Source organism: Gymnogyps californianus, chromosome 4 (assembly GCF_018139145.2).
Source record: "Gymnogyps californianus isolate 813 chromosome 4, ASM1813914v2, whole genome shotgun sequence".
NCBI classification, from domain to species: domain Eukaryota; kingdom Metazoa; phylum Chordata; class Aves; order Accipitriformes; family Cathartidae; genus Gymnogyps; species Gymnogyps californianus.
In genome coordinates, this window is record NC_059474.1 from 5,411,083 (window position 1) to 5,555,261 (window position 144,179).

The following is a 144,179-nucleotide window of genomic DNA, read 5'->3' on the forward strand; positions in this document are numbered from 1 at the left end:
TAACCCCATGCAAGACTCCTGATCTTCTCCCAGAATGACTGACTTGAAGCTCTTTCTTTGCAAAGTAAAGGGGCAGCATGTTGTTTCTAAAACTTGGTAGCTGTTTGGATGCTCATGTTAGCCAGCTGTTTTAACCAAAATGTTAATGTTTTCTACTGGAAAGGACCTGTATCACTCCATTTTGTGCAGTACAGAAACTCTCAAATACAGAGTCTTCTTTGGCTCAAGAAAGATCAACATACTCTCAAAAACGCCATGTATTCACTTTGTGCAACACAGAATCCCTAACAATCCTAAATTTACTTACCGCCTATGGATTTATCCGAGTCCTGTCTGTGGTCCTGTGTTAATAAAGACAGTCTGACATACAGCCCAGCAATGACATACATATTTTGGCTCTTATTAAAGGTTAACATTTCATTAATTTTTAAATTTTTTGTTCAGATACACAAAACATGAATGTATACTATTCAAATGCAGGTTTTTTTACCTACATGTATTTCAATCAGAGATGGAAAGAAAAAATATCATAGAGATTGAGAACAACTAAAAACAAGGAGAACCATTTTCGCTTGACCATACATTAAGCAAGAATAAAGTAGAGGCCTTGCTTTACTTTCTATGAAGTACAAACATATGTTCAAGCGTATTAAAAAAAAAAAAGGCTTTTTAACAAGGAGAAAAAAGCAGAGACTAAAAAGCCATGTTCAAGAAGGAATACTTGTTGAAGTATGAAAGGACAATTTGCCAAAAGAATTATGCTTCTGAAGGAAGCAGTGCATGCCAATTTTCAGTCCAAAGCAAAATGTCTGTAGCTGAGGTCTTAACTACTGGAACAAAGGGATTGTATGCTACGTAATGCTTGTAAAACAAGCAAGTAATCTCTGCACATGCCTGCGTTAGAAATGAATGGAACATTCCCATTTTATAAATGAGTAACAGTGAGTCCTCCACATTTTTAATTAGTTTGTTCAGTTCTGCTACAAGGAGATGAGAAAAGGAACAAGGATGGCATTGTAATAAGACCCTGTAAACGAAAAAAAACCCACAAACAAGCACTGTCTACATTCTGCAGCAGAGTAAACCTGAAATTATGTCATTCCTAGACCTGCCTCCTGTATAGGTACCAAACTTTCATGCATGTGCTTGGATGCAGCACGATTGCCTTTTTCAGAGCATGTGGGAACCAGACTCAATCACACTTGCTAACACAGTGTCCTGCCAGGCACAGGGAGCTGAGACAGACACCAGGCAGAAAATGCCATCTTGCAACCTCTCTTGGACTGCTGTCTTCGAAGGGGATAGACATTGTTAATGGCTTGCTATGGAAGACTTTAATTCTATGGTCTAGACAACAACCAACATACATAAGCAGATACTGTCATGTACAGAGCAGAATATAATAAGGAAACTAGTGTGAGTACAAGTTGACTAGTTATTACAATAGTTTGAGTAGTCGTGCAGTCTCTCTTCTTCAACGTCATTGAAATACTTGTTACCTCAGAGAGCTTTAGAGCAAATCCTAATTGTTTAATCAAGATAGTGATGGAGCATAGTATATTGCTCGGGAGTTCTGCTCGTTGCACACCATTCCTGCTCCAGGCAGAAAGAGGGGTAGGTACTCTCTGTACTGTATAACGCTGACTCACAGCATATCCCCACATATATGCTCACATTTCAGGCCCTGAATCTCCTTCAAAGTGACCATGTTGTACCCATATTACCTAGCTGTTGTCACAACCTTGGCAACACAAGTGTTCCCATGTCCCTTTGCAAAGACCTGTGCAGTCTTTCATGTGTTAGTGTCATAGAAGAAACATTAACTCTATGACCTATGAGATACTGCATAACAACAACCTCGTCCAGTCCAGCCCTTATTAACAGTACTAAATTTATGAGTTGGCCTTACGGTGATCTTATACTAAGAAAGAAGTGGGACAGGCACCAGTCCATGTTGAGGGCTCTATAGAACCTCCACGATGGCAAGCTGGGCCAACTCTGTGTCTCCTGTGAGTGCAGTGGTTGGATACTCATGTTCGCATTCTGACATCTTCACGTGGGCTTTCAAGTGAACTCTGTTAAGCATTCACCATTCATGATGATTGCTAACAATTATAAACCCAATATCTCCCACTGGCTGTAAAGGGCAATCAGCAATTATGTGGTGGTGGAAGTCTATGATCCTTGAGATGGGGTGTATTTATCTGTGAATTGCTGGTTCAGAGATACATGGTCACATCCCTGATCCTGTGTGACAATCTGATCTTATCTCTGCAGCAACAGCTTGGTAACTTTGCGAGTATCCAGTCCTGTCAAATAATTTCCAGACACTAGGAACCTGATCAGCCCAGACTCCTACACACTGGTGATACACCAATTTAATAAAAACAAGTCTTCTGTTATGGAGATCGCTGTGGATGCTAGCTACACCATCACAAAGACTGTTCATGTATCTACTTTAACTGTGGGGTTGGTTTGTACTTTCTTCCTTTCTGGTCCATCCTGCTGCCTGAAAAGAAATCAGTTAAGTCCTTAAATCCTGCAGATGGGGTGTTTAAGTGGCAGGTCTGGTATGGCGTGCTGTCAACGCTGGGATGTGGTCTGAGGTTGTGAGAATTTAAAATGAGTCACTTGGTTCCCTAGAGCATCTCTTGGACAATTTGAGATAATCCAGAATTATCCACATTAGATTCAAGAGAATGTGCCAAACTGGAAGTTATATACACTGGGTCATTTTGAATCCCAAGCCCAAGGCTTAGAGGACCCCGAATACAACCTTAGAGCTGCTCTGAAATTTGCTGAGTAAATGGTGTGGGCACAATCCTTGCAGTTGGTGTGAAAAGAACAACCCAGCAACCTAAAATATTTCTCTGTTGACAATTTTGAAAGAATGTTCTCTTTTCCAAATGCAGTGGTTTCACATTTTTCTTTGGTGGAAAACTTAAGGGCTATTTTTGTACTTCTGAAGAAAACAGCTTAGAGTTAACTGCCAATTCAAGTCCTTCAGGGCATTCGTTTTGCCGGCAGCAGTTTAATAAAGAGTCTTGGCTTATCTTCTCTTCACCTCCACAGTGTATGCTGTTATTGCCAGTCCACAGATAAACTCAGCTTTGTCTCAGGAGGCTAGAGGCTGCACGTGAGATGTGGATAAAAGGAAAAGAAAACTCTTTTTGAGAGCTATATGTGATTAATCACTGGCTGATATTCTCTCCACTTCTTTATAGGTTTATTGCATAAGACTCCTGACTAATCCCCCTGAAGGGCTGTAATTTGTAACAAAGTTGAAGTGAACAATATTATTTTAAAACAGAACAATGTAGCATAAAGGAACGCAAGCCAGTAAATACACACAGGGCAGATCCTGTGGAAGTAAATAGATAAAAATTCAATTTGATGAGGTTAATTATACTCAGAAGGGCTTTTCCTGCCTTAAAGAAAATCTGTTTCAGTTCCCTGTAGATATGGATAATGCTTAATGGAGACCTATGGGTAATGGAATATAGTTACTTTGTGGCTGTCTATGCTTCTCAGTGGCCTAGTCATAGGTGTGGAAAAGTCCTAAAATAAAACAAAATCCAAAATTCTCTACTTCTAAGGCATAAGTACTTTCCAGTGCCTACCTCTCACTTTTCAATAAAAGAAGAAAATACCAATCTATCAAAACTATGGCATTGCATTCATGACATGCACAGCTGGCTCACTACAAAGCGACTGCATAATTCATGACAGATCAGACAAGTTTTCCACCATTTTAAAATATACTTGTTACCTAAAAATTTCTCGTCAAGAAAAAAATCTTGATCACCTGCCTGAAGGAAATCCAGGAATCTATTAAGTTTTGGTTTGACAAACTTTTAGCTCTGTAAAAGTAGTTGCTCTCTAGAGGTCATGTCCCTAGGAGGTAACATGCCTTGCTATAACTAACGTGTATCTCAACAACAGCTAAGAGCAGGTTAAAGTATTTATGGTTACTTGCACATGACTGTCACGAATGAGTGGAATGCACCTCACTCAAAAGAGAGAAGCAGCAAAGTAAAATAATAATTTGACAGTTCAATAAATTCAATGGAATTTAACAAACTTTAACAGTGCTTTACCAAGGTTCAATAAGTTTGATGGCAAGGTTCACCTTATTAATTACTGCATGGAAGAAACATACAAAGGAAAATTGAGTTAGAATTGAGTTAGAATGATTCATACAGAGACCAGAGATGCAAAGGATAAGGAAGACCCTCCCATTGAGTCATGAGGTTCAGAGTGGACCCCTTTGCTTTCTAAACTTCTTATGGAGCCTAGGTGCATCTAGGTCCAGCCTTAGTCTCAGACTTGGACAACAGTTTATGTGTAATGGAATTATCTATACAAAGTTTATAATAATTAACACTGAATAGCTACATGGATTAGTAATGTTTCATTAGCGTTAATTCAGCATGCTATCAGTCACTTACCAAAGATCTGCCATTGGTAAAAGGTACCTCTGCCTCGAGGAGCAACCTTGAGAGGTGTCCCAGCTCAAGGAGAGATCACCACCATGCAGCCACGCTGCCTAGCAGGGAGAGCTCAAAGAAGGCTCACTTGCGCTGTCATATTTATGGAATAAAGCCGTTGGCTTGTAGTCAAATTACATGCGATGGGAAAGGTATGCATGAGGCTCCTTGTACCCACAACTTTCTTTGTTCCTTGATAAAAGAGTCTTGGAAAACCCACCCGCTTTTCATGTGTTAATCACGATTGGTGTTCCAAGCTCATATGCATCAATGCTCACTGTGTCACTCTGCTCCTTTGTGGGTTTTCAGAGAACAGACTGGAACTAGAAGAGTTCTTGGTCTGGCTATGGCTCAGGCCTTTACCTCCTTTGGAGCCTGTACTGAACTACCACTAGTTTGGTTAAGGGGTCGAGTGCGTCCATCACAATGACATAGGCATGCAAAGGAATATAGTTTGTGAAAATAGTTCAGCCACCTTTGTGAGTTCAGATAGTCTAAAGATTTTCCCTAGACCATTGTCATACCTCTGCAGACGTTCATAACAAGCTTTGGAAACTCCACTTGTGATCTCTGTCCTTACAAAAGGATTAGTTTCTTTGGGAGTATGGTATTTTAAACCAACCTTGTAAAGAAAACTACGCCTAATATCACCTATGACGTGGGTTTTGCTGCTCATTGTTGCACAGCTTCACAGTCATCTGATGCTGAACAAGAAATGAAACATCCCGGACGTGCCCTCTATTTTATTATTATTGTTTTTCAAAGAATTCTGAATAAAGAAGAATCTTTTTCATTCCGCATTCCCAATCCATGTAACGGCTTCCTTCAAATGAAGCATCACACTACTGTACTGGCATTTCTGAAAGGTGAAGCTGGATTTGTTAGCATGCTTATTTCCTTTGCAGACATAACAGCTATTGGCCACATCCTTTCCAGAACTAATAGCTGTAAAAAAAAGATTTTACCCATCTAGCACAAGTTATGCATGCACACATGCACATATGGTTAGTGCGCAAGTCCATTCACACATTCTGCCTTTACTAGCAATTGAAACAATGATAACACAGCACAAAACTCAATCTAAACAGGTTTTCTTTTTCCTGCTTGACATAGGCTTTTGAATTTTCTTGTAAAACTTTTTACCCTACAACATGTATACCGAAGAATGGATCAGTGGTTCAAGCTTCTTGTTGACACAGAAGACAACGATTCATAAACTTAAAACTACACAGAGTTTTGGAGTTTTTTTTTCCCAGGCCTCACCATCCCTGATGGAAGGGTATTTAAGATCCCTTCTAATCTCATCTAATCTCTGTTTTAAATCTCTTCACGGACAGTTGTCAGGTCCATGCTACTGTTCTGCTTTAATAATTCCCCTTTCTTCAAAACTTACTAGCAACAACTATATTCTTTCTTGATCTTTATTTTAAAAGTATAAATCTAAATGAAGTCTTTGTGTCCTGTGATTACCCAGATTACTCATTTCCCCATTCCCATTTATATTCAACATTTTTGAATGTAGGTAACTAGAACTATATATAGTATTCCTAACAAGATCGTACCAATGCCTAGTACGAAGAGTCCTAGTGCTTTCCTATCACTGGTGAAGGTATCTCATCTATTAGGTCTTCAAATTTCATGACATCAAAGACTTTAGACATCCTGTGATCACTTTGTATCTAGGTCATCTTCTTTTTCTGTTACCTCCAACTGAGTTTGCACCTTGTAGTTGAGGCTTTACAAAATGCATGCATTTTTAGTATGTACTATTAAATTTCATTTCATTTCATTTATTCTCTGTCTGAGCCATTAATTTCTCATGAGGCACTGTCTTCAATGCCTTACTGGAATGAGACCCACATCTTTTACATCCTGATGTTATTCATGAGCTGTGCTCTCTTCCATAAGGCAGCAGATACGAGTATCTCTTGGTGCAGGGTTCTAGTGCCTGTTAACAAGATCAGTGAATAGAAGATGCTTTATCTCCTTGTTAGTTGAACTGGATGCTAAATTGGGTCCTGCAGGATATGTTAGAGGAAACGTTCCAAAAGACTGATCCTCGACACAAGAATAGGATGTGTTTGTTTGTAATGTATATATTCTTCAGGGGCACTGGGAGATAAGGGAACCGAGACAAGGGATTTGAAAGCCTTTCTGTCTGCTGTAACTCCCTTTAAATGCACTTATTTATAACACAGAACAGTGGTTCTTGCTGTAATTCCTGTGTTTCCTGTATACTAGAATGACATTCCAGTCCATAGAGGTCGTTGTTTTAAAAAACAAATGCCATGTACCCAAAACTCAAAAATTATTTGCATTCCTACAGCACAGAAAGAGTGACATAGTACTTGTGAAGTCCATTTAATACCTTTGACAGAGGCCTGCAGCAAAGCAAAAACAGGAGCTCTGTTTTCTGTCTATAGTAGGTATCAGATTTTCATGGGGAAATCAAATATCATAAACAGACAAATAAACCAGTCAGCATGGGTTCATGAAAGGCAGGTCCTGCTTGACTAACCTGATCTCTTTCTATGACAAGGTGACCTGCTTAGTGGGTGAGGGAAAGGCTCTGGATGTTGTCTCCCTAGACTTTACTAAAGCCTTTGACACCATTTCCCACAGCATTCTCCTGGAGAAACTGGCTGCTCGTGGCTTGGACTGGCGTACCCTTTGCTGGGTAAAAAACTGGCTGGATGGCCAGGCCCAAAGAGTTGTGGTGAATGGTGTTAAATCCAGTTGGAAGCCAGTCACAAGGGGTGTTCCCCAGGGCTCAGTACTGGGGCCAGTTCTGTTTAATATCTTTATCAATGATCTAGACGAGGGGATCGAGTGCAGCCTCAGTAAGTTTGCAGACAACACCAAGTTGGGTGGGAGTGTTGATCTGCTTGAGGGTAGGAAGGGTCTACAGAGGGATCTGGACAGGCTGGATCGATGGGCCGAGGCCACTTGTGTGAGGTTCAACAAGGCTGAGTGCCACGTCCTGCACTTGGGTCACAACAACCCCATGCAACGCTACAGGCTTGGGGAAGAGTGGCTGGAAAGCTGCCCAGCAGAAAAGGACCTGGGGGTGTTGGTCGACAGCCAGCTGAATATGAGCCAGCAGTGTGCCCAGGTGGCCAAGAAGGCCAATAGCATCCTGGCTTGTATCAGAAACAGTGTGGCCAGCAGGACTAGGGAAGTGATCGTCCCCCTGTACTCGGCACTGGTGAGGCCGCACCTCAAACACTGTGTTCAGTTTTGGGCCCCTCACTACAAGAGAGACATTGAGGTGCTGGAGCGTGTCCAAAGAAGGGCAACAAAGCTGTTGAAGGGTCTAGAGCACAAATCTTATGAGGAGCGGCTGAGGGAAGTGGGGTTGTTTAGCCTGGAGAAAAGGAGGCTGAGGGGAGACCTTATTGCTCTCTACAACTACCTGAAAGGAGGTTGTAGCGAGGTGGGTGTCAGTCTTTTCTCCCAAGTAACAAGTGCTAGGACAAGAGGAAATGGCCTCAAGTTGCGCCTAGGGAGGTTTAGATTGGATATTAGGAAACATTTCTTCACCGAAAGGCTTATCAAGCATTGGAACAGGCTGCCCAGGGCAGTGGTTGAGTCACTGCCCCTGAAGGTATTTAAAAGACATGTAGATGTGGTGCTTAGGGACATGGTTTATTGGTGGACTTGGCAGTGTTAGGTTAACGGTTGGACTTGATGATCTTAAAGGTCTTTTCCAACATCTATATGCAGAGGCCAGCTGTGTGTATTAACTAGATGGCTTTCACATAAGACATAAACAGATTAGTAAGATAAATAGTAGTAGTCTGTATTTGTATTTATTTGCTTAGCTGTTATGAATACACACAACAGAAATTCTGAGGAACTAGAATGACTTTATGACAGTTCATGTGTAAAAGATCATGTATGGGGATAAGTGATTGGTAAAAGTTGGTGGAGTGGTATTTTGCAAAAATCTGTTTATATGAAAATGCTGGTGAAGTTCTTTTTTCCCTTGAAAAAGTGTTCTTAAAGCAGGAAGACGCAGGAGGGAGAAGGGAGAGAGGATTTGCAAACAGAATGAAACATACAGTTTTGACATTTTTGAAGCAATATTTTGATTTTTGAGATCAAAATTATTTTTGCGCTACGTCTTTTTAAAGTTTCTGTAATAAGTTATACGTTCTAATATGTAGGAAAGTCAAAGCCAACTGTTTTTATCTGCCATCATGTAGAACTTTAAACTGGAGGAACTGTTGAACACAGAATTTCTGAATCTTGACATTTTCACTATTTTGTTGTGAACTCGTTAGAGAAATGTCTAACATTTCCCTCAGTGGAGGGAAAGAAATATTTCTAGAAGTCAATCAGTCCTGTTTTCTGTAGGTGCCTGCCTAGTCCAGGATGGAACAAATCGGCCTCTGGAGATATCTTTATTCAATGAGTTTTGATGGACAATAAATGAGTGATGTCAACTACACTTCTAACTTTTAGGGAGCTAATCGTATATGAAATGAATTCCCAAAAGGACCTGAGAAATACTTGCATTGGTTTCAAACCAGTTTTAGCTCAGAGCACCCAGTCTTTAATGAAAATGGTTGTAAGGAAAAATAGGGTAGTGAACTCAGAACCATACCCTAAGGAGTCAAAAATGAAAAAAATAATTATGAACTCGAATAATGGAAAGTAAATAGTTTTTAAACTTATTCCAATGTGTGTTCCATTGGAATACAACTTATGGGCCTAAATTCTGACAGTCTAATTTCTTGTTAAATTCAGTTAAGAAGCTCTGAGTAGCCAAATAAATTACAGATAAAATATTCAAGCTTTTCTCAGAGGCCTTGACACCTACCTGAAGACTTTCCTTATGACCCAAAGGAGATTTGCACTTGCAGGTGGCACAGCTCAAAATGATCCTTCCTCACACACTGCACATCTTCTGCCATCACAAGTTTCTTTCTGCATATTCTGTATCTCCTCCTACATTTCCATATTCACTTTCCATATTCCCTTCCTTTCTTTCCTGATATTTATCCCAGTGCGTGTGCTTTATTTACACAGTAGCACCTAAATGATTTTACTAATTTGCAACTTTCAACATTGGCTTTAAAGTAAGTTATCCTTCAAATTTTTCAGCACATTAGAACTGAGTACAAATTCAACCTGTAGGATGTCAGTTTTGCTGGACTGCCTGTTTTATTGGGTTTGGGTTTTTTTCAAGCGTGTTTAGTATAAGTTCATTCCTAACATAAGTCTGCTTCCACTAGAAAACTTTTGTCAGAAATACATTTGATCCATTTGTGCAAAAAAGACCACTTTTCTCCAGTAAGCCTGTGTGAAGTAGATCCTTATTCCATGACTTTAACACAGTTAAGTTTATAACACATTTGAAAACAGGGAATATCACTGTGTGTCAGTTTTCTTCTGTAAAAGGAGGTCTTCACTGAGAATTGGATCCCTCCCAATCCCTGATTGTAGTCCTCTAAAAGATAAGAGTCTTAGTCTAACCAGTCTTCTAGGCTCCTCTATAACCCAAGAGGAAAGCGACGACTACAGGGAGCAATTCATCCCGTTTTAAATACAACAGCTGTTTGGCTGAAATAAATCATCCACAGAAATGACAATCTCTTTTTGTCCTTTGACTACGCAGCTTAATCTTAACCACTCAGCTTCAGACAGAGGTGACACAAACCTTTACTGAGCCTGCAGAGCTTTTCCCCGAGTCCAGGTGAGGAGCACCTAGGAGAAGGTGAACCAACCTCCCCAACATATGGGCTCACTTAACATAGAGGTCAGGGAGAGGTGACCAAGGATGGCACATGCCTGAAGATGTCTCTGTCCTTGTGCCTTGAGGCATCAGGTAACGCAAGATGCGCCAGGACTGCTGTCACCACAGTCATCACTCACACTTGACCGTAAGTAGGACAAGGGATGTTCTTAACTCATCGTGCTTTTCTCTGGCAAATATTGAACTTTTCTCCCTCCCTCCATTATGCAGTTTCTATTATATATTTAGCATATTTCCATTACATTTTTCTCTCTCGTGCTTATTGTTCGTTAAAGAAGTACATTTAGCATACTAACATTTAAAATTACTGTTTAAAAGTACTGTTATATACCATAATTCTTACAAGTCTATATAAATTGCATTTGCAGTTGCTGGGGAATGATGCCTCATAAATCACCTGCAGCTTTAGATATTTCTAGTGCTGCCTGTCAATACCTGGCCACAAATCCTGTACCGTTGTCATTAGCATCCCAGTTCAACTCTTTAAGGAATTTCTTTCATTGCATGAAGACAAGCTTAACATAGTGATGAATGATTACAAAAGAGACTGTTTCCCAGGGCAGTTTCCCCATTCCATTTTTATATATTCACATGGAGAAAAAAACAGTTTGTTGTTTACTTGACATTGTCACTGAATTTTGCAAATCTGTATAAATTTTGCAAGTTTGTATGAATGTAAGGGAACAAGAAGCTGAATGTCTCAACACGGATCCTACATGTTTTGTGAACCCTTGCCCTCGCAGCATGGAAGAGGTTACAAAAAGAGCCTGGTTTCCTTACCTAATTTACTGAGTGATCTGAAAGGAGGCTATATAGGAACCATGGGAAAACTTAGATGTAACAGTGGCTTGGCTGCCCAGGAACTCTTTTCCTTCGGTTTCAAGCAGTGCCCTCTAGAGTTTGCTGCAGGGTGCTCTGGGCTCTTTTTTTTCTTTTTCTTTTTTTTTTCTTTTTCTATTGCTCTTTTTTATTACTTATAGCAGCACTGGGAAATGAGACATGAACTAAATTATGTTTAGAGATTTATTCTAATTCCCCTGACTGGACTATCTGTTTATTGCCCCCCAGCCCCCCCTAATAAATGCACTAATTCAGAGCTCAGCACTGTAAAATGTTCATAATTGTGACTTTAATCCAGAAAAAAACAAACAATCAAAGAACAACAAAGGCTCCTCTGGGACTATTCATGTGCTTAAAGATAAGTGCATGCTTAGTACTCAAAGTGCTTCATGGCAGCAAGTTGTAGGATCAGCTGCCTTGATATTAGCAAAACCTTTGAAAAAGTTTCCTACTTTCATTCCTGCAAATAATTCTGTTTTACTCTGTTCTGTTCTGAGGTAATGAATCTCCTATATAAGAAAATGATCACTTGTTTTTGCTTCCTCTGTCCAGTGTGCTTTTATATAGCCATATTATTCCGAAGACATAAGGATAAATAAGGGCCAGTTTAGAAAGTCGAGTATCCAGAACTTAACAATTTAAAAAAAAATTCAGTATTGGAGTTAGACAAAGTCATAAGAACTCCAAATATCCTAACATTACAGTACTGGAGTTATATCTTCTATTTTAATTTACTCTCTGATGAAATATGTATAACATACCATCATTTTAAGCCAGGTTTCCAAGGGAAAAATGTTGGCAGGGCCTATTATGTCTGTCCACTTCCAGAGAGTTTATTCTTGTAAATTTTAAATGTATTCTCCAATTTTCTATAATTATTTTAAAAATTTTTAAGTTGCTACATGTTTTGAGAAAATTTTGAGAAAATTTTGAGAAAATTGATGTGAAATTTGAGTTAATTCCCCTATTGAGAGAGAAGCAAGTAGAGAACAAATCTAACCTATTATGCTTGACTAGCTAGTTAGTGTGTTTTTAATTCTGGCTGGTCCTTAGACATACAGTTTCCTTCACAGCTTTTTCTCTAGAAGTTGGCTTTGGAGTGCAGAGGGCAGACTGAGGAAGAGCTGAGGGCAAATGTAGGGGCCTTGGGGATCTGGAGAGTGTGACAAGGGGATGGGGTTGAGCTGGGGGCGGTTCTCTGGATATAAAGGTTAAAAGAAAACCAGGCTTCATCAGTGCCAGAGCTCCTGGGGCAGCTACTTCTCAAAAAAAAAAAAAAAAAAAAAAAGAAGTCTCACATTTTCTGAACCTGAGGTCTCGCCACCAAACTTCTGGACTTCACTATATATCATCCCAACCTCTTTCTGCTTTCCTTTGTGAGATTGCCAGTGCTTTTATCCCCTCTCAGCAACCCATTTTCCCTATTCCCATACCCCTTAAAAGTCAAATTAAACTGTAGCCTCCTCCTTCCTCTTCCCAGACTGCCAACTGGGAATGCAAGCAAAAAACCTATTTTATCTGAACTGTGAGATCTGGATTAAATCATATCTTCTAGGGAGGGTAACTTTGAAGTGAGAACTGAAGCATACTCAGGGTATGCAGTCTCTTTTAAGCAGTACAAGTCCTTATTAAAAGTATGTGAAATTATTTATTTTTTCTTCCCCCCCCCAAAAAAAAGTGTGTAAATTGGCCCATTTGTCTTGCATTTGGCAAAAGCCACAATGTCACATCCAAAGTGATGCCATTGACAGAGTTTCTCAAAGGGTAGTTATAAAATATGGACGAAGTGATGTCTCTCCTTTTATTTTGGTCTCCAATATGATTGTGCCCTGTTTGCAGGTTCTTTCCATAAAAAGCCTGAGATAGAAAATTTCAGCTCCAGTGGCTAAAGTTGAATAGGACCATAAATACTTGAATGCAGAGTTTTATAATAGAATGTGCCAGGTAATCTTATGAATGCATAATACTAAATAGGAAAAGAGAATATGGTGATAGAATGCAAGACTCTCTCATGTCATGTACATAAACAAGCAATTCAGGTGACTAGACATAGGTGTCTGTTAACATCTGAGATGAGCCAGGGTTTTTGATATATGTCTCTGGCAGATACAACACAGGACTTATAGGAGGTCTCTAGCCTTCTTGGATGGCAAATGGAAGCCAAACTGATCATCTGAACACATCTTAACTCTCCTCAGATATCTTTTGTTTAGGTATCTAAATTGAATTTATTGATCTTCACCTGAGTGCCTAGAAGCTAGGGGTGCCTCTGAAGCTTGTCATTAAAGAGGAATATGGTCACTTCAAATAGGATGGATTCCACCACAAATGTAACATCATATTTTTTTGCATGTATTAGTATCTAAATTTCACTTTCTAAGGAAGAATTTGATAAGGAGAAGACACTCTGCTATATGTTCCTGGTACTTATGTAAAGATATATCCTTGGAATAGTTGTTGACAGGCATCTCGCCTCCCTATACTGTTCATCCAATGAAGGAGAATAGGAACCTGTCAAATAGATTTTCACCTCCAACTGAAATCTAATATATCAATGACTGTTTTCTCTCCACACCAGCACTGAGGATTTTATGAGTTCCAGAATGGTCTTCGCAGTTCCCCACTACTCTTTTTATGTGGTTTAAAAGAAATAAAAATAAAAAAGAACAATTTAAACATTTGAGTGAAACATCTCATTTGACAGAATTACAAATATTTATAGTCCAGTACATGAATGCTCTAGTTGTTTCAATATTCCAATCAATAAACAATTCCAGTAACAGTAAAAGCTAAATGCAGCAGCAGCAATGCTACTGGATCATTAAACTACTCACAAAATACATTTATCTTTTTTTTTTTTCCTTTCATTTATAATACTCTTTGGTCTCAAAGTTTCCTGGAATTAAAGGGTTTTTTTTAAAAAAAACCCACTTTGTCTTATATGTTTCCATTGTTACATATGAGCTCTCAGGCATTAAACAGACTTTATAGTTTGCACAATAATGCATTCCAGAATTTACTGCCAACTTGATAACATTTTTAATTTAGTGAAGCAACACTGTAATGCAATAGTGTCCCTGAAGAAAAATCAGTGCCATTATTTTTCTGGTGTTAAATTTCTCTAATGAAATCAATTCCAATTTATGCTGCTTTTGTTATAATATATAACTTGCTTTAAAGTGTAAATGTCCTAGCTGTCTGCTGTAATGATATTCTAAGTTTCTGCTCACAAACACAGTCACCACTAATGGGATTCATAACTGATTGGAGCCTATCAGCAAAAGGCTCTGGCGCAAAAATATTTGGGAGAGGGGTGATGATGATTATTTTAAGAGTGGCTAGACCACTAATACATCTGACAACTTTAAAAAGAAGGAAGGAAAAAAGACATTATGAATCTAGGTATGACTATGAATTAAAGATTCACTGATGTCAGAGGAATTACAGAGATGGTCGGTGAACCTAATGTGTTTTGTTTATATCCAGATGCTATTCACCTTACATGAACTGCTGCATCTGTTTTTGATTGAGAGGCAAGATTTAATCCAATAAGGAACACTTGCTGTAATATATTCTGAGAGACAAAGTAGTATAAATGGAGCAGCACTTTAGATTACGTTACAAATTACTTCATTTATAATATGTTGGAGTATGATGGGCTGAAACAGAACAATGCTCTCTTTATCCTTATGAAAGATGGAGTTTTGTTTGGTCTTTTTTGGGGGGAGTGAGTTTTTGGGGGTAACTTTTCCTTGCCACCCAGCATCCTGACTTTGCAGTGTGTTAACACACTGATGGCCTCTGCACAAGCTGAGATTCAGTCCTGATAGGAGCACAGCTCTCATTTCCTACTCAGTAAATCTGTGACCAACAAAATGGGAAAGCATCCTCAGCTAAATTGTTCATGAAGATTAAACACAAGCTCAAGTAAATATGCATGAGCATATTTAGAAGTTTATTTGCTGAATAAAATAGATAAATCAATCCTAAACTATCTGTGAATTCCTCGAATAATTTTCCTTATTATTTTGAGACACTCGTGAAGGTTTGCTTCCAGATGGACTCAGCTCTCAATTCTTTTTCCTCTCTTAAAATAATTAGCCCCAAATGCCTCATGGGGATGCCCACACCAGGACATCTTAATCTATTCTGTGATGGATTTCTCAAGGAATAGAGAAATGGTTACTTTCCTTTTCTGAACTTATCTTCTGACGCCATTTCTAGTCAATAGAACTGCAGGAAAATCTTTACTTAAAACAAAGCTAAACAAACAACAAAATAAAGCTGTTGCATTTGTGCAGAATTCCCTTGATTTCAGGTCTTCCAGCCAGAGGGGCTCCCACCACATACAGCCAGAGGAGAACCCGAAGGAGTCAGTAAGGAAATTCCATGTTATTCAGACCAGTCTCATAAAGTGAATGGAGATATTTTCATTTCTGATGTAATGTATATCAAATTTTGATCATTACATAGTAGAATTTCCATACATAAATGTTTCATTGGCCAGAACGGAAGCTGCAGCATAATTCCTTTATGAAAATGAGAGTTATAAAAATAAGTACAGCTCAGAACATGCTATTGCTAATGTATGTGCTGAAAAATTTTTATTATTTGTAATATTTAGGTAGTTTTTCTTCTGAATTATTACATATGCTATTATAAAAGTATTCTTAATTACTGATTAATACAATAATAACACTGAAAATAATTCTTGTTCATGCAATGTCCATTTAATGTTAATTTGCTGTTCCAAATTCTGTGCATATTTTTACTTGTGCTTTTCACTTTCCCAATCATAAATATAGACACTGTTGAAATTTAAAAAAATAATATTTCTGTGAGTGGATAGATGGGAGTTTAGGGGTAGACAATTTAGGTTTTTAACATAGTACTGCTCTGCAGAGAATGCATCTTTTTGTGGTTATGCACCAAAATGTGTTTCATGATTAGACATTCATTTTTTTTGCTTGGTCACTAGGTGCTGGGACATAAAACTGTAAGAGATTTGTTTTTTTGGTTGGGTGGGCCTTTAGTTTGCTGTAAATGTGATTTAGAAACCTAGATAAGAAAACAATAAAATCAGAAGATGAATAAAGGCCATGGAGAACTCAGCCATCATCAAGGGCTCAGTATTGCTCTGAGAGTGAGTAAGTATTCCCTGATGTAGACTGTTTAATTTGTTACTTTCTTTACCTGCATTTCACCTTTGGCTTGATGCTCCAGGAGATAGTGACCTTTAGTAAACGTTCTCTGGAAAGACCCAGTGATACTGACATTGGTTTACAAGCTGAGCTAATCTCAATTAGATTCCTTCATGTATGTATCTTCTAGTTTTGGTTACGGTAGTTGATAACATGGCCTCATAATTCTCTTTATTCTCCAGAACACAGCCAGTGCTTTGCTTTTGCCTCCTTTTAGAGGGAGTTACTGTTATGTGGCTATTTTACAGAGCTTGATCAAAGTAGGCCAGAGCACACAGTGTCTGTTTAATATTGCTTACGAAAGGTCCCGTTCAATACTTACGTTTGACTGATGGTGAAATTAAGAGCATGCTTAAAATTAAGGACACGCTTACTCTTTTTGTTCAATCAAAGTATTAGTTTGCTTTTCATGGTTTCCTATTTTATTTTCTATTCTACTCTTTGGACTTACAGTTTTAGATTTGGAGTTTATGTTATATTAAACTTGACAGAATATTAAATTATATTACCAAGATCCGTCTAGCTTTGTAGAAGTAGAAAAATATGCCTGAGGAAACAGGGCTGGTTTTCTTTACACATACAAAACTTGAAAAGGTAAAGGTATGATTTTCAAAAATCATAACAAGCCAGTACATCTAGACAGGCAGAGACATTCAAGTGCAAGTGCTATTAATGAATCCCTCAAGGAAATGTATTTCAAGTTATGATGAGTGGGCCCTCCAAGTTTATATTTTGATCTTGACATGAAGTATGAAATCTCTTATGAATTGCATCTTTTTTTTAAATGTTTCACCCTACAACATTGACTTAGCTACTTGGTCTTCTAGTTAAAATCATCATTACTTCAATTACAAAGCTATGGAAATCTTGTTAAGAAAAGTAGCCTAGTTTTCATTAAATAAGTTGTCATTCACTAATAGCACAGGAATTGCTAATAATACTGTAGTGTCAAAATTATCAAGTTTTTCTTCCACTTTTTTCCTGCTGCGGACCACAATTTTCAGTTCTTTTCAGACCTATTTCCAGTACAAACTGGAAAATTATGTTGTCATGCAAACCTATGTAAATTACAAGCTTCTGTGGATTAAAGCTAACATCTCCAGTACTAGTACATAAAAAACTTTGCATTTTGTTTAAAATGGGAAAACATATTCCCTTGGAGCAATCTGATAAATATATAAGGTATTTATTTAGTCCAGAAATGTACTAAATAAGAAAAGTTTCTTAGTAGGTTTCAAAGGTGCTTTCCCACTTGTATTCAATCAAATCTCTACCTTTCCAGCTAATTCAGGTCAACAAACCTAACCTGAATATTCTGACCTATGGATACAGCCCTAATCCTAGAAATTCACTTCAAGAGAAACAGTCTCAAAGGTTCCCCCTTCCCCAGGTCTCTCCCCACCTTTGCAGTCCTTGGAGGCAGTCCAAGTGGCTACTGACAAGAACTTAGCATATACATCAGTGTGTACATTTTCAAGCCAAAAGAAGTTGTGATGTGTAGTGAAAAAAACCACTTGGTTTTGTGATCATTGATGCTGCTTTCTCAGCCATTAGGTATAGGGTCCAGATAACCCCTAAAACTGATTCTAACCTAACTCTTCTGTTGACTGAGCATTGAAGTCAGTTGATAGGGTCAGAAACAACTATGAATACACTATCTAATACTGCTGAGTCAGAGTCTCCTCGCTTATTCTAATCAGGAAATTCCATGGGACCATGAAGAAGTATAATTTCTCATTTCAAGCCCGGTTAGTAACTAAGAAGTAGAAGAGCATCAGAGTTATTGCCATTATGTTATTCCAGAATGACTGGACTCCATGACAGTTCATGACTGAGAGCCCTTGGAGTGGTAGACCTCTATTTTCCGCTAAAATCTTCTGGCATCTTTACGAGCGGAATGAGTCCTAGGATTCAGCCTGCAAAAGAAAACCTCACAAGAGGCCTCAAAACCAGATTAATATTTCCGTGATGTGTTGAGCTGTAAAGTTTGTGATATTGGTGTTGAAATTGTTGGAGATGTCATGATGTCGAGGGTGATAGCTCACTTCTGGAATAAACTCATTCCCTTGTTAGTGGACTCTTGGAAAAGAATTATTTCAGATCTTTGCAAAATGTGCTGAGATTATCAATTACAATGCCAATTCATATTTCATTGCCATCTTGTATTCCCCCGTACACCTGAGTTCAGGCTGAATTAACATTTTTATACTTAGACTGCAGGTCTTTGCAGTAGACCATATTTTTATCCCATGTTTCTCAGCACTGTTTGGATCCAAAAAGCAGCTTTAGAAGTAAAACTCACAGTTTACCAGGATCCAGAAAGAGATGAGTCCTATATGAAGTAAGTATACAGAACTGAATTAACAGATAAGAATACAGGCACTTTTGTGAGATTTTAAAAAATTTCAATATGCTTCTTGGAGACACTACTGAGAGCAGTACAACTGCATACTGACATTCTTTCTACATCATCTAGACTTGACATATTTAGAAATAAAAAATAATTGTGTCAAACACAACCAGAGCTTTTTTTTTTTTCTGCCAGGCATCGAAAGTAAAATTTTGTTTTAAGTGTGAAGTGCTGCATACATATTATGACAAATACAGTGCAACCTTGAAAATAAATGAATTATTCTAAAGGTCAAGTATGTCATGGAATACCCAAAGAATAAAAAAAGCTGCAAGCACACCAGGGGAAAAAAAAAAAGCTCAGAGTGAAGAAAGACAGATCAGATGTGAGAGAGACAAGCTACAAATAAATCATTACAGACAATGCATATTTCACATGCACATGCTTCAAGGACTTCCCTCACTCTACTGTGTTCTCATGATTTCCGAAAAGGCTATTTGTGTCACTTACGTCATGCATTTTGCCACAAGTACATATTAAAGTACAAATATTTTTGTCTTGGTCTTTCAGGATGGAGGAAATATTGTTTAATTTTACAGTTTTAATTTGCTTCTTTTTCATCCTGTAAACTTATGATGACTGGTCTCCTTCCTTAATGTAAACAGCAATAGTTTTTAAATAGGTATCAGACACAGTATTGTCATTTTATTATTCTAGTATTTATTGATTTTTATTTTTTTTCTGCAAAATTTTATTAAAATATTCTGATCAATTCTCCTAGTTGCAGAGTGTAAACCACTATACCTGTATAATTATTTATCATGTAAATCAGTGCAATGAAGAGGAAAATTTGATACAAAAGCTGACTAGAATATAGATTTTATATATATGCTAGTAATATTCAGGATTCACTGAGGTGGTAGACTGACAATTTCCAGGAAACATAGTTAAGAACAATACAGGGAAGAAAAATGGCAATATATTCTGATTTATTAGTGGATCATTGTTATTCTCTATGAAAAAAAAGCTGACATCTCTTGGTCTTATCCTTACTAGGAAGAAAGACGTCTGAAACTGTTGACATCAGTGTATTCCTCAGCTCTGCTTGAGCTGTGCCCATTTACACAAGCTGAAGGTCTGACCCTCTGTTCCACAAAATGCAAAGAACCATCAGAAATAAATGGATTGCAATCAATTTACCAAATGAAAACCAATTGTTAATTGGATAATGGAAAGAGATGGCAAAAACAAGCAGGCCTGGCATTTCAAAAGGTTGGAGATGGTAGTGTAGGATCAATGAATTCATAAAGTATAAGACAATTTAGCTGAATTCCAAACAATGTGAGATGAGCTCAGTGATTACATAAAAATCAGCTGACGTACAGCTCATAAGACATCAAGTAACTGTGATCACTAAATGAAAAAGAAGTTCAAAGGATGTATTAGCCATTACATTTTTTTCTACATATATTTCTTTCTTTTTTTTTCTCTTTGATTTTTAATTTTGAAGCAAAAGCCTGTGTGCTAACATAAAATGCATAAAGAAAGTTGAGAGTAGATAAAAGATTACAAAATATTTTTTCCTGATTATACCTTGGAGACATTTAAAACCTCCAGATTTATTGTTCAGTATAGTTAGATGTCCATCAATAGATAGGTATTACCCAGAGTATATATGACAGTCTACTACTACGTGGTTGCTTGTGTCTTTTTGATATCTGCTGCTAGATTATGTGATTAAGGGCTAATCACCACAAACACAAGGTTTTGGCAAGGAGTGAAGGAACAATGACAGCTGGAGTTTTACCAACCGAAACAAAAAGAGCAACTTGACTTGGCTCCTCCCAGGGCGGCAGGAGGAGGAGGTTTGGAGGTGAGGGAAAGGGAAGGAACAAGGTGGATACAAGAGGTGCAAGGATGTAAAAATAGAGGGGAGAGGGGCTAAAAGGAGCCAACTGAATGTAAACCAGCCGCTGGTAAGTACATCTGTCTAATGAAGCCTTCTGCCTAACCACCACCGTCTGTTCGATCTTATCAAAATCCATTTCTAACTCTTGTCCTGGGTGAGGGAGTCTTATTCTATGTGTATGTGTGTGGAGGTCTATGTGCCGGCAACTGGCGAAGAAACCTTGGTCGTACAGGACTGTAGGTCTGAGAGGTCAGCAACAGGAGAAACCAGGTGTGCATGTGTTTCCCTATGCAACTTCCAATCCCTTGTATGCATGCATGTGTAATTCATTAGCAAACTCCAAGCTGGAGTAGCTGTCACGTAGGCTACAGTGTCTGGGAGCCAGCTGCTGGAGAGACCATAGGTCTCGGGCCAGATAGTATAAAGACCAGAATTTCAAGGGTTGGCTACTGCAAAGGCCATAGGTCTGGACCAACTGCCAAAGATCATAGAATCATTCAGGTTGGAAAAGACCTTTAAGATCATCGAGTCCAACCGTTAACCTAACACTGCCAAGTCCACCACTAAACCATGTCCCTAAGCGTCACTTCTACACATCTTTTAAATACCTCCAGGGATGGTGACTCAACCACTTCCCTGGGCAGCCTGTTCCAATGCTTGATAAGCCTTTCGGTGAAGGAATTTTTCCTAATATCCAATCTAAGCCTCCCTAGGCGCAACTTGAGGCCATTTCCTCTTGTCCTATCACTTGTTACTTGGGAGAAGAGACTGACACCCATCTTGCTACAACCTCCTTTCAGGTAGTTGTGGAGAGCGATAAGGTCTCTCCTCAGCCTCCTTTTCTCCAGGCTAAACAACCCCACTTCCCTCAGCCACTCCTCACAAGACTTGCTCTCTAGAGCCTTCACCAGCTTTGTTGCCCTTCTTTGGACATGCTCCAGCACCTCAATGTCTTCCTTGTAGTGAGGGGCCCAAAACTGAACACAGTATTTGAGGTGCAGCCTCACCAGTGCCGAGTACAGGGGGACAATCACTTCCCTAGTTCTGCTGGCCACACTATTTCTGATACAAGCCAGGATGCTGTTGGCCTTCTTGGCCACCTGGGCACACTGCTGGCTCATATTCAGCTGGCTGTTGACCAACACCCCCAGGTCCTTTTCTGCCAGGCAGCTTTCCAGCCACTCTTCCCCAAGCCTGTACTGTTGCATGGGGTTGTTGTGACCCAAGTGCAGGACGTGGCACTCAGCCTTGTTGAACCTCATACAATTGGCCTCGGCCCATCGATCCAGCCTGTCCAGATCCCTCTGTAGACCCTTCCTACCCTCAAGCAGATCAACACTCCCACGCAACTCGGCGTTGTCTGCAAACTTACTGAGGCTGCACTCGATCCCCTCGTCTAGATCATTGATGAAGATATTAAACAGAACTGGCCCCAGTACTGAGCCCTGGGGAATACCTCTTGTGACTGACTGCCAACTGGATTTAACCCCATTCACCACAACACTGTGGGCTCGGCCATCCAGCCAGTTTTTTACCCAGCTAAGAGTAAGCCTGTCCAAGCCATGAGCAGCCAGTTTCTCCAGGAGAATGCTGTGGGAAATGGTGTCAAAGGCTTTAGTAAAGTCTAGGGAGACAACATCCACAGCCTTTCCCTCACCCACTAAGCAGGTCACCTTGTTATAAAAAGAGATCAGGTTAGTCAAGCAGGACCTGCCTTTCATAAACCCATGCTGACTAGGCCTGATCACCTGGTTGTCCTGTACGTGCCGTGTGATGGCATTCAGGATGAGCTAGCTCCATACCCTTCCCCAGCATCAAGGTCAGACTGACAGGCCTGTAGTTCCCCAGATCTTCCTTCCAGCCCTTCTTGTAGGTGGGCATCACATTTGCTAACTTCCAGTCAACTGGGACCTCCCCAGTTAGCCAGGACTGCTGATAAATGATGGAAAGTGGCTTGGTGAGCACTGCCACCAGCTCCCTCAGTACCTTTGGGTGGATCCCATCCGGCCCCACAGGCTTGTGTGTGTCTAAGTGGTGTAGCAGGTCGCTAACCATTGCCCCTTGGATTATGGGGGCTTCATTCTGCTCCTCGTCCCTGTCTTCCAGCTCAGGGGGCTGGGTACCTGGAGAGCAACTGGTCATGCTATTAAAGACTGAGGCAAAGGAGGCATTAAGTACCTCAGCCTTTTCCTCATCCTTTGTCACTATGTTTCCCCCCGCATCCGGTAAAAGATGGAGATTCTCCTTAGCCCTCCGTTTGTTGCTAATGTATTTATAGAAACATTTTTTATTGTTTTTTACAGCAGTAGCCAGATCAAGTTCTAGTTGGGCTTTGGCCCTTCTAATTTTCTCCCTGCAAAACCTCACGACATCCTTGTAGTCCTCCTGAGTTGCCTACCTCTTCTTCCAAAGGTCATAAACTCTCTCTTTTTTTTTTCCTGAGTTCCAGCCAAAGCTCCCTGTTCAGCCAGGCCAGTCTTCTTCCCCGCGGGCTTGTCTTTCAGCACATGAGGACGGCTGGCTCCTGCGCCTTTTAAGATTTCCTTCTTGAAGAAAGTCCAGCCTTCCTGGACTCCTTGGCCCTTCAGCACTGCCTCCCAAGGGACTCTGTCAACCAGCCTCCCAAACACGCAGGCCAAAGTCTGCCCTCCGGAAGTCCAGGGTAGCAGTTCTGCTGACCTCCCTCCTTACTTCTCCAAGAATCGAAAACTCTGTCATTTTGTGATTGCTATGCCCAAAACGGCCTCCAACCATCACATTACCCACAAGTCCTTCTCTGTTCACAAACAACAGGTCCCACAGGGCGCCTTCCCTAGGTGGCTCCCTCACCTGCTGTGTCAGGAAGTTATCTTCCACACACTCCAGGAACCTCCGAGACTGTTTCATCTCTGCTGTACTGTATTTCCAGCAGACATCTGGTAAGTTGAAGTCTCCCATGAGAACAAGTGATTGTGAGACTTCTCCCAGCTGCTTATAGAATATTTCGTCTGCCTCTTCATCCTGGTTGGGTGGTCTATAACAGACTCCCACTATGTTATCATCTGCCTTGTTGGCCCCTCCCCTGATTCTTACTCATAAACACTCAACCCTATCATCGCCATCATCAAGCTCTAGACAGTCAAAACACTCCCTAACACACAGGGCTACCCCACTGCCTCTCCTTCCTTGCCTGTCCCTTCTGAAGAGTTTATAGCCATCCATTGCAGCACTCCAGTTGTGCAGTCATCCCATCATGTTTCTGTGATGGCAACTATGTCATAGTTTTCCTGCTGCACAATGGCTTCCAGCTCCTCCTGTTTGTTGCCCATGCTGCGTGCATTGGTGTAGATGCACTTCAGTTGGGCTATTGATCCTGCCACCTTTTTGGGGGGAGAAGCCCTAATAATTTCTACTTGACTGTTCTCAGGTGTTTCTGTGGTTTCTAACACATCAATAACCCTTGCATCTTGGCTGCCGCATGGATCTCCATCCCCTACCTCCACCGAGATGGCAGACCAAAGGACCTCGCTAGCACACCGTCCCTCCAACATTGGCGTGCCACTCCCAGGCTTATTGCTAGTGAGCTTGGTTTAATCCCTTTCCCCCTTCGTCTGTGTGTGTGTGTGTGTAAGTCTGAGTACCTGCAGCTGGAGTGGGGCTGCTGGTTTCTGGGTGCCAGCAACTGGAGAGACCTGGGACACAGGGGTCCACTACTGGCTGTACTAAGTGTCTGAGGCCAGCTACTAAAGCGACCCATTTGTGTGTGTGTGTATGTGTGTATTCATATATGTATATGTACATATATATATATGCATATATACACACAAATATATGTGTATATATACACATAGGCACATTCCACTAGTGGACTTTCATCTAGGTCAGCTAGAGAGGAGGGACCGGATCAGGTCATTGGTGCCATTCATGCTTGTATGAGTGCTGTGTTTTCTGTCTGTGCTGCTCTGTGGGGCCAGCAGTGTATATTTATCCTGCGGGCATGTGTGTGTGTGTGCCTATTGGGAATTTACGCTCAGCTTGCCTATAGGCTAGACCTGGGGACACAGAGCTGCAGCAGCTTCAAATCCATTGGGCTGCTAGATTTGGCAGCCTCTATCACAACATTGAATCAGATTTCCCCACCAAATGTTGTAATCATGTATATGTTATAGCCGGTGGGCACACGTTCACTCAGGGCCTGCATTGTCTTGAGTAGAGTTCGTGGCACAGTTTACTGTCATGTAATAAAGTTGCATCAAAATCAGAATGTTTCACAGCAGTCAGTCCATGAGATATCTTTGATGGGGGAGAAAAGTTAAAACATCCTGTTTTAACATTGCCAAAACATTTGGCAGTGCTGTTCTAAATCCTATCATCAGGTTGGTTTCTACATCTTGTTAAAATTTAGCTTAATATTACATTTTAATATAATAATGTGTTTCAACATATGCTATCTAATGTATTAAAAAGAGCACTGAAGCACAATCTAATGTCTCAAATATAATGAAATACTTTATAGCAGAGAAAACTTTGTAATAGTTCTGAATTACACTTTTCAAGCTTATTTCTTGGGGGAAAATGGCTTTTTCTTTCATGTCATAAGATTAAGAGAATGACCATACTCAGATGAATGAAAGATTGTTCAAGCTTAACAGTCCCTTAGGGACAGTGGCTGTAAGCAAATACCTACAAAAAGATTGAGATGCCTACACAAGAGTATCTCGTTTCTCTATTTGTTTAGTAAATTTCAATTAATTATTCCTCCCTTGCCTAGTCTTCCCAGGCCCAGAACAAATGGGAAAAGCTGGACTTCTAAAAAGCAGCTAGGGGTTGCTTTCACAAAGCTTTGAGGGATCAGTGTCTCTTCTGTCAACTCTTCTGAGCAACATGAATTAAGGGACGGATCTGTGACATTAGTTCTCTGTTTCTTTCCTTTCCATGAACTTGTCCATTACCTAGGTCCCTGGGACTTTGCCAGGGGTTACATGTCAGTACACTTTTTTTTTTTAAATACATCCAAATGTACTGTTATACACATATACTGCTATTTCCAGATGTTACTATGAGATACAAAGAAATTAAGGGACCTCTTTAGGTCACAAGCAAAATCTATGGTAAATCAGGGGACTCAGCTTTGAGTTCTCAAATCCCAGGTTACTGACTGACAAAATACCCCAAAACTTATTTACGCCTGGCAGTCTCATCTCTGTATTATTGCAAGAAGATGGAATCTGGCAGACATCAAGGTAGCTTTTAACTCACATGACTCTCTATCTCTGTTAAAATCAGTCGATTCTTTCTTCAAGTAGCCAAAAATCAAACAAACTGAATCCAGAGAAAAACAAAGAAGAAAAGTCTTTTATTCTCTGGGGAATATAATAGGATCTAGACTGGACTCTCCACTATCTTATTCAGACATGCTTTAAAATATTTAAAATCTATTTGGCTCATTCTGTCAGAGAGTCAGGAAATTCATCAGGATATAAAGGTATTTGTGGTCTGCAGGGAATAGTATAAAATGGATGGCCACCATTACCTATGAATAACTTATTTGTCACATTTGAGTCACATGTTGTCATAACATTTCACGGCCTAATAAGGATAAATGTGCAGTTTTATATGTTTAATTTACATATGTAAAACTGAATTGAGCGTTTCTGTGCATACCGTAGCACCGTAAATAGCAGTAGATTCGTGGTAACAGCATTAGCTACAGCAGGTTCATGAATTACTATGTAATACATCCCCTTACAATTTCAGTACAGCCCATTTTTCTTCTCCCTCTTTGCTGCTGCTCTACATGCTATATCTGGGAAGCTGGAGACTAAATATAGCATTCACTATGCTTTGAACTGGGATGGATGGATAGACTGAAGATGGCTTTGAAGATTATGTATCTATCATGGCATGAATATTCATGTTTGTCTCAAAGAAAATGTGTCCTTGGTTACTCTAACAGAATTGTACCTTTTGTTAACCCTGGGTCACTGCGTAGGAAGGAAAAGAGGACTCATAGGGTCAGAAAGAGGGCAAGGAGAAGCTTAACACTCTCCTCTCCCTATCAGTGCTTTCCCTGTTTTTTATAATCTTTTCCTAAGCACCCTCCACCGTTCAGAGGATACAGGGGTAGAAGGGATATTTAGACTTGTATGACCTTCCTCTGCACCCAGGCGGTCAGGAAGCTTAGGCAGGCGATGGATGCTATGTGGCCTGCTCCGAGAGGTTCATTTGTTTTTTCAGTCCCGTATAAAGTTTGCATATAGGTCAGGAAATGAAACCCGAAATCCCTTTTCTTAGATAAGATCTGTAACCATTAGGCTAAGTTTTTCTTGTATACTTTACCCACTACCAGTGAAAGGGCAGCAGTTAGGAACTTTTCCCTGGGAGGAAGAAGGTAGAAGCTTTAATCTCTTTAATCCCCTCTCAGTTCTTTCAAAATTTGTGTGTTTAAATCTATAATAGAGAATGGATTCTAGACTCAGGAACCAGATAGTGAATGAGTTTATATTTACACCTGTGTTCAGTGTTTCCCATATGTTATATCCAAGACATTTTCCAAGTCTCTGGTCATGTCATGGGGTTTTTTTTCAGATTTTTTTGGTTCTTCTGATGAGGTACATTGCTCTCTCCCTGTGTTATATTGGTGAGTTGTGCTATCGGCTTTTGGATCCTATTCTGGATGCTTCCTACTTAAGGCTGAAAGTCTGACTCTCTCCTGCCATTGTATATATTCTATATGTAGTGACTATGACAGTGCATATGAATATATCTTCCATTGTCAAATGCCCATATTGCAGACAGCCTCATGGCACAGTGTGAACATTTTTTCAAGGCTCACAGCAATGTGTAGGAAAAATAGGAGGAAGCACAGAAAAGTTGGGAATTCAGTGGGAACTTGGGTATGCTTATTCAATGTACCCTGAGAGGTAGCTACGTCCCTTCCTCATGAATCATGCCTTGAATTTATCATTTTCAGAGAATAAAATTGATTGAGAATTTTCGGTTAAAACATGTCTGCATTTCATAAAAGAATGGTCAGATTGATGTTAGTTTTGGTGAACTGCTGCCGAGAACCAGGAAGGTTTTCAATCAGCCTTTCTGAAAAGCTGTTTAGGAACCAGGATACACAGAGGTCATCGCTTTGAGGAAGCTTTTACATGTGAACTACTCAGGACTTCCAGTCGTGCAGGTCAGCTGGCTCCTCATATTGCCAGACTTCAGAAGAAAGGGGAATCAGGTCATCACTGAATTCATGCTGGCCAGACAGACAGGTAGCCCAGCAGTGCAAAATCTGTGATGTCCCTAGGACAGAGCTGCCCAAATAGATGGTCCTGCCAACTTCTAATGAATACTGTCACAAATCATGCCAATTTTAGCCGTTTGCTGCTGATTCTTGGGGAGCACATGTGACTTCTCTAGCACAAAGCTTGCTATTTCTTATGTGTTTCTTATTTTTCAGGCTATTCGTTTTTTTCAGGAATACTGGGGGTAGTAATTTTCTTCCAAGTAAATTTGCAGACCTGAAATTTTTCTGTAAAATTCTATTTAGTTACTTTCTTTCTAGTGTCCCTGTTCCTCATACAAAGCATATAGCAAATCTGGAGTTGAGACCTGCATTTGTATTTTCAGATATGATTTCCTTTGGACTTTTTGCAAACACTTGGTTTTTACCACCTTATAGTGCACTCTGCATAGTTAGTAGTCTTCACTAAAGAAATAGCCAGAATTAGAGAAGCTGTAACAGAGACTGTCTGTTTATATGCAGAAGAAATATCCGGACCTATAGTAGTTAAAACTGTCAAGAGATTTATAAAATAAAACAAAATGAACCCTGTACTTAATGGTTTAAACCAAATCCCTTGGGATTATAACGAGACCTTCATGGGGACAGATTACACATCTGTTGACTGGGGATGGGAGGATTTATGCATTCTTCTGCAACATCTGGTACTTGCAAACATCAGGGAAGATGACAGTCTATAGGTTTGATCCAGTATAGCAATTCCACTGCTACATAAAATCTGGACAATTATATTAATCCTTTGTTTTCCAAAGCACTAATTCTCAATTTAGATTTCAAAACATGAAAGAATAGTGATTGCAACTTTTTTTTTAATGCCAACTGATAACAAGAAGAACACTTATTAAACAGTAATATGAAGATCCCTATCTAATTTCTCTGCCAATTATGATTAAAAATCCACATAAACAATTAAGTGTTAATTATGTCCATTTAAATATTTTAAGCGGAATCTACTTAAAAAAGATGATCAGGCTTTAACTGAGATATTTCAAAGCAGCTACAAGTTACGAACCAACTCACTTCCAAAGTGTTAATTAGCACAGTTTAGCTACCTTTTTATTGATATCCAAATGGTTTTTGAAACGCCAGCAAAATGCTCCAACGTAACTAGATGCCTGATTAGTTAATAAAATCATAATAGATTGCTTTCTGATGTCTAATTTTGAATTAATGACATTATATCTAAGTTTTCTCAGACAGCAATCATTTAGCTTTTAATTACATTACAAAAGAAAACTTGCAGTATTAAGTCTATAATTAATATCTTAATTGAGGCAGGAAGTTATAACAATAAAAAGGTTGTTGAAAAAAGTATTTATTTTTGTCTTACTTCATGATTCCTTATGTTCCCTTTAAAACAGAAATAGTATGCATATTATTCATGAAATTCTAAGCCCATTTTATTTAGAATTAATGGGACTCTGTACACTGAATTAAATTAAAGTAGATTCAGGCCGTATCTATACTGCTTCTGTTTACTAAACAAGCATGCAGTTCATCATTTTCCTGGCCCCAAGAATTCTTAACTTAATGAATACATGACATTAACACACAACAAAATTGTCTGGTTTTGCAAATCCTGATTTTTAGGTTTGTGAGTCCAGCTATGGGACTTCATAGTACCCTCTTGGGATTCCTTTTGCAATGTATGGGGAGACTTTGGTGACTCCCAGTCCAGATTCTAGCTATTAGCAAAGGAGTGAGGAATCCAAGAAGCAAAATATCCTTATTCTGTTCCCTTTTCTGCCATGAGGAAACTCCAGCCAATTATCTGGCTGTGCATCTGCTGTCACAGGTAGAGCTTTTGCTCGTATGTTTGTTGGACACTCTTTGAAGAACAAAAACCTCTGTAGAAAGACAGGATGAATCTGACAAAGCCAGACAAAAGCATCTTTGCTAGCAGGTTTGCTAATCTAGTGAAGAAGCCTAGGTTAGCCTCGGGGTGGAGCCCAAAGCCCAAAGAGAAGTTTAGGTACGGGGAGGTGAGGGAGGAAGCTTGTGGAGGACAGTGTGACGGTGGGGAGGTACTCACACTGTCCTTGAGAAAGCAGCATGGGAACCAAGCAGGAGGAATTAGAGGTCTGTTCAGAGTCACAGATCTGGTGGTTCACTGGGACTATTGCCTGGAGTGCTGTTCTAGATGGACACAGGCTTTTTAGGAAAGACAGGCAAAAAAGATGGGGGGTGGGGGGTGTGTTCTTTCAGAAAGGGATTGGCTCGGCTGCACAAGACTTTGTCATCGAGGTTATGGACCAGATGAGAGCTTATCGGTCAGGTCTCACAGGTCACTGTACCCTAGTGGCAGAATGAGATTTAGATAACTATGCCTACAATTTCCCATCTGGTTCTTTGTTCTGAGCTGAACAAGGACAAGGAAATATCCTTTGACACAAGTAATCTGAAGAAGGAAACAAAATCATACTCTGGAGAAGATAGCAAGGAAATTGTATTTCATTACAATTTGTCCACCTGATATGGATTCCTTTGGACTTGATAGCATAAAACTAACTTCAAGGGAATGGCATGGGAAAATAGGAGCCATGTCACACGTGGTTTTTTCTACAAAACAATTTCTGCCTGTATGAGATACAGGTATGAGATCATCCTATTCATGACCTGAATAAGATCTTTGAAACGCAATATTGATGAACTCTGCCGGGACATCATGGAGTTATCCTGCCCTCCTTGGACCATTATCTATCTTATCTAAACAAAATGTAGCTTTAAGACAGAGAGTAATACCAGAAGTAAGAATTACAAGGTTATATCCTGTTTCAACATCTGAGGAACACAGAGATTGGTTTGGTATCAATGTTCATACTTGGCAAACCAGTATGAACATCCAGTACCAACGTTCATACTGGATTTGCCAAGTATGGATAAGTACCTTGAAGTCATTCCACTGGAACCTTAAGAACTACTTATACAAGCTACTTGAGTATTACTCATCTGTCACCAGAACACCTATACTTTAAAGAGTGGAAAGTGTAGAATACGAATAGAGATTTTTCCTAGCACCTTAGCTTTTTATTCTTTTTGTGCTTAAATGACTCATTAAGGTTTAATCTTAATGCCTTATTTTTCTTTCTTCTTCTCCTCTTTTTCCTCTGATTCTAGTTCCTGTAGCTAATCTCGAAAGGAGAGATATTCACTCAGTTGAGTGACCTACGTATTGGATAATTAAATTAGGCAATATCACGTAATAGCCTGTGTATACAAATCTGTGTAGTTACAGATCATTGTGCAAAGGCTTTTGCAAATCAAGGAACATAACACAGTGATTTGCCATAATCATCCTGGAATGCTCTTCCTGGTGTGTGTGATGGTTTTGAACTCTGGACACTATAGAGATTAATTTCCGACTGCTTCCTAAAGAGCAATAATGTTTTCACGATTCCCTTGGGAAAAGCAAGGATACATAATTCCTTTTTAAATTGTTTCACAATTTGTGGGATTTTATTTTTGTAGTTTCAGGTGTATTGGAAGGCATAAAGCTGCATACGTAGCCTATGCTGTAATTTCCCATTTGTCCCTTTCTGAAAAATGTATTTTTAATAATTCAATAATGTCTCAATTAATAACAATAACGAGTTGATAAAGGAGGTTGTTTTTCCTTATGTAGTCTGTCTTTTTTTTTTTTTAAATTGAATGAGCCTATACTGTGATCCAGAAACAGGAAGACCATGGTCAGTATAGGTCTGTCAAAGAATTTTCTAAGAAGTTCTTCACTCTTACATCTAGATATTGTGCTTTCAATTCTCCCTTGATATCTCATCACAAACATTTGCACAACCCTCTGAACAGTATGTAATATTTGACTCATTTTGTGTTTAGTAAGTGAACATGTTCTAGATTCTTCCCTGCTTCTGTTCTGGTTTGTATTAAAAGATTGGTGCCTGTATATGTCTATATATTGTGAAACCCTCACCAAATCTTTCTGAGATAAAGAAGTCACTTTTTATTGATAGGATATTGAAGCAAGCACAGAAATGATCTGTGACTAACTCAAACTGCCTGAAATGCAGATCATTGTTTAATCAGAATATTCCTTCTTCACTGAAGACTCTAATTCCCATTGCAATTTCTCCACCTTTAAAAGGTACTCTGTAATTATATCAAACACCACGCCCAAAGACACTGGGAAATACCATCATCCTCCCAAAAGTAAAAGAAGTTTTAAAATAATGTAACTAGTGTAATAGGATTGTTTATATAATTCAGAGTGAGGAGGGATGAAGAGCTGAATTTATTGCAGATGAATAACAGATTCCTCTCTCAGCTTCCATCGTAACACATTTTGCTGGACCTTCTGAGGTTCAGTATTTGAGCTCTGGATGGCCTTAGCTCAACCTTCAGTTATAATCCAAATGCTGATGTGGTTCGTGATCCCTAGGAGCAAGTAGACGAGCGCTTATAAAAAGCAAATATACTTCTTTTAATACTCCCTGGAGTTCTGAAATCAGATATTTGAAGTTAATAGAAATCTACTTGGATTGCATAGATTTTTTTGAAAAATAAGTCTTTCTGACATAATCAAACTTGATTCCAGCACGTTCCCACGGCCATGCTTTATGACACTGGGTCAGGAATAAAATGTTTTCATCATATCACTATTGAATCTTTTTTATTTATTGCACTGGACAAATGAATGAAGCATTAATTTTGGCATGATAATAAAAATATAGTGCATTGCTTTCTAATCACCATCTGACACACACATTTTACTGTAATAGCAATAGAGGTTATCTCCCTTATCTGTACTTTGAATAACTTTTTAAATAAATGTTTTAGATACTAATCAGCTTCATTTCTCTTTCAAAAGTTTTGATTTCTCCGATACGTGCTTTTTTTAAGAGGCTTTACTTTTGAGAGTTCTCATATCTTTCTGAACAGAAGTTCATGAGTCTCGCCAGTGATACATTAAGATATAGCCCGAGAGATCCGCTGCTTGCTAAATTGTTTACTTCATTATTTGCTGTTGCTATTTAGCAAAAATACCCTTAAATCTTGTAATACAATTAGTAGTTTTAGGCTATGTTGTTGTTAAAACATGGTGCAGATTGGTAATGCTTGAATATTTGGATTTTAGCCTGGGTATATATCAGCATGTAGTAACCAGATATTATTTTATTCAGACAGCATGTCCCCTGATCCAATTCATATTTTAATAATCCAAAATTCATCTATGGGACAAAAGAATATAAGATTAACTGGAGAACAAAAAGATAAATAAAGCAATAATAAAACACAGAAGTTCAGACATCATGTAAATTGCAGTATTAAGTCCATAAATCTGTAGATTTGATTCTCCATCCATTTTGTTCTCCTTTTGATTTCTTGCTGGGTATGAGATTTATATAGTTTTTCTCTTGCTGGGATGCAAAACATGACTCACCTAGAAAAACAAGAGAAAAACAGTAGGATTCAACTCACAGATTATAACACTGCAATTTAGGAGAGAGATAACAGGACTCTACATTTGTGGTGTGACAGTGAACTTATTCTTCATGTTCTATGTGAAGAAAGTGAGGAGGAGTGGAGTTTAAGCAGCAACAAAGGCAGCCCAGGTTACACAGCAAGAAAAGCTTTTCATCTGCAGAAAAAGCCCTAGAATAGGACATCACAGAAATTTCTGCCATCTGCAACTCCATGTTTCGAAGAACAACTTAGAGAAATGTTTGTCATGAACTTTTATGATTAATTAATCCTATCTCTGTGCAAAAGATTGGAGACAACACAAATGACCTCTTGAAATTCCATCCTGTCCCATTCTCCGTGATAAATCATTTTTAAACATTTACTCTTTGAGATAAACACTTTGCAAGATACTGATATGAAAAAGGTAGGTAGTAAGACCTGGGGAAAAAAGTTAGTACAAGTTTTTAAAGTATCATCATTCAGGAGCCTACATCCCAAGCAAAGATGTTTCAAATGCAGAAGAGAAAACAAAATAATTGAGAAGGAAATCCTTTCCTTGTAACAGTGCCAAAGACAGGTAACCAGGAAAGGCTACTCACATAAAAAGGTGAAATGGGCTGGTCAATGTGATTCATCTTTCACTTACTTGTTGGTCTATAAAAGTCAGCACTGGAAGGTTGTAAGGCTGTGAAATAAATTTATCCGAAGAAAGCATAATTATGACAGACCTTAATCATAGGAGTGGTAAACATGAACGAATTATAATAAGATCAGTGGAGATACATTTTTTTTTGCTTCATAGACAACCGTGAAAATAGGAAAAAAAGTCTCTGATAATTCCAAGTTAAATTGGTTTTACTGTCTCAGTGAACCAAATATTTTTGCTTGCGTTTTTGGACTTGATAGTTCTTAAGCTTTTTCTGTTTATAGACAGTAAACAAAAAGATTCCTGTTTTTTTTTTTTCAAATTTCCATTGTAGCTCTCTCTAGTGACTTTGAGAAGCTAATTTACTGAATATCTTAATGATCAAAAAGAAACATGAAACAAAGTATTAACCACATGCTAAGATACTTAGTAAATATTTGAGGATAAAAGACAATATATTGATTACATTCAGCATAATGAAGTTTTCAGAATAAATAAACAAGAGCATTAAAAGCACACTAAAACAATCAGAAACTGCAATCTGTGCCTAAATATTTGGGGTTAGATCCATAAGTGATATGTCAGCTGCTGTACCCTGTGCACTGCTTTCACTGGAGCTCTGCCAGTTAATCTTGTCTAAAGATTTAGCTTTCGATATTAATTGATATACAGTTGTTGAAGGGTATTTGTAAAGTTTCAGCTTCTCTTTAGTAGACAATCTTTTTTGAAGTTTTGACTTACATACATAAAATGCTTCAAAAGCATCCTCTGAAGATTTTTATTGAGTTTGATTTTATTTCATTTTATGCATGTAACATTAGTAATGCCTTTTTTTCATGGTTCCCAGTGGAAAACAAGTGTCAGAGCAGTAGGATGTCTTTCAAGCCTTCCTTTCTGAAACTTCTTAGAGAAATTAAATGTACACTACAAAACAGGTCAAATGTTCAAACAAACAAATTCCCCAGAGAGCAGTCCAAACATTTGTATGCTAGTAGCCTAACTGTGAGAAAAAAGTTTAGAAAAAACCATAGTGATATCAGGAAATTCTGGAGGAGTTGTCAGGGGGCATAGGAGGACTTAATACCTCCAGGAGTAATGGTTGGTTCAACTTCCATTCCCATGTCACATTATGCAGATGTTGCTGAACATCTCTTCTCACTTTCACCTCATGAAAGAGGGGCAGTGTCCACCCCAGGTATTGACTATCCCCTTCAAAATGGAGATCTAGTGGGACCTCTTTAGGAAAGTAATGTTTCATGAACTCAACAGAGTGATGCTCCATGGAAGGATCAGCTCCCTCCACACTTTTGCTTTCTTCCTGCCACCAACTTCTTTATATGGGCAGGAAAACAGCTTTGAGAAAATGCCTAAGAAGTTACTCACGCCAGTTTTTAAACTTGAAAATTCAAGTTACAGAAGATATTAGGGGGGTGGAGGAGAACAGATGCTAAGCTGGATGGGATTGCATATATATACATTCACCATCTCTGCTATCTGTGATAGTATTCTCACATAGTTCCACAGAAAATGCCTTTCACCACTCCCTTAGCTGCTTCCAGCTCTACTTGAATCTACCCCACTCCATACCTTCTACTTAGTGATTTGAGGCTGCTTAGTATACTGACCAGCCAAATTTTGCCTGAAACGTTATTTATTTTTTTTTGTTTCACCAACCCAGTTGGGCATGACAGGTGCCTCAAGATCAGAGGGACTTCTATATTTCAAGAGCCAGCTCCTGCCGTAACTACCACCCAAACTTCCAAACAAGGGCTGCTCAGAAAGCAGAAGCAAGTGTGAGCAAGTGTGCAATGTCTGCACTTCCCACTTTTATTTTTATTTCTGTATATTAGAAGCATGCTTGTGTTGTTTTGTCTTACTGCTTTTTTTTTTCTCCTGAGGTATCACAAATAGGTAAGTAGGCGCAATTAAGAGGCTGTTCACCTGCAGCTGGTGAAGAAGACAGGGAACAAATTATTGAAACCAAAAAAATGGAAAAAAAATTATAATCTCATTTTCATCTTATGAGTAAAAACCAAAGACAAGTAAAATCTATTTTGCTTTCCTATTGAAAATGTAATTTTCTTCTGCTTTTGAAAAGTAGAAAATAATTATTTGCTTCTGTTTACTTTTTGAACCCTCAAACCATCCTCTTACTCTTTTCTCTTTCGTTTCATTTTTACGATTATTAAAAATGGACATTTGATGTCGATTTCAAGATTTTAATCAACTTTCAATTTATTCCAGCAAAAAGATTTTTATTAAAATGTTTTAATCATGGTTGTGCTATCTTATAAATAGGAAGATTTGATATGACAAGCTTAGAATTTACTACAGGTCAGCTTCAACCCAAATTCAATATTGTCAATAAGGCATATGATCTCTCTTATAGTGAAATATCATCCCAGCTCAAGTATGTTGTAGTGTTCATACTGACTTCATAGATACCTCTTGAACAATGTATACTGACAATAATGACAACCCAAATTTTGCACTTGGAAGTAAGTTGCCTTCCTTAATCAGTATTAAAGTGCTAATTATATGATTTCTGAAGTTGGCAATTATCTACCGCTCCAAGGATTTCTGTGTCAGCTGCAGGTAAACAGACTTTGAAGACTCACCGCAGCTCATCAGAAAAAATCTCCTTGGTGATACAGAATGTTATGTACAGAATAGACGTGCCTCACCATTGTAAGTCAGTATATAATGTGAAATTAAACATGGTGTTTGTGTTTGAAAAGAATACATTTTAAAAGGAAACAAAAGAAATTCTTTGTAGGTGTAATCTAAAACTCAAACAAAATATTCAAGGAAAGAAAGGATTGAATTTAATGTTTTGAAACATCTCTTTAATCAATAAAAATCTCTGCACTTTTTCTAATACATTGATTAGCATTTATGGCTTTCATGCAACAATCCATATAAATGATATTTCTACCTGTCAAATAATCTGTCAATTAGTACTTCAAGAAGAAAACTTCACATTCCACACCATTATGACAGTTGTAAAATATTGATTATTCTATTGTCTTGTGTTCAGCAGGTTCAGGAAGTTAAGGAAGAAAAATTAAAGGAACTACAGCCAATTTACTAGGAAAATACAATAACAACTTGCACGAATTTTGCTAACTACTATTTACTATTACCTACAGAAAAAATGTAAGAAAAAGAACCTGGCTTTATGTTCTCTATCAGTATAAGTGAATCCTACACTGAATAATCCTGTTATGAAACTATGCAAGAGTACAAATTGCAGCCATATTGTAAAACTATCTTGAATAGGATGCTAGAACGATTTGACGTCAGAAGTTTGTATTCATCTAGTTATTAATCTTTTGATTTTCAGTAAATCATAGTAAATAGAAGTAAAATACACCTTAAGAAATTATCTAGTCCTTTGTCCTACTCCAAGGATGACACCTCAATGATTCCTGATTGACGGCTTATGTTTAATGTTGTTGTACATGACTATATCTTACCACAGTATACCAAAGGGTTATCAGCCTTTCTCCTCTCTTTCTCTCCCCACCTCCACTTTTATTGCAACAGATATCATAGGGTATTAGGTAATACAGATCATGTTTTCCCCTTGAACACCTTGTTACAGATTTCCATCTTAATAAGAATTGCATTCCACACCTACAAAACATACAAAAGTGTGTGATAAAAAAAGAAAGTAAACTGGTATAGTTATTCCTGTTGTTCTTCCAGAGTAGAATATTTTCATGTTTTCTTAAAAGCTTAATTCCCTTACCAAAATCTCCCTCACATGTAGTTCTTCTACTCTAAAAGTATGTTGGCTGTTTACAGACATGACTAAATAACTTGAATTTATAGTTATCTTCCAATATGCAGGAGTTTCTATCCAAAAAATACAAGCAATTGTGTTTACACAATCATTAAAGACAATGAGAAATTTTGTTTGAGGTGAGAAACACTAGTTGTTTTATCTTCTGAATTAAATAACTTTTCCTTGAGTAATAGAATGGAAAACTATGGAGAAGATTTTATTTTTTTAAATTTTATTTCATTGAAAACTCATGGGGAAATTTTACTGCAGGGTCAGTTTAAATGAATGATTCGTGCCAGTAAGAACCAGAGTAGATGAACTGTGTGAAAGGAGCAGGTCTCCAAACAGGCCTCATGTAGGCCCAGTGTTGTGTTTCCTGGCATTTGCTGTCCACCATCTGAGGTTTACTGACCCTTATCAGCTGTGCTAGCAACAGAGAGGACACTTTCAGGCGGCTCTTCAGCTGGATCTTTGAAGGAGTGAATGCCCCAAATGGTGGTGTAGGTTATAGGCAGAAGTGAGGGGAAGAAGGTGGTGGCACTGCCCATGGTCCATGTATGCCTTTTGTGGTTCCTCCCACCTGGGACGGGATTTACCTGAGACATCAAAGACAGGCAGGACTTCAGGCAGCTTTGGGGACTCAAATCATTCCCACCTACTTTCAGTACAGACATGATGGTGAGGTCCAGTCTTGATGTAGTGGATGTCATCATGGTATGTCTCATCTGGACACTTCTGTTGCATGGCACATTTCAGAGAAAAATATCCTACAAGTTGGATTACAGGGATAGGAATTTAGGCAAGGAAATGTTACCAACTTGCTCTAGAGTGGAAAAGACCACATGGCCATGATCAAGACTACTGCAGAATTCTATGCTGGCAGGAATGAAGCTGCACAGGATGACCATGAACAGTTGATGCTACAAGCTGTTAAGTATAACTGCTGCTGCTACCTTCTGGGGCAGTTTAACTCAAAACATTTGAATGCAAGCTATTTAGAAGGAGCAAGAAATCTCCTGGCTAAGAGGTCAAATGCTGCTGAAAAATACAAAGAAACTCCACATGAAAAAGTCCGAATCTGCTGTGATTAATAAATAATTATAGGGGTTTAGATGTATAATCTCAGAGCTCTGAGATCTTTTAAAATGGTCTGATTGGCATTTATTACAGAAGTCTAGATGAGTAAGAGTGTATGGGTGCTTTTTGTTGTTTAATTTTTGTTGGGTTTTTTGTTGTTTTTTAAGGGACCTCCCAAAACTGACTCCATTTGGAATGTACGAAATCCAAATGCAGGATCCTGGGGATAGAAATGTCCAGCTGGAAAGCTCTGTCTTAAGTTGCCGAGTATTATTGCAATAGCATTGACTTCCAGAAAGCAATGTTGGTTTCTGCCATCTGAAAAAGCCATCCCACCCTGTTTATTACAAAACCTTGGGGCCAGCTGTGGCCCTACCAGTCTGTGCCATGGTCTATAGAACTGGAAGAGAATTTTTCCATTCCTTGAGCTGAACAAGGCTGATGTTAGGTTAGTCCCAGGGTATGGTCTGTGATAATGAGTGAGGCTATGGTATAATGGGGGAAGAAACAGATGAAAGGCTGCACATCTGTCTGTTAGAAATTCCAGGATGAATATAGCTAGTCATTCCCAGAATTAGATATCCTCTGAATTTAGCTGAGTGGAAATGTGACAGACAAAGTCCATGACTTTATGTGGGACAAATAAAATAACAGGGAGAGAGAGGTGAAGTCACAGGGCTAAAATCAAGGTTAAGTACGTAATTCTGATCATAGCAGAGGTTCTCAGCAGCTGGAGGTGGGGAGAGAGGATCTATATTCCAACACTTAATCTGATATACAGTCTTGATTTCAGGTTGTTGGATGAGAATGAGCATCTTCAATCACATTTAGCAACTGAAAAATACAGCATAAATCCACCAACATAAAAGTTCCTTTTGAAATCTGAGTACCTAGCTTTTTACTCTCTCACATGAAAGTTTAATTTCAAGTGCTTTGATTCATATGTAATATTTTCAAAAAGAGCAAAGAAAAAGAATTAACTGCATCCCCCAAAGCACTCTCACTAGTTAATTCCACAACAAAGCCATCCATCATGAGTGATCAAGTTCACTGGTTATCTCGTCAAAACCCACAATATCAGGGGACTATTCCAGCCCTTAATCAGAGCATCAGTGAAGAAGTCAAGCCAACAAAACTCATCCCACTTAGTCAGTTCCTTGGAATTAGTCAAAAAAATCTCACGTTCAGACTGGCAGTTTAAGATATGCAAAGCGATCGACTTTCCAAAGACACCTGAACATGTATATTTTATTTAGCAGTCAAAAAAGATGGTAGTTTTACAGTTATACCGCTTCATCTCCTTTCTCCTGTTCATGAGGTTCTTGTGGCTGGTAGGTTCAGGTGTTTAAAGTATCACGTGCACTGAATTCTGCACATTCACGCATTTTCCATGGCTGCTGTTGGAAAAGGTTTGTGGTCAGAACAAAACTGCCATCTGTCACCCATCTCTTCCCGATTTGTTCACTGAGAGCTGAGGTGCGTCACTTGAGAATATAATGGATTGTGTGGGCAGATGTGTTGGCCTCAGCAGGTACGGATCAGCCTCTGCTATGCCATTTGGACACCCTTTGGCAAGTCATTCAGCTGTCACTGTCTTAGGTCAACAGCTGTACTGTTGTCCCCAAAATCAGGATTCTTTCACCCAGTGTGCAAAAAAGCCGATTAACACACAGAGTTGGGATATTTGTTTATTTCATGTCTGCGCAGAGATGGGTGCTAGGTGGTAACTCCACAAAGCTAGCACACCTGGTTAACACACAGTAAAGCATTTTATACCTTTTGAGCAACAGTTATCAGTATTTTACAGTTTCGCCTAGTTACCCTCGTTCCTATTGGTTCTCGCAAGTCTCATCTCCACTTAAAGTCGCAGCGTCCTCTTTTTTTACTGCGCATGTTCTGTGAGGAAGGGGCTTCTGTTGGTAGGGGGTCTCCCTACCTAAGCGTGCGTTTTCTAGTATGTTAATTAGGATAGTTCACTCAAAGTTCAAGTAGCTCTTTGGTTGCCCCTGTGCTTATCTTGGAATTTCTTTACCCGCTGACTTATGGAGTCATCGTACTTCTCTTCTCAAGGTCGCGCCTCATTAACTAAGTAGCACCCTTTATTTTTGTTTCTCACATATCTCCAACAATACTATAGGGATAACGTTCAAGGTTTTGTTCCAGATCAAGTAGGAGTAAAATCTTAGAACAGGTCTCACACCACCTATGCTGAAACTCATCAAAAGGTGAATATTTTCAAATAAAGCCAGAGGGCAACCCAACTGAGCTCTGGGACTAAGACACTTGCCTTGACATACAGATGTAAATAATAATATCGATGCACATCAGTGGAAGTCTACATGCTGTGCAAATTTCCTGGTAAGGGAGTGCAGGTGTATAGGGAGTTTGGAAGGATCTGGGTGTGACTGAGGTGGTTGAATCTCTCTGTGGATTAAACCTGTGGGGATTTACCCTGGATTACATAGACTGTATCCATACTAGCTCATAAAACAGGATCAGGGCCTGGGCTGAAGCACTGACCTGTGATTATCCACTTCACGAGCTTCTAGCATAGTCCCTGGTTATATTAGGTACCAGTGAGCACTTTCTGGGATGATTCCCAGGGAAGCATCAGGGGACAGTGATTCCAGGGACTAATCCCAAAAAACAACATGGTTGCTGTTACCATGTATTTGAAGGAAGAGCTAAATCACTCTGAATGTAAAATGGGCTTATGCCACAGTCTTCAGGGGCAGAGAAGGGACCTTAGGCTGGGTAATTTTCCTGTGTTCATTTTTTTAATGAGGTTGTATTGAATGATCCATATTGATCAGGAGACTTCTTAAGATTTAAGGAGGTATGAGGTCACATAACGACTACTACACAATTTGTGTGGGCATAAACACTGTCTTACCTGGTGATAAAAGGGCAGTAAATTCTCTTGTTTGCATACTCTCCCTCCACTTTCCTCTACATCTTTTGTTAGGAAAATTTGTGGTGTGTTTCAAAACTGATCCTGAATCTCAAGCCAGTCCCTGGAACTAACAGACCATAAATTGTTGGTTAACCTTGAGACTCTCAGACGGTAGGCTCTATATGAGGGCAAATCCTCACCATTGTATATTTTGCTTCTAATGTGATGTGTTTTGCCAGACTCTCTGCTAGTATAGCGCATCAAGCTCCCTGCATCAGTGAAACTGCACAAATTTACACACCTATAGTAAGTTTGGTCTGGTATGAAAAATTCTACTTTTAATACAGGGATGAGGTTCTTGCTAGTGCTACACTGAGTGAAATTGAATTGGATCAGGTAAAAAGTAGGTTGTGAATAAGAGAAAAATGCTATCTTTTTTAGTAGTTGTTGGATGAAAAAAAAGAACAATGAGAACAGTATCTGACCTGGTGACTTGCATTGGGATGGGAAGAATCATCTTTTTGGGAAAATAAGAAAGGAAAAAAAAAAGCAACAAAAAGCCGCACAGTACAGCTTTAGAAGAAAAAGTTAAGAAATGAGGAACTAGGACAGTCACTGTCTCTGCTTTGGCTGAAATGTGGTCTCTAATGACTCCAGTGACACATAATCAATTTATGAGCTTTGTTGTATTATATTCACAGACAATGCAGATGCCAGCGTTTCCATTTCCCCTGAGAATGGGCAAGTATTATATTACATTCACTCAAGAGTGCAAATACCAGCAAAATTTGGCCACCCTAATTCACACAAAATTCACTCCTGCGTTGTTCCACCTAGATGTTTTGTCTATCCAATAGTTGTCTCTCATAATGACTTTTTTGCAATCTTTTGAGAAGCCTGTTGAAATACTGATGTGATCAGAACTGCAAAATCAGATTCTGCAGCCTTTCAAATTCTTTTTCCACTGAGTGACTTCCACTGGTCCATGCCAGCTCTCACCCTAAATTTCTTAATACTCTCAGAAATCACATGTTAAAGGAATTTGTAAACACTGCTTTCTCGCAGCCCAGATCTACCTCCATAAATAAGATTCAGCTATATGCTTTCCCTACCAATACCTCTGCTAACTTCAATGAAACTTCACCAGAATACACTGTAATGGGGGACTACTCCTCTTCCTCTTTGTCTAAGAGAAGCCTGGGCATAAATAAGTAAATAAAGAACTGTTATGTATTTGGTGCTAAATTTTCAGATTTAGTGAAAGCCTGTTTTTTTCAAGGATTCTGGAAAGCTGTAGGCTTCAATTCTTTCATCAGCCAAGAGGGCCAAGTACCAGTTTCACAGATAATGTATTGTAAGTGTCTAAATTCCTGATCAATACCCTCTTGTCACTCATTTCTACTCCCGATCAGTCGCATGTTGTTAATCTTCTCTTCCCTTAACAGAATTTGTAGTAAGGGATTAGGATTTATATGGTATTAAAGGCTAAATAAACCTTTGTCAGGAAGAGCAGGTGGTAAATCATGTACCCGAGTGACACTGTCTGTTGATTCTTGATAAAGCATAAGTAATCTTCAGGTCTTTCAGATGTTCTATAAGCATTAGTGTTGAACTTTACTGCATTTGGGAGGGGCATAATACTGATTCGTCAAGCTTAACATTTTCCGCTTTAGTGAGTTGCTCTAAAATTTCATTGTCCAATAAGGAATATCCCACCTAGGAAACAGTGTCTGGCTGTGGTAATTAATAGGTGTATTGATCAGCCAGTTCTTTGTGCAGAGCAGAGGGAGATGGTTGTAATGGAGAAGAGCACGTTTCTCTCTCCTCTTCCATTGAAATACTGAGCATATCCGAGCTAGCAGACAAAAGTTGAGAGTAAAGTAATGACGGTCTGCTCATCAACTAACTGTTCCACATTAGCATCTTTTTAATGTCTTGTCTCTATTTTGTAGTTTGCTTTTGAGACAAAGTTACAATTAAAAAAAGAAAGTACTTGCAAGTTTACTGGAAATGAAAACAGAATGTGAGATGGGGAAGGATCAGGAAATTTTTAATCATAAAGAATGCAGCATTTAGCATTTTGGCAATGATTTCCATAATACATACAACACATATAACATAAAATACTTATTACAGATAAAATTATTATTATACATATATAATTATACATATGAAATGTATAATAGTATGTATTGTATAATTTGTATAATAATATCACATTCGAGTGCAACCACTATAAAGCAGAATGGGGAAAAAGATGACACATGCTTCAAAAGCAGAGAGATTTGGATGATTTGGACATGAAAATCTGTGCATATGTCACTTGGGGAAGCAGGGGTTGTGATTACTCTCAAATTATATGGAATTCTGATGAATGCAAACAGTCTAATTGTGAGTGATTAATATTCATTTAGGTAACTGAGGTAACTCATGTTTCCCAGATAAACAATTGCTGACTTCTCTGTGGCAGAGGACCTTGAGGAAGGAATTCTGATTTTAATAATATCTTAAGTGTTACCATCATATGCATTACTACGTACCTGCAGAAGATAACAAATAAATAGAGGAAAAGATGTTTACATTCAAGCATTTTAAGCATATTGCTCTTCCATTCATGCCAAAAGTTTAATTAATTTACAGACTCTTCAGAAGTGGAGTAAAATTTCATAGATCTGCTTCCTGTTTCCATTTAAGAAATTGAGTTCCACATATAATTCTTAGTCTTAGTATGATAATAGATGTGTCCTACAAATGCAGGAGTATAAGAAAAACAATATCTTACTTTTTGAGCAGGTGGGAACCTAAGACTAATCTGGATTTGTATTTTAACTTATCCGCTTCTCAAACTTAAAAGCAATTTACAGTATCACAAAACCAGTATCTGGCTAAAACTACAGTTTAATGGAAGAATGAGAATTGAATTTGGCTAAGATGGTTTGTGCAATGGCAGGGTATCTGACAGAGTTCTGGCTCAAGTGGCCAATTTTAAGTATACAAAAGGTCCAAGGTTTGAGGAACCACAGTACTGACTTCAGCAGGATGAATATGGGCTTAATCTCACTATAAGTGACGGTGTAGAAGAATTCAGCTGCAAGTTAGGTCCTGCTCGCAAGCGCTGGTGTAGAATCAGTGGCGTTAACGGGATTTATTTATACACAACTCAAAAGCTAGTTAAGGAAAAGACTGTTGTACGGGTCAGCTAGTGCAAGGTGTGGCTCCTTAGCTGAAACTAACATTATTATGATACATTAAACTAGATAGGCGTTTGACTTTCTGCAGTTGTGAAAGACCTAGAATAAAGCGCCTCTTGGAAGATGGTCTCTGAGTACAGGCCTCTGGTCGCCGTAATACACATGATCCACATGTGAGAGCAGGATTCACTTGTCTTCAGAAGAATCTCATTGAACTCTGACTTAGCAAAGTCAAGAGGTGGAAGTCAGCCTCTTCGTTTTGAAAAATTGGCCCCATGGGTTTTTATTCATATTTTAAGATCTACACAACTGTTTGAAGAAAGAAGAGGTGAGAAGGGCAGAAAACCTTCTTTTTCTAAAGGGTTCTTGTAGTTCTATCCAAGACTTCAACAATAGAAAAGATGAGAGATAGGATGCCCCTGACTGATAAGGCTCTTCCTTTCCTTTAGATGGCTTCCAAGTGATGTAAAAACGAGACCCACAGATTCTTAATTCTTTGGGACATCTTTTGAACTTGTGATTTTAAGATCATGAACTTTTAAACAAGATGTGTAACAACTATGCTGAAAATTATATTTTAGTGATGTTTCACTATCCTCCCTTAAGCATGAGTGATAATGTGAATGTACTGTTTATTATCTTCCTCTTCTTGAAATTATCTTTTCAGTTAATTTTTTTGTAGTTACATGGAATATTAAATTTCTTCTCTGCTCCATTTAGGTATACTGTTTTATGGAGCTTCTTATAAATGTTATGTGATGAATAGCCAATACTTAAGAGCTTCCTTACAATTGTTTCCCAGGATCCTCCAATCAAATTTAAAACAACAAGCCAGTCACAGTGACTACCTCTGATCTCTCTAATTACTACGTTTCCTGGGAGCAAGCAGGAAACCCCCATTCCTGTGGTGGAGAAACCCCATCACATCCCCTGTGAGCTGGGGAGCGTTACCCTCAGTCTCCCTGAAAAAGTGCCTCTAAGCCTGTCCTCTGTGAGAGTACCTTTCTGAAAGGTATTCATTTCTCCATCTTTCACAGGGCTAGAAAACATGTACATAAACCAGCTAGGAGTCAGTCTTCCAAGCTTGATTTTTGTCCTGCCTGTTTACTCATTCTTATTGGAATGGGCCTACGTGCTCTTGTGGGTCTCAAGCAGTCTCATAGGGCTTGGTACAAGATATGTTAACTAAAGTCTTTTTATTGAAGACTATATAATCCAGAGCAATGGTTGTAAGTGTCTACAGGGAAAAAGGAACTATTACTTCAGACTTCCGGGATATGGCTTTTACCCTACTGAATTTTTGGAGGGATTTATGTCTCTTAGATTTTAAATAGTTTTCTGCTGTAGTGAATAGACTTTGTTGTCTTCAGAGCCCAGATATCCAACTTCCTTATTTTAAAAGATAGAAACAATAAATTCTATTTTACATATGTACAGGACATAATCCCTTCAACTAGAGACAAAATATAAGTGTATGTTTAATGGGAGAAGAAGGGAGAGAAGGGGCAGGAAAAAGGAATAAAGTGACATGATCCATAGAAGTAGAGAATGAAATGAGATTCTATTGAAACTTAACAAGTTAAAAAACCAAGATGCACTTGTCTTTCCAAAATGCTAAATTAAAATCAGAATCAAGTTTATCAAGTTCCCAGTTTCCTTTACAGGCTGGCTTTCCTCCATGGATTGATCTCCCTGGATACATCGTGTCTGGAGGAGCGTGCTGTGAAAATACCGATTGCAAGCTGTTGTTGGATTTCTCTGTCGGCAACATGAAATTTTCAGTGGAAAATGGTTACTTTAAGATAGTTGTATGGCCCATCAGATTTCCCCTACATAAGCACACTATGTTCAGACTGATGTTAACAGACTCCTTGGAAGGAGCCTCATCCTGCAGACTCCCAAGGAAAACGACATTTCATATGCCAGCCTGAATTTAGGCAAGAGGCTTTATCCAAGTGTCATTGTTACGAAAGGCTTGTGAGTCAAGACAAGGACAGGGAGGGATCACTCACCAGTTATGGTCACAGGCAAAACAGACTCGATTTTGGGAAAAACAAATCAATTTAATTTGTTACCAATCAAATCAGAGTAGGATGATGAGAAATAGAACCATATCTTAAAAACACACCTTCCCCCCACCCCTCCCTTCTTCCCGGGCTCAGCTTTGCTCCTGAGATCTCTACCTCCTCCCCCCGAAGCGGCGCAGGGGGCGGGAATGGGGGTTGCAGTCAGTTCATCACACGTTGTTTCTGCCACTCCTTCCTCCTCAGGGGGAGGACTCCTCACACTCTTCCCCTGCTCCAGCGTGGGGTCCCTCCCACGGGGGTCAGCCCTCCACCAGCTTCTCCAACTCAAGTCCTTTCCACGCACTGCAGTCCTCCACAAACTGCTCCAGCGTGGGCTTTCCCACGGAGTCACGGCCTTCTCCGGGCCCAGCCACCTGCTCCGGCGTGGGGTCCTCCACGGGCTGCAGGGGAATCTCTGCTCCGCCATTAACCTCCATGGGCTGCAGGGGGACAGCCTGCCCTCTCACCAGGGGCTGCAGGGGAATCTCTGCTCCCCCGCACCTCCTCCCTCTCCTTCTTCACCAACCTCGGGGTCTGCATGGTTGTTTCTCTTGCATCCCACTCCTCTCTTTGCTGTAGCTCTTCCTCTTCTTCTCTTCTTTTTCAGCAGTCTTTTTCCCCTTCTTAAATATGCTATCCCAGAGGCGCTACCACCGTTGCTGATGGGCTCGGCCTTGGCCAGAGGCAGGTCTGACTTGGAGCCGGGGAAGCTTCCATCAGCTTCTGACAGGAGCCACCCCTCTAGCCCCTTCCCCACTACCAAAACCCCAACACACAAACCCAACACACCAGGCCACAGCCAAGAGAAGGTCTTGTCTATTCTATACTTTTATGATGACATTACCTTCATTATGCATGTAATTTTTGTTGCTGTTGTTGCGGTTGTTGCTGTTGTTGTTGTTGCTGTTGTTGTTATTGACTTGGAATTTTATGTCATAAAACTCTGAATCTTCTGAGATCCATAGGAGTACTGAAAAACAGATTTATAGACTTTTGGGGTATTACCTGTGCAATAACTTTTGACCTTTATCCACATGTGGAGGAATCAATATGTATTCCAACCAACTCACAGAGCATCTGAACAATTGCAGATTGCAGTCATAATGGTGGGAAATAAGATTGCTTAGCATATCTGAAAATTAGTATATTTTGAAGTAGATGCATTACATGGTTTTAGATAACAATTTGTTATCTATCTAAAGCCTCTGGATATTAAGAAGCCTAAAAAGGTAAAATCCTGAACCACGTTGCAGTCATCTTGTGCACTCACCTGGCTTAACAGAATCAGAATTTCACCTAGTTCTGAATAAAGCTAGTTTTAACTCAGCTACAAAACAAGACAGAGTTTTAGTCACTCTGACATAAGAGAGCGTCAATGAGATTTAAGTTTTTATTCCATTTTCCTTGTTAGAGATGTTCAGACAATTTCCTGTATACTCTACTAATTAAATGCTTCTCAAACTATTTCACAGATTTATTAATGTCATTTTTACATACTGTATCGATTTCTTTCAACAAGTGTTGAAACTAAGAACAACGCTCATATAATCTTGCTGGTCTTACAATCAGCATATTTAATGCTTATAATTGTGTCCTTCTCATGGTGAAATTGGTGCACAGGTATCAAATAAATCAGAAGAAGAAACCCAAACTCCTCAAACGTTCATTTAAAATGTGTTTTAAAATTCTTTCGTGACATTCCTACAGGACTTTGGTCAAGCCTCTTCTTGTTTTGGTTTATATTATAAATGAAAAATATTATAATTTTAGATAAAAAGATGTGGCTACAGTGTTTTCTAAATGAAAAGTTATATTTGACATAGCGGTTCATTATGCAGCAAACAAGTCCTAAGGCTGGGAAGAACTCTAAGTGCTGTTCTTGAATCTGCATTTTCACTTAAAGCTTGAATAAGAAATATTTTCTCTGTTTTTGCAAAATAGGTACAGTGAAGGTAATGATTTGCACTTGAATGAAGAGCATATACAATAGCTAAAGAACTAGTTTAATATTAAACCTTTGGTGCAATTAATTACTTAGGCCTGAAGCCAGTAAAGGCTTTGGTGCCTAAAAGCTGTGCATTGGAGCATCAAACTGCTTAGTGTCTGGCCCTCACAATGAAATCCAGGATGCTTTATTGCATATTTCATACAGTGTTTGAAAAGATTCTGCGTGTGTTGGCTGTAAAATGTGTTCTGGTGCACAAAGATCTGAGGTACCACGAGCCTAATTTGGGCCAGTTTAAGGACAAAGTACAGCCCTATGTAGAGATGTTAGGATAGTACCAGAAGCTGCATTAATGTGATACTGAACCCTAAGCTAGCGAAGCCATGTCCCTTTGCAGAAGAGAGTAGCAATCTGGCTTTTCTGACCTGGACCCAGTTCAGTCTCCGTTGGTTTGAGAATCTGTGCAGTGCATTGCTTGGCATCAGTTAACATCCCTGCAGGTCATTCAAAGGGGATCCAGAACAGTCAGCTGGCTGAACTAGGAGTTATGGAAATGCAATCTGATCAACATAACTTCATGAAGAGCTGAGCAACAGGAAATACAAAGGACAGGGTACGGATGCAACTTTCCTTTTTAGTGGCTGAGGCCTGTCTGCCCATCATAGATAGTCAGAAGACTTCTTGCAAAAGCAGATGATTATTTGCTGTTTTTCAACAAACTCTCCTCACTCCCCTAGTTTAAAAACAGTGGTACACTGCAGCCTGCCTTGTAGTACTGCCTGTTTTGGGATGGACAACTCATAGCTCAAGAGCTGCAGATGTCTTGAAAGCATTAAATATTTCTGCACGTTTCATGATATGAAAGGTTAGTAAGGCTTTCTGCCACAGGGCTTTCCAAACAGTCATTTCTGGCTTAGTTGCCTAATAATTACTGCAGACCCCATGTCATTTTTGGTCCTGAATTTCCATGGTTCAGCTCTTTCAGCTGCAGATAGATGTATTTTTTAAAAGTACTTAATGAAGAGTTTCTGATTCAGACACAGAATTAGAGAGTTGTAAAACTTGCACGGCTTCTTAATTAAGAAGAAAGAACTTACACGAGCTTTGGGCTACTGACTGTAATGTATTCATGTTGGCTTTTGGTAGTGCCCATATTAGAAGAATGGAACTGAGTCACATCTGATCAGTCTAGAGATTCACAGTTGAGTTGTTTTGGGAGGGAGAGAGTGTACATTACTAGCAAAAGTAAATCTGTAGGAGGCTGTTAACTATAGACAAAAATCTCTGTGAATAATGTTTAAATGGCACATTGTAAGCAGAAGGGTTACCTTAGCCAGCAGTGGCTAGAAAGTGAGGCTTTGGTCACGGTTTTCATCTGGGATTTTGAAGATTTCAGGTTAGTTCATGCTCCTGTCCCTGCCTCCAAGATGCACATTAAGCCACTGTTTTTTCCACACTCCATTTCCTCATGTTTATAATAAACTCTTTTTCCACTGCTTGCTTGCTCTGGCCTTTTTTCTGTCTCTCATAAACTGTTTTCCTAGCAAACTATGCTTTCCTGTTAGAATTAGTTAATTGGTTCTGTTACAATTAGGTAAATAATCCTTGGACACAGGTTTTACTTTCAAATACTGCCCTTGCAAAAACATTGCTAATTTGTTAAAATTAGAAATCCATGCTGGACAGCAATTGCAGTTATGACTGTCATTAGGCTGCTTTTTGAAAGGAATTTTTTTTTTTTTGGCGTGCTTTATCACATGTTAGTTGATTCAGCTGTAAGTGACCAGTTTGGGGTACTACAGGGTCCACAATAGTCAGATGTAAACTGCTGAAAAAAAAGATTATTATGCAAATTTTGACCTTGTGGTCCTGGAGAAAAAAAACCTTTCCTAACTAAGCTCTTTAACAGAAGATAAATAAGGCATTTTTAAAAAAGTTCGTCTAACAGCCTCATCAAGTGATTCTATGATACCTTCATTATTGCTACTCAGTCCCTCCAATAGGATAATCTCTTTTGTTTTACACAGTGCTGGGTGTTTATAGTAGAAACCTTGCTTCCGGTATGATTATTAATAATAAGGAATCAGTAGCATATATTTTAACTAAATCAATAGACTATATTCTAACTAAACAACTTCACTGACTCCAGCCTCCACTGCTGGATTTTTATTCTGATGGCTGTGGATAAAACCAGTGTTCCTCACTAGAACGACCGAGTCCAAAACCATCACTAATGCATTATCACACAGGGTCAGATTTAACAATGAAAGCTAATAGAACTCTCTCTGAAAACAGGAGCTCATTTTGTATTAACTTTCCCAGCTTGGATAAAATTCACCTTTCAAAATGTCCAGCAGACATCCTGTGTTACTACTCACACTTATTCCTTATGGATTTTTATTTCTCTGTGTCTGCTGGCTAGATGTGTTGTATTTAAATGGAAATTTTACAATTGAGAGGACAGAGTAAGGATGACTTAATTGCTCTTCCAAAAGGGCAGACTTCTGTTCTACAGCAGCTGTATCACCTTTGCACTGTTTTTAAAAAAATGAACCATATTCCAAATTCAAGTTCAGTACTGCATCACAATTGATTCTCCTTTTATTATTCTCCTATAAAACGAGTTATCCTTTATTATTCTTAGCATATTTAATCCTTAGTTGATATGTCGCTAAAGTTAACCTTCGAAATCCATAGACAGCTATTTCATGTCAAGACCTCACAATAATACCTTCACCTTCTTACAATTAAAGTCTACAGTACTTATCTAAATACTAACTTTAAAAAGGAAGAATCACCTGTGGTCTGTTATTCCATTTCAGAATTTCCTTTGGGGTGTTTTATTTAAATCTGCAGGAGAACAGCTCAGCATGCATAGGGTCATAGCAATATTGACCTCTTGATTGAGGGCAGGAATAGTAGAGAAAATTCTCTGTAGGTTTGGCAAAAATGGAGTTCTTCAGCAGAAAGATTAGTCTTTTGTCCTCACTCCTTTAGTTCTTTGGCTAGAAAGCTTATGCTATCTCTCCAGCTGGCTAAAAAAAAAGTGTGACAGTTAGGACTTGATGTACTGTAACAATAATGGCCTTAGAAAGTCATTTTTGTACTGGTAGGCTGAGATAGACTAAACTCAAGCAGGATGAGCGCAAGCCACCTTTGAGCTGGAAAGGAGTTATTCACACCAATGCGCTTCTGATCGAGATAACACGCTGGCTTTCTTTGCCTCCTGTTAACTAGCTGTGCTCCGTAGCAGGACGGTGAGTTCAAGCGAACCAGTTGAGCTAGTTAGCGCTCGGTTTGGAGCTGGCTTGCAGCCTGACAGGCCAGATGCTGGAAGAGAGTCAGATGTTTTGACTTAGCAGAGATACCTGAATTCTGAGATTTGGATCGTGCAGGGACAATTGGATGCTGTGGAATAGGATCTGATGTTCCCAACGTGGTAAATAATAGAAAAATGCTTAGACTTGTTAATACTAACTCCAAAAAGGGAAATGAATGTCTGAAACGATTGGGATTTAGGTGTAATACTCTGTGCTGTAGAAGTGTATGTACCTCTTCTTGTTTCATATTTGCTGTGAGAGTCCTATAAAGATAAATGTAAGGTATACTTTAAATGTAAAAGGTACCCTTTCCTTCAAAAACTGCTGAAGAGGACTTGCTCTACCTTTTTAAATACAGCTGGAGAGAAGAGTCTTTTCTATGCACAGCATTGACCGGTCAGTGGGAGACCTTTGTTCATCCCTTATTTCCGTCTGAAACCTATTAATTGAGGAATGGGGAATGAGTGAGACAACAGTGTATATTCCAATTTCCATGTGTGCTTTCAGAATATCTGGACCACAGACAACAGGACTTACTTGCTTGTTAGAGCATTCACCTGGTGGGAGGGTGCCGTGGTTTAACCCCAGCCAGCAACTAAGCACCACGCAGCCACTCGCTCACTCCCCCCCACCCAGTGGGATGGGGGAGAGAATCGGAAAAAAAAAACCTTGTGGGTTGAGATAAAGATAGTTTAATAGGACAGAAAGGAATGAAAAACAATGACAATGATAATAATACTACTAATATGACAATAGTAATACTAAAAGAATTAGACTATACAAAGCAAATGATGCACAATGCAATTGCTCACCACTCACCAACCAATGCCCAGTTAGTTCCCGAGCCGCGATCCACCCCTCCTGGCCAACTCCCCCAGTTTATATACTGGGCATGATGTCATATGGTATGGAATAGCTCTTTGGCCAGTTTGGGTCAGCTGTCCTGGCTGTGTCCCCTCCCAGCTTCTTGTGCCCCTCCAGCCTTCTTGCTGGCTGGCCATGAGATGATGAAAAAATCCTTGACTTAGTATAAACACTACTTAGCAAAAACTAAAACCATCAGTGTTATCAACATTATTTTCCTAATAAATCCAAAACACTGCACTATACCAGCTACTAGGAAGAAAATTAACTCTGTCCTAGCCGAAACCAGGACAGAGGGTGTCAAAGGGATCCAGTCCCTTCTCTCAGGGCAGTTGTATTTTGTTCAGATATGAGTGCTTCAGAGCAAAATTGTAGGAAAGAGAATATTCCAGGACCCAAAGAGTTATCAGCTGCCTACTTTACATTTATTTTTAGCATCACTTTCTACCTTTTAAAACTATACCCACATGTCAAAAACCAAGAAGCTTGTTTGCCAAAGTGAAACACACATCGGCTCCTGACAAATCAACAGTGACATAAGACACTTAGCTTTCCAAGTGAAAGCTTATGAAAAATAAATATTTCAATAGGAAAAGTTTGGCTATTAAAATCCCATTTAAAATATCTTCTCTAGAATGCACCCGTTAAGTTTATATATTCAGAATATATAACAGGGTGGTGTGTAAGTATTTACTTCTCACTCACAGTGAACTGCACTATTCTACTATTTAGAGTTAATTACAAACTTGCATTGACTGAAATGCATACCACCTCATGTATTCTGCATGAAAGACCTTAAAAGCAATAACAGCTTTCAGTGCATCTGACAGGTCATTAGACATAAAGAAAGAGTTTGACTCAATAAGAAGAAAGCTGTTCAGGCAGGCGATGTCAAGGTAAACTTCGAGCTGAAGAAGACTTAAAACTACCACAATGAACCTCGACCATGAGAATACGATGAAGCAAAATCTGTAATTGTTAGGGCACAGTGCTTCTAAACCAAACGGAAGGGTGAGAAGAGAAAGTGAGTGTATAGGGAAGAGGTACAGCTATCCCAAGATGACCCAGTCTTTCTTCAGATTATGCTAGTGGAATGGATAAAGGAGGAGGGTAGAAGCTACAGTGACCTTAACCTCTTTAAAGTCTTTCCTCGATGTTTTTTTTCAGTGAAGTGATCTGCTAAAATCAGGCACTGACACATATGTCTCAGTCTGGAATCAAGTCCTGTATCTTTTCCAAAATCTTGAATATCTGGTTGATTTATTTTAAAATATTTACCCTAAATACAGAGCAGAAGTCTCAGACGATCAGGTGCACTCTGCATACTTCAGATTCAAATTCACAGAACTTCATCAACACAAGTTTTGGTCTCTTAACCACCCCTTTTGATTTTAAGACATCATTTTGCCATTGTCTTCCTAACCACCTTACTATTTTTGAGCTTGCTTATCAAAATCAACAGAAAGGCTAGAAGCTTTGATCTTTGAAATTAATTTAAAATAGGATAAGTTTAGTTGTCCCTCTCTGCCCACAGTACTTTCAGTTCTCCACTTTATTCAGATTTTTATATATATATACACATTAAATTGAACTATGAAAGGCATTAGGAAGAATCCTTGCCACTGTTGCTCTATAACAAAAAAAATATTTATAAACTTGCAGGCAAGAAGAGCTAGAATTGCAAGCAACTTAGCCAATGTGTTTTACAACACTGAGTATAGGCACATACAGCCTGAGGTGTTGATTTTGTTAATATCTCGTTTTTCTAAGAATGCATTTGACTTGACAGTGCAAATTAATGTTCTAGCTGTGGTGGCTTCTGATGTATGGCAGAAAAAAATATGAGCAATCAATATAGCTTATAAATATTGAAGTGCTACCATATGAAACAACAGAAAGCACTGGAATAATAAGAACAAGAAGAGAAAGAAACTTATCAATATGCAAAGCCTAATAGCTACCTCATCTATGGTTCCTTATATTGTGCAGCAGACTTGGTTCTGAGGGGTTGAAGCATTGTGAAATGCAGAGCTCAGCATAGCCCACCAATTTGGAAGAGAGCTACCTTAACACGGGCAGTATACATTGTACATGCTAGGAAATGATGGTATCACTGACAAGGTGATACAGGGATGCTCCTTTCATCTGTCCAGATACTCTGTTAGCCAAGATCCTGCCCGGGTCCTCCTGACCAGGAAAGCAGGTTTGGTTTACCCCTGGGTGGCCTCATTAATATTATTTCATATCTTATTATTCCTTTTTTCATGTTTCTTGAGCTTCCTTTTCTCCGCCTTTGTACCTCCCTTTCTCCACCCCAGTCTCTTCCCAGATAACCAACCTGTCCTAATTACTTTTTTCCCCATTGGTACCAGTTTTGCTACTTCTAAATTTGGTATTTCTGATATGGTTACCTAGGCAATCTGACCTTGCATGGTATTATTAATATGGTTACCTAGGTTTTCTGGTAAAGTTTTATTCCTCAAAAGGTCCCAAATACTCCCCTCCCATTATCTGTGAAGTTTGCCCATTTATTGACATAACTCCCCCTTAACCATCTATGAAATGCAGTCATCCCTCATGGCCCCATCTGTAACTTCTGTCAGCATCTTATATTATCACAAGATAATGCTGTATGTCACATCCAGCAATTTCTTGTGTCATGTCCACTAGTTTTCCATGTCCACCTTAGTTTGCTTAACCCCAAGTCAACGTTAAGCCTTTTACTCACATCCCTGACAATGTGCAGAAATGAAGAGAAGCAAAACAGGTTGTTCCTGATGAGAAAAGAGATGCAGAGCAGCCTGGGAATTGGTCCAAGGGCTGGGGCTGTTACTCATCTCTGGACACATAAGCATGGTATATTCTGTGCCTTACAAACCTACGGTGTCATGTAGCCTTCCACTCATTCATCTTGCCCTTCCTGTGAAAAGCATGTCTCTCTCACAGCCAGAAGTCCAGCCTAGGCAGCCGTTTCCAAGCTTCTCAGAAGGCATTTCCTGATAAGTGAAGAGGACAACCTCTGCTCTGTGCTTAGAAGGAAAGGCGAAACCTCCTAATTCAAAGAGAAATGTCTGATAAGAAGGCCAGTGTATAAACTGAATGAAAGATGCAGTTATATAATTTTCAGCATTTCTCCTACAGTACATCTGGTATGAAGTATTTTGCTTCCTGCTAGATGCTGATAGCCAGGATTTAGCCACAAGTTTCTACTGAAAAATTCCTCTTTTAAGTGACTTGCCATCAGACTAACTTTATTCTTTGTAACATCATCGCCTTTTTTTTTTTGAAGTTAAGTACATGGATGTGAAGTCAAGGCTCTCATATAAAACTCCTGGAAACTTCAAACTTGGCAACTGATTTTTCCTTCCAATGTGTTATATCTGAAACGTGAAATATGAAAAAGTCTTCAGGCTTTTTTAAAAGCATAAGGAAAATTGAATGACTGATCATTGACTCTACAAAATGACTTCTGCACCACTGCTGAGAATTGCCAATCACCCACTTGAAAAACTCGCACCAAAGAAGCTGGCTTTGACCTGCAGGTATACAGAGCAGATGGTATATTGCCAAAGGATGTTGAGGCTTCCTTCTTCAAGATGTAGGTCTGCTGTCACTCAGGAGTAAAGAGGTGAGTTGGTGCAGAGCATTTTTCCCTGAGACAGCTTATCAAAAGAGCTTCCAGAGCTCCTTGCTTCAGACCAAAACTGACCAACCTCAGACTCAGGCATCAGACTCCTTAAAACAGAGGTTTAGTAGCTTTCTGACCATATATGAAAATTTTGTTTGGCCGTCATAGAAATTATTCTGTCTTACACAGTCTTCAGCCACTGCCAGAGTGGGTGAACAAATGCAGCAGAGAACTTTCTGTCTTATTTCTCAGATAAGAATATTGCAGCTGTAAACTAGAGACTACTATTTTGTTCTTTACATACTGTCATTTTTCAGGAATGATTTGTTTACATTTACATTTATATGATATTGAAAAATATCAAATAATATATTCCCTAAAGTTATTCTATTCTTCTCTCTTAGAAATAAGCAGTAATTGCATTACCAGCAAACTTCCAAGGGATTGATGCCAATAATTTAAGCAGCTGTATTTTTACATTTTGTTTAATAAAATTGCTTTTATGTAAAGGTCTACTATTAAATATTTGATAGCTTCACACAAAAACAAATCTCTGATATGGAAAGGCAATTATAATTTGAAGAATTATTGCTATAAACTTTAATGTTTTTCAATTTCAATCTATTGTAAGGCAAGAATCTCACTAGAGCAGTCGCATTCAATGTTTCATCATAAAAAAGAGTAATGGAATAAAAAATATTGTGCGATGTATGGAATTTTATGAGTAAAAGGCAAAAAACCTAAAATCTTTCTCTCTGTAGTCATCTCTACATTTAGTCTAATTAGTTGCCAAGAAAAATACCTCAAAAAATGCCTTTAAGCCCAAATAATTGTATACCTGGTTGCATAACTTGTTGATAGAAGCTGAATATCTAAACATTCTTTACGCCTTGGCCTTGCAGCTAATTCATCTTGCCATGGCTGTGTCTAGATTCACATGTTTCAGCTAAACTCTCTCGCTAGGCACTGGAGAGATGTATCTCCGGAACGTGATTTATCCTGTTCCTCTCTTTTGGCATTAGATAACCAGGTAAAGGCAGTTCTGTTTCACTCCTAGGTGGCTAAGATTAAGGGAAGTCCTATTCTGGGTAACTAACTTCATAGAGAATTAGGTCTTCAATGATCTTGACATCGTTAGTATTGCTCGAGTCTTATAGAGCACTGAGATAAGGTGATGGTTCAATTAAATCAATGTGAAAGAGGGTCTGAGCATCGTGAAGTTGTGCACTAGCTGATGCTCAGATGACTTCATGACGCTCTGGAAAGGCAGACAGTCTCTAGCTGCTTTGCTCTACTCAAAAGCTATGAACCACTCATCCCGGAAGCACTGAGGGACAAGGGTCAACTTAACGTACATGAAACTCTTAACATATTGTGCAAGGTATTAAGGCACTGCTGCAAAATAAGTAATATCCCACTGACGCAGAATGACTCTGCACTCATCAGCTATACGGAGGCCAGCTATACAGATTTAAAGCTTTGGCGGTAGGTGCTGGGCTCAAGGTAACCCACCTCACCTATTTTTGACCTGCTGAAAAAAAAAGAGCAAGTGGTGACTCCATGAAAGAAACTGCTGGCCTAGAAATCATTGTCTCAGGCAGTCAAAGGGAAGATTGTTTGCAAAAACTTATTACTGTTATTTAAAAGTTAAAACTGTCTGTCTCAGATGGTCACATGTTCCACATCCTTCCAGTGAGGGATTGTGACTGGCTTTGAATCACAGTCCAAAACCTTCCAATTATAAAGCTTCACTCTAACAATGGGCTAAAAGGAGGAAAGAAATAACAAACTTGAGGACCTCTCCTGACTTCAATGATAATAAAACTGCTGATCTGCTGTAATTCATCAGAGCAGCTAAGCATATGCTTATTTTCAAGCTTGCAGGCTGGCACAGTGATTTCAATGGAAGATGCATTTTATTAAATACACCAACTTAAAGTGCTTTGCTGGCTCCCAACTTAATGGAAATGCCTCTTGAAATGATTGTCAGCGTATTTCTGTATGAGAAAGCAGTGACTAAAAAGAGTTGGAAGTGAGCCTAAATAAGTCATATTAACTTTGAAGTCTTCAGGATGCCAAAATAAGATTTAGTGTGACCATGAACATTCTTCTCTTGAGAATTCATCTTCAAGTCCAAAAAAGGGGGGAAAAGTATCTTTATTATAGTTACAAGACCTTATTTTGAAATCAAAATCTCTATCTACTGAAATATAGGCAAACAAAAAAATAAAAAATACAATAAAAATTACATTATTTAGGAGATTTTTTTTACATTTGGAGCATCATAATAAATGTCTTTAGATAAAAGCATCATTCTAATCAGATTTTTCTTGTTATATATTTTCCTTCCAAGCAGCATGCTGTGCAGTCATTTAAGAATGAAAAATAGGTAAGAATCAGAAAATGGAATCTTCTTTATGAAGACATCTCCTAAGCTACGATCACATAAGTGGCAGTTCAGATCACTGTCAGACAAAATCATAGGCAGTTCTCAAATACTTCCATCCCTCAACTTATCTCCTCCTGTCATAACTACGTCCATATCCATTGGCTGCTCCTCCAGCCGCTTCTTGTTTCAAACTTAGTCTTTCCTGGTGAGAGATAGATTGAAAATATACCCTTGTATTTCTAGCATGATTTGTGTCTAAACCATTCTGGGGAATGAGCAAATATCTTCTGATTTGTGGTAATCACTGGAAATTCAAAACTAAACCATATCTCAGCAAAGGTAGAATGTATTTCTTTAAGCACCTCTTATACAATTGTTGTTCATGTACAATGTAGCTAGTGAATTTTTTGCTTCTTTCTCATGTATTCAGGTAAAATACTGAACAACATTCTTTTGGGTTGCCTACTGTTTGGTTGCTATATCCATAATCCAAATAACACTTTAGATCTTTCGGTGCCGAAGGGGAGAAATACTATTTTTCTCCTACCCAGCTGTGATGAACTTTGGGTTAACTGTCCGTTTTAGTTACATACAGACAAGTAAATATTTTCAAATGTTAGTTTCCTTGAGGAGGCTAAATTATTCCTACTATTTGGGAAGAAGTAGGGAGGAAATTTTTGAAATGGTATATGAAAAAATGCCATGGTACTTTATGTTGGTGTTGTAAAAAATTGTTTTAAAAATTCAGTTTTATTTAAAAATATAAAGTAAATGGAATGGTTAATACAATATGGAATTTGAAATTAAATCTTTGGTTTTGGGGTGACAAGCAATTTCTAGTTTATCATTAATTAACCTAGGGATGCTTGTTGTAAGCAAACCCATTCCGCTATTCTCTGTGTCCACAAGAAAAAAAAAAAATCCCTTTCTTGTGTCCTGTATTTCATTTTTACGTCAGGAAAGCCATGCTCTGAGTGCTGTAACTGAACACGATGCAGGAGAGCAGGTGCAAATGAGACAAGAAAATAGGCTGGTGATTTGTCTAATAATCCTAAAAGAAGGTCTATTTTGGAGAGTAATATAGGTAAAATAGCTTCTAGAAAATCTCAGAGCAGTGATTATGCTACCTAAGGGTCCAATGGTGCATGCATCTTAGTGACTACTGTCTTTAACTGCAGAGATTAAGTGATTTTTCTGGCTCCATTGGAGACGTGGTTTTTTGTTTAACCATCTTCTTTCCAATTTGAAACATAAGGATTTTCATGGGGATTGGTCACAATGGTTGCAAGGTTTAAACTGAATGGGCAAACAAAACATGAAGATAGTGATTATCCAATGTTTTCAGACATAATTTCCAATGCACTTTCCAGTGGAGGAGACTGCACACCACAGGAGGGGGGAGGGGGGTTGGATACTCACTGGTTGTTCTGTGCCCCCGAGCCTGTGAGTAGATGACTAAATTGTACAGAGCGTACCAGCTCACTTCGGAAATGTGCTTCTGATTCTTCCTTTCCAGATTGTGTGCTGATGTTAATAACTGGTGTTAGAGTAAACTACACAGCTGATGACTGACAATACCTTGCTTCTCTTAATAAATAAACAAATTGATCTTCTTTGGACAAGTGGTGCAATGGAAACTCCGTATATTTTACTTCCAGAGCTGCCTGTTTCTCCCTGATGTAAAACCTTAAACTTGGCACCACAGGTACCCAATTTGGAGTTCTCCTTGAAATCAGTTAAGCTCAATGAACTTAAGGTAAATTTGTGGGTCTAATTTTCCAAATAGATACAAACTACAACACACTTGTAGGTCACATGAGGTTACCCAATTGGGAGGAACATCATAACTGACACCACTATAGCTTTATGATCATGACACAGGTGATGAGCGTGGAACTGTTCATATGGAGGGATCTTGGTCAAACCAGCTCAGGCAATGACGTGCAACAAGTGCAGCTGAAAGCAGTCCCCTCCCTGACTTTTGCAGAACCAATGAGCCATCGTTGCAGCTCACCTGGGACTTAGGGTGTCAACACTCCTTAAAACTCAGCATAGTTTCAGAAAGTAATGTCTGACTGCAGTCCAAACAATAATTGGAAGAGATTTAGCTCATAGTCACTTAAAAATGAAGTTTTGGTTCCAAACTCTTTGTTTCCAAGCACAGTAATAAATTTTGGTTTTGAACACGTACAGCCTTTATTTTTTTTTTTCCTATAGAGATTACAGCTCTAACAAGGAAATAACCTGAGTATTTTTCTCTTTCAATTGGCTTGAGTTTCATAATAACTCTAACAAACACCTCTGCTATTTTAAAATACTGAAATTTTCACATTGTATAAGACCTATTGTCTGACCTAGAGATCAATCTTGTGGGTTATAGAAGTCAGCACAGCAGAAGAAAGTAAATAGGTGAATAAAACTAGTAATTTTAACGTTAGTTCTGCTGGGCTGCGGTAATGCAATTTAGCTTTTTAAAATTTGTTCTACATTTACCTTTCCAATGGCATGATAATCACATTCTGTTCTGTACATAGTTACCAGTATACGTATGCTAAGTTTCTGTGAAGACAGGTGTGCCCTCACTGGGTCGTGCTGCCAGCAGTCGGGAAAAGCCATTTCAGGATCTTAAAACTCTATGAAGGACAGGAGTAAAAGCAGAGTGGTTTCAGATGTCAGATTCTCTGGGGAAAAATAATTTCACATTTTCCTTAAAACTTTATATTTGTAATTGTGTTCTGTGATTCATTACCATCCCAGCTGCATCTGGAAGGGAAACGTAGTTAGTTTACAGTTGAGTCCCTGAAGAAGGTTGGATTTCTGAGGGTGGAATGCTTTTTAGCCAACAAACAATTAAAAAGGCATCTTGTGCAGCCAGGAACTATGTAAGATCCAGGGAGATACAGAATTTCAACAACTCAGATGAGTAGGGTTGTTTGCACACTTTTATAAAAAGCTGTAGTTGTCTTTAAGCAGTTGTTTGCCATGTCCCTGGTGTGATGACCACTTGCAGGCTTTGAACTAGGGGTCCTTAGCAGATGAATCCCTTTGCATCTATTATGCTAAACAGCCTCAGTTTTAGTTTTATTTTTTATTCTCCCTCTCTGCAGCTAACCTACATACTTGCAGTTTAGCTGCTAGCAGGATACAGGACTACATTAAAAGATGCTGCACTGAGTTTAGTTAGTTAGATAATGATTTTCCTATTTTGTCCAGGCCCAATTTGGTCATACATCATATGATGCATAGCATCAGCTAAGAACAAGAGCCTGTTCTTCATCGACCATTCAGCCTGTCATCGTAGTAGTACTTAAATACATTTTTTTATTAAAAATATTGTTTATATGCACCTCTCTGCAGCTTTCATCTCAAGTGCTAGTCTCAGCTATAGCATTTTGTAGCATTCAGTGGAATTGCATAGAATTAAAATCAATAAAAACTGGCATGGTGTGATACATGTGGTGTTTAGTAAACAAAGCAGATGAGGTTGACCTGACTGAAAGCTGTGATCAGCACAAAACACACTGAATACAAAATGTGGTGTTGATGCGTGGCAGAGCTGGGCTGTATGTATGTGCATTTATCCAGCTACTTTGGGAAGATCTTCTCTTTTTTTAAAAATTACATGCTGCTATCTCGGGTATAAACTGCATTATCACATGTCTGTAAAGCCTTCACATTCGTTTCGTGTTTAAAAAATGAAAATAAAAGTGGGATACATTTATATTCTGAGATCCTAACAGACACTACTGCTTTGCTCAAAAATTATTGAATTCAGTGGACTGCTTTTGCCATTTATAAATTCCCTAGAGAGAAAAAACACGGTAACAGAGCAAATTTTTTTAAAAGCTCATAAATTGCAGATGGGCTTTAAGGTGGTTTTAGGTGGAAGAGCTTTATGGCAAAAATCCTGTTAAGTAACCTTGTCAGGTGTGGATGTTACAGTGAAAAATCCAGCAGGTTTATTTCAATCCCTTTCTTTCTCTCTCTCTTTCTCTTTTAAGTAAACAAAAATATGGAATGTAGACACAGGTGGGAGCAAATCTTTGGCACAAGAAATACATCAGTTGGTTAATTAAATGTCTGTTTGTTTTCCTTAGTATTAAATTCTAATTCTTTTCATTTAGGACAAAACAACTATGGAAAAAGAAATGAGAATACAACTCCAGCTTACAGAGGTTGGCAGTCGAACATTTCCCGTGCCTTCAAGAGTCCATGGCAGTGTTTATTTCCCATCCAGAGCTGCTGTGTTGGGACTGAGGGACTTAGAGCTAATGAAGCATCTGACAGAGGGAAAGCATTAATTGATGTGTCCATAGGAAGATATGTGTCATTATATCAGTTTTATAGGTGGGGACCTGTAATATAGTATCCAGGTGCTATGATCAAGTTCATATATTAGGACAGTGGAAAACAACTTCCTTGACTTCCATCTTTCCATCTCTGTGAATTATCCAAATTCTGCTAATAAATGCATTATTAACTAAAATACAATACCAGCTGATTCTCCAGGGCATTTGCTATGAAATGGTATTTAACCTAGATGTATTTGCTAAATCTAGGAGATTGTCACTTAATATAAAGATAAAATGAAATGTTACTATGAAGTCTGAGGAATATATGTCAAGCTCTCCTTAAGCTAAGGTGGCTAAATGTTATCCCAGTTTGAATTGTTTTCTGCTGTTTTTTGTTGTGGGTTATTTTTTTTTTTTTCCCTCCTGAAAATCACACCATCCCCCCTCGATACTGCCCTCTAAAGCTGATATCCAGGTACATTTTTAATCTACGTACTGGTAATATAGGTAGGAAATGGCAAAGGAATACAGATTTTCTTCTAAAGCTCCAGGGAAGCAGCAGAGAAACAAAACCAAGTTCTTAGGCTCATCCAAAATAGGACTCGGAGGACTTTGGGGGAGATCTAGGCAATTAACTTTAAAACATCTGTGATCCACAACCCCTTGGAGATTTTTAAACTGTGTATTTTCTGAGTGATAGTTTTATTCTATATACAAGCAGAAACAGTTTAATCTTGTAAATACTAAATGTCCCATAAATGGTCTTGGTTTAAAAAGATTTCAAAGCATATAAACTCAGAGGTTTTGATTTAAGTAAACAGTGTACTTAATTATTCCAAGTGGAGACAATATATTTTTTTTATTATTAGCATAGCTGCACTATAAAAAATTGTGGTACCTTCTCTCAGCAATGAAAATTATCTTTCAGCACACAGCTCTCCAGGCTCCAACGTCCACAGTAAAGGAAATTTGGAATGTTATACTGTTACTATTGTATGAAATTAAAAGATGGAGAGCCATGGTAAAATTTGAAAAATTTTCACACCCTAGGAGGAGGAAAACCTCTGCCAATGTCTAGTTTACATAAATTTAGGTGGACGATGTCAGAAGTAAAAACAGAGCAGAAGGGGAGCTACACAACATGGGGCCTGACCCATCACTACTGTCAGGGACCAACTTTGTGACCACGGACAATTCTCTTTATCTTTCTGTCTTTCATCCATTTTTGCCTGATCAGATGATTGGTTCCTTCCAGTTCACTAACTGACAGGTGCCAATATCTAGTCATCTTCACCCATTTCTTCATCACCCATGATTTTCTGGGGTTATCCAGAATGGCAGTTGGGGATCATCATGTTCAGTTTGAAAGACTTAGAAAGAAGAGAGGCCTATTGACTTAGTCCCTCTAGTAACTGGGTGTTAGCTGGATAACTGGATGTCATCTGTAGGTTGTTTCTACTCGATCCGCTGAAACTGGAAAATGAAAGTGTCACTAATCAGGTCAGCAAAACAGAAGAAAGATTCATTAAAAGTTAATGTGGCAGGATGGAGCTGACAGAAAACAAGGATGGAATTCATGTTGTAAAATATTATCTTATGAGACACGGGAGGTTTTAACAAAACAGTCTATGTTAAGACATTCTTCCAGCATCTCTTTTTATCTCTGTGCTTTTGAAATTAAGGTCCATTAAGTTTTCATGAATCTTAGGACATGTGTTATGTTCTGTCAGGAACAGTTACATAGCAAATGCTGTGTAAAAAACAACAATAAAAAAATCTGGACAGGGATAACTACTTACTATAGCATATCACCTTTTGTTAATTTATGAGGGTTTTTTAGTCCTCTATCCAGAGTTAACTTACAGCAGCTTTCCAACTTCAATAAGATCAATATCAAAGCTCTTTTTGCTTATGAAGGGATGAGGCTGGATCTTTGCTGGTTATTTAGAAATACATACAAAAATTATATTTGAAAGTTAAGTATGCTTAGAGCAGCACTATTTGAAAAATACAAAAGGAAATTCAGTTTTGCTACACTGGTCATGCAATTCTGCAAGGCTGCAGCTTTGATCAAGTTATCTCTGTGAAAAAGGTTTTGCTTAAGGTCCTGAAACTGGTAACAGCTAGAATAGGGATCTTTCTCAAAGTGCTATGGGAAAAAAGAAGGGCTTGCCTATTAAATGTCCTACAAAACATCTCTAATATTACTTCAGATTACTAAGTAGCAGAAAGATCCCTATTGTGTCACCTCTAAGAAGCTAAATTACTTAAAATGCTATTGAAAATAGTTTTGACACATGAAGCACGCTGCCTACAAAATAAATGCAGGGACTGTGGGCTCTATCCTCACACCTATTTGTGGCTATTTTGTTGTTTTTTCCAGTAGATAAGACTTTTCAAACATGTTCCCAGCAGAGATGTTAATTTCTAAAATCTGAACATAATTTAAGAACGATTAGCTTTTATAATTTTGTTTTTTACTTGAGGGTGATATTGTCGAAACCCCTGTTCAGATATTTCTGCAATTAAATTCTTGGTTTTTTCTGTTTTGTAAACTTAATTTATTTCCCATGTAGAACATGAAAAGAGAGGAAAAGTTGGAAAACTACCAAATGTTTTCACTGACTGACCTGTTCACTTTAAAAAGTTCTTTGAAATCTTAAATGCAAGAGTCATGGATAAACTACTTCCTTCCTAGTCCTACTCACTCTTAACTCACTGCCATTTTTAGTGGTCATCATCTCTGTGACTGGTTTGGACCAGGACCAGATCTCGCTGTTGTAGTTGCTAAACTAGTAAGAAGCCAATCAGGTAAAAAAACCCCAACCCAACCAAAGTTAATTAGATATAGTGCTTTTCTAGATTGGCTATCTAACTAACACATTATGGCAAAAGTCTGGATCTACATTAGCATGAATAAAACATCAGGCAAGGGAAAACAGATTGAATACTTTGGTTTTCCAGATCCTCGGATGCCTATCTCTGTATAGTTTGCAAAATGATATTCTCTCCTCTCATGAGCAGGTTGCATAGAGATGTACACCTGTGCATCAGAAAGCAACTCCAAACCCTGTTGCCAACATAGGAGAAGAAACTCATTATCCTCTGCCTAAAAGAAATTCAGCTCATGCAGCTGAGAAAGTTTTGCAGTCCAATGTAGAGATATGATTGCAAAACAGAAGCCTGAAGCACTGCTTGGAAAATCTCAAACAAAATATGAAGGAAAGACAAAAGAGACCAGAAGCTGAAGACCTTTCTTTCCCCTCATTTTGAAGAATTACATGATAATAAATTAAAGAAAGGGAGGACTGGGTAGGACTCTAGCATATTTGAAAATATGTATTAGTATGACATTTTTTATTGGGGTGAAATATAACAGGTCAGAGATATACATTAAGTTATAGGTATACAAACCTTTTTATACTGTCATGATACTGTCACCCAGCTTATGATGTGATTGGAACATAAACTGAGTTTAAAGAAACAATTAAAACTCACAAAGAGTAATAATGACACTCTTCAGCTACCTTCATCATCTGGTAAGGTTAAAAGAGATATTTTCTTCTTGAGAGAAGTAACAAACACAGCTTGTCATCCTTTCTTTTGCAGGGTATTTTTTTATTCTCTCTCAGAGAAAAATTACCATCCATCAAGCTTGACATATAAAATGTCTGGACTGGTGATTTTAATGCAGATTTCTGGGAAAACAAACATGTCAAACACCTTTTGTTCTTCAGCAAATATTTAGGCTGATAATTCAGTTTTCATCTGCAGCTAGAACTGCAGAAAAAAAAAAAAGTTTTGTGCTTTCTGACAAATCCTACAAATGTTTCAAACAGCTGTAAGGGGAAGGAAAAAAAAACCAGCAAGAAGCACATATAAGAACTAGGAAGAAGACACATGTAACTACACAATGCTTATTATATAACGCCTTGTGTAGGAGTCAGAAGAGAATTTTTTCAAACTTCAAATGATATAACAACTCAGAGCTGGTAAGAGGGAGATCTACACATTTTGTGACACCTGCTGGGAGGCAGGAAGGGCTATAAGCTCAAAGATATCTGTTGATTTGCTCCACGCAAAGCATGTAGTCTTCCTACATCATAGAGAAAAAACCCACCTGTCTTTAAATCAATGATGATCCAGTCTCCACCTAAATATGAAGTATAATAATTAAACATTCCTTGTTTGGTTAAAGTTTGAATGCAAAGACCTTCATCCAGTCTTGCCAAATTCAATCACTGGAAAGGCATCCTTTGACTTTGGTGCATTTGAGTCTCTGTATTCCCTTCCTCATTTTGGGGGCCCATTTCTGGTTTTGTTTCCAGAACTGTAGACACTGCTCAATGGTTAAGAGGAAATTGAATCTTCCTGTTCTTTCTTCAGTGTCATTCAAAGCAAACATGCACCTATTTCTAGCCAAGAACAGACTTTACCTTGAATGCAGCTGCGTTATCCAAAGTTTTCTTTATCCTGTTGTAGTATAAAACAAAACAAATAATGGAAAGGACAAGAAGATCCTAATAACAGTCAGAATGAACAGAAATAATCTATGAGCTGCTTCCCGGGAGAGATGAACTTTATTAGGCATTTACTAAGTCTTTGGTGCTGATGTTTTTGTTGTCCATATACCATAGACACATAAAGGATGTTTCAAATTAGTTGCTGTACTGTTGGTTTTTGCTTTAGAAGTGTTAAGTTGCTTTAGAAGGTTTAAGGCATAAGTTCCTGCCACTGTATCATCTTTCACATTGTCTGGTAAAGGAAATCAGGGAAATTTCTTATCTATGACTCCTATGGCTCAGTGTCACAATGGAAGTAAAATAATACGGTTCACATGTGAGACCATATTTTTTTACTGTAACTAAAAACAAAATTAGAAAGTCCCAAAGTGTGGACAAAAAAATCCCTGCAGACATGCAATGTACAGAAGTGGCAATTATCACCTAAAGTCTCTTTGAACCCTTGTTTGGGAATGTTGAAACATTTATTTTTATGTTAGCTACAGCTGTGAGGCCATGAGGCTAGATTCAGAAACACAGGCTGGTGGAACTAGAGTCCCACTCAACTTCCTTGAAAGCACCTGTCATTTTGGTCTTCGAAATCCATTATTCCAGGTCACCATAGCAGTTTTCTGTAGACTGAAAGCATCTGTGTTTCATCCAACGTATTTCCATGGAATGGTGAACGCTGCTTCTAGCCCAGACCCAACTAACTCGGAGCAACACTGAACAGTGATAGCCAAAAGCCATTCGGATTAATATTTGAGGAATTCTTCAAGTTCCCTCACTTACTGGGTGAACTAGCTTTGTGTCCTCAGGAAACTCATTCAGTCTAGGACCTAGAAACTTTTTGAAATCCCAGCTGTGATCTCTCCAGCTCTCTTGAGTGTCTAAGATGATAATCCTTGATGGGTTTAGCACAGTTTTATTAATGTTTGGCTAAGTACTCAGGATAGATAAACTGTTTAAATAATTACATAAATACAATAAGATAGTACCTAAAGATCAAAACTAAGAATGTGTGATTCATTCAACTTCCCCGAATACAAAAAAATGAAGAAAAAAGACTCTGCTGGCATAAACTAACACTGACTTCCTTTGAGCAACACGAATTTACGTCAATGTGTACTCTGGCCCTGTATGAGGACACAAAGAATGATTACACTCCAAACAACACAAAATGCAAAGTTTTTTTCTTTAACAGGAAGGATGAATCCTCTGTGTGAGCTAGTGCACTACGACAGTGAACACCTCCATGACTTGCACAAGAAAGAATATCTGAAAACAGAACAGGTCATTCAGTATATCACCTTGGTTATTCTGATGGATGTTAGCTATGTCTCAGTCTTTCACACTACTAAGAGACAAAGACTGGCAGTTCACTGGCTTGGCTGTGACCTATTCCTCTTGTTTTTTCCTCTAGTCTATGATGATTATGTTGCTACATGTGGCTTTGCATGTTTCTCTCATGCCACTGGTTCTCTTTCAACTGTTTCTTCAAATATTCTGCACTCATCTTTACAAGCTGACACACTGACATGCTTCTTTACACGAACATCTCACAGCTCTGCAGCTGCTAGTATCAGAAAGGGGAAAAAAGAACCAAAAAAACTCCAAAGATAGGAAGTTCCCTTCTTCCCCTTCCTGCTGGGAATACTGTTGTGATTCTCTTCCACTATTCTGATGTTCACACAGGGCATCACTCACAACATGTACAAAAATTTTCATATATAGAAGGAAACAATACTTTAATAGTGAGGCACTCTCTCTGGCAGAAATAGGCATAACAAGTGATATAATGACTGGAAGCTTTTTCTATTTGTTCAAACTTAACATAGGGCATGTTTCTTTAGAGTGAAAGTAATTAATCATCGGAACAACTTACTAGAATCCTCCAGCATTGGTCTTTGTAAAACTTGAAGATGGCAAACTATAGAGATATATGTAGAAGCATATGTATACGAAATATATATGTAAGTATGTATTGGAAAGAAAAGAACTTGTTCAGTGAAGAATTACACTTGGAAAGTCTTGGTCTTTTGTTATGAAGGGAAGACAAACCAAACCTGTTGTATTCAGCCTACACTCCATGGACCTGTGGGAAACTTGTTAGGAATGCCAGAGGTAAGTAAGAAAAACATGTTATTCATAGCGTTAAATTTGCTGCAAGGGGAACTTTCTCTCTGCTGAAAAATATGCAGGGGGTGTGCAAATCTCAGTGATTGGAAAACTCTGGGTGTACACGCTGAAAATGGCTGCTTCTGGTCCCACCAACAAAACATTAATGAAACTCTGTGGCCATCTCATGCAATTTTCCTGTGAGTCTCTCTATACCTGTTTTCCTTACAAGTTCCAACTATTGAAAAAAACCAAAAAAACCTCAACAAACTGAAGAAGAATCTCAGCTTTCATTCAAAGCAGAGAGTAATTTTATGTCCCTCAGCTGTAATAGAAAGCTTGAAAATGTCAAATGAGTGTAATCCAGAAATCAAAGGCCAAATGGACCGTATTTTTGCTTTCCATCTTAAGTCCTTTGAGCCTACTAAACCCGGTTAGTTGCCAAGAATTTATTTTCCAGTACGAGAGAAGCAGGCTTTCCATCCATCCAGTAACATGAACATATGCTTATCATTTTTATTACTTTATTATAGTCATATTTAGCAGAGCTACCATTGCACAACTTGGTATTTAATACCCCGTTCTATTCTATTTCTGCAGAAAGGACCTTTCCTCTTCTTTCCCCCCAAGAGGAAAAAAAAGATTACAGAAGATTAGTAAGACAGTTTGTTGGTAGCTTTAATTGTCTAGAATTTTTTTTCCATCTTACAGTTTTGCACAGAGCAAAAGAAAGGAACTCACTGTGCATTTCACACACAAACACAGCCAAATATTTGGTTCTGCTCCCAGAACTGAATCACCAGCACTGCTGTGAAGCAGCTGGGAGCTGGAAGTGCAATCTTGGTATTGGCATACTGGGAAGCATACAAAGTAGCCCAGCTTGGAGTCTCAAATTCCTGGAGCTGGAGCTGCTATGAGTAACTTTCACAATCTAGGGCAGGCTTTTGCCCACTGGGGGGTTCATTATTGCAGTCACCTTTTCTCTCTTACAAATCTTCAGCTTTGCTTCTGCTTGTGTACTTCTTTCTGCTTGTCCTTTACCTGCCTCCTGTCTTAATCTCCCTCTTTCCCTCCCTTCCTCTTTTCTTACATTATTTTTCCTTTGTTTTCTTTTTATCCTTAAAGCTTTCTGCAGACAAGATAACAATTTACATTGAAGATACACGTTTCTAAGATATATAGGAAAAGGTATGGCTTGGCACAGACACCAGGATTGTAGATCGAGGTTTGCAGAATATCTTCTACTTCACTCCAGTTACAGCTCTGGCTATGTTTATATTCAGAACCGGTACAACTGGGGAAGGGAGACCTCCCATCTCCAGTCTCTGATATAATTAAAGAGGACAGAAATAACAAGTTGAAAGTATCAAAATACAGTTATGTCCATTTGTATATTTTAAACACAAACATACACGGGTTCATATACTGTTTCACAGTCTTTAAAATATACCAAATGTCTTACATTAAATCTTAAAGAAAAAATTATCTTCACTCTGACCTCCGTACTGCCTGTAAGCCACAACCTAGGATGTCTATGTTATTCGTAAACTTTGCCTGACTTTCAAATGCAGGTACTATCTAATTTCTCTTTTCTCACTGCGTTTTGTAAGTGCTTGTTACTTTACAGATGGGGAAAGCTAACTCAGTATGGATATATTTGGTAATATATTTTAGCATCATCAGTATCTTAGTGTTATGTTTCTTAATACACAGCTATGCCCACCTACAAGTCCTCAGCCTACAGATGTTGATAGTGTCAGGCACTCTTCTGTGCTTGTCCCTTGTAGAGGAGCATGGCTAGAGAAAGTGGAATGGGAAGAGATGAATGGGATAGGAAGGACCCCTGTGACCTCTATGCCTCACAGTGCACAATTTTTTAAGATTTTGTTGCAGAGAAAGAGAAAAAAATGTAGCTGGCTCAAGGATGTCAACATCCAGAATCTTTGTCTTCATTTCTGTATTGTGACTGGCTCTCAGAGTGCAAACCTTCTGCTTTCCCACTTATATTTGAAATGCCCAACACTGCCATCAGAAAAGACAGTGCCTCTCTGCCCTGCATTAAGGAAAGAAAAAAATATATGGCAAGCAAAAAGTTCAAATCCAAGTCTTGGCAGCTAAAAAATCCAGCTTTTCACCTAATCAGTTCCCCCTTCAAAGCCAGGAAGAGACCTTGCACTGGAGATTTTACAATCTAAACAGAAATAATGGATAGAGAAAACTCTCTTTCAACCCCCCAAGTTGTTGCATTTCCATTATCTATTTTCTCTGACCTTGACAACTTGAGTCTTGTTTTGTTCAGCTCACCTTTCAATTTTGGCCCTTGCACGCTATTCTATATACCTTTCCCCATGTGTCTCTGGTGCATCTGGCAAGTCCTTTATCTCAAATTCTTTCATTATCACCATTCTACTGCTCTCTATTATTAGGTATTCAGTAATTGATTCCCACTTTCGTCCTGCCCATTGCACAAACAACCATTTCCAGCCTATTCAGTTTGCAGATAGGTATGTTTATGCTTTTTCCATGGGGAGATACTGCTTCCCGCATGCTGGGAAGAAATTGCCCTTTCTTTCCATTAACCCAGGTCAAAACCTTCCTTGAGACTTACCTTTGCCTTAATACTTCTAAGAAATCTTGATAGAGGTTCAGATGTATAAGAAGCCCTGCCTTCCTTACAGAACAATAAAACATCAATATTCCCCTGTACTTTCCGATCTGTGTTATAGCCATTTCTTGCCTCTACTCTCCTATTGAGATTAAAATCTGCTTTAGGTCCACATTTTAAAAGTTCTTAAAGTCAGGTCCTGGCTTATGTGAAAGGTCATGAGTGTCACCACAGAAACTATGAGGATGGATGGAAAAGTGTTATTATCTCCCTCTTACAGAGAGCTAAATCAGGAAGACAGCAAGTAACACAACTGCGGCAGAGCTGGCAACTTAGTCTCTATCTTCCGAATCCTAAAATGGGCTTTCCATATGAAAACAGCCTTTCTTGCTTACTAAATATGCATTGCATCTCTCTTAATGTTATGCTTTGTGTGTGATTAACCTGAAGACATGTTATTGGACTTTCATTGCCATTCCTTACTGTCAACGAAGAGGTCTTTCTATTTAACCCTTTACCCATGCTACATTTAAGCAAACAGTATTGTTCTGCCACTTTTCAGAGTCCTACATTTATCATTCCAGGAGCCAGAGGCAAAAATAAACAACTTATTCATTTAATCAATATGATGGCAAATTTTCTCTATCCCACATTCCCCTTTACTCTCCCAGCAGTTCTCTTCACGCTCTCAGAAATGCCTAACTTCTAGGGATTTTTTACCCATTTAGCTATTCACTTTCCAGTGGCCCCACTTCTTTGCTTATAACAAAGACAGATGTGTGTTGGTTTTTGTTAAGCTGCTCCATTTCAGGTGTAGTGTTTTATTTATCTATTTATTTTACTTGCAGCTACTGAAGTGTAAATATGGGCAATACCAGTATTTCACGTTGGCTGTCTTGTTTGTACATTACAGTACCTTACCAAACTATGCATATTGGTAAACTTCAGTAGTTTCCGAATTGCCAATAAGCCAAGTTTGATTTGAAGAAGTTTGCGTTAGAATTTAAGACTATTATCATTGATAATATGCATACAGTAGACCCCAAATCTGCAAATAGCTAGCATTTTTAATAAGAAAAATTTTCCAGCTTTTAATAAGATGAACTGCATCTACACTGTGTTATAGCAAGACCTGCTTAAGTTTTATAACACCTATGAATGGATGAATTTTATTACGTCTTTTTAATAACAGAATGGATTAAGGCAGAAGACAATCAAGCCAGCATTTCCTGATGTACATACTGAGTCACTTTTGTGTGCCCCTGAGACCTTACCACTTGCTTTTGTCTTTGGAACTGTTTGCAGTACCTATGTCCCACGGAGACTTACACACATCATAGAGAATATCATACCACTGATTTAAGGAGCTGAAAACACATTTAGATATCTGCCTTCAGGGCTGATTTTTTTTGAGAACAGCATGTTCTTTGCAAGCTGTGTTTCAATGCCCAGGACATCACATCACACTGGCACTCAGCTGGTGTAAACTGGAAGGGTCCATTAACTTCCCAATGGGGAGTTAAGCATTACCAAAGTGTGATCTCTTAGAAATGATGCAGTTCAGGAGGACTGTCCATGTGAGTGTGTAAAGTATGCTTTTTTTGTAATAGCAGGAGTGCTAGCAATTCAGCACTGTCAATTTTAACATTGGATGATTGTTTCCCACCCAGTCTGTCTGCCCAAGTTATGACTGATTATAATAGTCGTCCTCAGTTTCCTTGGTACCAAACTGACTTGTAAAGAGCTGCACCGTTTTATACTCACTCAGATCTGCCTGCGTCTTTTCCATCTATGGGGGGGTTGCTACTACCTGTAGTGATGCAGTGCATTTCCCTCTGGAGTCTGAAATCACGTGGCACTACTAGAGCTGTGTGCTATAAGAAGACATGCATACACCAAGCCTCACAAACTGACTTTATTGCATTTGGAGATAGCTTACTAGTAATGGCTAGGTTGTCTCCCAGATCATATACTTATGCAGGGCATAAGGTAGCTACAAAGGGAGCCTTGTGTGAGCACTTCAGATACAAATGTCTACATCCGTCTAATATTAGGTCAGAAGACTCCCACAGTAGATATCTAGAAGTTTGGCACCTAGGTTGCATTAAATCCAGAATTGCTGCAGTGATCTTAATGCTACTATGAATGAGAAAAAATTTGGTTCGATGGTACTTTGAATGACTTTTTTTTTTAATGTGAAATAAATCCCATACCAGCTGAAGCTAGTAACTTCTATTGCAAAGTTTGTCCAGTAGATGTTCTGTGCATTCTTTTCTTGTTTTAGGTTTCTAGGATCAATAACAGCTATGACAGGTAATTTATTCCACAGTTCTCTTTAAAGTTCCAGTTCTTATACTGTAGCTAATAATCCTAGCTATACCTTAAGGTATATTATTTTCATTATTTAAAACTGGGCAGTGAAACAGAAAACATTTTTTTATGGAGAGTCACGAGCAATAATTTTAGCTAAATTATATATGTAGTTAATAATACAAATAAATCAAAGAATTTCTGTTGAAGAAATTGAGTGAAAATTGAGTGGCAGGAATTATTCTTTTACATAAGGCAATGCTTTGCTTGTCTTCATTGTAGGTTGATGAGATCTGCCTCAAACACAGAGGGATATAGATAATTGCAATGAGTTATAAATTGAATATGAGTCAGCAATACAGGGAGTAATAAGAGAGTACAAGTGGGAGAGCAGCTGTTGATGTGTGTGAATTTGCATGGCTTACATATCATTTTGGCTGTTGCTGACCTAGTTATAAACTGTCCATACTGACATTACTGAACAAAATACTGTTTCATCCACATAAATCGACTTTGCTTGGTACCTAATACATGGTTCTGCATCTAAATAAATGTTCAGCCCTTACATCATTTTCTAAACGCTGTTGGGGACCAGAATGATATCTCTGAATTGTTGGAACCGTAACTTGTAAATGGTTTGAGACCCCTTCTGTTGAGTTCTGACCGGGGCTAATTTCAGGCTATGAACTACATACAAATGTGGAGATTTGGTGCAGAAAAAAAACAGATGGGGAAGCTAACGATGACCATAACCTAATACAACGTACTGCCCAAAGAAGTAAGAATATAATGGGGGATGTCAGAGCTTATGATTTAACTAATCCATGAGATTTAACTAATCCATGAGACAGTTTAGGTGGCTTTAAGGAAAAAGTGGTTAATTTAGCAATGATGGCAGTAGTCTTGAATACAATAGAAGCCCACATTGTTCATTTCCTTAGCAACAGTCTAGATGATGAGGCAGAGTGAACCTTCAGCAAATTTGCAGACTATGCTAAATTATGGGATGAGGTTGAGATACCAAAAGGTAGAGTTTCAGACCAGGGAAGTTTGATAATCTGGAGGACTGAGTCAGAAGACAACTTGCAAAGTTCACCAAGGAGAACCTGAAGTTCTGCATGTGGGCTGGGAAGTGCTCCAAATTCTTGCATAGAGCTCTGCAAAGCCTGGGAACTCACTGCTGAAAAGGACCTGAGAGTTACAGTGGATGCTAAATTGAATATAAGCGAAAGGTACACTCTCATCTTGAATAAAAGCATTTTGAGAGATTCAGGTTATGTATCAGGAAGAATCGTTTCCAAAAGGAGGATCATGCAGCACAGGAAAAGGTTATTCAAAGAGACTGAAATCTCCACCCTCAAATTTTTTAGACTTGGCTAGGTAAAATTACCAGTTATATGATTCATAGTTGCCCACAGTCCTGCTTTGATCAAAAGGTTGAAGGTTCCTTCCAACCAACATATCTATGATTCTCTATTTACATTAGGTTCTGCAGCTCTGAGTTGAAGAAACAAGCTTTCTGAGCTAATGTGAGTAGCTCCAACCTGCACATTTCAATGCTATGCGCAGATCTTAGCTCATGTTCTGGGAGCAGTACAAGGCTATCCTCATTGAAGCAGGATTATTAGTTCAGGAACAACATTATGCTGACATGGCTACGGCATTTCTACATCAAGAGCTATTTTGTTTGTAGCTAAATTGAGTGTCTCTGTAGAGCACTGATGTAAAAGGTTTTAAAACAAATAATAGACCTTTCAGTCCACATTGAAAACAGCAATTTCAGTACACGAAGTTTGTAAAGTACTACATTTGGTGTTCTAAAAGAAACTAGAATTTTGAGGCAGGAGCAAATTTTGAGGCAGGAGCAAATTTTGTGTAACTTTAAACTCATTTTGGACACCACTGATATAAATTTCATTGCAGAGGTAGAGAACTGCTACACATAATGCAGAGGTTGGGCTGGTATTTTGGATGACATCAGTATGGGAGACAGCGACCTGCACTTTAAGATCCTAAATATTACTTTCATAACTAAATGAGTTCCATGAGTCCCACTGACTGGTTGTATTCTCTTTATACAGTCTAGTCTTTCAGGCTATATCTATACTGCTTATGAAACCATACCCACCATATCCTCCGTTGTCCATGCTGTTTAATTCTTAGTCTGTACAAACTAGCAAGTGAGAAAATGCCCAGGAGTGTCTCATGGGATTGCAGAGGCCAAAGTCCATTCCCAGTTGGGAATAAGGACAACACTGAATGAGATTTCATTCCACAATCCTGAAATGCCCTTAAACCACCTCCAAAGTATGCATCATAAATCCCTGAAGTTTCATGTTATGGAAAACCCACAAAGGGCTTACAGGGGTACCACTTGGAGCCCAGAGGGAGCACAAATCCAAGTGCTATGCTGCTGTGGATGCACTCTAATCTTGCCAGTCATCTCACAGACAACCTGTGGATTAACTATGCCATTAGGAATAGCCAGACATAACATGTCCTTTGAATTTGAAAAACCATCTCTCTCTGCACTTGGAATTATGCTTTCAGAGGGCAAACCTGAATTTTAAGAGATTCTTTCAAAATATAATACAGACATTGAAAGTGTCTTTACAAGAGACAAGAAACAAAAGCTTTCCTCAAGTCCTTGGCTCATTGTCAACAGATCTTAAGAATTTTCAAGGCCCATATATGCTTCTTAACGGAGATCCTGAGTACTGTGAGTAAGGTGAGTTCTCTTCCCCAGCATAAATCTCCAGGTAGAATGCCACAGAGATGAAGAAGCATTTATTTTCAAATATTATGTGCATTCTAAATGAAAAAGAAGAGAAATTTTAAGAAATCAATTTTTTGAAATAGCATTCAAATAATGCAGTTGGTGAGTATGATCATGTTTTGACCACAGCTAGCTGACATTTACTTGTAGCACCTCAGGGGATAACAGGGTAAGTCAAACTTTGATTATTATTATTATGGTTCTTATTGTTACCATTGTTATTGTTGTTCATGAAGTTGTTTTTGTTCTGGTAGAAGCTAAAAGCTTAAGTCAGCAATTGGATCCCACTGTGCTGGCAGATCTTTATACACATCATGAGAAATCAGCTTCTCCTCAAAAAAGCCTCTCACCCTCTATGTGGAAGAAACAGTATCTTAAGAGGGGAAACGCGAGAAGATAATGATAAAATAAGGATTAGCACTCTAAACAGCAATCCCAGCATGCCAACAGCTAAGCTTTTGTTCAATGTTTTATAAGGATTAAGAAGGAGGTGAGTTTTAAGGAGGGATTTGAAGGTGAACAATGAGGTTTGATTATGCATAAGAGGGAGCACAGGAGGACATATCAGGAAAATGAAAAGGGAACAAAGAGAAACAGATTCTGAAACTGGTGGAATAGGGTTACAAATTGTGCTAGCTCAGCAGTTTGCACAGAAAGAAGGATGCTTTTAGCTCATCTCCTTTAATCTTAGCTATCCAAGGAGTGAATACATACATCTGAGCATTTCACACTAGGTTCTTTTTATACTTAGTGAGGGAAATGTATATTTCTAAGTTATGATTAATTTCAGACATCTTCCTTAGAATAAGATGGTCTGTGCCCTGGAAACACTTTTTTTTTTTCTTAAACAATATAGAGATTTTAAGGTATCTTAGATGTAGACATTTGTTGATCTTTAAGGATGGCCAGATCCATGCAATACAATGCCTCCCATTGTCAAACTTATTTGAGTGAATAACTTCACAAAAGAACCCAGATATTTAGTTTTCATTGGTTTTAGGTACTTAACTGTCACCGAGGACATGGCCATATAAACATGAAAATTAAACCATGAAGTTTAAAGTTCTTGTGGTCAGAAAGGAGATAGTAATACGTTTAAGCAGTAAACCAGGAAGAAGATCTTCTCAGCATTATTTTGAAGGGGTTTAAGAGGAACAAAATGCCACTGACTGAGATAAGAAAGGAAGGTCATAGAATCATAGAATCTTTTAGGTTGGAAAAGACCTATAAGATCATCAAGTCCAACCATTAACCTAACACTGCCAAGTCCACCACTAAACCATGTCCCTAAGTGCCACATCCACACATCCTCTAAATACTTCCAGGGGTGGTGACTCAACCACTTCCCTGGGCAGCCTGTTCCAATGCTTGATCACCCTTTCAGTGAATAAATTTTTCCTAATACCTAATCTAAACCTCCTCTGGTGCAACTTGAGGCCGTTTCCTTTTGTCCTAGCACTTGTTACTTGGGAGAAGAGACCAACACCCACCTCGCTATAACCTCCTTTCAGGTAGTTGTAGAGAGCGATAAGGTCTCCCCTCAGCCTCCTTTTCTCCAGGCTGAACAACCCACTTCCCTCAGCCGCTCCTCACAAGACTTGCTCTCTAGACCCTTCAAGATGTCAAAGTCAATATCTGAAAGGATAAAGGCTATAGTTTTATCTTCATGGAAAGGCTATATCTTTACAGAATCAAGCTGAAAAAAAGAAATATGAGTCATTCCAGCATCAGATCATTGTTGGCTATGCTTAGAATCTAGAAATACAATGAAAATCCATTTGTAAAAAGAAAAAGAAAGTACTATCAGCTGTCTCTAGCTGCATGTGAAAACTCGTGTCTAGCAAAGACGTGTTATGACAGATATCCTTGAGCCCCCTAGTCCAGATGTATCCAGTCAATGCATCTCTGTTTCTCAATAGCCTTATCCTGCTAATGCAGGTCTAATAACACAATCAGAATAATATTTTTATTTCCAGCTACCTTTTTAGACTTTCTTTATTTCAAGCAAATAGGTCAAGCTTTAATATGCTTCACATCTTAACTTCTTAAGGCAAATCTGGTCCTCCTAGTCATTTAACTATTGTTGTATTGCCTGTTTGGTGAGGAAGAGTCATAGGCTTCTGGTTGGCTGCACATTAAACACTGCGCAGCACAGTTTCCAAGTTATGAAGTTGCCATAAGCAAGAGATGCAACTTCTGTTGTTACCCCCAAAGGCTATTACAACATCTAGCAAGATGACACGGACAAATAATGTTTTTGTACCATGGCGTATGTTAAATTCTACAACATTATCCTCAGAGGAACTTACTGAATATAAAGGATTTAAAGTTTAGTAAAGTCCTTAGGGGTATAGCCTATCTAAATCTTTCTGTAAGACATGAAATCTCACTGACTGACTGTGAATGGAGACCACTTTTACAGGAAACTCATCTTAGCTATTTAGCCATGATCCTATGGGTGAATTCTCAGTTTTCAATATAACAAAGATTTTAAGCATGTGAATGCCCCCTTAACTTCAAAGTAATTACACTTATTTTTCAAGTTATGCACAAAATCTTAACTGTTGTTAACATAACAAAAACTTAACTAACCACTTAAAAGCTTTTGTGGTTTAGAGTTCATCTCAGTAAGCGTAACCAGTGTATTACATTTTACCTTGGAGACAGTTCTCACAGAAGTTAGAGTAAGATATAGTTTCTTTCTCCCTTGCTGCTTGAGCAGATAGTGGAGAAGTTAACTGTATGCTTAACTGTTTTCCTAAACCAGGACCTGCTTTAGCATAATATAAAGAAGACTTTGGAATACTTTAGACTATGACATACAGAACTAAAACACAACTTAGGTTGTGGTAGCCATCTGTATTTCTGTAATTGGTTCCCATTGACCATTCAGTGTGTGTTTTCACACCTTTCTAGGACTTACATTTAGAGCCAATGGCCATGCCTAACACCATTGTGGTGCAATAAACCTTGTGCATCTCCCAGAAGACAAATACTCTGACCTCCTTGCAGGGATCTTATGACACCATATAAAAATCTGGAGTACAATTCCAGGAGTACATTGAGATCACTTGCACGTATCCCAGAAAGCATGTCTAAGTAGTGCTTGTCATTGTGCCCTTATCACACACTCCAGCTTCCTCCTGAAGAATGCATCTCTATAAAAGCATCACACACAAGACTCCTACCCTTTTCATTTGCTAGATTGCTCTGCCACACACACAGAGCATTATGCCTGCCAGGACCAAGCTCCCTTGCAGTACCGAAGAATCCCATGACAAACTGTTACTAGGGTGAGACTGATTACAGATGCGTCTACAGCTGGGACCAAGCTCTGCATCAGCCCCCAAAAAGAGATATCTGGAAAATTCATCACAGCTACAACTTCCAGAAGCTTTACTTCCTCTTTGACAGCTGCTTATTGACTCTTACGGTCAAATGCTCCATGTGCCAACACTCCTGGCTGACTGTAGAGATTTTGTTTGCCAAAGAACTCAAATTCAATTGGCAAGCAGAAAAGTCAAAGCCAAACTAGGCAACTGGTCAATGCTGGTCAATAGTCAGGATCACAAACCTCTCAGATGCTGTAATGTCTCCCAAAGTTAGTGTTAGAAGTGAGAAGTAGATGGAACTAAAATTTGTCCTATAGCTATAATGTGGCATAACAGGGTATCAGCACTGTGCCCACAGGCCCACCCTGAGCTCCTAAATCATCAGTTACTGGATGATTCTAGAACTCCCCATTTAGACGTCTGCACAGAGGAGACAATGGGCTCACCTGAGACAAGATGGTTGACAGAAATACCAGGCACCTTTGCAACAAAGCATTTGCCTAATTCACACAGGAGCACTCCAGATGGAAATTTTCAACTGTCCTGAACATTCTCTCAAGCAGTTCCTGCTGTACTTAGACCAACTGATAGGCACAACTTGTATGCTTATATATGTTAATTAACATCCTGGATGGAGAATCTGACCATCCCAGAGGTCCCCCAAGGAATTCCTGCTGCAGAATTGACCATTATACATAGATAAGACACTTGTAAATAATCCATAGAAAGTGTTCCTGCAGATGCAGAAATGGTTAAACGGGAAAAATTTTGTACATAGCTAAGGTAGGAGATTTTTTGTATGTAGTTTAAGATAATCAGTAATAATGAATCACGCATGTGCTGAAGCTGGCATATAGCTGGCTCGATACATAAGAGTTCAGCAGAACAGTGGTTCAGGGATTTTTTGCCAGTGTGGCTGAAGGATTCCTGCATGGACTTCTGCAATGGACACTCTCATCATTGTTCAGACAAAGACTGCCTAGTTCGAGAGATTTGATTCCCCATGTGGAGAACCAATGTCCAGTGCCAAGATCCCAATAATTTTAGAGGGTTTTTTTTAACAAACACTCTGACTACGAGTGTCTGTACAACATGACCAGCTGCATCATTCTTTAAAGAGAAATAGACCTTGTTATCAGACCAGCCCTCACATTAGCCTTTTCCCATTCCTTGATCTTTGTCATGCTTTACATGTCCTGTTATATATCTTCAGCAAAAGGCAGATACACGGTCTTGAAAAATATCTTCAGTTTTCAGAAGAACTTGGAAGATATATCCATCTCTCTGGACTTTGCTAAATGTAGATTCTCTGGTGATAACAGAGCTAGCTCACAGGATCAGGCCTGCTTAGGAACTAAATACATAGTTTGAAAAAAGGAGCAAGAGAGCAGAAGACTGGAGACCAGAACAACCAGTTAATAACAAAAAAACATTGCTGTTTTTAGTGGGATTCTGTGTTTTTAAAAGTTAAATATTGATAGCACTGGGGAGCAGTAAATTTGAGTGTTGGTGGGATGGTCGCTGGCAGAGGTGCTACTTTTTTAAAAAAAATCCTTCTTGGATGTAAGGTGCAGATTAATGATGTGAGCTGGTTTTTAGTGGACTGTAAAAATAGCCACCAAATTAAAGATAACATTTAGATCATAGGACAGATTTTGTTTTAAGAACTACATTCCAATACTTTATTTCTAGATTGATAGATCTTTTCTTTAATAGTGGCCACTGTGATAATTTCTAGTGTAAAGTATTTCATTAATGTGAATAAATATAAGAAAATCTGTCCCTAAGCATACATGTGATAAGTGGACTTTGCTAATAAAAAAATGGGAAAGATAAGAAAAACAGCTGTCTATACTGCTTTTTGCAGTTTTCTCCTTTAGTATTAGACTTGTTATCATGCATTCTGAAAATAAAAGGATCTACAGCTTCTTTAAATATGATTTCTCACTAGAGAAATGTCGGAAAAGATTCATGATGGATGAATGGAAAGAGTTGAGAATGAATAAAAGAAAATAGCAAACTGTAGGTAGATGCTTTACAGAAAACCAACAGAAAATTTGAGTCCATGTAGGATGGAAGTGCAGGAGCTCTGATATAACTTTGTTGCTGGATGTACAGTAAGTCTTGACAGAGGCAGGCAAAGCTTGCTGTAGAGCTATGAAGCAGAAAAGAGTTATCTAAATGAGAAAAGGTGAACACTAGAGTCCTCTCCAATTATCATACTAGAATTTGTTGAATCAGGATTAAGGTTTCGTGGGACTTGCCCATGAACACAATAAGTTTTGCACAGAGAAGTTATTAAGACATTACATAGACAACATTGTTAAAAGAGAAACAGAAACATGGACAAGTCAAAAAAACACCATGAAAGGAGTAAGTAACTTTTTTTTCAGCTGTGTCTGTGGGTCATCCCATGTTCATTGTGCACTGAGAATTGACTAGCTCTGAAATAAAAGTGCAACTGTCAACTTATCTGGATGCAGAAACTTAGTGATATTATTTTATGCCACACTTTAGTGGCATTGCCTGATTTACATCTTTTAAAATACTTTTTTGCTGCAAAGTTTTCAATATTCTGTCAGTAAATAAAATGTCAGTCAGGAACTAAAATGTCAATATAACCATATTCATGCAGGAGACCTTCAAAACATCATAAACCACTTCTCAGCTTCCATATGTGCTATGTAATAGAAGACAATACAATTTTCCACTTTTGAAACTAAAAGAGGATTAAAAGATGTTTCCAAATTAAAAATCTCACCTCAGGTTTTCAGGAAACTTTATATACACACAAAGGTGTATACATTTACTTAGACACACCTGAGACCATGGTCTTAAATTCGGCCAGGCTTGTAGGATTCTTTTTAGTCATTTCAATGGATTTCTAATCTTATGTGGCTCAGTCTGGCAGGACTTGCAACTGTTACCTTTGATGGCTGGCCTTTAAAACCAACTTTTATATTGTAGGCTTTATGGGGCCAGTATTCTCTGTGGTACATAAAGTGCCAGCAAAAAAGGAGAATCAATCTAATTGAAGCCCCTCGGGAATCATTCTAATAATGATTAATGAATAAGAAGTGCATATTCCATACAAGGATATGCAAAGGGGACTGTGTACAACAATAAATTAAAAAGGACCTGGAATGGATGGAATTCACAAGTATTTGCTGGAGTCCTTGTCACACACATTCACAAGCCAGAACAGATTTGTAAGATATGTTTGGGAAAGATGCCACTAACTGGATAGTGGAAGAAAAGACTGTGTTTATTAAATCGAAAATAAAAGAGAAAATAGCTGATGTTAAATGTTTAAGACATGTAACTTGCCTTGACTATGACCTGGAGTCATTGCTGGAAACATTAGTAAATAACTGGACAAATGTTGAAACTAATTATATGTTTCCTGGGGAGGAAAAAAGGATGCTGAAGGAATGCTTTTGGGGTGAAGAACCAGCTGATGGAAATCAAAGTTGTTGAAGAGCATGAGATTTAAAAAAAAACTTGCACAGTGGGTAGATGAGGCAAAAATGTTTTACAGCTTATCACATGAATGGACTCTAACTGTCTGAAATGATGAAAGAAAAAATTTCTCTATCTTTTGTTAGAGAAATGTAGACAAATTAATAAGGGAAAGCATGTACTGCACCAGAAAAATAATGGTAAAATATGACACAAGATAAAAGTACAATGTGAGATTTACCAAAGTGATTGCTTGTCACTTTTACAATTTGTTATATTCCTGTTTCAGCAGCATGTCATGAAAGAAAAGGCTATTTAGTGATTCAAGAAGGGAACAGGGGGCAATTTCACAACTGTTTTATACAGATGGCCTGAAGTTGTATGGCTGGAATGAGGTAGAGGTTAATTCTTTGGATTACTCTCTGAATGTTTTTGAAGTTTAAAGCAAGAACCTGGCAGGAGAATGAGGAGGAAGTTAACAGTCTATAAGATAATGCAGACAATATGGCTTCCTGTGTTTATCGGAAGGCTGGAGGGGAAGGGCTGAGTGCAATCAATGATGTTGAGAAACATATGTGTATAATTATAATTGCTATAAATATAATTACAGGAAAATATACGCAAGATAAAACTGAATTGACTGGATCTTAGATCAAGTTCCAAAACTAAATGAGCAGTACATTTCTGCCGAGAGTCACTTGTTAGATGGATGTAACCAGAAGATACATAGGTAGAAGAGTTTAAGTAGAGAATTATTTGGAAAAACGTGTCTGTGGGGAAGAGGTGGTTGGCTGTTTTTCAATTATTCTTATGTAATAAAAAGAAAATAACTAATTTAAAGTGAATGATTAAAGAACAGTGGCAAATTGAAAGGATTAAATTTATCTTGCTAAACTTGAGATGTCTACAACAAGTATATCTTCATTTAAGCTAGCTGTAGTCACTCCATTTACAGTCAGTGGAAAAGAAATGGACATTTCTAGGACACAATTCTTTTCATCCTGATGAAGACATCTAAATTAGGCCAGAATAATTGCACTCAAGTAGTGACTATGTCTTCCCAACTAATATGAAGAGAATTTAGATGCCTGCCTCATATGTAGATATCTACATTGGTAGACATTTTGAGTTGGGTGATATGAGTCTCATTCTAAGACTTTATTTGGAGTGGCACAGGAGAACACTAGTCACAAGATATATTAAAGCAAAGGCACTGGATTAAAAAGGATTCTTAAAGATAGCCAGACCCAAAGAGAAATACTCAGATTCAAGAATAGGTATGAAGTTGTCAGACAACAATATTGAACATCACCAAGTCAGAAGTGTTTCTCCCTAAGATATGGACCTCAGGCAGCAAACAAGTATTAAGAAAGTGTTAAAAAATGTTCATGTAAAAAAAGGGATTTTTCAACCATTCTTTCAATTTCTTATGAAGTGTGTGCTAGATGATGTATAAAGTTAAATATAAAAAAAAGGGAGAAAGTGCAGTTCATCATAGACTTTTCACTTTGGTGAAAATGTTCATTTGATCATTTATGTTAAGACTAGCACAAATGTATCAGTATCTTCATCAAGAGCTGAGAAACAGCTGGGTAATTAAAAACATGAGCAAAAGACCAATTGTTTTTGATCTTTTGAGACCTAATGACAGAGAGCATGGCAAAACTGTATAAGCTGGGGTTGCATCTGTGTTAAATTTTTTCATTCCCATTCCTTTCCATAGGAAACCATGGTGGAAAGAGATGATCATAGCATTAGTAGTTATGGTGGTAATATTATCCAGACCAAATACAAGTGAACATATGGAGTGCGTTGAGAATATATACTTTTTTAAGCCTTTCTGTTGATTTCAAGAATCACAACTTAGATATTAAATAAAGAAAAGAATATCTGCTGGAAAAACAAGTATTTAATTCTTTAAAAGAACTAGAAGACTGTAAGTAAAAAACCTGGAAGATTGTAAGGAGTTGTAAGTTTTCAAAGATATTCAGGAGCTGAAGCCTCATTACAATTAAAGGAAATGTGTTTGGAGATACATGCCTGGTTTTGACTTTGAGACAGTTTACCTCTATAAGCTCTTCTTACAGCTCATATTCATCAGGTCTTCTATAAGCTCATATTCATCAACCATCTGGTATAACACAACTGGAAACTCTGACAAACTTAATTTAGATTCATCCTTTTTCTTCTTGGTCCAACCTTTCCCATAACCTTACAGGAACTTCTTTAGAAGGTGTATCTCAAGCACAGGAAATGCGTCATAGCTAAGACACAGCTTCCAAATTCCATCTTTTGGTCTTTATGTATGGATAACGTCTCTCCCTCCATCTCCTTCCTCCTCTCTCTCTTCTTCCGAGATATAAAGATAAGCCTTTAGACAAGACAAGCTGTCAGCATATCACAAAGAAATCTAGGATTCATTATAGTGCATGGACAAAAATAAGCACAAAGTGTGCAGGTTCTGTGTGGGTCACAGTATGTTATATAAGAGAAGCTCAAGTGATTAAAGGGTTTGAAACTGTCAAAATAGACTCATACTAGTACAGTCACACTTTATTCACAGTATTATATTGGGAAAACACAGAGAAGTACTTAAAATCTTTTAATGGGAAAGGTTTCTTGATACTGGATTCCATTAGGTTCTCGTTGCAAACCAGATTTGCAGCAGGAAACTAATACAACAGGACTTAACACCTTGAAAATTGAACTGTAGAAAATACACTAACATATGCCTGTGGAGTGGTTTTCCTCTGGCAATAAGTATTCAGTGCTGTAGTAAGTAAAACCAGATTATTTCTGTTGATAGTCTTTATTGCAAATGTCTTCTCTTGTTTTGTTAGTAAATAGTTTACAATTGGTTTTGATGCCCTACAAGTATATTATGTCTATTATTCATAAAAATTTGCCAAACAAATGTGCTTTTAAGTAATTTCCAAGCTCTGAATCATTTGCTAACTGCTTTCTTAGATGCTGTGCTACAGATACATTCTGTCACGTACCGGTAATAATGGAACTTATTCTACACTGGACTCGGGGTCAAGCCATAATCACTAGTCTGTGTGCATTTTATTATGTTCGTTGCTCACACATTTTTCTGAGACTTGATTAGGTGGTAGATATTAAAAACAAGAAAAAAAGAGGAATGAATAAGAAATAATACACTTTGCTTTTTTAAAATAAAAAAAAAAATTGTTGGATTTAATAACATCTCGTGATTCAAGAACCTTTTTGCAGCTGAAAAGCACCTATTCAGATACAGACAAATAACTAACAATACCTTATGAATCAAGATAAATTGGATGCCGTACTTCTCTTTCCTGCAATGAATTCAGAAACCGTGGACAACAGGAGCCCTATTCTGCTTTGATCTGGGAAAGTATAAGGTAGAAAAGCTTAAAAATTTGCAGCTTCAAAAACAAAACATGCACAAGGAAAGAGATGCAAGATGCAAGTAGAGTGAAAGGAGTGATGACATGTTCCATAATTTTCTTTTGGGTGATTAGCTTTATTTTGAGGATAAGGCAGATTTTGTTACGGAGCAATAAATTACATGGAAAGACAAAACAGGAGACAGAGGCACTACGATGAGGTGAGTGGAACAAGGAGAAGGAAAATATTATGAGAGGCAGAAACAAAATGTAGTGTGAGGGAAAAGACTGCAGTATAGGAGACAAGCTGGACTAGGTCTCCTGGCCAGCCAGGAATGAGCATGGCAGCAAAGGTATCCTGCCTGTTGATGACAGACCACCAGCTATTTCTTGAGAGCCAATATCTTGACAGGCTTAGGTCTCCCTGGTGCAAAAACTTACTTTTTCCTATGTGAATATATTTGCAAACCTTTGGTTTCCTGGAGCACATCCATTTCCACTTTTTTTCAATAAATGAATACTGTCAAAGGAGTTAAAGAGAAGGTAGTGGTAATGATGTGCTGCCCAGGGCAACGTCAGATGTTGGGAAGCATGCAAAGGTAAGTACAGAAACAATACAACGGCACTGTCTTTGGAATGATCTTTGCTGCTCCTGGAGCCATAGTCCACTATTCATTTGTCCAGCCTGCACATCTCTGGGTGCTCAGCTTCCTACCTGTCATCTGCCCACTGCTTCTTTCACTAGGACCTAGGTTCAGTGGTGAATATGGTGAAGAGGGAAAACTCTAGTGCACGTGACCCCAAGCAGGATTTTAAAAATTAGATGGTGTTCTTTTTTTCATCAATTTCACTTTGTTAATTTATGCAAAAGGCCAGACTGAATTAATTCTTTTTCCAATTATCCCTAAATCCTTATATTAACTACTCAATAATTTCAGGTTAATTCCAACTTTTCGTACTATTTTAATACCATGCCCCAAAGAACTGTACCTACATGGATCCATTCATTCCTTGATCTCTCCAAAGGCAATAAGAATTCCAAGTAGCTCAGTAGGTCACAACAAAGGTTTTTGTAATATGGAATGGTTGAACAGTAAAAACTTATGTTTATGAAACTGTCATTATTCTCTTACTCAAAGAAATGATTCAATGATTCAAAATGCATGAATGGATGGGTCATCTGACTCTGTATTGTCTTCATCACATCCGCCCTGAAGCAAGAAAAGAAAAGCTAATGGATCATATAAAATTAAACAGCAAAGTCACATAAATGCAAACAACATTTCTGTCTCTTTTAAGACAGTAATGTTGAATACCATAATGTGTCAGTTCATATTTTTGCTTCAATACATTCATAATCGAATCTTCCCAATGCTTGCTTTGAATCAAATAAAGTTGCTTTGTTTTGCAGGACGCTAATGGAATATCAAAGGATCTATAGAAGAATAAAAAAGGTTAGAATTAAAAAAATATTGTGAGTTATAAATGTAATATTTTGACCTAAATAATTTGAATCTTTTTAGAAGCAAAGTTTTAAAAGCTGTAAATTCCTATAATAAGCATTTCAGAGTATGATGGCAGTTAAATAATTCTATATTTTATTGATGCAGACAACTCAATGTAGTATATGTCCATGGACAGAAACTCCAAATGCTAGTGTTAATGCTGTTTCAAAAAGTGATTGCAGAAAAAGTTAAAAAAAAAAAAAGTACACTGTGATTTTCATATCAGGTGGCATTTTGTGCATTACATATATTTGTGCATGTGTATGCATATTAATACAGCACTATTTAATGAAAGGTTTTGTTAGCATTCTGTCTTGAATGATGATATGCCTATTTTCAAATCCATTGAATATCAATTTGTAAATTTTGTCTACAAGTTGTAGTTCAACTTGTAATTAAATACCTCTTATTTAAGAAAAAAGATTTTCCAAGACGTAAAGTGTCATTATTGTAGCAGTAAGCCAAGGCTGATCATAAGATATTAATTCTTTTAAGATTTTTCTTGTTGGTCTCTCTCAGCTTTTGCAAGTACAAAAAACATGCTTTGTAACTGATTATATTTTAAGACGGAAGCCATTTAAGGGACAGCTGAAGTGTGATTCATTGGACAAAACATGGAGAAGAACATATCCAGTCTTCACCAAGTAACCCATTGGATACTTTATATTCTTTTCAGCAAGTTGGATGCTTTTAGATGGTTTGATTTATTTCAGATACTCATTTTGGAATGAATTGAATTATGCCCTGGTAATTCCTATTTCTCACTACTGCCTACAAAGGGAGCTTAGTGTGGCTGGTGCAGATGCTTACACTGCCATTGTCTAAAGCAAGGTGAGTTGAGTTGCTTCCTTGTCCTCAGCTGAACAGATAGATTTTCCCAAAATACAGCAATTAGAATGAAATATGTAACATGGAGATGTACGTTCGAGTCCTGGAAGCAGTATAGACAGTTTGGTGATGCAGCAGGATAAAAACATACTCAGATACACTAGGAGGACAGAAGATTACAATCATTAGTTGTATTTCTCCCATTTGCATGGCTCATGTGAAAGGCTATGATGCAGAATGAACATTGCTAAAGACTTCTTGTCACCTTAGACAAGTTATTTGCTCATTCTGGATCTCAATTCATGTGCAGAAACAACTGTCATCGTTTTCCATTGCATGCATTTCTATTAAAAAGTCTTTAAGACAGGACTGGTCTTTCTTATGTATTTTCTTAGTGTCATTTCTTAAAGAATTCTCTGCTTACTGTGAACCTGTGGAGAAGTACAAACACCCTAAAAATAATGAAAATAAATAGGTTTGTTAGGGGTTTTTTTTAACCATAGCTACCACTAGTAGAAACACATACATTTTAAATTTGTCCAGAGATACCAGTCTCAGTGCTCAGAGACCACATCAGTGTTCTCAGATGTTGCTTCCCTTTGTTGTAAAAATAAAAGTCACATTCAGCTGAATGACTGTGAGGGAGAATATTACATGACACAATACCAAAGGAGAATGTTAAACTTTGCATTTAGAGATGTAAGCAAACTGATTGCTTGGTAAAATGGTATCAGTAGTACAGGAAACCCCCAGGGCCCCTTCAAGAGCCATGAAAGGGATTTTAAAAAGACTGTAGTAATTTCCTGCAAAGAATCGTGTGATCATTAACTGTTAACCTGAAACTTCACTAATGTTTTATTTTACCCATGAGTGTTTTTTCACTTCCAGAGTGAGCTCTGCTATACTGTCAATCTTCCCAGAAAAATCCCCTTGACTTTGCTGGTGCTTTGGTACGAAACTCAACCTGCTCTCTGACCAAGCATTGCCTGGCATGTTGCTGGCACAAGCAGAAAGTAGTCGCATAAAATAATCACTTATGCAATGTAATTGGAAGGATTGCCAAGAATAATATGGGGGTTTTGTTGCAAAACCACAAGGAGAAGAAAAAGCCTGGAGATTATATTTAAATCAAATAAAAAAAAATTATGTGCTTGTTAAGCTGGATTGTACAGTTATCCTCCACCCCCTCAGATTTAGCATGTATTTATTGCACTGTGTAAGCAATGTGGAGCTACAAGTTTGTGTCCTGGAAGCATTATAGACAAGTTAGCTTGGTATATAGCTAGCATAAATATAGGCAAATACACGCAAGCAAGCTGGAGTTGCTATAGGAGCTCTCTTTCTCCCATTAACACTGCTAGGTGTTGCAATTCCCTCCCCATTTACTGCAGGACTAATTAGCTGAAATGAGTAACATGTTTAAGCAATAACATTGCTATTAGTTCAGGAGCTACTACATCTACACGAAATGTGATTATCTACTTGTATATGTGCACCCTGTATCATAGATAACTATGCACTTGTAGCATGCCATACAATCATGTGCTTTTTAACCTAAGAATGAGCAAGCTTTTTGAAAAGGATACAGCAGAAATGCAGATTCCTAAGTAAAAATATCCACCAGCACTGTCAAGTTATTTAAAATGAGTAAACAAAAGTAATTTTCAGTTGTTTTATTTGCCAAGAGGGAAGAAGATGAGTTCTAGGCAAAACAGTTTAGGATAAAATGTAGATGAAATATTTGAACTTAGGTTTCATGAAGAGATGAAATATTAATGCAAATTTGGAGTTGGATGGATACTCAGGATGGATTTCTTCCTTGTTTGTTTTTTCCAGAAACCTTGAGACCTTAACAGTCATTTCAACCTTCTTTTTCCTATGGAACACAGTATCTTTCTCCTCACCAGATCCTAGACCAAAACATCAATATCCAGTGACCATAGTGCTTCTGGATGATGTATGTTAACAACAGAAAAAGAATCATAGAATCATAGAACCAGTTAGGTTGGAAAAGACCTTTAAGATCATCGAGTCCAACCGTTAACCTAACATGGCCAAGTCCACCGCCAAACTGTGTTCCTAAGTACCACATCTAAACGTCTTCTAAATACCTCCAGGGGCAGTGACTCAACCGCTTCCCTGGACAGCCTGTTCCAGTGCTTGACAACCCTTTCAGTGAAGAAATGTTTCCTAATATCCAATATAAACCTCCCCTGGCGCAACTTGAGGCCATTTCCTCTTGTCCAATTGCTTGTTACTGGGGAGAAGGGACGAACATCCACCTCGCTACAACCTCCTTTCAGGTAGTTGTAGAGAGCAATAAGGTCTCCCCTCAGCCTCCTTTTCTCCAGGCTAAACAATCCCACTTCCCTCAGCCGCTCCTCATAAGACTTGTGCTCTAGAGCCTTCACGATCTTTGTTGCCCTTCTTTGGACACGCTCCAGCACCTCAATGTCTCTCTTGTCGTGAGGGGCCCAAAACTGAACACAGTATTTGAGGTGCGGCCTCACCAGTGCTGAACACAGGGGGACAATCACTTCCCTAGTCCTGCTGGCCACACTATTTCTGGTACAAGCCAGGATGGTATTGGCCGCCTTGGCCACCTGGGCACACCACTGGCTCATATTCAGCCGACTGTCGACCAACACCCCCAGGTCCTTTTCCGCCAGGCAGCTTTCCAGTCACTCTTCCCCAAGCCTGTACTGTTGCATGAAGTTATTGTGACCCAAGTGCAGGACGTGGCACTCAGCCTTGTTGAACCTCATACAATTGGCCTCGGCCCATCGATCCAGCCTGTCCAGATCCCTCTGTAGACCCTTCCTACCCTCAAGCAGATCAACACTCCCACCCAGCTTGGTATTGTCTGCAAACTTACTGAGGGAGCACTCAACCCCCTCTGTTGCCAGCAGGCCTGGTGTCATGTAAACCAACCCATGACCAAAAAACCCAAAATTCTGCCAGTGACACCAGGCTCAGAGCCAGGTATTGATCTGATAACTCTTCCTGTTTCTTCCCTCATCATTCCCTGCAACTGGAAGGCTAGAGGAGAATACTACTTGTGCTCCTGATCCCTTAACCAGGCATCCCAAGGCCCTGAAGTCTCTCTTGAGAGAGAGCCCTCGGACTTCTTATTGCAACTACATCACTGCCTACCTGAAAAATCAATAATGGATAATAATTTGAGGGCTGTACCAGGGTACGAAGCTTTCTTTTCACATCTTTAACCCAGGCCCCAGGGAAGCAGCAGACTTCCCTAAGAAGTGGGTCTGGTCTGCATATTGAGCCTTCTGTTCCCCTCAGAAGGGAGTCTCCTATGACAATGACCTGTCTTTTTTCCTTATGAAAGCAGTTTTGATGCAGGGTGTAGGCCGACTTAACCTTGGCGACCCCTCCAAGCTAGATGAACCATCATCCTTGTTGTTGTTCGGTTCCACTTGCAGAGCCTCATACTTATTATGCAAGGGCACCTGGGAAGGTGGGGCAGTCACAGAGGAGACGTGCCTGCTGCACCGGGCAGGAACTTGTCGCCATTGCCCCCTATCCCTTAAGTCACTGTCTTCAGCCAGGAGGAGAGAGGACAGGGAGTCCTCTGTATCATGTGTCCTGTCTGCCTGTTGGGCCTGTCTCAGGGAAGGCAGGGTGCGATTCCAGTAGTCTCTCTCTGTCTCGCACTCCCTGATACTCCTCAACCTACTCACCTCCTCCCAGAGCTCTGTCACTAAGCGGAGGGGTTCCTCTACCTGGGCGCAGCTCCCACAGGGGTGCTCGCTGCTGCCGTCCCACACTGGCGTAAGAGCAGGGCACACCCCGCAGCCTGACACCTGGGTGGCAGCCTGTTCCCACCGGAGCTCTGTCTGGGAAGCTGCGTCAGTCGCGGTGGGTGCAGGGCTTAGAGAGGCCATGGCTTTCTGCCGGGTGGATACCGCTGCTCCCTGGTCGAGCTGGCAGAGCTTCGGCACCCTTCCTGCACTCCCTGACGCACGAACAGCTGCGCGAACTGCCGTGCGAACTGCCGCGCCACGCCCTTGCTGACGTGCCACGCCCTGTTTGCCCGCCCTGTTCGCAGCGCCCCCTAAGGGCTTCTTTTATACAGGGGGCGGGGCTTGGCTGCCGTTGCTCCTGGCCCCGCCCAGGTCCCGTCAGCCCCTGTCGCGTGAGCTGCGGGCTCCTGGCGGCTCTCTCGGCTCCCCCGGAGGTCCCCTGGCTCAGCAAACCCCCCTGTGCACCGTGCCACAGCGCTTCGCCGCGGGTCGTGCCGGCACCGGAGCTGCCCGCCTCGACAACTGACACATGATTCATGGCGAAGTGGTAATGTATTTACTGCAGCTGAGTTCATCAAACAGGCATTGTGCGTAACACCGAGCAGTATCTTAGAAAAGTCTGAGGTGGCCACATGGTGCATATCCAGAATAAAGGCCATAAAGACATTAACCAGAGCTTAAATAGAAAGCTCAAGCTGGGGATGAAGAAACCATCTTAAATTAGAAATTTCAGTGAAGAAAAGTAGTTTCTATTAGAGAAGAAAAGGGACTGTCCTTGCCCTAAATTCCTGGAATATAATTTCTATTCAGTGATTGAATTTCCCCAATATCTTTTAATCTTGAACACTGTACTAATCAAATATTACAATATTGTACACATTGCAGAGAAATTCTCTATTAATAAATACAGTCAGAATCTTACTAAGCCTGAAAAGCTTGTTTGTTTGCATCGCCAGAAAATTTGGCCCTGACAATTTTTTATTGCTTTCTTTCCATATTTTCATCAGTTCATTCTCTCCTTACCATTTTCTATGATTTTGAAGCCCTGATTACATCTTGACAAATATCTTGAAATTTTCATTGATATCACCAAATCAGATATATGAGAAGCTAGTTCCAGCTTTATGCTGGTCTACATCCACTCGCTCAGTGGGCGAAAACTGGTGAACCATGCTTATCAGAACACTCTCTGAACAACAGATCAAAATTAAATCTTTTATTTCTTTGTACTTCCTCGTTATTTTATTTCCTTTCTACCTTTCATGTCGTGTACTTTTCTTTCCCATCCATTTTTGTCTTGTATCTACTATTTTATACATAGTTATCTTTTCTGTTTCCTTCTTCTTCTGTTTTGCTTCAACACTTCAGTATTTTCTGCCATTCTCTGGCTACCTGAGTTCATTTAATTTTTGTATTAAACTTATCCAGTGATATCTAATTTGAGAATATAATTAAAAGCACCTTTGGTAGGTTTTGCCTTTCTAGTGAAAAGCACGTTGCAGCATTTCAATTTTCACGATACGATAACTAATGATATATTAACAGAAAAACTAATAAAAAATGTCAGGTAATGTGCAATAGATAGCAGCTTGTGCATGGTATCTCTCACTGATGAATTAAAGTCGGAGTAGTGTTTTTTGATGCCTAGTAAGTGACTAAAGCATAATTACACAAGCAGTTGATATACGTTTAACTATAGTTCTTCCATGTTAAGGTCAGAAAAAGCATGAAACAATGTGAAAAGGAAATTGAGCTATGGTTGGAAGGGACTTTTCTTATTACTTTGGTCTATGAGTTCATGGGTTCTCACAGATGGAGTTACAGAGGAAAAAAAAGAAAAAAACGTAGGAAATAAAAATAGAATAGTAATAGTGATAGATTTAAACAAGGAGTAAGTAAGATTGCATGAGAGACTTCTACGATTGTTGTAATTAGTAGAATTATTGGGAGGTATGTGCTTATCTTAAGCTAGTCTCTTGGGGGTAGCCTGGAAAGAGATGTTCTACTGTAGGACAGTACAGAACAGGAGTTTAACATAAAGCTTTTACTTGCTCTTCTACTGTCATGGTTTAATCCCAGCCAGCAACTAAGCACCAAACAGCTGCTCACCCCTCCCCCCTCCCAGTAGGATGGGGGGGGGGGAGGATAGGGAAAAAAAAAAGTAAAACTTGTGGGTTGAGATAAGAGTAGTTTACTAACTAAAGTAAAATAAAATATAACACTAATAATAATAATAAAAAAAAAATATAATAATAATTGTAATGAAAAGGAATATAACAACAACAACCCCCACCCCCGAGAAATAACACCCAAGAAAAGACAAGTGATGCACAATGCAATTGCTCACCACCCGCTGACCGATGCCAGAGCAGCGATCCGCCCCTCCTGGCCAACCCCCCCCAGTTTATATACTGGGCATGACATTCCATGGTATGGAATACCCCTTTGGCTAGTTCGGGTCAGCTGCCCCGGCTCTGCTCCCTCCCAGCTCCTTGCACACCTGCTTGCTGGCAGAGCATGGGAAACTGAAAAGTCCTTAAGATAAGTGCTACTTAGCAACAACTAAAACATCAGTGTGTTATCAACATCATTCTCACACTAAATCCAAAACCCAGCACTGTACCAGCTACTAAGAGGAAAATTAACTCCGTCCCAGCCAAAACCAGGACACTTACTTTTTTCCCACTGACTATAAAATGATTCTCACAAGCTGGAGGTATTTTAGAGCCTGAATTCACATCTCTCTCTGCTGTGAGAACCCTGTGGTTCTAAGGCCAGAAAGAACTTCTGTGACTGTCCACTGTCATACAATGTTCACATCAGTCATTGAATATTTCTCAGAAACTGGATGGAAGAATAAACACAAGTAATCTTAAGAATATGTATTTTATAATTTATAATTACTTCATATTTTCAAATAGAAATAGGGCCTAAACTCCATGATTCTTACCATTACAGCAGACTGAAGAGATGTGTGTGTGTATATATGTAAGTAAATAGAATTTTGCTAGAATTTTCTAATATCAACGGGGAAACGAACTGATGTCTTCTAATTAAATTTAAAAAAAAAACAACTCACCCTAATCTCTAGCTTTTTGTTCCCTGTTTGCAACAATATAGTTGAAAAATTATTTAAATAAACACACATAAAGGAAAGAAGCTACAGGTCATCCTAGGTGACAGGTTATAGAAAATCAAAAGCAATGGAATGAAAACGAAAATTTCTTTTCAAACTATCCAGCTAGTTAGTGATGAGGCCTGTGGAGAAACAGAAAAATAATTCTGTGCTTGAGTTACCTAACATTAGACTGAATAAAGCTTCTTAAACTATGCTATAGAGAACAATTCCACACTAATGGCACATGAATTCAGATGATCTCAGATTATCTTTTTGAAAGCTGGTTCTTATGGGGCTACTTTTTTCTCTGATATACCCATTAATGGCTTATAAAGTAGAAGTAAAGAGAGTGAATGCAAAAGGCTATTATCAAAAAAGTTCCCCCTAATTGGTCAAGGGATCTCTTTAGAAGATGACACTCATTGCAGTCTCTAGTATCTCGATCACAATGTTATAAATAATGTTACATATTTTCCTTAATGTAATTAATTTATCTTTTTACTTGTGTTGATAAGTGGTTGTGTGTTAGAAAGAAAGCTTGACAAACCAGTGTAGAAGATGTTTAATTTGCCATATGCTTTAATGCAAGTTTTTTAAATTGTCAATGCCTTTTTGCTCCAGTACGTTTTATTGTGCGACCAGCAAAGTGACTTTGGAGTTACACCCAAAGCACAGCCCTAACAACACAGTACTGGAAGTAAATAGCTAGGGCACATGTGTGCAACTGGCATCACACCCAGAACTTCAAGAGTCTCCATAATATTAATAGCCACTATAAGCAAGGTGATCTGGGTTGTATCCCCACTGTTGCAGTGAAACAGGAGACATCTAAGGTATGAAAAGTAACTGCAGCTATAAAGTCCTAAATGGCTGCAGATGTGCTACAATATACAACAGTTTCATAGTATGTTGGAAATTAAAAAGTTAGAATAAATCGCAATGTGACACCCAACCTATGACCCCCAAAAAAGAACTCCTAAAAAACAAAAAGAGCTTTTTCTACTTGGTCCAGTCGCATAAGCCATTGCTCACCATGATATTGCCTTACAGTTAAAGAATATTGTCACTGGAGCATTGCTGTTGCACGGTGTTTTGCAGCCAGTTAAATACTAGTGCTGTTGTGGCTCCTGCAAACTTTTCTGTATTGTCCTTGGAAAGCACTCCCGTGTACTCATCAATAAATCAAATCATAATGAGAGTTAATGAAAGCAGAGTCTTTGTTCAGTAAAATAGTAATGCCACTTTTTGTTATTCACTCAGTAAAAGTATGGTTGTTTACACATCTCAGATGATAGTTCAGGTAGGGATTGCCAGGAGGGCAAGCCATCATCATTTCTCCCCAGTGGGATATTCCCCAGCTCATCCTGAGTCTGACAAATACTTCCCAAATTACTTGACTTCCTGTGAAGTAAGCAAGCTGCAAAATCAGAATTAAGACAAGGGATAAATGTGATCTTAAGTATATCAAAGAGTTATAAAAATTGCAGACCCTGCTTTACAGGGGTCTTTACAGAGTGCTTACTTAATTTAGTTTAAGACTGCACGGACTTCAGGTCTCATCTGTACAGTAAAGGATTTGCATGGTTCGTTCCTACTGCCATTGCTTTCATTCACACCTACCTACCAATCACCCCAGGGTCTGTTCTAATAACTGGGAATTTGAGACACGCAGCTGAGTTCCTACAATTAGAACTAAAGACTGAAAGTCAAAAGAGCAATATTTTCTCACTATATTGTAGCTGGCTTGTACCAGAGAGCCATGTTCTTTCATCCTTACTCATATTCAGAGGCAGAGGACATAACAACTTGGCTTCTTACATTGTACAGACCTGAGATGATGGTCCTGCTGTCATTCCCTGCCTTGTGTCTGTCCAAGGCGTGTGTTTCCATCATGATGACAAATCTGTCATTCTACAGAGAAGAGGAGACAACTCCCATCTGAGTGAACCCGCAGGAAACCTCTGCTGAAAAGTACACAGATCGCTCAGTCCAGTGCTGCAAAGCATTTGTCTGCAAACTCTTTCTCCTTTTTACAGTTATAAAAGACATCTTGTAAAGAGAGAATCAAATAAAACAAATGCCTTTCAGAAAAAGAAAATCATACTCAGATTCCATTGTTTGTGACTTGTACAAGTTTACACAAAGATGTCAGCAGAGTGATGTATTTCTGTTCTCTGTTCCTGCATGATATTTCATTTTGGTATTCTCACAAGAGAAACTTCACCACTCAAAAAACAAAACATAAGAAAGAGTAGATAGTCATTTTTTATCTGTATTTCTTCTACTAAAGACAAAATAATTTTATGAGATGGTGAACAATTAATTCTCCTTTGCTCTTCAGATACGGGAGCCATGTCTCCTGGGTACAGAGTCTATTTATGTATAGAACGTTGTCAAAAATGACACCAGCAATAATTCACTGGAGAAGTTGAAAACGGCAAGGCAATATGAGTCATGTTATTCAAAGTGGCAAAAGAAGAGAGTTGTATTCTTTGACAAAACAAAACTGGACCTAAACCATGAAATGCGTATTGCCTGTTGTTTGAAATTGCCAGTGAAAACCCTGGGATTCCAAAGCCAGTCTGACTATGGAAGACGACAAGAAGCAGATAGTAGCTCATTTTAGCCATTCTGCCAAAATCAATAGTGTTTTAGAGAGCTTCAGTGAGAAACAACTTGTCATGTCAGCAACTGAAGCAGTGTGTGTCAAAGAAATTAAACTCTTCTCTTTACACGCTTTGGTGTAATTGAAGGGAATGTGAAGGAGGTATTCTGTAAGCCTTGCAGCATTAATAGGGATGGAAGTTACCTCTCTCTTCAGCCTGCTGCTCAGCAAAGCTGCCCTCAAGGTCAGTAAAACTTTTGCCTGAGTAAAGACTGAAAGGCTGGAATAAGTAGTGGGTCTGAACCAGATCAGAGGTGTTTGAATGCTAGTTTGAGTGCCTTAATTTGGAAAAATGATCACAGCTACTCAGTGTGAGCTCAAGCAGTCCCTTTGTTTTAAAGGCAAGAGAACACTTCACCCCACCACAGCCATCCTCATGTGTACATAGTCATGGCTTCAAGGATGTTTGAAAATTGACATCTATGAACCCTGGAAATATATTCATTTTCAGCATGCATTAGGGTTGTTATTAGTTAGGAATCTATACAACTTTAATCTCCTGTCATGACTTCCCGTACCTAGCTATGCTCCTCTCCACAAGCTGGGATGCACAGGGGGAACCTGGGGGCAGGACCCAGCAAGGAAGCACTGTCACAAGCAAGTGTCTCTCCTTCAAGAGGTCAATCCTCCCCTGGGCATTTGCTACCTGAAGAGATCACAGTTGCATAAAAATCTGAGCTCCCTTCAATCTCCCTCTCTCAGACCATTACACCTTTGAAACAACTTCTTGTTACTAATAAATGAGCTGCAACTATTGAAGCTTCCAGGGCTGTGTGACACCCAGCTTTGGATGTATTAATAATGCTTTAGATATGCTATAGGCTGGAGGTTAAAACTACCTTAATTGCTAAGACCTATTAGAGTTAAGCATTGCAGTTTCCGATATTTGTCTTTCAGGACTAAGAGCGAGCTGTTTTGCCTCAACTAGCTGAAAGAGTAAAATTGCAAAAACCCTATCAAGGAATAAATTAAACATAAAAAAATATAAGTTCTTATTTTTGCCCTGAGGGAAAATAGTCCATTACAGGGTAGGATCCTCAGGTTTGGTGATTAGTTTCATTTGCCAGTTTAGTTTCTATGTAAACAAAACAGGAGTTCATAGCAAGATTTGTCTCATTTAGTGAGACAAAATTCACCTCTTGGCAACCCTCTGCACTGACTCTGCTCTTTCTGGAGCTTATCCAAAGGTTCTGCACAGTCTTGAATAAAGCTGCAAGGTTCAGTACGGTGTTTCAGCCCCTGTGTTTCCTGAGTTAGCTGGTAGCTTCTGTCTGCATTCAGAATCTCAGCAGCTTATTTCCTGCCATAAAAATGTCACTTTCCAAAATTAACTCTTGTATGAAGGTCTTCTACAGTGTTCCCTCCTCTTTTCATTAACATTCAGGGAAGGGGGTGTGCCTACATGGAGGGCCATCGATCAGTGATCAGGGTAGTAACATGCATCTCTTTCTCCAGTCTCTCCTCTACTTTGCAATGGCTCTAGTTATAAACCTCCCACTGATTCCATCAGCTGCTCTGCAAGCAGTTTCACCACTGAGTCCTCAACTGCAACCTTCACAACTTACTAAAGACATCAGGATTTGGTAGAGCTTTGGCTTGTATCTAGGCAAAACCAAAAAGGCTTCCAAATTCATTTTACAAGGTCTCCCAGCCCAGTACCTGCAATCACTAGAGGATGGCTCTAAAATCTGGGACTGTGTGTACCGTTATCCCCATCACCTATTCTTCTGAGAATAATGGAAAGGAGAATTTACACTGAGAATTTCCCATGTCCAGGAGATTTGTCAGAGAAGGGACCCACTGTACAATGTCTGATAAAGTTCTCTAAAATCACGTATTTTTCTTTCCTTCTTTCGGCTTTCTTGCTTTCTTTGTATCTATCATCTATCTATTAACAGATTTATCCTATATATTTATCTCCAGTTGCCCTTCCATCGTGATACTAAGTAAAACTATAAAATATGAATGTAGAAATACAGAGTTGGCTAACTCTTTGACTCTGGGTTGGAAAGAAGACCATCATGGCCTGTCTGAACACCTGAACACTCTTTAGCCTTTTTTTCCCTCATAAATGTAATTCTTTAGATGAAAACACTTCTGGTGAAGTAAATATTCCTAGGCTGAAGTGTAGTTTATTTTGTCATTGTAAGTGGTATTTGTTCTCCATTCACTTAATTTAACTTGAAAAGACTTACCCTTGAGTATAAAGAAGTAAACCTTTTTGAAACCCACTTAGCCTGTGAGTAGTTTTATTTTCTGAGGCATCCATGAATGACAACTAACCTAACATGTTTAAAAACATTTGTCCATAATAATAATAATAATAATAACAATAAAGTCTAATCCTGTGAGGCTTCTGAAAATGTAATTTGCATAGAGAATAGCATTGCCACACCTGGTTCATCTGGTTACTTTTGGGGGAAGGGAGTGTTATAGGCCTGCATAAACTGATTTAAAACATTATTTTCTAATGAATTTTCATGTCCAATTTCTGGATATTAAATGCTACAATGTAAAAAGAATCTAATAAAATTCTGTTTTTTGTCGTATGAGATTTTATTATACAGCTTTTGAATTTACTTCTACACCTTGCATAAGGTGATAAATTAGTATGTTCCAATAACAGCAGCTATTCAGTCACATACATTATGGCCTCATGGCTTCAGAATACTAATTTCGACCACTGGTTTTAAAGTGTCAAAACTCAGGTGATTACTTTCCCAATGTTTATTTTTAAAGTCCTTTTTTAGACATCACTGAATATAAATATAGGTATGTCAGCAGCTCAGCACAAACTATGCTAGAAAACCATTTATCTTTGCTTGTTGAAATAGTTTTTGTAGATATCGATTCACGTTCATTTTTTTCATACAGATTCCTTTTAATGCAGCTACTTCAACAGTAGACAATAAAGTATGTTCTTAACGGAATAATTTTGCGTGTTTCTCTAGATCAGTAGTCTATTTAAAATGAAGTTTTGTCAGACTCAGATGCCACCACCTATATGTTCTTTAACAGGAAAAAGAGAGAAATAGTAGGTAAATACGTGGATACATAAAGTTTGTGAAACTCCATCTATTTGCTCCACAAGAGAAAGTGAAGCTTTTTACTGTCATCATGAGTATCCTGTTAGAGGACCAGCTGAAAAAAATGCTGGATGCACACTGCCCATTTAAAACAAGTGCCAGGCAAATCCTGATCTAAATACACCTGCTGTATGGATTTACATGGGATATACAGTACTTGTACTGCAGTGAATTTTAAAATGGAAGGTTACTGTTCAAAGCTCTCGACCAAGTCCCAGTAGATCTTAAACTACTACTGAGACCTACAGATTGTCCATGTGAACAAGGAGAAGAAACTTAATTTCTTCATATCATTGCTTCCCAACCTTAACCCTACTTTAGATATGTCATTTGTCTTAAAATGTGAGAGTTGAATTCCAGTGACAGACTCATTTGATATCTGGCATTTCTGATGAATATTTTTAAGGAAAGTAAATAGCCCTTCCTAACTCCCAGTGTTATCTAATGCTAAACCAGGGAAAATACTTTCTCTTGACTAAAGTCATGGCCTCTGAACACTGAAACACAAGGCTTGACAGGCTGCTTAGCATTACCCTAACTCATGGAACTGCAGAAGCAGCACTTAGTCAGATATGTGTATGTATTTCTTTAAAAAAGGAATCAAATTATTTCTTCTAAAAATATTCTGTTGCGGTGAATTCAAAGAGTTAATGGCATCAAGTGCGTTAGCAGTTCTATATGAAGCTTGTTTTATGCTATCTTGTGTATTTCAGGATTAGCTATTCCCGTAAGAGTACAGTTGAGCACATGGCTAAGCTGGGCTAAGCATAATATTTGATATATTGGTACTCCAGAAGGCATGTTCTTATGTCATTAACTGTTAGGACTAGTTCTTCAGTAGGACTCTTGACCTTCCCTAGGGTTGCATTAACACCTATCACAAATAGTAGCCACCATACAGATCTGCTTTGCCAAACTTCATATAAGGCAATACAGAGAACTGAAAAGGGATTACTGAGCATCACTCTGTACAGTCTGTGTTTATTGGCAAAACTGATACGACACAGTGTGCTCTCCTGCATCCCAAAGCCAATATAAATATTCCCACCTCAAGTCAATGGGTGTGAAATCACAGTGAGACTGAACTACCACTCCAGATCCTAATCCATGGGCTTTCTAAGGGTTTTAGTGCTTGCTTACACCATGATACCATGTTCCTACACTTTTGCCATCAAAACCACCTTTTCAAACCTTACTTTTTTCTTCCACAAAACAATGTATGTTACTTAGGCATTGTTGTTGACATCCTTAACACTACAGAAGTTTCGAAGATGTGTATAGTTTCTAGGCAACAATTTTCTATTTTTCTGTTCAATTTTTATATTACCTTTGAGGGCAATTAGGTTTTTTTTTCCCTTATATTCTTCTGAAATACCATAAACAGGCATATTTAGCTTAAAATTGAAATAATATATTCAAGGTAATTAAATGTAGTTAAAATATATTGCTTTGTTGAAACTGAAACATTTCAAAACAGTGAATACTGTTCAAAGTATTGTCTTTACTCCACTGAGGAGCAAAACCAAATTTCAAAACCTTAAAAAGCGTTGAAAACTTCATCAAGTAAGAATTCCTTAAAACATCATCTGTAGCTCTTGGATCAAAAAAGCAGATGATCCATTACAGATTCACACAAATACTGTTTGCACAAACTCATCATGTCTCTAGTAAAACTTGGGCAGTCTTCCTCCCATGTCCCCCGCAGAAGTGTGTGGGGAGTAGTGAAAATAGCTCCTAAACAACACACTAAAGAGGGAGTTTTGTCATTGGGATGGATTAAAGGTTTTGACTAAACGAATTACATTGCTGAAAGGAGCTTCAAACTGTACATCATCAAAACCATTTATTTGACAGTCTAAGTCATCATATGTGTCAAGGTGCAGCTTTACAGGATAGATTTAGCTATTTCCACAAAATCCCTTCCCTTTGCAGAAATACGTTTTGTTTGACAGCTGAAGCTCCCAGACAGACCCTGGTGAAGATACACGACTATGCAGAACAGTGCAGGTGTTTACAAGTGAAGAGAGAAGGATGTTTTTCTGTAGGTCTCAGGAGAAAGTTATCAGGCAGACTTCTCTTCAGATACTTGGAGTCACACCAGCACCTTGTTGCTCATGACCTTAGCACTCTCATACCATGTTTAAACTGAAGCATTCATGACAATGTCAGATTGATAAGACTGAAAACTGAAATATATCATGCATTCACAGACTACATGGAAAGAGTCAGAGAAATGCATTTCAGAAGGAAATATGAGATAGTGTAATCAAAGCTCCTGTACGTCCCAGACTCTTGAAAGTCTGTTGGAGAAAACTAAACCAAACTCAGTAAATTTGTCCAAATGACAAGTTTTGTGCTTAAAGGGTCTTTGGTTCAGTATTTTAAAGCAGAGTACCAGCCCATGTTTTCCTGTATTCCAGAGATTAATTCACAGGCAGCATCTGTATCGGAATGAACCAGGTAGTTCCTTCAGAAAGAGAAACTGGGAACAGCTGGAGACTACCTAGCACAAGGCTCTAGACTTTACACATGTTGAGTGGAAACTGCTCTACACCATTTCACTTGTGGAATTCAGAACATATTCTGATACTGATACGAAGGTAGTGCTGGCATAAGCGCATGGCAGTGTGGATAGAGGACAGCAGACATCAAGTTGCTAGCAGCTTCTGCTTCAACTAGGAATGAACTGAGATATGCTTAGATGACACTAGAAGGTGACATATGTTCTAGATAGAGAGGAGGGAAAAAAATGCAGAAGGAGCCTGTCACTGGTGTTAAGGAATATGCTTTCTTGGCCCCATAGCTGAATATTATTTTGACTCTAATATGTTGTCGTGGTTTAACCCCAACTGGCAACTAAGCACCACACGGCTGCTCGCTCACTCCCCCCTCATGGGATGGGGGAGACAATCAGAAGAGTAAAAGTGAGAAAACTCGTGGGTTGAAGTAAAGACAGTTTAATAAGTAAAGCAAAAGCCATGCACACAAGCCAAGCAAAACAAAGAATTCATTCACCACTTCCCATCAGCAGGCAGGTGTCCAGCCATCTCCAGGAAAGCACGTCTTCAGCATGCGTAACGGTTACTTGGGAAGACATACATCATCACTCCAAATGTCCCCGCCTTCCTTCTTCTTCTCCCAGCTTTACATACTGAGCATGACATCATATGGTACGGAATACCCCTTTGGTCTGTTGGGGTCAGCTGTCCCGGCTGTGTCCCCTCCCAACTTCTTGTGCACCCCCAGCCTACTCGCTGGTGGGGTGGGGTGAGAAGCAGCAAAGGCCTTGACTCTGTGTAAGCACTGCTCAGCAATAACTAAAACATCTCTGAATTATCAACGCTGTTTCCAGCACAAATCCAAAACATAGCCCCATACTGGCTACCATGAAGAAAATTAACTCTATCCCAGCCAAATCCAGCACCTATGTGTAAAAAGATACTCTAGTCAGAGATCATAGAAAGAGGATTTTCATAGCACAATAGCCTACTGCATTTTGTGTCTGCTAACTTAAATATGGTGGTACAAAGGAGACAAAAAGGGAGATACAGAGCCACATCCACCCAAGGTTATTTTATCTAGCCAGTAAGCTATTTTAACCCCTTTTATTGTAGCTCAATATGCCAAGATACCTCTCAAGTCATGTCCAGCATTTGGATCCCTGAACTACAGATGACACTGTAGTTCTATAGGTGACACTAGAAAACAGCACAATTAGCCTGTGGAGATAAGTCAGAGGTGGCATCTATCCTACCACTGTGTCCTGGTTTCAGCTGGGACAGAGTAGATTTTCTTCTTAGTAGCTGGTACAGTGCTGTGTTTTGGATTTAGTGTGAGAATAATGTTGATAACACTCTGAGGTTTTAGCTGTTGCTAAGTAGCGCTTATCTTCAGCCAAGGACTTTTCAGTTTCCCGTGCTCTGCCAGCAAGCAGGGGCACAAGAAGCTGGGAGGGAGCACAGCCGGGGCAGCTGACCTGAACTAGCCAAAGGGGTATTCCATACCATGGAACGTCATGCCCAGTGTATAAACAGGGGGGAGTTGGCCGGGCGGCGCGGATCGTGGCTCGGGAACTAACTGGGCATCGGTCAGCGGGTGGTGAGCAATTGCATTGTGCATCACTGGTGGGTTTTTTTTTTTGTTTGTTGTTTGTTTTTCCCTTCCTCCCCCTCCTTTTTTTGTTATATTCCTTTTCATTACTATTTTTATTATTATATTTCATTATTACTATTGTTAGTATTATATTTTACTTTAGTTATTAAACTGTTCTTATCTCAACCCACGAGTTTTACTTTTTTTTTCCCCTCTTTCCTCCTCCTCACCCCAGTGGGAGGGGGAAGGGGGAAGCAGCTGTGTGGTGCTTAGTTGCTGGCTGGGGTTAAACCACGACACACTGCCATGCAGTTCGGCAGCCCTGAAGGAGTTAAATGGATGTTCTCAGGAGCTGGTGGTCACTGTCCTGTTTTAAGTTACTGTTATTATTATGACCATACCAACAAAATAGTCCTTGGGTGTATTTTTCTTTTCTGTTTCTCCCTCCACTTCTCTGGGTACACTGTTCTAATGACAGATGTGTAAGTGTAGTCAGCAGGCGGGATGAGGACCAGTAATCTTAATCTTTTGTCCCTCTGGCACTACAGAGTAGGTTAAAGCATTGAGATAAATAGAAATGTAAAATGTTGGTGAACCCACTTCCACTCTCTTTCTTGTCAGCTATAATCTTTCTTCTGATGTCATAAAGTTATAAATTCAGCAATGATGTTCAAAACCCCATTCAGTGAAAAATCACTGAATGCATAAAAATCTAGTATTATCCATGCAGAAATTGTAAGTATGGGCTTGTGTACAGCAAGCTCAGTTTAGAAAAAAACATATTGAAGAATAACTGCATATATTGTCATGTTTTTATCATTAGCATATTTTTTGCTTGAGAATCAAGCAGAGGAATTATGGGACATAATACTCCCCAGATTTTGTTCCAACTGTGGGTGTCAAGAATGCTGAGAAAACCCTCCAGTTTCCACCAAGTACTTCACATTGTCTCACATTGTGCAGCCATTGATCTTCGTGCAAATATATTTGTACTCCTAAATACCAGTCACTCTTCTTATTCAGTTTAGGATACCCAGTTCAACCTAATCTGCAGAGAACATGTATGTGGTTTATTACATTATGATAAAGATAACTAGGGACATAACAAAAAGAATCTGAAAATCTCTTAATGTCGAACTGTATATTTGAAGGGGCAAATTTTTAGGTTCTGAAAATCATTGCTTCTCCCTAAACCTAGTGGAAGTACATTCATGGACCTACTCAAACCCTAACTTCATCAAAGTAAGTGATCAGTTAGAGTTCATTGTGCTGTCTGAACAACTGTTGTCCTAAGGTAGTCTCATGGCACAAATGAGACTTCAAGAAGGCTGGTTACCTGGTTCTGCCACTTTCCTGTTATTTGACTTTTAACAAGTTGCCTCACTTCCAAGGTCCTTCCTTCTTGATTTTTGTATATCCTGTCTTATTACACTGAGAATTGCCCAAGATCACCTGCCTTTGTGTCTGCTTTTGCTGTCAACTTTAAGCACAATAGACCCAATTCATGTTCAACCACTCCAAGGAACTGCAGACGGCTGTTACTTTAGGGCATTCCTTAAGTGTAAGGTGATAGCTTTTCCTCAAGTACCTGCATTTATAATAGATTTCATTCAGACTAGGCTCCTTTATAGTTTCAAAAGGGAATGCCCCAGGAGGAAAGAAATCAATGTTCAAGCACTTACTCCCAGAACTGCATCTTTTACATTTTTTTACAATGGTTTTTGTTCAGGGGGAGGCTGAATCCAGGCGTCACTTTACAGTAAATGCCCTCACCACTAGGCTGGAAAGTCAAATTTATTCTGGTCCCTTGTTCTCTCACACAGTGAACAGGAGGCAGAGATAAGGTTCCTTACCCAGGCTACTTTCATAGAATCATAGAATCATAGAATGGTTTGTGCTGGAAGGGACCTTAAAGATCATCTAGTTCTAACACCCCGGCCATGGGCAGGGACACCTTCCACTAGACCAGGTTGCTCAAAGCCCCAGCCAACCTGGCCTTGAACACCTCCAGGGATGGGGCATCCACAGCTTCTCTGGGCAACCTCTTCCAGTGCCTCACCACCCTCGCAGTGAAGAATTTCTTCCTTACATCTAATCTAAATCTGCCCTCTTTCAGTTTACAGCCATTACCCCTTCTCCTATCATGACATGCCCTTGTAAAAAGTCCCTTCCCATCTTTCCTGTAGGCCCCCTTTAGGTACTGGAAGGCTGCTAGAAGGTGTCCCCGGAGCCTTCTCTTCTCCAGGCTGAACAACCTCAGCTCTCTCAGCCTGTCTTCATAGGAGAGGTGCTCCAGCCCTCTGATCATCTTCATGGCCCTCCTCTGGACTCGCTCCAACAGGTCCATGTCCTTCTCATGTTGGGGGCCCCAGAGTTGACTTTGCTATTAAAGCCATCTGGACTGGTTTTGGATCCCCTCCAATACCAAAAAGAGCTGAACCTGGGTCTTGCACTTACACAACAAGTGCTCTCCTTACTGTTGGTTTTGGAAAAACGGATGCCAGTTACCTCTGCACTTGTCCTAAATGAAATACCAGACTACAGAGTTCCATGCTTTGATTTCCATGAGAGCTCCATTAGCCAAGCGGTGTGTGATATATTTGCTGTCATTTTAGAGATGTTTTATTTTTCATTGCAATTTTTATTTAGTTGAAGACTCCAAAAAGAGGAAAAAGCCTTTGGCATCCAGAACAAAAACAGCACAAGTTAGGAAGAGTCCTCATTCTGATTTCATAGCTCCCTGGTAGAGAAGAAAGAAGAAAGGAGGGACAGTCAGCTCACTGGGAAGCAATGGATCACAGTTGTTCATAATGATACTAAGTTTTGGCCTTTGGGCAATCAGACAGGTTGGACAGTGCATCGATGTTTCAGTTGGAGAGGTACTCAAGTTCTTTTTCTGCATTTCCACCCTTTATCATAATGCATGTGCCCACACACACGTGTTGGGTTTGCGTGGCAAGGTTTTGGTAGCACGGTAGGGGCTACAGGGGTGGCTCCTGTGAGAAGCTGCTAGAAGCTTCCCCGGCTCCAAGTCGGACCCACCTCCAGCCAAGGCTGAGCCAGTCAGCAACGGTGGTAGCGCCTCTGGGATAGCATATTTAAGAAGGGGAAGAAGACTGCTGAAATACATGCAGCAGAGAGAGGAGTGGGATGTGAGAGAAACAACCATGCAGACCCCGAGGTCGGTGAAGAAGGAGAGGGAGGAGGTGCGGGGGAGCAGAGATTCCCCTGCAGCCCCTGGTGAGAGGGCAGGCTGTCCCCCGGCAGCCCATGGAGGTGAACGGTGGAGCAGAGATTCCCCTGCAGCCCCTGGTGAGAGGGCAGGCTGTCCCCCTGCAGCCCATGGAGGTGAACGGCGGAGCAGAGATTCCCCCGCAGCCCGTGGAGGACCCCACGCCGGAGCAGGTGGCTGGGCCCGGAGAAGGCCGTGACTCCGTGGGAAAGCCCACGCTGGAGCAGTTTGTGGAGGACTGCAGCCCATGGGAAGGACTTGCGTTGGAGAAGCTGGTGGAGGGCTGACCCCCGTGGGAGGGACCCCACGCTGGAGCAGGGGAAGAGTGTGAGGAGTCCTCCCCCTGAGGAGGAAGGAACGGCAGAGATAAAGTGTGATGAACTGACTGCAACCCCCGTTCCCCGTCCCCCTGCGCCGCTTTGGGGGGAGGAGGTCGAGGAATCAGGAGCAAAGCTGAGCCCGGGAAGAAGGGAGGGGTGGGGGAAGGTGTGTTTTTAAGATATGCTTCTAGTTCTCATCATCCTACTCTGATTTGATTGGTAACAAATTAAATTGATTTGTTTTTCCCCAAATCGAGTCTGTTTTGCCTGTGACCATAACTGGTGAGTGATCCCTCCCTGTCCTTGTCTGGACTCATGAGCCTTTCATTGTATTTTCTCCTCCCCATTCCACCAGGGAGGAGGAGTGAGCGAGCAGCCGCATGGTGCTTTGTTGCCGGCTGGGCCTAAACCACAACATGCGTGTCTGTAATGTAGGGAGAGCTGAAGAAGGAGAGAGAAAGTATTTCATGAGCACAGAGACATAAAATGATATCTCTTTTCAGAAGCAGCAGAATAAAAGTGGAGCTGACAGAGAAAAAAATAGTAAGAAAATCAGTGCCTTTATGTGTTTGACTCAACACATCAATTCATATTAGATTAGTCCCAAGAGAAAAGAGGGAGGAATAAAGTATTTGAATTAGCTGATATTAGTGTGGTTGGTATAATATCATTTACCATGACAGGCTTTGTAGTAGTACTAATGCTTTCCTTTGTTAGTTACTATTTAGTTTAATCCAATGTATGATTAGGTATGTTGGGACCTTGACCATCAGAAAAAGGGGAAAAAAGAAAAAAAAAGGCAGTCTTTTAACAAAATAACAGCTTAGACTTGTTGCTTAAACTCTATGGTTTGGCTTTCCAAATACTTGAAATTTTATAATGACATCCAGTGATGGAGATTTGCCATGAGGTGTCAGACTTGACTTACAACCTTAATTTCACAAGCTTTAATGATCTCAATACTGGTAATATACAAGCAAACAAATGTGACATTTTTAAAATATTGTTAGAAATTAATAATTTACAAGAAGAAACTCAATTAGTAGAACTCAATTATTTCTTTAAAAAATTAGGTTCTGTCGAGATCCATCACTGAGGAACTCCACTATTAGTTATTTTTATTATTAATATTTTCCTTCAGCTTTTCAATATGTCAGCTTCACCAATAGCCTCTGATCAAAGCATTTGCAATTTTATTTATGAGAATGTCCAAAGAAGAGGGAGCAAAGCAAGATGCAAGAATAGGTAAGGAAGAAATAGATATGCTCCACCAAGCCTAGCATGCAGCACTATGTGTTTATTACATTAAGTATAAGCAAACACAAATGTCTTTATTAACATTATTAACACTTTTTGTAGACTTCACAGTAGAAAAAGAGTCTGACAGGGATTTTTTACCTAATTTCCTTAAGAAATAAGGCTTATGAGTTCATTCTTTCTTTATTAGTCCATCTGGCACTTCTGCTCACCATTAATATTGAACACATTTTCCAGTTTCAACCAAATTCACAAGAATAGTGCAGATCTGGCAAATGTTAAATTACAACAAATGTGAAAAAAGGCAGGCAAATTGAGACAAGACAACCTATTTCTGTATCAACTGAAGAAAAGGTTTCTGCACAGACTTGGCAACAGAGAATCCACAAAGAAGGATAAAACCTTATCAATATCTCAACAAAACTACAGCTTTAATGAATATTATTGTGGTTGCCATTACTATGGAACAGATGTGTCCATCATAGACCGCAAAGACAAAGACAGAGACAGATCTAAGCACTGTTGGTGGGACAATGGACTGAAAGGGGTTGAAATTCAGATCGGTGGGCCAAAGCAGTTATTTTCACAGCTTTTTTTGCTTCTTCCCTGGCAATTTGAATTACCTACGTTTACATTTGAGAGCAGGACCCAATGACATACTAATTCATATCCAGAGCAACTTGATGCTCTGAGGTTTTTACCATTGTTGGAATGTGATGGAAGCAGGTATTTCTGCTTAATTTTTATGAATTTAGAAAAAGGTCAAGCTGCACTACAGAAAGCAATATACTAAGCTCATATACTGCAATTTTACTCAGCTAATTAAAGCTGCGTTAATGAAATGATCAAATGAAGGTCATAATTAAGATTAAATCAATAAATCAATGTTTTTTAAATTGTTCATTCATCAGAATAATGCAGAAGTTAATATATCAAATTTTGATTTTAGTACTAGAGGAATGGTCCAGATTTAGCCTTTTCTTGGGATTATTTAAAGTCCTTGGCTTCTTTTGTCTGAGACTCAAAGTTCATTCTGTCCTAGTTGGTTTCTGCACAATTAAAGATCAGATGCAAAAAAAATTAGATATCTAAAACGTTTAGATGTCTAATTCAGTTTGGAAGTCTACGCACAAGAGAACAATGAAAAAAAAATTGGTCTGCAACCATGTAAAGTCAGTAGATGCCTTGAGATTTTCCTAGCTGTATTCCCTTGTCCTGAGGAAAAAGGTAAGCATGGCATGATTGTACTTAAAGGTTTGGCTTTCTGTCTATGCCCAGCACCATGTTGGCTGTTCATGTAACGTATCGATAGTATACATACATTGTGAACTACATTCAATGTATATATTGTATGTACTGAACAGGAAGATCTCGGCATCTGTAGAAGGTCAGGATTGACAGCCTAAAATGATTTCCTGTCCTTTAACATTTAAGTCATCTAAAGGGAAGTAGGTAACTGTCATTTTATTTTTAAAGGAAATTAATAGTGGTGTGTCTTCTTTTTTCCACAAAACCTCTTGTTAAAAACTTCAGACCAAAAAATTATGTATAAGGTTATGACATTCTTGGTTTGACAGGACTAAAACCTACACCTTTCAGATAAATTCAGTCCCAGTCAAGCTAAGATGCAGAATTATATGATTTAAATGAAGAGGATGTTATCTCTGTTGAAGTTAGGACATGGTAGCAAAAAGAATGAGAAATTCACGCAATGAGAGAATAAGAAGAATTATCTTGGTATAATTTTCTTTGTGACCCAGGCACCTTTCAAAATGTAGCAGTTTATATTTGCTTTAAAACATGAAAACTGTGGAAAAGATGAGGGGGCGGGCACCTGCATGTGTTTGTTGTGTGTGTTCATGCATGCTTTTTGCTTTGTGTATGCTTGTTGGCTTTGATTTGCTTTTATTTCACATTTTATTCAAATCAAACTTACAGACTTGACACTTTCTTTTTAAAAATCTTGAGAATAGATTTCTGAAAAAGCAAACATGAAAAGAATGGACTTTGCTTCTTATTTTCAACTTACACAAAACACACAAGAATGTTGAATTAGCTAATGAAGTCCTTTGTCTTAATTAAAACACAATTACTTTGCACATTTGGCTTTTTTACCAAGTCTTTTTTATTAGCAAAAGGTTCCATTCATTTACTATTAAAATTTTTACAGGCCAAAAAATCTCATTTGCAAAATATACTTGGCTCATTCATTCCATTTTTTAATACATTGAAGAAATATCTGCAACAGTCAAGGAAACATCAAATTTTCTGCCCTGAGCTGTCCGATATTTGTATATTGCTGGCAAAATTGCATGAGCAGTTACTTAATGTTTTAATTTTTCTTAAATCCTGGAAATGTGGTTCATGGATTGAAAACTCTTTTGAATACAGGAAAGAATCCCTGCATAGAAATGAGCCATTCAATCACTTCCACAGCATACTACTCACAAATATGTGTGGGTCATATCGATAACAGAAAGATCCTGCTTAAATGCTTAGTGCCAGCAGAAACAAAAAAGCACCCAGGCTAAACCATTATTAAGATATAAATAGGCTTGTAAACAATTTAATTGCATAAAAGAGTTGGTTTCCTTGGGACTACAGCAATTTGCATAATGAACTGCAACAGTAGCCCTACAATATTCTGTGTTAACTGACATTGTGAGATTGTCAACTTTTCAAATTCTAGACAGCATTTGCTTCAGTCCTTTATACAGGGAAGGAGCTCTGAGAAGGAAAAATGTATGTGTGAGGAGGAATTTTTCTACACATTTTTTTTTTAGGATTTCATCCAACTCAGTCTTTTTTATAAGCACTGGTAAACAACACATACTTCTTTCAAATAATATGTTGATGAGAATGATTATCTATCTTATTAGAACTCAGATTTCACAAAGAACCTCTTAATCTACCATATCTGTTTTCTTGCTAGCTGTGTCTGAAACAATGGCTTAGACCAGAAGGTTTCCCTTTTTAGGAGCATTTTCCCCTTAAAACACTATTTCATTTACAGTTACAACGTTGTTTTTTGTCCTGTTCAAGGAAGCCATAAGCCCTAAGGATCTTGAACTCCCCCATTTCATGGTCACATTTCATAACAATGTTTTGGAAGAAAGCCATTCGTTTTCATGGCATATTTGGGAAGCCTGTAGGAGACTTCCCTATCTGCTGGTCATGCTTCTTGTAAAGTAGCCCAAAATGCTGGTTGCCTTATTCACAGTGAGAATGCACTGCCGGCTCGTATTCAGCCACACAGCCACCATCACCTGCCCAGACCCGCTTCTGCAGGACACTGCTCAGCAAGTCACTTCCCATTCAATGCTGATGCCTGGGGTTACTCCAAAGTGCAGAACTTTGCGCTTCTGCTGGCTGAACTTAATTTCTGAACCTCACCGAAGTTTTAATGGCATCTTTTACCTCGTTATATGCAGTATATACATCTCTGAGAAGTAACTTTGTGACAAAATTTGCATGTTAATTTGGATTTGGGCTTCTTTAAGGTGCAGTGCAATGTTGTATCAACACCATGAATAATAAAGCAAGATTGGTCTGGAGGAGACAAATTTGCTAATTATGGAAATAATTATTGAACCAGTGTTATCCGTAGCTACAGGTGGACATTCTTAAGCTGACAAGAGGCTATGCATAGATGTCCTTTTCCACATCTACATATGGCTGTTCAACTCACCTTTCACCAACAGACTTATCTGTGAAATTTACATCTCCCAGATACCAGAATTTTAGATGATTTTAGCTTAACTTTATGAAACACTAACAGTAAAGAGAAAAAAAAATCCTCTTAAAAATAAAAATATTAATCGATGTTGATATTAGATTAGTAAAACCACAGTTGCACAAATATATTGATATAACATATTGTAAGTTTAAATTTTCAAATTAGGCTGAAAAATAACCATGGTGTACTCCTAAATTTGGGAGAGATTTTTTCTATTTTTTTTTTTTTAATTCCAGAATTAGAATGAGTTTAAACAGGTTAGGATATTTTACAAATAAAAATATTCACAGGACTTTGAAACTTTTTTAGCTATATTTCAGTGCACGTCACTGTGCAAAAGACTACACTTTGACTAACCAGAACTCTCTGGCCTGAGATTCAGCATGCAGCAATATAATTGCAGCAAATGAAAATATTTATTGAATATAATATTTTTGCCTCTCTTTGGACATCACTGTGAACCCTATTTTCCGATCAAAGTATATCAGCTGGCTGTCTGGCAGAAAGGGGTTTTAGGGGAGGATTAAGGATAAGTCCTTTTCAAATATATTTTTAAATGTAGCCTTGGGAAACTTATCCATCAAAAAAGACATTCAAGAGTTATAAAAGATACTACTAAGTGTATCCCTTATTGCCAGTACTTTTTGCTACCTCTTTTCTATCCGTTTTCCCTTTGTTCAGAGACATTAACTCTGCTTTAATCATTTATTTGTGAACAGAAAGAGACAAAAATGGCTGATTTAGGTTTTTTGGTCTTTTAATGGCCCTTAATGCTTAATCTGGAGAATGTTTAGCAAATGTGGAAAACACTGAACTGATGTTACCTAGATGTCAAAGGCCAAAATCTTTCTTAGGATATGTAAAATATTGACAGCAGATGCATAGGCCAACAATTTGCTGATGGAGCACGTACATACAATAGTTTTAGCAGTTTTGAGGCCATAAGCAGCTGGTAAGGACTTAAGGGTGATGACTGTATTAGCACCGCAGATTTGGATTTCACTGTTGTCATGATTCATTTTATTCAATTTCTCAGAGTGAATAATGTCATTAACACTGAATTTCTTCCAAAGGAACAACACAAACATATTAACTAAATTCATTTTGAATCCATTTCCCTTCCCTCTGTCAGCCGGCGCTCTTGGTCAGACACTTTGAAAGATTATTTCCTGGACAGAAAAAGAATGAGAAATGCTATTCTGACTGAAATTATGTTGCATATAATATTTCTGGAGGATTATAAAAGTCATGTTCACAATAGCGGCTGATTGCTCCCTGTATTTTCATTACTCTTCCCTATTTTGATCTTTTCATGGTGGCATTGGAAGGAGAATCAAGAATTTCATTTCTGTGTGTGTCTCTGGATAGTTAGATAACTACTTTTTCAGCTTGTAGAAAACTGTTACCTAGTTCCATAGTCTTCATAAATGGGAAATATCCATTTATATGCAACTGCTTTGCTCATGAAAAAGATATGATCAAGGTTCCTGAGATTAAAGGTTCAGACTGTAGCCATGTTTCACTTTTTGGCTGTAGCTGAATTAAGTGAGCAAGTTGCTGCATTAGGTTATCCCCAGCTGCAGTTCACTGTGTCAGGAATGGATGTTTCTTCACCTTGCAGTTTTCCAGCATAACAACTTCTGTGATGTCTCCCTAGGCAGGTTCAAGCCACATAGTCACAATGATACATACACTTTCAATACAGATGTTTTCTAACCCGTCTTTCATCTAATCAGTTTAGAGAGTTACCACTCATGCAGGTATGCTGGAAAATCTGAAGGGTCAGTAACCTTTGGAGGAAGAAGGGGAAGAGGCTGAGGAGTCATCTGAAGCAAGGCAGAGCAGAATATACGTGCTCAGGGCTTCCAGCTAAAACAGCAACATACAAAAGCTTGGTACTAGGTATTCTAGCTTCCTCCATAAGAAGAAATTTAAGCACCAGAGGGGAAAAATCACATGCTGCAAGAGGAGCTAGGAACAACCCCAAGAAAATGCTGAGTCCTGTATACGAGCTTGAGAGATGGAAGATAATGAATACCTATTTCCTTCAGGTTCAAACTCTCCCTTTGTGGGTAGCAGGTTCCTTTTCCTTCTGTTCCATTAAAGAACATAAGTTGATTCATTATTTTCCTTGAAGACTTTGTCCAGGACAACAATGGTGATGATGATGAAAGTCTTCTATGGAACAGATTAATGGCTGTCCTACTGGTTCTTTAAGAGGTAGAATGGGGTTTTAGGCAACTGAAGGACTTTCAGACCTGTTGCATTCCAAAGAAAGTGCAGACTGTGGGAGAGACACTTTCTCTGCTGTGCTCCTGTACAGGAAAGAATATGAGAGTCTCAAAGCAGCTCCAGGAAGGGGTTGGATCTTGGAGAAGAAGGAGAGGTAGAGACAAAAAGCACATTTCACTGCATTTGGCTGGAGAGGGTGCGGATTGGGAAGAGGAGGGAAGGAAAGTGAAGATCGAGTTCTATTCCTGTTACAATTTGTACATTTTTGTTAAATAGACATTGGTTAAAAAACCCAAAAAGTGGAAGTCAGGCCTTCCCCTGCATCACTGAGAGAATATTTTACTTTATAAACTAGGGGTTAACGGCTTCTGTTACACACAGATTAGCCTTGCATTTCTTTTCATGTAGCAGAGAGTAATAACGAGATTACAGTTTTCCTCAGCTTAACTTCCTGGGCCAGTGTCTCAGCTCTGGGACTGTCATGTGAAGGTGATAGGTGATAAGGTTAGGTGGAAACTTTGAGCTGCATTTTTTTAAATTTAGATACAAAGTGTTAGATTCGTCTCAGCTGCAGACATCTAAGAGTCAGGCATCCAGTCAAAGTTAATCATATTAACTTTGTACTAACTCAAAAGATAGACCAGAGGACTAGCTTATTCTTAGGTCTACGTTTAAATTCTGGATGGTTAGGTGATGTGGTCACTCCCTCTCATGTAAGGGAGACCCTGAAGTTTCTAATACTGAGTTTCAAAGGTGAGAAGAAATATGTCTCAGATACAATATATGTCTCGGGTTGACCGTTTGCAAAAGAATGATTTCATTCTGTGAGCAATTTTATCTTCTCAGTTCTCAGTCTTGACTAGGGAAATCCACCTTTGGTGTAAGTCTACTGATTTATATAAGCAGTAAATTAAGTCAACTTTTTAACAATATTTTCTATTGATAATATAATATTGTCCTCACTAAAATATGCAGTGCAAGAAGAGATAATTTCGAATGAAAAAGCATTTGCAACCTTGATGAAGAATAGCAAAGCTGATTTTGTTAAATTTTAAATTATTGCTCTTCTGCTTGCCTCCATTCAAGAAGTGTTTCTGTAATTACTGCTTAGTAACAATTGTTAAATGAGGGGGAAAGAAAATGGCTTAACTACATCTCTCATTTTTCATAACGTTAAAGCTATCTAAGAAGAAAATTTATATATCCTCTTCCCACGGGAGGAAAAAAATTTGAAATACACCTGATAGATGTATTACAGACCTAACAATAGGACACCATTATATACGTAGTTATATGAAAGCTGTATGCAGAAGAAAAGAAAATGAGATTAATATGGCACCTTTTAATTACTCTGGGGGGGGATTAAGAATTTACATGTAGGTTTTAACAGATGCCACATTCAACTGCTCACAGCATTGTTGAACACCTTGATAACACATTGCCTTCTGTAGGACTGAATGCAACCTCAATCCAAAGAGAAATGAAACCGTGGGGAGTCTAATAACCCATAGGACTAGCTGCTAAATCCATGCCTAAATTTCTGTTGACTTTGCAGAGTCAGAGCTAAGTGTCCCTGGAGGATTTTCTAGAAGCTTGCCTTGATCTGAGTCTTGCAAAGTTTTGAGCTGTGTTATTAAAAACTGAACAGCATCTTTGACTATTGTGGGAAAAGACATTAGCTAACTTGTGCTCTTAAGGTTTGTTTCTGAAAATCATATCCTTATCTTTGTGCATATAAGTAGCCTCATCAAAGTTAGCATTTTTCACAGGTACAAACACAGCATAAAATTGACACCTGCATTGTGAGTGATGAAATGGAGAGGAAGGGATGAGAATTCATAGCAGGAAGATGTTCTCTCTTTCATATTTACCAATGAAGTCTGAATTTTGGCTTTGCTTGAATTTCTGGGAAAGGCACTTCAAAAAAAACAAACAAACTTTTCCTAGCAAGCATTCACTGTCTTGCTCCTTTCCTAGGTGGATTATTTGAGGCATTTGGAGATTGATTCTGGCATCTGTTGAATATTCACAACATCCACTGAAGAAAAAACGAGCACTGCAGAAGCTCAAAACCTCTGACAAAAGAGGCCAAAGGAGCCTCAAATATTGATTAAAGTTACACAAACAACTTTAGTTCCAGCTCCTGTGAACTCCTGATTTTTGGCACTACAAACCTGCTACTGATGTAAAACATCAGTTTTAGTGGATATCTATTACCGTACTACTGCTCTGTGAAATAGTGTGTGAAGAACTTTTAACCTTATGAAAACTCTTCTGATGTAAAATCATATGTATATATACATGATAGCTTTAAGACTGATGGTACTAGTGAAAGAATAACCAAAATTAATAATAATATTAGCAGTAATAGCGAAGTATTTTTTTCTGTGAAGCTGCAAGTGGAATGTTCTTAATTTGTAACCAAAATTATGAAAAAAGCTAAGGGAAAGACTTTTCTCACACAATATCAAACACTTCAGGAATACAGAAACTTAGAGAAACCGACACATTGCTAAGGGTTATAAGACCAAGAAGGCACAATTAAAATATTACAGAAAATAGGAAAAAATATAGAATATACAGGGCAAGTTACCAAGGAAACCAGTGCAAACTGCAGTCCGCAATTTTAGCCTTTACCATGTGGAGACACAAACACAGGCGCACACACACATACACCCCTAATTTTAATGTCTGCAACTCTTTTTACATGCTATCAAAAGCTGGAGTCCTCAAGAATTAATTTCATATACAATAAAGTCAATTTATTTTGCATCAAATGTACTTTTGACATTATATTAAACACCACCAATGCAGTCATTAGATTGGATAAACGGATCAGTTAGCTATTCCACTAAAGTTGGTAATCTTTTATTTCTCTATAATCAATCCAAACACCACAATAAATAATCTTCTTCATGGTTGTATCTTCCGTATACAAATATACTAAAAACCAATGCAAAGTCCTGATGTCTCTGCAGCAAACTGACACAACAGATACTGCATCCATACATCTGAACTCTCCAGAAACAGTATCTGCATTCAAAGAATTGTACCCAGGAATTTTTTGATGGCAACCTGGTGCCATGGAGTAAAACCATGTCATAGGGTAAAACCATGACAAGAACAGTGCTAACAACACTGTGGACAAAGATGACACAGTGTTTAGGTCCATGTACTTGCACTAATTTATTTGCCCAAATGTAGCCTTTATTATAAGCCCAGGCAACATTTAAGCCTCGTTTAAGCACAGTATTATTTGCCTACCTATTTCTGGAGATTCTTGATGAAAAATATAGCTTGGAAAAAGCCCTCAGCACTTCGTGGGATATTTGTGAAATGCTTAATGGCATCATGTCAAAACCAGCCAGGAACCTTAGCTTCCCAAAAGCGAGAAGGGCACTTTTATGCCATTTTACTGTGTTGTCTAAGCAAAAGAAAAAGAAAATAAAAAGAAAGACATCAGACAGAAGGAGGAGCTGAGAGTAGAAGAAAGAGGAACCTCATACACTTACTTCCAGAGGGGAGTCAGTGTATCAAGGGAACAAAACAATAACTGAAAACAAATCCTGGACAGATGGACTGTGGGTGCTGTGGGAGCAGAGAGAACAGGTAACATTTTTCTCTTACTTACATAGTAGAAGTAATCTCAATTACTCTTTAATGCCTAATTAAAAGTTAAGGTGTTGGGATGCATTTTTGGGAAGATATCCTGATAAAGTTAATTCTTGGGCCATATCTGTGCTTTTCTATAAAGGGTCAGGGCAGAAGCATGCAGTTGACTGTCTTCTGAATGTTGGAGATTTCATGTTTGGTTGCAAAGTTCAGCCGCATGACCCAACTGTACTCTTATTTGTTGCTGATGTGCTCCTTTAGTTTTCCCAGCTCAAACACACCAAAGACCATTAACCTGGACTCATAAATTATAAACACTGTTTCAAAACTGTTTGGCGCTCTTCCAGATGTGAATATGATGGTGCAGTTGTTAGTGTCAGTACAAATACAGATGTTCTCTCCACTGGGAGAGTCAACACTCATGCACTCATGTCACTGTATACTCATTATACTGCGAGTATATTCAAGCAGCTCTGCTGCTTTCCCAGTCATTAGAAGTATGTGAGCACACGGGTAAAACACCAAGCTCAGGTTAATGAAGCCTGCTCAGAGGCAATATATGCCACATTTAGAACTCAGTACAACCTTAAAAAAAATCCACACAGCTTTTAGGCTGAGGTCAGCTCCAGTCCCACCAACTTGGAGTACCAACAAAGTCAGATCATATCTTTTTACCATTGCCCATGTAGAAAAAAACCACTGAGTGTGCAGGTACACCCTCCTAAAGCTAGAGAGAAGCCTAAAAGTGAGTGTAGAAGAATGCTTTACTATTGTTTTATAGCACTTTTTTACTCATAGAACTGTTTCAGAAATTTTAACATTGATGAGGTCTGATTTTTTTTTCCAGATTTTCTGTGCAGTATATCATCAAGTCATGTTGCATCTATCACTTTTTCTCAACTTCTCTTCCAGTGCAGTACTCTATACTTGGCAAGAAGATGCACTTTTCAGATCTTTTTTTATTGCCTTAGAAAACCAGCTAAGACATTTTCACTGTCAGCTGTTTATTTGTAGTATTTTCCTCTTTGTGTTACAGACAGAATACATCAAGTGAAGAGATACAATGTGAAAACCTAAGCAACAAAGAGACAAGAGAGACCTTCAGAGGCACTGCTTGATATTTACGACGTAGAGAAGGTTATATAAAGACTCTAGAAGGATAAATGGCTAGTTTTTCATAAGTACTGTGTACTGCCCTGAGATTGTTTCAGTGTTTGCTTTAGATAATTAAATAATATTGTCTCATTATTAAATTCTGAAATACAGTCCATTAAAAATTAATTTACTAGCCTATAGCAAAGAAATCCAGTTATGGTATTGCACTAAATAATAGAGACTCTGGCAATAACTAATTAATTAACAGTAAAACAACTTTCTCCAGTTACTGCTAAAAATTGATTAACATTTAAGGATGATGGCATAGAAGTCACTAATCCAAGATTTCCTCATTCAAGAAGTAACAGGTATGAATTTAGACAGAGTTTTAAAGTGATAAGCTCAAAATGTTATTCTCTGGATAATAAAACTGACCTTATCTTTTGTTAGGTCAGAACATCAAGTCAGGTGATTCACAGATTTAGAAGCAGCATTCAAGAAAGATATTCTTTATTTTATATTTATAGCTATGAATACCATTTCAAGTGTCAGTAGAATATCCTGTGGATCTATTTATGATCTTAGAGTAGAATCCACAGAAATAGTTTAAATGTACAGCTCCACACGATGACCACAAGTTGAAGGTTGTGTTTTTAACATTTGTTTTACAGCAATCTGCTAAGATTTATTCATTGATCATTTGTATTTAGCCACTATTAGATATTAGCTAATCACTAGTGGTTTAGAAGGTTTTTCTGTACAAATGCAATTCAATCCCCTTCATTGTTGTTTTCTTGTTCCTTTTTTGGTTTTGTCAGATTTATTGTTCAGAACTAAAACTTATGGATTCCCTAATTACTTGAAAAATATTCAGGAATGACATCCAGTGATCAATACATATTTATATGCTTGGAATCCAGTTTGTGCCTGAAAATCTATGGCAAAAAATCCTTGTAAATTATACACTAAAGGATGACAAATAAGTAGTTACCGGCTTATGCAGGACTGGAGGAAAAGTGGAGCAAATAGCCACTTTCCACAAGAAAAAGTACAAGTTTCAAGATGACATATTTACAAACACTTTTTTTTTTAAATCTGATTTTTTTTTTTTTTTTTTTACATTAGCTTGCACATTTATAAGAATGGCTAATCAAATACTCCTAATGTCTTTCTGGGAAGTCATGAAGTTAATGGGAGACAGTGGTGAAAGATATTCCTTCTCTTCTAGAAGAAAGCTGTCTTTAGACTCTATCCCCACTGTGTAAGCAAAACTTACTGCAAAAGTAAAATGTAGGTGAAAATGTTTTGAGTGAAAAACTGGGCACAAGCAACAGTGAAGAGCTGCATCATCCAGGAATAAGAAACAGATATCTGGTAGGTCAAAGTCTAAGATGTGGGCCTTGCCTTTAATCCATAGAAATTCAAGACCTTTCAAATTGGAATTAAAACTTGGATTCCAAGCTCATAGTCCAAAATTAGTAATAATATACACACTAGAACAAGTAAAATATAATAGGATATTAAGTAATAAAATATTTTTAGTTGAATCCTATCCCAAAGTATATTGCTGTGTATCCCTTACCTCTATAAAATGCAATTTTCTAGTAACCACAGAACCATATTAACAGAAAATGACTTAAAAATTGCATTGGAGTGGTCTTATCATGGATGCTCTTCCTGCTTGGGAGGAGAATTAGGTTTCTGTCAGTCCGCAGACAAACATACCAGCAGAGAAACACAGCATGATCTGTAGCAGTTGTCAAGTTGATAAAGGTTTGAAAAATCATGACAGTGATAGTCAACATCATTAGATCACAGGAGCCTGACAATTTTAAATCTCTCAGATTAGTCAGTCTTTCCTATTTCATGAGGTCTCAGACAATCATTGCTCTTTTAATCTTTACAATACACAATGAAAAACAAATTTTGGAATCCTAGTTTCTGTATTTGTACCATAAAACCATGACGCTTTTTCCAGATGTCAATGTGATTTCTTGAAGCCAGACTTATTTAATACTCTATTCTCTTAATAATGATTCTAGAAAATCATGTCTTCATACTTTTTTCTGATAAATAAGATTCATGAGGTAACGTAAGGGTTCTGTTGCTGCCTATCAGAATTGCACTTTTATCCTGTGAAATTGAGAATATACACTGTGTGTCCTGGGATGGAAAGAAGGCATATGGGGTATCTGCTTAAGTGAGTAAATCCTGGGATGGTGTTGGAGACTGCCTAGATCATAAGTAGCCAAGGTTGGTGCATTCTCGACACTGATGGTTTATGAGAGGGATTCTTGGGGTGAATAATCTTCCAAACTACCCACATGATTTGCTCTGTACTTTGCTGAAAGAAAAACCAGGAGAGAATTAATGTTTATGCAGTGTGAATGGTGATAACACCAGTATCCAGCTCTGAGAAATTCTTGACCTGGGCATGTAACCCTGTTTGTTTATACAGACCAGACTGTTCATGGACAAATGCATACCTTTGTTTGCAGGAGAGATTCTCATCCTAATGGAAATAATTTTAAAAGTCTGTTTTTTAAGGTTAAAACTTCCCCACTGAAGTCAAAAGGAATTGTGATGATGAAGGCTGTCAGGGACAGAGCCCTGTTTCTGCATTTAATACCAAGTGTCTTTCTCAAATCCTGTTACTGGCTGGGGACACTGACTTTAGGACAGGCCTGTTTCAAAATTATTTTCAAAGCTTCTTTTTTATAACATTGTTTTGGCTTAGAAAACAACAACTAGCTTCAGTCTCATTGTTTTTACAGTTATTACTGGACAATCACAAAGAAAATATTAATCATGTTAATGACAGCATACATCACTGAAATGCTAACCTTCAAACTAGTAACTCAAATTCAATGGATCATTTTGGTACAGGCTTCTGAATTTGAAATGACCTTTCCCTGTCTGAGAAAAATTGACACTGTCCCATTTAAGTCATAGTTTGTCAGCCTCGATGGTCACACAAAATCAGTCAATGCAATTTAGACTGGCATCTATGAAGGCAAAAAAAATAAGTCCCACAGGAATTCAAACAAAAGCACACAACATAATCAGGGTAATGTGGGCAAAGACATAACATCTTAGAGGAGCATACAGCCGAAATGGAGATGACCAACACAAACAGCCAGAAGTTTGCTGGTGAAAGTTTTAAGATTTTTAAAAGAGACAGAGATAAAAAAATTACTCCCATTTTCATTGGGACCCAGTTCACTAATCCAAAGACAGTGAGGCTGCACATAAGCTAAGCCATCTCTGAACACAATTTTTTCCCTATCTCTAGGAAGGGGAAGAAAACAGAAGGAAGCTTATGGCATTTCATATTGCCAGCTGTTTGATTTCTTTTACATTTTTTTGTTGTCACTTCTCTTAAGAATTTTTGATTAAGGAATCAGGGAAAGAGAGTTTAATTATGTGCATAGCATTACTGAGATCCTAACAGTGTCAGTGAAAAAACTGTTTCCTAGAAGCCACAAGTGAAATATATCTCTGAATATCTCTGGAGTCATATAATAAACCAAATTTTCACTTAGATACCCTTGTGATCTTCCTCACATTTGTTTCCAGGATTTGAAGTCGTTGCTTTGGGTTTGGGTTTTTGGGTATACTCCCGTAGAGCCTTTCATTGTTTGTGACACAGAATAGTGATGAAAACAGGAAGAATATGGCAGATCACATGAAGCAGTGAATTATTTTTTTTATACAGCTCGCCATAGCCTTGGCTTTTCAGATATCCTAAGCTTCCACAATGAAGAAGAGCAGTCACTTTTGCAAATCTTCAACAAGAACTGTCCGAGCACAGAACCATGAAAAGGCAAAGAGAAGGAAGTTAGTTAATCAAATTTGGATTTGTTGTATGTCTCACATTTACTTTTTGTTTCCATTTTCCATTCATTTTGAACCTGATCATGATTTATATTAGATTTTCACATGGAGGATGTTTGGCCAAGGGTAAGACCTCAGACAAAGAACATTTTCTGTTTGCAGATTTAGTCCATTCGAGTGGTGTATGCTTTGCAATAAAAATTTTCAGGACTTTGTTCCTCTTTCACACAATTGGGCTTTGATCTTACCCCATAATTAACATGGTTAATAATGAAAGATATGTAAATGTTTCAAGTGTTCAGCATCTAATAATTTTCAGGGAGTGAAATGATGGAGGTAAGGATATGAAGATAGCAGTGAGGAGAGAGAAAAAAGAAAAAAAAAATCTTTTTCCCATGTACATTTAGAATTTTAGTCAGTGCTTTTACATCACTGTAGAATAAATTTACAAAGAAAAAGGGACAGCTCAGATGAATTTTCATTTCTGATAGCAAGATTTTTAAAAAATACGCCTTTATGATCATAAATACAGTCCACTAAGTCTGTTCTCACATATAGTGGAACCATATTGACCTGAAGTATGCAGAAGCTTACTTCTCTGAGGTGGGTGCTGGAAAATTTCATCTCAAGCCTTGAGACAATGTGCTGCATGTTCATGTATGAATTTCAGGGAATGGTGCCTATGTGATGATCATGTGAGAGAAGAGACCAGTGATAAGACTGTCTCTCTGTCCTATAAACAAACAATGTATAAAACCAGGTGACAGATTGAGGTTACAGATTTCTCAGCTCCTTTTCTTCCCTGGGAAATTATGAAGGTGATGGCAAGACCTAACATGGTTCCCTTTATCGATTGCAGCTATAATGCAATTTAAATAAGTGTTCCACTCTGATCTGGCTTAGAGTATTGGGTGGAGGTACAAGTTCATCTGAAAGTCTACTGTTTGCTTTTATACATTACACTTTAACAAGTAACTATATCTCATTAAATCATTATTTTAACAAGTAATATAATACCTTTCTTCATCCAGACATCTGTCTCTGTCCAAGTTTGAGTCCTGTCTTCAGGCTATGGGTAGTTTGTGCTATCTTTTAATTACCTTTGCACTGCTTTTAGACTTTCTGAAAAAAAAGTACTGCGTTGAGCTCATGACATGAATTTTCACATCAAAAACTTGTTCACTGCTGATCCAAACTTATTTATAGATAAAAAGGAAACCATTTCACCTAACCTATGAACAAAAATAAAAGTACAAGAGCATGCAACCTATTGTTCTAACTTTCGAAAGAAAAAAAGAGAGGATGTGCCCATTTGAAATGTCACTATAGCATATTTCTTTCAGATTTGACTTTTTTTAAGCACTGCAGCTTTCCAGCAATGCTGTGTCAGTACTATTACAGTGTTGCTGATGCTCCTCACTTCCCCCTTTTGATGCGACTGTTTGCCATACTTGCTGGTGACCCCAGGAGATCAGGTTGAGCAGCTCAACCAGACTCTTCCAGGCCCTTATTTCTATGAAAAGAAAAATGTCATTCCTAGATCCATTTATTTCAAACCTAGCAGCTATCCAGGTGTTCACTCAGAGTCTGCTGTACTACACAAGTCAAAGAATTTCATTGCATCTCTTGGTTGAACTGACACCTTGTTCTTTTGTGCCTGTTCCCAGAAGTTGAGTGATAAGCAAGAGACTAGTTCTGGGTTGTTTGGTTTTTTTTTGTCTTGAGGCAATTTTTTTCTGTGAAAAAAAGGAGAGAAGTTTTCTAAAAAAAATGTTGTAGATTAGCATTCTCATTAGATTAGCAAAAAACAACAAAAAAAGAAACCTACTCTATTAGCTTTACACTGGAACCATTAATTGTAGTATACTTCTTCTTATACTCTTGGTGGTTGTTCTACTTTTGGGGTAAAAAAAGAATCTGAAACTTCTTTGGAGAAGCTAGTACTTTCTTCTGCTGTTCCTTTTACCCAAACAAATAATTAATTTGAAAGGAAAAAAGGCTTAACCAACGCCTTAACTTGTTCTGTGTCTCTGCAGACTGTGCTTTTCTTAGGGTTTCCAAATGTGACCTACCTGATGTGAATTCCATCCACATCTCGCACTTGGACTTGTACAAAAGACATCTATAGTATCCTGTTTGGCAATAACCAGCCATCAGGGTTGTGGCAAGGTGAAGATGAAGAGGAAACTACATATCTTAATATAGTTGTCAAAGTCAACAATTTCTTCTCCAAGCTAAGCAAAAATATCCTTCCACTTAGCAGAGGGAGAAGTAGAGCTATGAGTCTACTGTAGTGCAAAGTTCACATAAAGAAGGAGACCTCGTTCTAAGCTAAATGATGTACTGGTTTGAGGGAGGAAAACTGATGATAGGTAATACAATGTTCTATTAAGTGCTGCAGAACACCAATCACCTTCAGATAATAAACTCCTAAAGAACAGGGAGGATTAGATTATAGCTTACGTTAAATTAGATCAAAGGAGTTGTTCTTCGTTTATGCTCTAATAAGATGGAGAAGTCTCAGGCTCTATTTTTTATAAAACTTTAATTAAATAAAAAACCTGTAATTCATCATCTTACACAGAAATATAATTTGCTGCTGAAGTTTTGATCTTTGAATTCCAATGTATTTCGTTCCTATGTTTTGTTCTCATGTGAAATTCAGTTGCTCAGCAGTAATAAGATCATTGGACTCTGCAGTAATAAGAACATGGAACTAATCAGAATGTTTGTAATTGGTTGTTTGTAACTTTTGGGGGGATGTGATCATTACGCAAAATTTTAGATTAAGTTCCAGATACTGAACATTCAAATAATTAATGCGTTGTGTTGAAATTTGGGTTCATCTATAAGTACAAGTTCTGGCTGCAAAATCTGGATCCAAAATATGAAGATGTTGGACTCCAAATTCAAATCCAGCATTTGAGCTCAGTCTGTTCTATAATTGTTTGCAGAAAAAGCAGTTCCTCTGAGAATTCTGATCTTCTAAGTTCTGAAATTCGAGGATGATCATTTCTGCATTAGAACTCTCTCACCTCATTGTGGGAGACAGCCTAGGGATCCTTTGACTTCAGTACTGCAAACTCAAAGAGAATAAGGGAAAAACAACTAAGACCATGAACAGTATATTTTCGCTACTTTTTGAGGGAAAACAAAAGATGTTTTTGAAACAAACAAACAACCCCCAGTGTTTTGTTTTCATATTTGGCCCTCAGTGGTAGAGCACTGGAAATAAAACTTTCATAAAGCAGACTCTAAGAACACATAGTCACCATAGTCTCACCAGAGACTACCATCACCCTGATTGCTAAAGAGACAGGAGATATTTGCAAGGAAGTATATCTTTCCTGGAAGTGAAATAAGCCAGAAAATTTACTTCTCTTGACAGGGTTTTGGAGTGTGTCTATTTAATTGACTCTGTGATTCCTTTTATATATCTGTCATAACCTAAAAAGTTTAGATCTTATGCACAAGAAGTAGTTACTGTGGCCTGCCCTTAGACAGCTTCCATGAAAGGGCAGAAAAACTTATACAATTTCTTATTGCTTAGTGGCATTTATTTTAATAAACCTGTATTGCCTGTGAGTCTTGGTTCCATCTACAGTCAATGGAGAGAAAAAGTTACATCAAAAAAGTCAGGTCATATCTTCTTAAAAAGGATGTCTTACAGAGTTCAATACATTCCAAGAAACTCTTGGGAAACTCAATTTATTTACCATCAATACAGTGTATATAATAACCCCAAAAAAATACTGTCGCGCATTCTGCTGCTTGCTTATTCTTCTGAGCAGCCCAGGACTATTAGTCTGGAAACCAGTGCTTCCCAGCTGTCAACTTCACAGCATCACCTACAGCATCAGAAACTAAATCTGCTTAGATTCCCTTTAAACTCAATGACCAAAATCCTGCTGGTGACCCTGGCTGGCCTCTCACGTAACCCACATTCTTTTATATGAGCTACTAGTGAAATAAAGGTGGTATTATGCTATTCAAAGGGAAAAGACAGATGCCCATAAAAAAGGAGATGTAGTCCACCGGTTGTATGCTGCAGTGGGGAGCAATTCACTGCAATCAACACATATAAATGTATGTTCTCAGTCTTCACCTGGGAAACAAGCAATGTGACAGACTGCATACAATGCCCAGGAAGAGTTTTTCTTTTTGTGGGAGCATGTCTAAGTGAAAGCTTGTGGGAGTTGTCCTCTTCTATGCCTATCCTGTGATAGTGCCTTCATCTATTCCGAAAATTATTACAAGAGACATCTTGTCAGCATGGCTTGTGAGGCGTAATCCTCAGACCACAGCAAATGGCAATGTATAAAACCAATGAAGCATTTAAGATACAACAAATCTGACCTTGAGGTCCTAGTATCTGAAAGTTACCAGTGCTAATCTGCTCATTTTTTGCCACTGTGAGAGTTATCTTTTTTTCTGCACTCATTAATACTGAGCCATGATTATAAGCTTCAAAGCAAGAGGACCACCTTTCAGCAGAATTCCTTAGATATTACAATCTACAGCACAAAAATGCCTAAAATTTATATATAAAACTGTTTAATGGAGTTTGCAGGACCGCAGATTCTCTAAAGTCAATCATTTAATATGATATGGGGTCTCAGAGCCTGAAATTGCCTAATGTATTTAAATACTTCAGCTGAATAGATTATAACTAATCATTCTCACAACCAAAGAAGCCCCCTTTACTGACCATACTATGAACCATTTCCAGTTTTTTTTCTTTCTCTACTGCTGAAGCTGTGTCAATGTGTATCAAGAAATAAAAAACTGAAAAACCTTGGAAAAAAGGGATTAAAAAGGACTCTGACCTTGACTGCAATCACGAGAGCAAAAAGGAACTTTTCTTGAAATATGCATCCTAGATCCTGTTCCCTCAGCTTTTTAAGCAATTTATATTAAATAGTCTAATAGAAGTAATTTAAGAATCAGAATTCCAGTCCCTTTATCTGCAGCTAAATGCTGACATTGCCATGCTAGAAATTGTGTCCCTCTTGTCTGCTTTTCTTCTCGATTCCCGAATCTGAACACCGGGCTATGCAGTGACTACTCCTGCCTTCTCCCAGCATTAGCAGAAGGAACATGATTCCCATGAAGATTAGCCCCTCAATTTCAGATGAAGGTACTTGAGATTCATACGACAAAACAAGGGCAGGATCAAGGCATCCCAGCCTTAGAGCCAATGTTCTTGTCACTAGTTTCTTATAAAAGGAACTTCCAGCAGCAGTTTTTTAACTCAACATTGTTTAGTGCAAGTGAATAAGGCATAGTCTAAATATTTTTAGCGCTTTAGACTTCCTTTGGACGTGTAGGCAAACAGTAACTTGTGTTTTTTCATCATTAACAGAAATTGGAAGGAGAAAGATACTTAGATACCCAGTTTAGCAAGAGTGGCAATTTAGGAAGTCCAAGAAACATCACCTGAAATTGTAGGTGTTAATAGTTTCTTAGATGTTAAGTAGGATTTTCCTGAATCATTCTTTTAGCTTAGACTTCTGTGCCTTACCAAAAGGGCATCTCAGGTACTCAAGTGCTCTGCTCGATGTATGCCAGACTGTTATTTCTTCAGAAGAGGAGCCAGCGTGCACTACCAGATGGTTCTCATGACTCATAGGCTTCTCAGGCAGACACAGTGATAAAGAGGGAGAACAGAGAATGCACATTCACTAGCTTTTACACAAGCTTTTCACAAATCAAGACGTACACAAAGATGCTACCACACTTTTCCAGAGGTGGGAGACAGAAAACCACATCCATCACCTGCAGAAGTTCCACAGAGGGCATGAGTTTTCTTAGCTTACTAGCTGAGTAACATACTAACACTGAAATTGTGCAGGATATTGTCTACACACCCAGGAAGAAATTTATAATGGAAGTTTAGTCATGATAAGGCAGGTTGTTTATTCAAGTAGATACAGCAGGAATAACCAACAACTTCCAGACTGTGAATTAGGTTGTTAAAAAAAGGAAACATGGTAGAAGGCATCTCAGAGATACCATTAAGAGTGCTGATTTGAATGCAATTTTCTAGCCAATGATTTTAAACAAGAAGTTTAAAATAGTCATTATTAGCCAAAAGAAGATGACAAAATGCTGAACAGAAACAACATTCAGGGCTGCTTTAAAAGTACGGTGCACCTTTCAGTCTCACTGAGCATCATGTGTAAAGTCTCTCCGTCGTGGAATGCTCACTTAAGGCATGACCATGATGAAGATACGTAAACCAACCACTTAGTTAATGTGCAACAAATTCAGTGCGTTACAGCTGTTACAGCAATGAAACTTCAGAGCCTTTTCAGATTGGAGATCCAGATTTGGAGTCCCCCTTGGGTCCAGCATTTAAGCCACTAGGAACATCATCTAGAAATGAGACAGTGTTCAAGGTGAAGGAAATACCAACAGCTTCCAACAGCAGCGACAATTAGCAAGCTAACTCATTAACAGACATTCTGAACTGGACACAAAGGAAACTACAGTGAATTACAGTGAATAATTGTCTTTGATTCACCCATCCTCACCACAGTGGCCAGAGAGCTCACAACAGAAAGATTAAATTCCACTTCATTATAAAACAACTTGTTGAAGTCTGAGAGCTTTTCAGAAGTGAGATTTAGATATTCACATGATCTGATTCCAGACCTTTCAATCTACTGAGCTGCTCCTTTGAAACATAACTAATTAGAACAAGGTATTTTTGAGGATCTTGATTTCATGTAAGAGAAAAGTTCTTCATTATAAGATTGGTTAAACGCAAGAACAGGGGACAAGCAGTGTGGATGAATCTCCATCCTTGCAGCTTTTCAGAACTTGTCTAGGCACAATCCTGAACAACCTGATGTCTACATATGTATATCATACCTGTATATTTACGTATAAACATACTAATATAAAAAATATATAAAATTTCAAGTAAATTTTGAAACTTTCTTACTTCATAGATACCTGCTACAAAGGATATAAGACACCAGCCTCAGAAGAGAATGGCACTATAAATTTTTATTAGATGGATCAGAAATATTTTCGTGCTGTGGGCAGTGTCGGTTTATAAGAAGTACAGATTACTATCTGCTATAACAAGGAGCATTAACTATGATTAATGAGCTGACTTTGAAAGTCAGACCAACTCCACAATATAATCTTTTCTCCTCTAAGGCAATTTTTAAAGAAACTTTTAAATATTTAAATAGTTCAGCAGCCTTCTGAAGCTGGTGCTGTCTGAATGTGTTTGGCAATTGCTTTTTAGACTGAAATTGAAAAAACAAGATCTAGTTGTCCAGTTACATTATGTGAACAGAAATGCAATATGTATGTTAATGTAATTGCATATTGGGAAAACTCAGGTTTGGTAAAAACAGTCATGATTTTGTTAACTATATTTAAGCTGATCTATATCTGAGGAAATTTTGGGCTGTTGTTCACTTTTTTACTGGCAAAAAAAGGGAGACCATCATTGCCTACATTCCTTGAAAACAGGATTACTGACCTTGTGATTAAGGCACAGTCCAAAGATCAAACAAACCTGGAAGGAACTGCACTGCTCATGAATGCAGAAATAGTTGCTATCCTACCAGAGCAGGTTAAAATGTCAGGTTTCTTACTTACCAGCCAGGACAATAAGGTTAGCTCAGCTCATGTAGCTTAATTTCAAAATAGACTGATGAGAAGGGGTCAACTCTGTTATTGGTTTGGGGCTTATAATGCCATTTTTAAATGTGACTTTTGACACTTTGATGTAGTTCCTCAAAACTACTCAAGCATCTAACTCTCCCTCAGAAATCTGAATTGAATAGCCATTGTGTTAAACCCTCACTGGTTTATAGCACTTTGCATTAAACTGTCACTGGATAAAATACATGAGCTGTTCCCATAACAGTGATTAGAACACAATTGTCCTCACCTAAGGTGTAGTCATCCAAGCAAATACACTTCAGAGTCCCCTCACATGCAATGTTCTTAGGGCAAGATACGAAATTAACCCATATATACTGTACTGTCAGTGAATACTCTAATGCTTTGATTACTATATATAAAAATATGTAGATAGACATACATATATATGAAAGCTATTTTTTTAGCTCTGTTATAGAAGGAGATATGTATTACCTTTGTAGATATGTATTGTTCAAGTTGGAATAATTTGGATGGAGTTCATGAGGAGATCCAATGAAAACTGAGCTGTGTTCTGTCCTGACAGCGCACCAACTGTTTTGTGAGTTCATCTACTCTGTATTTCCTCATCTGCTGCTTGTCTGGAAATCCTGGATAGGTGGGATGGATTCGGTGATGTGCAGTGAGTGATACGCATTTCAGTATCTTGATGAACTCAGTTTTGCATTTTGGGTCTGCTCAGATAATCACAAATGTCTGAGTTACCATCTTTTTAGTGACTTAAACATAGTGTATTTTGTACCTGCAGTGAGCTACAGGAACCATAACATACCGAACCATAACAACAATATCCCACTCAGGTAGCTTCCGAGCAATATCTTGTTAAATTATGGTCCCTAAATTGTTTGAAATTATGTGTTCACTCACACAGACAGATCATCACCCTTGATCTCATTGTAGGAAGTTTATCGGTTAAATAATTAGGGCATGGCCCACAGAGTCATCCAGATTTACAAAATATTTGGGTTTATGCTTTCCATCTGAAAATGTAGTGAAGTTTTACAGAGTGCTATTAAACAGCTATTGCTGTTCATTCTCAGGGAGGCAGACATTTCAAGGTAAAGCCAAGCAACACAGCAGTATTACAGTTAAGAATTTGGGCTATATCGTAATTTTAACATGAAAAATGCTTCCTTGTATTACTTCCTGACATTCATTTTGTGTGTTTTGTGAAGTGCTCTGGGATCTTCGCAAGTGAAAGGTGCCAAAGAAATGGGAATGACTGTAGTTACCATTTTACAGTTTCTTACATCCATTTTGTCAGCTTTGTCAGCCCCTACTGAAATATCAAGACTGGTGAACTCTTGTTCAGCTATTTGATTTTGCAAAGGGGAGTTAAACATAAGAAAAGACTATCAGGTCTTTTTGACATTTCACATTTATCACAGGAGCAGAAAAACAAGGGTGGCCACAATTGGAAATGTGCAAATCCCTGTGTTTTATTTCCTCAAACTTTTATTTAGTTTTTAAATGAAAACCAAAAATGACAGCAAAATGCAATACACTATATGACTTGTATTGTCAATAAAAGCCTATGGGATTTACATTGCCATGCAAAGGAGGCCATTTACATGTTAAGAAGCCATTTACGATACCAATAAAAGTCTACGGGATTTACTTTACAATGTGTGGGAAGCCATTTATGATGTTAAGAGTCAATTTACAATGTCAACAATTGTGTTAGCAGTAAAAATGCAAAGCGAGTATATACCGTTGATTTTTTTTTTTCCTTGTATTGTTGATATTTCCCTGGCAATGATCCATGCCTCAACCACATGGATTTTCTGGTTTGTGTTTTAAATGAGACAGATATGGCATAAATTGTTGTTTTCTCTGAGTTATTTATTCTTAGAGAAAAACTATTTATACAGAAGTATTCTGGATACCTCACATAGTATAACAAGGCAGAGATTTCTGACTCTGCTAGGCAACTTTTTCTGGCTGTATAATTTGGCTACAGCACCAAAGATGTTCCCAGTCTTACCGCTTTCTTTCACCCCTTGGACATTCAGTAGTCTTGACCCAACAGCAATCTTTGAGTACTTGTTCTAATTCTAATTCTTTTTTTTCCTTGGGGAAGACAAAATACCAAAGACTTCTAGAGTGAACTTTGCTGCCACCTTTGTTAGTATACTACCTCCAGATAAAGAAAAATGTCATTTCTTAAATTGACATAAAAAGCTCTAAGTTGCCATTTCCCACCCCCCTTTTTTTTTTTCCAGAAGACACTGTTTAATCAAAAACTTTAATAGGACCAGTTAACCCTATTAATTGCCAAAAACCACTGTGTAATCACAACAATAATTTCACATAACTGAGATGCCACCTATTGATTCTTACTGTGGTACCAATTGCAGCTCACTCTCTGTTGGATTAATCTCATCAACTGTGGGAGAAGGATTCAGTTGCCTAAGAATAAATGTTTGGGGCTGTTTTAGATGCCCTGAGTATTCTGAGACATCTGTATAGGACTTACAGAGATGACACAACACATGCAGGAGACCTGTGTCCTTCTGAAACAGCAACTGGGGGCTAGGCAAAATATTCCCAGGACATGGCACATGGCATTTGACAGCTGTGTATGAGCAACTGAACCAAGTTGGAAGATTTTGGAAAAAAATTGGGAATTTAGGCCCCTATCTTAAAAGTAGAGCTCTAGATGGAAACACTAGCATTAAGATACATTCAAATAGAAACTAAATCACATCTTGCATGCTTTAGTTTTCTTTATGGTAAAGTTGAACCTAGTGTTTTTCATGCTAACTCATTCCCATTTTCAAGGACTTAGGAGGTTATTTTCGTCTAACTTACCAGAAACCAAAGTCCCTTTCTTGCACTACTGAACTCAGTTGCAGTTTTGTCTTTAACTTCAGCAAATGCAAAATCAAACATTGAATTTATAATTTTTTTTCATAGTTGCCTATTTTACTAATTTTAATGGAATCCTAGCTCCTATATTGCATAAGCACTCTTGACCTTTCTTTTTTACTGTTAATGAGGTCAAATTTCTTCCTGCTTTTAGTTTAAAACCATTACTCCTTGTCCTATCACTACAGGTTCTGGTGAAAAGTCTCTCTCCATCTTTCTTATAAGCCCCCTTTATATATTGACAGGCTGCAATAAGGTCTCCCCACAGCCTTATCTTCTCACAACTCTCTCAGCCATTCTTCATAGCAGAGGTGTTCCAGCCCTCTGATCATTTTTGTGGCCCTCCTCCAGACCTGCTCTAAAAGGTCCATGTCTTTCTTGTGGTGGAGGCCCCAGCTGGATGCAGTACTCCAGGTGGGGTCTCACGAGAGCGGAGTAGAGGGTGAGAATCACCTCCCTCAACCTGCTGGCCACACTTTTATGCAGCCCAGGATATGATTGCCTTTCAGGGCTCCGAGTGCACTTTGCCAGCTCATATCTAATTTTTCATCTACCGATAACCCCAAGTCCTTCTGTGCAAGGCTGCTCTCAATCTCTTCATCCCCATCTGTAGTGATACTGGGGATTGCCCTGACTCAGGTACAGGACCTTGCACTTGGCCTTGTTGAACTTCTTGAGGTTCACATGGGCCCACTTCTCCAGCCTATCAAGGTCCCTCTAGATGGCAGCCCTTCCTTCAAGCATATCAGCTGCACCAGTCAGCTTGGTGTCATCCTCAAACTTGCTGAGGGTGCACTCACTCCCACTGTCTATGTCATTAATAAAGATATTGAACAGTACCAGTCCCAGTACGGACCCCTGAGGGATACCACCTGTTTCTGATCTCTGTTCTCTTTAGGACATTGAGCTGTTGAGTGCAACTTTTTGGATTTAGAAGAAAGCAATCTGTGATGTCATTTAGGTTTGATTCTTTTAAAACCATTGCACACCAAGCCAACTGCAGGAGTTCCTTACAGTTTTAAAACATATTCACTGAAAAAAATAATATGGAAACACTACTCTGTGTTGCTTCTTTCCACCATGCTGAAAAAATCTTCAGTCTCAGTAGCTTTCCATTAGTTGATCACCTAATATATTTCCAGTTTCAACTTAAACTATTTAGCCCTCATACCTCTTTCAGCTTCCCTTTACACCTATGAAGTGAGCAAAAAGTTTTGAAAGAGGAATTGATAGTGGAGACTGCCAGTTTATGAGTGAGTGAGGCACTATGTCATGCTTGTGTGTGACTTGACTGGAAGATATGAGAGTATTTTCTGGTCCTTTTGTCCTGTGTTCCTCCAGTTCTAAGCACAAAGCAACATTTTCAAGGTGGGGTAACATGTTTGGTGGGAATAAAACCCGGTCTGTAATCATAGTACCTAAACAAGATTATAAACACCACCAATACTTTCATCAGTTCTTTCCAAATACAACTGCATATCACTGACAGGTTCAGAGGTTTCCTTTCAAAAGCTCAAACTCAGAGCTCACTGGAATGTTGAAATATCTCAGATTTGAAACCCAATAACATTTTTGCAGTTTGTCCAACTTCTGTAACTCTGCTAATGATGAAGTTATCCTACAGGCTACCAATTTCAGTTGAATTTCAATGGAATTTTGGTGGAAAGACAGTGACTTTTCATCTACAGCTGCAAGAGCTTTTCCTCTCTCCTTGTCTCTCTTCATGATCACATGCATGCATTCTGCTGACTTAATATGGGCTTCATAATAATAATTTTGGCTACAGGTTTGGAAAAACAAGATTTCTGTAATCCTAATACTTAGGCTAAAGTTGGTAAAAGTGCAAAATCTTACTTTAAGTTTTAGGGCAATTTTAAAATATATACTGACTGAGATAGTGTCAGAACTTTCATTAGTATGTTACACTTGAGGTCTTGTTTATGGGCAAAAAGGGACCACACGTTATGTGTATGTATAAGTAAAGCTAAGAATTTATTGCTAGTATAATGAAAGTCTTAACAGTCTAATTCAAGAATTATCATTAATCTAGATCTAATTATTACAGAAAAACTAAAAATAGTAATGCATGTAGAGTACTTACTAAGAGAAAAAGTCACAGTAATAGTAATAACACAGTTAAAATTATAACACACACATAGTTCCTACTCCTACTTCTGGAGTTATTCTCACCCTGCTACTGCTCCTCTGGGTCCTAACACTGGTGGTTTTACTCTGGTGTTGGTGATGGAGTGGTATTATACCGAGTCATCATTTCTGGAGTCCTTCGGCAGGACGAATGATGGTTCATGTTGATGGTTTCTCCTTCCTCCTCCCCAGATCCACTTGGGGTCATCTTTATAAGCTTGCTAACATGTATTCACACCTCTTCTTTTCTTCATTGTTCTGCAGCTCCATGTTACATTCAGATGTACAATATGTATGGTGTCCATTACTTATGTCAGATATTATTCTTTTTATTCACTTTGTTGCCCCTAAAACCACTTCTGTCCGCCTCCAGGTCTGCACTTCTTTAACTAACCACTAAAAAGCTGTTTATAGCCATGGAATCTCCAGTGCCAGACTGTATTTCACCTCTTAGCATCCCATGTCTGCACTCCTCTACACCGCATCCCATGTCTTCACTTCTCAAAGTCCCTGCTATCATCCTAGGCCTGAGTTTCTCACCGCTACGTCATTGTGTTAGAGCTGTAAAAATCTCATTCTACCTAGGGCCACTGTTTCTTACTGCTATGTGTGTAAAACTATGGTTGTACCACACAGAGATAAACAAAAGTAAAACAAATTAGATACACACTTGGTCAATTAGAGAAATTGTTATTACAGCTAAACCAAGTAAAAAAAAAAAGCTGTTGGCAGGTCAGGAAAAGTTCAGACAGAGCAAACCTGACAAGCATCAGTTCTGAGGCCTTGCAAACACAGTACAAAGCTTATGGCAATGGCAATACAGTTGCAAGCATAATTATTATTAATCACTTACACTCAAGAAAAATAGTATTACTGAAACGTGGTTGTTGCTAGAACTGTTAAAATTAATCCTTTTTTTATTAGAGCATTACGGACTTGTTTGAGCTTTTTATAAATTTTCAGAAAATATTGCAGTGTTGTTTATTGTTCGCACTTGGAAATAGAGTAGCACTTGTTTATAATTTTTATTCTTTATTTTGTTAAATGACTTATTTCAGCTAAAGGCACATCAGTAATTTTCTAATTGCTGTCATAAAGGACAAGTCTGAAATCTTAAATACACTGAGCTGTGAGCAGAAATGTATATTTACACTTACTCTGAAATACAGCTCTTCAGATTTTCATCTTGGTTAAATGTTCTTTACTCTCCTCTTTATAACCAACTTTCCAAAGTTTGTGAAGGAGAAAGAACAGCAGTTTCTTTAATGGCCATATTTAAAGACTCTAAGAATTAATTAAGATTTTAAAAGTCCACCATGAGGCCTGGAAGGCTATAAAAAGTAAGGATTTTTGGATTTATTTGAAATAGAATCCCAAATGTAGTGTAACTCAATAGGTAATATACTACATTCAATTAAACACTTAAAACTTTAAATTTTTAAAAACATAGAGATCTTTTCTGCCATAAGAACATCAGCAATTAAAGTCTGCTGGCTATACTTGAAGCAGACTACATATTCATGAAGTTAAGATGTTCCCAGGACCAACTCATAAGTGCAGCAAGCCAGGGAAACAGGAAATAATTACGAAATACACAGATGGATGGAAGAACCATACTTTTGTATCCCACATTAAGTTATGAAAAACAAAGGTTGTAAAATACTTTGAATTAAATTGACAAAACATAATATATAAGTACCTGAACTTATCTGCTGGGTTTTCAAGGCCAGGTAAGGAGAAGTTACCATTGTCAAGTCCATTCTGAGTCGAATAATCAGTACTTTTTCCCTGTCCTCCCATTTTCAATTTGATAATGTGTGTCATATCCCATCCTGTTCACTTCATCAGGAAAGCAGCAAGCCAACAGTTAAGCAAAAAAACCCATAGTGACAGCAAAGAACCCAAAGAAAGTAGCACTCCTGTTCAGATGACAGTATGACTGGGATTCTGAAATATGTTGGCAAAATACAGCTAGAAGTCATGGCAACTGATCAGATTTGTATTTTTTATTACTGATTTTAGCAGAATAATAGAATGGTACTGAAATTTCAACTTCTACTAGCTTCTTCAATTAAACAGCAAATTCACTGACATCTTGAATTTACAATCAAAAGTCACAAATCATTTTTGGAAAGTATATTTTTGGTTATGTCATGAAAGTCACCTATAGACAGCTGCATGGCTACCTGTCTGTACTAGAAAACAGTCAGAAACTGAGTAAACACAGCACCGAGCCCCAGTTAATAAGTTCTGCCTCTAAACAGGAGTTATGAGCGCAATAGATCTATGCTGATGTGGCTAACATCTAGCTTGGAAGATAACAAATCTATCCAGCTCTGAGAAAGGACGGAGAGGATGCTTAAAAGTCTGCACCAGATAGAGTGCCTGATTATGTCTAGGAAACCGATTAGGGCACATTCTTCTCCCTGAGGTGAACTTGGTACAGCACCACTTATTTCTAAATGGCTAAACTTTCGTATTTCCCCAAAACAGGGTGGTAATGGAAAAACTGCCTTGTGGGAACATCTCCTGACTTGTACTAGCCTCTGAGAGGTGCCTGGGAATTGTGGGGTTACACCAACAAGCACCAGTGACAAATGACAAGGGCTGAACACTTGTAGGTGATTGCAAGAGAGTTACAAGGCCCTGTTGCGGCATTGCTTCATTGATTAGTGTAAACGTAGTCCATGGACCAAGAAATGCATGGTGAGCATTGCAAAACACTAAAGGGAGTCTTCAAATATTAATAACATTCTGTAGAAATTGCCATGAGGGCCTGTGGAATTTAATCCAGAGTAATTTCTTCTTCAGAGCTTCGAGAAGTTAATAAATCTGTAGAGTTCCTGGCTGAAAGGATTCCACTTCATATATATAACCTTTGTATGGACAAAGCCATTTCTAGCTTTAGACAGAGGAGGTGGTTACCTCTAACCATAGACCATCAGAGACAACAATGTGGCCACAGCCTCCTTCCTGCTTTGCCTACGCCACTGTTGTGCTGGCCACTTCTGCCACTCCCGACAGGAGCATGGAGTAACGGCTATTACTAGGGAAAAAAAGGAAGAACAACGCTTTCAATGTTACTGGTCATTCTCCATACTCCTCCCATCCCTCCACAGCAAGAGGAGCTGGGCGACTCCTCCCTCCCCTCTCCCACCTCTCCCCAGCCCTTTCTCCTACCCCAGATCTTCTCCTTGCACCCGCACTCCCTCATCCTCAGACCAGCAAAATTCAGGTTTTCCTACTCTACTCAGAAACCCAGAGTGTGTTGTGCTGTCTCATGTGTTCACCTCCCGCAGAACACAACATGAAGGTTATGCTGAAGTATATGTTCAGATTCCTTTTTTCTGTAAAAATGAAACATTTTTCACACAGCAACTAAACTTCTGTCATCCCTTTAAGACTGTGGTAATTTTTCCTCTAATCTGATAATGTAATTACTCTTTTTCATTTCTTGATCCTTTGGGTTTGATTCTGATTATGATTATACTAGTTACACTTGAAATGTCATAGGGGATTAAAAGTTCCAGAGAGAAATAGCCACTTTCTTTCAAAGAAGCAAATGTAGCATAATCAGTCATGTCTTTCAAAGCCGTTTTCTGAATTTGTAGTAGGCATCACATGTAATTCCAGTGATGCTAGTAGGGTCATATCGCCAGCACTACAAATTAATGAAGCTTCACTGAAGAACTATATCAGTTTACATCACTGTAGGTTTGCCCACTCTTAGACTTTATTGTGATGGAGGTCATATATGAAAGTTAAAGGAAGATAAAGAGGAGAGAAAGATTAATTCAGACTTATGTGCTGTGATCCCATTTTAATTTTTCCTCTGCTATATTTTTGACAAGTAAAATGTCACTGCACTTGGAGTCTCAGTCCCAGATGCTTCCTGAAAAACTTGGAAAGCAATCCATCGGAGAAAGTTCCAGCCATGTAGTACTTTCTACCTTTTTCTCTCTCTTTTTTCTGATCTCTAAATTTGATCTCACACATGTTTCTACACAAACATGAGACTCACTCCTGAACATCTCATCTATTCCTGCTGCTTTTCTCTCACCTGAGGTCATAATTCTCTCTAATGATGTTCCTGTGAGATGTCACAAACCTCAATATGACTTCAGCTAAAGGAGAAGCAGCAGGAGTGGGGAGCTGCAGAAACAGACATAAGCCTTTTTCTTAAACTAATGGTGTTTGGGATGGGTGATGAGGTGTCTGCGGGATGCTGTATGCTCTTAAAGCCACAAGAGGCATCAAAATAATCATAAAACACATATAAGTGCTTTGCAATGTCTTTTATATGAAGAACTTGAACACTTTTAAAAATTCTATTTTTTATCATATTAAATTTGATTACTGTACATTCCTATGATTCAAAAGATGACAATGAGAACACTTCCATGTGTTTTTAAACTTAGTTGTGCAGCTTCTTCCTACACACTCCTCGGTTCATTCTGAAAATACAAAAATGTAGTGCTAAGTAAAGAATGGAAATCCACGGCATTGAGATTTCCCAAAGAACAAAAAATCATTTTTTATTTTAGTTCTTCTCTATTTTTTCCATTGTCTTAATCTCATCTGGCCTCACTTGAACTTTTTTCCCCACAGTGAGTCCCAATTCAGTGCCTGAATCCTAGTCCAGAGGGATATTTGTTTACTTAACCTTCATCTCTCACTGTAGGGCATTGTGAAAAAAAGCATGAGCAGCAACTCTACATGTTTAGTGCAGTATTACTGTGTGACACATTAAGGACTGCAGAAACATTAGGCTATTCTCTTAGGAGTCTCAAAATTGTCACTTATGAAGTAACATCAAAGACAAATGAAGCATTACAATTACAATTTCCAAGTAATGAAGTTGCAGTGAAGTGAGATTCTAGTGGACCATGTCATGTTCAAGACAATCTGTTGCATATTAGCACAAGGAGTAAAATAATTAGGGAAGGAGTCAGACAATAATGAAAAGGAGACAAAAGTGTATTTAAGCCATCATCCTGTCTGCTCCCACTCTGGCCCTTTCCAGGAACAAAGAAGGAGTGACCAGATAGAGCAGTGGATTGAATTTGAGGAACATGAGTTCACTTCTTGGCTTCACCCCAGGCTCTCTGTGTGACTCTGGGAAAGCCGCTACATCTATTACTTATGCCATTCTCAGGCTATCAAAGCTGTGAGAGCATTTCCCTGTCTCACAAGAAAAAAATCCATTAGCAACTGCGAAGTGTTCAGCTATTACAATTAAGAGGTTTGTATGCAATGGGCACGAAGACCAGGGGTTTTGAAGCAGATATTCAAAGATATTT